At 43.8% G+C, this 144179-nt stretch overlaps 1 long non-coding RNA gene across 3 annotated transcripts; it reads left to right on the top strand.

Annotated features, from left to right (window-relative positions):
• Nucleotides 1-67073: 67073 nt before the first annotated feature.
• Nucleotides 67074-140262, top strand: LOC115088796. 3 transcript variants are annotated; one of them, XR_003855888.1, is made up of 8 exons: nt 67074-67239; nt 68134-68217; nt 111713-111885; nt 112193-112362; nt 124390-124677; nt 137992-138175; nt 139741-139802; nt 140191-140262. It is a non-coding gene; the product is annotated as an uncharacterized LOC115088796 (long non-coding RNA). The 3 variants fall into 3 exon arrangements; XR_003855887.1 differs by having other exon boundaries at nt 111710-111885; XR_003855889.1 differs by lacking the exon at nt 68134-68217.
• The last annotated feature ends 3917 nt before the right edge of the window (nt 140263-144179 follow it).

The following is a 144179-nucleotide window of genomic DNA, read 5'->3' as shown; positions in this document are numbered from 1 at the left end:
TTGCCCTATACACAGGTTTGAGGTGTGCAATGCACATCAAGACCTCCATAGGCATACTCCAGAGATTTCCTCCGGCTTCTCCCTGCACAGAGAAAGTAAGTTCAACTTCTTCTGGCTTCTAGGCTTTTTGTTTAATCTTTTGCCCTATAAACAATTCTGAAGATCAGTTTGCACATCATGAACTTTACCAACCTTTTCCAGAGTTTTCTGTGATTTTAGGTCACTGTGATAATTTTCCCTTCTCATGGTGCCATGGAGGTTCAAGCAGGGGAGGAGGTTCTAGCAGGGGAATGCAACTATTCATATACGTTGTCTAAATATAGGTTGTTCTGCTTTTGGGAAAGGTCATCCTCTTTGACTGAAAGCACAATTTCTAGAGGGATGATTACGGAACAGGAAAGGAGTAAGTAGACACTTACTCGCTTACCCAAACCAGATCAACTGAATCAATATTAGTGAACAATATGACAGGGAACTTTTGGTTTCCCTCCCAAAAGGAATGTGCTAAATTGCTGCGGAGGTCCAGTGCAGATATAGGGGTAGATTTTCAAAAGTACGCATGGGCGTACATGTGTGCGCGCTACCCAGCATGCACGTACACCCGATTTTATAGCATGCACGCACAGGCGTGCGCATGTTATAAAATCGGGGATCGGCATGCGCAAGAGGGTGCACATTAGTGCACCTTGCGCGCGCCAACACCCGCGGGCTTCCCCCGTTCCCTCCTCCCTAAACTAACCTTCCCACCCCTTCCCCCTGACCTTTTTCCCTCCTAGCCCTACTCTAACCCCCCCCCCCCCCCAATTCTTATTATACCTCTTGCATCTGCTTGGAGGCAGGCGTAAGGTTGCGCGCGCCAGCAGCCTGCCGGCACGTGATCCTCCAACACAGCGGCAAATGGCTGCTGTGTCAGAGGCCTCTGGCTCCGCCCCCACCCCACCCCTTTAGTAAAGCCCCGGGACTTAGATGCGTCCCGGGGCTTTACGTGCGTCACCAGGCCTTTATAAAATCGGCCTGGTGCACATAGAACTTTTAAAATCCGGCCCATATTGAATTGAGGTTTGGGTTTTACTCCCCCATGTGGGAACTGTAGATGGTGTATCCTAGCTGTTTATCATCCTTAAGCACCATCCTTGTGGATTTTTAGTTCAGCTTTTGTTCCATGTTGTGGATTTTGGGTTAGCCTTTCAAGAGGACAGGAGGTTGCTGTCTCTTGTCCATTTATTTGTTCCTTTTTTATTGAGAAGCAGTTGGGAATTTTCCCTTGTGTGATCAGCCTCCCATCTGACCTTTTTCTGGTTGTTTTACTCTTTTAATCCATTTTTTAAGAATTCCCGTGAAAGTCTAGTCCCCTGTTGTTGCAGTGGATTGGGGCGTCCCTGAGTTCAAGGCTGGATCATGAAGTAGGGAAGACCAGCAGTGAGTTATCTCTCCTTCAGAGGATGGACGTAATAATGACCCAATGCAGAGGGGTTTCAGCTTTAACTTAACTGTTTTTGGACTATTGTCCTCAGTGTGGGAGACAAGGAAGTTTTTCCACCCTTCCTGCCTCTGTTTTGATCTGTACCTTTTGGAGCTAAATATAATTTTTGTTCTTTGGAGCTGAGTGCCCTTGGTACCAGGGACTCAGTATCCTTTACATTGAGAGAGAGAGAGAGAGAGAGAGAGAGGTGTCTTTGAGGGAACCTGAAGATTGGAGGAATCATCATAGAAAGAAGTTCTGCCCATAGCAGAAAACAGAGCTAAAGATATTAAAAACTGTGTATGCTGCTGATTCAAGTGAGAGGTACTTGAGAGGGCAGTGCCCATTAGGTACTAAATAGGAAAGCTCAAGTGTAACTGCAGACGTCAGGAAAGGTATGAGAACCAGGACTTAAGTTCTAATAATAATATCGGGAATGTATTCTATCTGCATTGGGAAGAACCTGGGATAAATTAGAGAATATAGAGGAGGATTGAACTATCTTCAATTTGGGTAATCTGAGTATTATAATCTGAGTAATTTGAGATATGAGGGAAAAAAAGGGTTTTGGGTGACATCAAGAGTGCTTCCAAAAATTAAGAGACTTTGCTAAAGAAGAAAGGTCAAAGGTTTATTTATCTTTCTGCTGCCCTATTATTTATTGACTTTATTTGAACAAGAAACAAAGCTGTGAATATTCTTCTGTCATCTAAGCAGCAATCAGTAAATGAAGTTGGAAACCACTCTGCTTCTCAGTGTTTCTTTTTTTTTTTAGATGAAAGACTGTGATAATTATAGTGCTGTTTACAAAGAAGGAGCAGGGCTGGTGTACAAAATGGGTAATAGAGCTATTGTTCTTTCCCAGCTTGGAATCCTAGAGAGTTAAGATATCTAGGAGTGAGTGGGAGGAAATGGAGAATTGTGTGCACCCTATGTGCCTCTGGGTGCCAGCTGGGTGCCAGCTACAGGATCCATCCCACCCAGGGTTTACAAATAAGCTGATAGGTGTCACAGCTAGTTCACCTTCATATTCCACTCAAGGTATTTTGGGGTTTCAGCCTACTGTCATTAGTGCCTTTTGCCCATCTTTTGGTGCATTTGAATCATAATATCACTTTGGAACCATGGGATGTTCGTGCCACTATGTAGCTGCTGCTTTGCCCCTCTCATGGTGCCTTAGGGTGTCCATATCACTGTTTGTTCATTTTGAACTCTGTTGGGGTGTTCCTGCTACTGTTGATGCTGGTTTCCTTCTCTCATGCTGCCTTGGGGTATTTATGCAACTGTTGGTGCTGCTTTGCTGGGTTTTTTTTTGTTTTTGTTTTTTAGTGCATAGAGTGTTCTTGCCATAATTGTTGATGACCCTTGGTCATATTTTAGTGTCCTGGTTTGTTCATGACACTGTTCATTCTTATTTGCCCTGTGATGGTGCCTTCGGCTATTGATGACCCTCTTAATGCCATTTCACCCCCCCCCCCCCCCTCTTGGTGTCTCTGTGTACATTTTCTGTGCTGCTGCTGCCTATCTGCAAGTTTCATTAAAATTAGAAAGAAAACCCCAATGTTGGAGCCGAAAATAGAATGCATTGCTTCCCCCTTTGGCTTTATTGAGAAATGAATGAACAAATAACATGAAAAAAAATTGTTTTTGTCTCAAACTGAATGAAATGAATCAGTGAGCCACACAAACTGAATGAACAAATCAAACCAAAATTTGTGTTGCACTTGGAGGTGGACCCTGGTCCTGGAGCAGTGGAGAACGGCTCCCTGGTAGGGACCAGGAAGCGCATGCCCCTAGGGGGCAGAGCATTGGAGGAGACAGAGGCTAGGATGAGCATCACCACTGGAAGCCTGCGGTCCCCCCGGGTGGAGCCCGTAGGGACCTGGGCCGCTTGGACTTAGGTGGGCCTCACAGGGTCTCCTGGAGAGGTAGTAGAGAGGCATGCCCACGATCAGCAAGGGAGGGCAGTCGGCCTCGAGGCTGTAGGTCTGGAGGAGCAAGGGAGACCAGAACAAGAAAAGGGACAGAGCCAGAATCAGGAGATGTGGTCAATGGCAGCTAAGGTCAGAATCTGAGGATCAGTCCGAGGAGTAGTCAACAAGGCAGGGGTCAGGTTCCGGAGGTCAGACGAGGTCACAAGGCAGGAAGAAGTCAGGATCCAGGCAGCAGACAGAACGGTCAAGGAGCAGGCTGAGGTCAGTACCAGAGAGACAGTCCGAGGATACTACCTGGGGAGACAGGACAGACAGACGCTGGAACAGAAGGATGCTGGAACAAGGCTGGAACAAGGCTGGAACAGTAGGATCCTGGAACAAGGCTGGAACAAGACTGGAACAAGACTATGAACACGGAGGCAAACTAGTACACTTACAGTGCCGACCCAATTGCCAAGGCAAGGAAGTGCAGGCAGGGACTTCCTTATATCGTTCATTCAATCAGGGTGTGCCGCGGAGCTAGGACCCGTCCCTGGCCCTACAAGAGGCTGGGCGGTCTGCACGAGCTTGCGTAGGGGCGTGGCTAACACCACTGGAGACGCCGAACTCCGGTGTGAGGTTTGGTGCGCAGTGGAAGGCCCGGCGACTGCCGCCGCGGGACTCCGAAGCCTGGAGGAGCTTGCGGCTGCCGCTGGGGAGGCAGATCCGTGACCTGTAGAGGAGCTAGCGAGGTGAGCAGGCCCATGCACAGGCCGGGCGCGGACGGGACGCTCAACAATTTGTTCCATACATGCACATCCCTAATAAGTAAGGAATTGAACTTGTCAGGATTTACATTTCAATAACTAGATTTGATTGCAGCAGAAACACATCTACATTTTTTATTTGTGTTTTGCCTCTGTTATTATACCTCCCTTTTCACAAATTAATATAATGTACCCTAAATGCTTTTTGAGCACCAAGCTAATTTCCCTTTGAGTTTAAAATAGCCTCATTTTGATGTCATCCCCATCAACAAAACAGTTTTGCTATTGGGTAGCATCATAATTGGAATAAAAGTGACTTTCCTATTGGTTGTGCTGCATGTTTATAATTGTCTTGCAGTAGGGACTATTTATAGCCATTTTATAAGATCTCAAATGGTGTAGATATCATACATTTTAAGAACACCACTCATTAAACTGGCAATTAAAATATCTTGGCAAACATGTACTGCAGTTCAGTAAAATAAACAGTGTCTATACGGAAAGCATACGATTAATGTAGGCTAACTTAACTCTTCACAGTAATAAATACATTACATTCTTAGCCCACAAACATAGGAATATGCAAACTCCTGGACTATTTTTATTGCGTAGTGGGACAGAAGATTTTCACATGGTTGAAAGAAAAAATCAATTTATTGAGTTCATAGAAATATAGAAACTAGACAGAAGAAAAAGACCATTATGGCCCATCTAGTCTGCCGATCCATACCAACTAATTTAGTTTACAACTTCTATCAATACCACAGAGATACCTTTTGTTTATCCCATGTGTCCATGAAATCAGACACTGTATTTGTCTCCACCATCTCCACGGGGAAGTTGTTCCATGCTGTTACGCCCATGGGTTACAGACGGCTGCAACCTCTACTGCTCACCTCCTTCTTTGCTTCCCTGAATCCATGGGGTAGATTGGCAGCCTCCGCTAGCTACCGATGACCTGCCTACCGCTCCCAGGTCTCCCTAAACTTGCTTTCCTCAGGGTAATTAATTGTTCATGACAAACCCTTTATGCAATTTTAAATTGATGAGTTTCCTAGATATAAAATTGCTTTCTTATTACAAGAAGGTGATCTGAGAAAATACTTACATCAACATTTATGAAAGAAAACTTCATAAGAACATAAGAAAATAAGAAATTGCCATACTGGGTCAGATCAAGGGTCCATCAAGCCCAGAATCCTGTTTCCAACAGTGGCAAATTTAGGCTACAAGTACCTGGCAAGAACCCAAACACTAATTAGATCCCATGCTATTGATGCCAGTAATAGCAGTGACTAATCCCTAAGACAACTTGATTATTAGCAGTTAATGGACTTCTCCTCCAAGAACTTATTCAAACTTTTTTTTAAATCCAGCTACACTAACTGCACTAACCACATCCTCTGGCAACAAATTCCAGAGCTTAATTGTATGTTGAGTGAAAAAGAATTTTCTCTGATTAGTTTAAATGTGCTAATTGCAACCTTCATGGAGTGCCCCCTAGTCCTTCTATTATCCAAAAGAGTAAATTTCACATCTATCCATTCTAGACCTCTCATGATTTCAAAGACCTCTATCATATCTCCCCTCACCTGTCTCTTCTGCGAGCTGAACAGCCCTAACTTCTTTAGCCTTTCCTCATAGGGGAGCTGTTCCATCCCCTTTATCATTTTGGTTGCCCTTCTCTGTACCTTCTCCATCGAAACTATATCTTTTTTGAGATGCGGCGACCAGAATTGTACACAGTATTCAAGGTGCGGTCTCACCATAGAGCGATACAGAGGCATTATGACATTTTCCATTTTATTCACCATTTCCTTCCTAATAAGTCCTAACTTTCTGTTTGCTCTTTTGACTGCCGCAGCACACTGAGCCGACAATTTCAATGTGTTATCCACTATGATGCCTAGATCTTTTTCCTGGATGGTAGCTCCTAATATAGAACCTAACATTGTATAACTAAAGTATGGGTGGGGGGGGGGGGGGGTTCCCCTATATGCATCACCTTGCACTTCTCCACATTAAATTTTATCTGCTATTTGGATGGCCAATCTTCCAGTCTCACAAGGTCTTCCTGTAATGTATCACAATCCGCTTGTGATTTAACTACTCTGAATAATTTTGTATCATCTGCAAATTTGATAACCTCACTCATCGTATTCCTTTCCAGATCATTTATAAATATATTGAAAAGCACTGGTCCAAGTATAGACCCCTGAGGCACTCCACTGTTTACCTTTTCCACTGAGAAAATTGACCATTTAATCCTACTCTCTGTTTCCTGTCTTTTAACCAGTTTGTAATCCATGAAAGGACATCGCCTCCTATCCCATGACTTTTTAGTTTTCTTTGAAGCCTCTAATCAGGGACTTTGTCAAACGTCTTCTAAAAATCCAAATACACTAGCTCTACGGTTTACCTTTATCCATGTTAATTAACTTCTCAAAAAAAAAATGAAGCAGATTTGTGAGGCAAGACTTCCCTTTGGTAAATCTATGCTGACTGTGTTCCATTAAACCATGTCTTTCTATACACTCTGTGATTTTGATCTTTAGAATAGTTTCACTATTTTTTCTGGCTCTGAAGTCAAGCTCACTGGTCTATAGTTTCCAGGATCTCCCCTGGAATCCTTTTTAAATATTGGGGTTACATTGGCTACCCTCCAGTCTTCAGGTGCAATGGTAAACTTTTTACTCAGGTAAAATTTAGCCTGTTAAAAAGAGGGAAGGGAGTTCTTAATTTTACCCAGGTAGCACTGATATTTGCGCTATAGCTAAGCTTACATGGTTGTTTGTGGTCAAAAAAAGCTGTTGCTTAATGTTACTTGGGTAACTTTATCCAAGTAACATTTGACGAGTATATTCAGCGGCAAACTTATCTGAGTACGTCTCGCTGAAATTCTCACCAAGCATTATCTGGCTAAATTTCCACTTCCCGCACTGTTGAATATGGATCTTGTAGTACCTACTGAAGATTTGATACTTTATCTATATCTCTTTGTGTTCTTTTTGAATGCATTTGAGTTAATAGATAAAAAGGAGGTGGTTCCCATGAATATAATGTTCTGATGAGCCATCTGTAAGAACTGAGCCTAGGATAAACAGTTGATAAAGCGGGCCTTAGGAGCAGAGGTTTATAGAAGCAGGGGTATTGGGAAAGGGGGGGGGGGGTTCTTCACGATAAAGAGTATACACCTGTCATTCCAGAAAAAAAACAATCTAAATATAAATTGGAGAGGGATAAACTGATTCAAATAACCAGGGAACATGGTGATTATGAGTGTTGGGAACTGGCATCTCGGTGGAGATTTTGCCCTGTAGGCATCCTATTGGGCTGAATTTTCAAAAGTATTTGCATGCAAACTAGCAAGAGGTATTCCGGGGGTGGAGTTAGGACAGGGAAAACAACTATGTACATACTTTTGATTAAAAAATTATGATCATAAAATGTACGTGAACACATTTACAAATGTGAATGAGCAGATAGAAATGTTTGTACATATGTAGTTCTGGGTTTTGCGGTTACCAGCCAGTTTCCAAAGCAGACTTATGTTTTGAAAATTCAGGCTAAACTTCTGAATAAAGTCTGTACATACAGGTTTTAGCCATGTGTGGTCTTCTGAAAATGACAGTCACTATGTACATGCTAGCTTTTTATTGCCCTAGTGGGACTGAGAGGAGGGAGGAGTGGGAATGGTGAATATTTAGTAATAGATTTGAATGGTTTTACTAAGTTAAGGCTGACATCTAACTATGCATGAAGAGGGCTGGAGATAAATGTTGGGAGCAGTACCATCCTCAACATAGAAGCATCTAATCTGAGAGAGTATAAATCAACTGTGACATAAAATGATCAGAACAATCTCTCTCATAGGAAAGACTGAACCAACTATAAGATCAAAAGCATCCCTCAACAAGCAATCAGATCCCAAATCCTAGATAAACAGGAATTAAGGTAGGGATCCAAAATCACAGGTCGGCTTGTTTTGTTGTTGTTGTTGTTGTTTTTACCTATCTCTAGCAAATCGGTAACATGGTTTCTTTAACTTACCATTTTTTCTGCATCTCTATAATCTTATTACCTGCATGTATAATAAAATCTGTCAATATTCACAAATATCCAAAGAACTATAAATTATCACTTGGCAATCTAAGTAAATTCCCTGGCACCTCTTGGGATCCCCTGCATACCAGGGAGGAGCTGGCAGCTGAGGAACAGGCCGATTGGGTGCTGGTGGAAGTAGCGTCATCACTACAGGTGGAGATAGGGTGACAGTTGGAGACAGGGCAGCAGCCAGAGACGAGGTGACAGGTGCGTGGTAAGAAGGCCAGAAACTACAAGGTACCCTGTTGGTCCTGCAGCCTGCAGGCAATACCAGAGATAGCTTGGAGTGAGGTCAAGTATGCCGAGTCCATGGCTTTAGCAAACTGTTGTATCTGTGAACCCCTGGGCTGAGGAAGAAGCCCTGTAGGTTCTCACCATTAGCAGGTGGACCCAAGTGAAGCAGAGACCAGTCAGGATCTTTATCTTTACCAGCCCACGATCCCTCAGGTTGAGCCTTTCTGGGCTGGCAGGACTTAGGTGAGGGTATCTGCAGATGACTGGAGACGTGGTTGAAGGACAGACTATGGTCATAGGCAGGCAGCAATCAGGCATATCCAGAGTCCAGGCAGGGGTCAAAACCAGGTGTCTGTCCAAGGAAAAGGAAAAGGGACAGATAGGACTGAGACAGGCAAGGCAGGAACAGACTGGGCAAACGAAGGCTGGAATAAGCTGGGAAGCAACATGCACTATCAAAGTAGCTGGACCTATTGCTGAGTCTGGGAGCATCAGGTGAACTGCCCTTATATAGGGCAGTGCTGGTGACCTCATCACTAGGGGCCACAGGGACCACCATGGTCCCTTTAAATAGGCAGACTGACACATGCATGCTTAAGAAGAGGTGTGGCACGTTGGGGCTGGCAGCATCCTGCTGCATGGTGTTCAGCGGCATGTTGGCAACATTTCATCACCTCAGGAGGCAGAGTGGCCAGCCCGGCCACAAAGATAAGTGTAGTAGTTTGTGGGAGCAGCCTGACGATTGTCAAACGCAGCAGTTTGCAGTTTGTCGCATGGAGAGCACAGAAGAAACAGTGATGAAGGGGACCGAGAACAACTAGATGGCCATGAGTGCACTGGAAGCAGATACCAGTGCAACTTTCTCCCCTTGCCCAACCTCCACCCCAATTTTTTGATCCTGCTCTTTGCTGCCTGCCTGCTGGGGTGGGCCAGAGTAGATCAGGAGTGGGTTCAGTACAGTGCTGGTAAAAATTAAACTCTATTTGCAACCTTGCTTCCATCACTTGATGGGTGGAGTGATCTTGTACAATTTATATAATCTTCAGACTTAGAGTGTGTGCAGTTTGGGCAGGGTTCTTTTTAGCATGTGTATACTGAAAGACAAAGTTACACGCAAAGAAAATAAAAAAGAAAAGATAATCTCTGAGGCTGGCATTTGCTATTCAAGCATATCAGAACCTGGAGATACAACCACAGCTGAATAATATAGCACCTTGTACTGAAACAGCTGGAAGTGCCACACCTCCACCCTTTCCAAACAGCAACATCAATTATTTTGCACACTTTGTTTACTAGAAGAACATGGAAAGTGTTTGAATTAGCACAAATTTACAACTTTTAAGCAATAGCACCAATTGTCTAGACCTTGACCCTAGCTATTACGTCCTTATGCGCATCTATCATAAGTATAACAAACTATTATAAACCACGTTCCTGCCCCCACGAGCTTGTGTTGGAGCCTAGCAGTGTGGACTGAGCTGTGTCTGGGTCTGAATGATGTGTTTTAGACCTATCAAAAATTGATTTTCAACCCTGCAGAGACTGCAAGCTACTGCAGCCAAGCTGATTTGGAATATAAAAATATGTCAAAAACCCGTGTGCTTTCCTGTGCCTGACAAATGTTCTGCAAGACCCAGCATCCAAGACTCACAATGATAACACGTGGGAAAAGGGCTATACTGTTTAGCCTGCACAGAGAACAGCACTACATAGCCATAAAGGAAGAAGTGAAAGGAATTATGGGAGATGCAAGTTGGCTGGCTCTATCTATGGGTGTGGGGTGGGGATGACCAGGAGTTGGAGCTAGGAGTCAGGAAGAGAGGAGAGCACCTGGAAGTCCTTCAATCAGTTCTTCTACTGAAAAGCTAATTATCAAGAGGGATAGATATAATTCTATGCTCTGAGAAAATTGAGAGACAGACAGCTGTTCTTGCTTCATAGCCGAGCTACATGTAAAATCCCAACAAGGGACAGAAAAGCCAGGAGCTGAGAAACTGAGATACTTCCTTTCCAGAGATATCCTGGATACCCAGGAGCACATGGTTGGATTACCCTCCTAAGAGACTGTTAAGTAATTTAAACTTTGCACAGAAAGTAGCAGAGGAGGGAGAAGGTTTATTTCCTTGCCTTTTGTCACAAATTCAATATCTCATCTTAACTGCTTCAGCCTTTCAGACAAAGTTAAGCTTACACTCTTGCTGGAAGGTACAGAGAAAGAAAAACTGGTGGAGTAGTCTTTCTTTAACAGGCTGAAACCAGGCCCTCTTTCTGTTTCATACCAAGTAAACCATTTGGGGAAGCTCTCCAGGGAAGAGAGACCTTTTGAACACTGCAGTGCTCATCTTTTTGATTTGTCATCTAGCCAGCTCCACCATCAAGATGTTCTTCTTCATTTTCCTGATTGTTTTTCCATACAATGTTCTGTTTGGAGTAGGGTGCACTCTTTACAAATTGGTGACATTGGGGTGCATCTGTTCCCCCCCCCCCCCCCCTCATTTTTGTGTACTCCAGGGAAAAATAAGATTTTAAAAGCTGTTTTTACTATCATAAGAACATAAGAAGAACATAAGAAATTGCCATGCTGGGTCAGACCAAGGGTCCATCAAGCCCAGCATCCTGTTTCCAACAGTGGCCAAAACCAGGCCACAAGAACCTGGCAATTACCCAAACACTAAGAAGATCCCATGATACTGATGCAATTAATAGCAGTGGCTATTCCCTAAGTCAGCTTGATTAATAGCAGTTAATGGACTTCTCCTCCAAGAACTTATCCAAACCTTTTTTGAACCCAGCTACACTAACTGCACTAACCACATCCTCTGGCAACAAATTCCAGAGCTTTTATTGTGCGTTGAGTGAAAAATAATTTTCTCCAATTAGTCTTAAATGTGCTACTTGCTAACTTCATGGAATGCCCCCTAGTCCTTCTATTATTCGAAAGTGTAAATAATCGATTCACATCTACTCGTTCAAGACCTCTCCTGATCTTAAAGACCTCTATCATATCCTCCCTCAAGCATCTCTTCTCCAAGCTGAACAGCCCTAACCTCTTTAGTCTTTCCTCATAGGGGAGCTGTTCCATCCCCTTTATCATTTTGGTTGCCCTTCTCTGTACCTTCTCCATCGCAACTATATCTTTTTTGAGATGCGGCGACCAGCATTGTGCACAGTATTCAAGGTGCAATCTCACCATGGAGCGATATAGAGGCATTATGATATTTTCTGTTTTATTATTATCTATATGAGAATGTTGATTTCTCTGGCTAACAGGCCATACCCTGTTCATACCCTTGATTCATTTAAAATAAGAAAACTACAAGTTTATATTATACTTTGCCGCTGTACTTTTCCCATTTAATGTTCTGGTTGGATTTACTGTCTACTTACACAGTACGAGTTAATTACTGTTTTATTCTGGTGTGATGATTTTATCTGGTTTGTGGTGCCACAACTGACAGGAGGTTTGGGAAGGGCACAGAATTATGGTATTGAGGTGTCAGGGACACTGACTTATCCCCTACTAAGGCTATGAATTTGAAGTTAAATCATATTAGTGAATATAATTTCTTATGTGGGACTCCCCACCCCAAGCTCACCCCAAGCATAGGGATAATTCATAGTCCGTACTAAGGGAAGGCCACAGAAGCATTCATAATTCATTTTAAAAAGTAAGTAAATAAAAGTAAATGAATCTAACATAAGTAAAGTACTTTTTTTCATTTATTCACCTTATACTTGGATCAATAAGAACTGGATATGCTGGCTTTTCAATGAAATAATGTGTCCCTCACTGCCTCCCCAATGCAAGAGAGCAGACAACAGAAGGCCTGAGGGTAATTCACCTTTTTCACACACCCCAGAACATAGAATCATGGAAACATAGAAATGATGGCAGAAAAGGACCAAATGGTGCATCCAATTGGCCCAGCAAGATTATGGCAGTATGTGCTATGCCGTACAAGTTACCCCCATACTTATTTGTTTCCCAGACCATAAAAGTCAGGGCCCTTGTTGGTTGCTGTCTGAATCCAGCTCCCCATTACCTCTTGCAATTGAAACAGAGAGCAATGTTGGAGCTGCATAAAAAATAACAGGCTTATTGGTTAAGGGTAGTAACAGCCACATCAGCAAGTTACCCCATGCTTATTTTTTTTTCCCAGATGTTAATTTTAATGTCCTTGTTGGTTGCTGTCTGAATCTAATTCCCCTTTTTTTCTTTTCTCCCTGCTGTTGAAGCAGAGGGCAATGATGAAGTTGCATCAACAGTATGAAGGCTTATTGGTTAAGGGTAGTAACTGCCACACCAGCAAGTTAACCCCATGCACTCTTTCCTTCATTTCCATCCTCTACCTTTTAGGGATCCAGAGTGTTTATCCTATGCACCTTTGAAATCTTTCACTTTTTTGTCTTCACCACCTCCTCCGGAAGGGCATTCCAGGCATCCACCACTCTCTCTGTGAAGAAATATTTCCTGTTGTTGGTTCTGAGTTCTAACCCCCCCCCCCCCCCCCTGGAGTTTCATTTTGTGATTTCTGCTGATTTCTACTGATTTCTTTTCAACAGAAAAGGTTTGACGATTGTGCATCATTAAAACCTTTCAGGCATCTGAAGGTCTGTATCATATCTCTCCTGCTCCTCCTCCCCTCCAGAATATACATATTTAGGTCCTTCAATCTCTCCTCATAAGTCATTTCATGGAGACACCCCCCCCCCCCCCCCAAACCACCATTATTCTCACTCTTCTCTGGGCTACCTCCATCCTGACTCTGTCCCTTTTGAGATATGGTCTCCAGAACTGAACACAGTACTTCAGGTGAAGTCTCATCAAGGACCTCTACAATGGTGTTACCACCTCCTTTTCTTACTGGTTATTCCTCTGTCTATGCAGCCCAGCATTCATATAGTTTAGCTACCACCTTGTCACATTGCTTTACCATCTTCAGATCACTAGACACTATCACCCCAAGGTCCCTCTCTTGCTCCATGCACAACAGCCTTTCATCCCCCATCACAAAGAGCTCTTTTGGATTTGCATGGCTCTGTACTTTTTGGCATTGAATCCCAGCTGCCATATCTTGGACCACTGTTCAAGCTTCCTTAAATTACGTCTCATTCTCTCTACTCCTTCCAGCATGCCCACTATGTTGCAGATCTTAGTATCATCTGCAAATAGGCAAAGTTTTCCTTCTATCCCTTCTGCAATGTCACTCACAAAGATATTAAACAGAACCCGTCCCAACACTGATCCTTGTGGCATTCCACTTAACACTATTCTCTCTTCAGAGTAGGATCCATTTACCATTACATGCTGTCTTCTAACTGATAACCAGTTTGCAATCCACGCCACCACCTTGGCGCTCACTCTGAAACTTCTCATTTTATTCACAAGTCTTCTATGAGGGACCGTATCAAAAGATTTCTTGAAATCCAAATAGATCACATCAAGCACTCTTCCCTGATCCAATTCTTTAGTCATTCAATCAAAAAAATTAATCAAATTTTTCTGACAGTACCTTCTCCTGATGAATCCATGCTGCCTCGGGTCCAGCAATCCTCCTAACTGTAGATAGTTCACTATACTTTCTCATCACCAAGGTGAAGCTAACCAGCCTGTAGTTTCTAGCCTCCTCTCTGCTACCACATTTGTGAAGTGGGACCACCACCGCTCTTCTCCAGTCACTCAGAACCACTCCTCTTTCCAGGGATCTATTGAACAGGTCATGCAGCGGACCCGCCAGCACATCTGAGTTCACTTATTATTCTGGGATGAATCTCATCTGATGCAATGGCCTTGTCCACTTTCTGTTTTTCTAGCTCTTCCCATACATTCTCTTCTATAAATAGTTTCAACTACCCAATCTCCATCTACGGTCTTGTCAACCAGCAATGGTTTTCCCCAGGGTCTTCTTTAGTGAACACTGAACTGAAGTATTTGTTTAATATTTCCACCATTTCTTTATCTCTCTCCACACAGTGCACCTTGTCATCTTTCAATTTCAGGATACCAATTTGGGCTTTCCTTCTGTTTCTCATATAGCTGAAAAATGTCTTGTCTCCTCTCGTTACCTCTTTGGCAATTCTTTCTTCCACTTGACTTTCTGCTTTCCTGATTTCTTTCTTTGTCTCCCTCAGTTTTAACAGATATTATTCCTTCTTTTTCTTTTCTTGGGATACTTTATACTTCTCAAAAGCTGTTCTTTTGCCTTAATTTTTTCAGCCACCTCCTTAGAGAACCAGATTGGTTTCTTTTTCCTCTTACTCTTCTTTACTTTCCTAACATATAGATTTGTTGCCTTTCTAATAGCTCCTTTTCATTTGGCCCACTGTTGTTCCACCTCACCCATTTTTTTTCCCAGTTCTTCCTCCAGGTACATCCCCATTTTGACAAAGTTTGTATTTGCTCAGGTGAGCTCCTACCTGAACATCAGAGATATTATCCCCATTAGTGAGCACCAGATCGAGGATCACACCCTCCCTCATGAGACTTACTGTTATGATCATGGACCCTTGAGCCAGCTAGAAGATGAAGATGATGTGCTGAGGGGATGCCCACATTGGAAGTTGTAGCCGGGAGGCAGATCAGAGCCAGGAGACCAACAGGAACTTCACCACTGGAAGCCCGAAGTCCCCCCAGGAGGAGTCCTTGGGGACCTGAGCCACTTGGACTTAGGTGCGGTCACCTGGGGACGAGAGTCCAAAGAGAATTCCAGAAGTAGTGAGTCGGGAGATGAGTCGAAGCCAAGAGACCAACAGGAACTTCACCACTGGAATTCCGAGGTCCCCCCGGGAGGAGCCCTTGAGGACCTGAGCTGCTTAGACTTAGATGGGGTCTCCTGGAAAAGGGAGTCCAAAGAGAAGTCCGAGTTGAGGCAGGTGGCAGTGGAGCAAAACATGGAAGTGGACCAAGAGCCAGGGCAGGCGGCAGACAGCAGTGACCGGGGACAAGCCAGGAGTCAAGACGGGAAGCAAAGCAGGATACCAGAGGACGTGCCAAGGTCAGGAGCCAGGAAGACTAGCCAAGAGGAAGCAGGAACAGGAGCAGGCGAGGACGGAGCTGGAAACAGGAACAAGCTGGAATGGAGCAGGAGTCAGGAAAAGCTGGAACAGGAATCAGGAACAAGCTGGAACAGGGACAAGCAGGAACAGAAACAGCAACTAGATAACTCCAGGGAGTGAACCTCGTTGCAAGGCAAGGAGTTGAAGACTGGTGCTGGCCTTTAAGCTGCCAGCATCTGATGTCACTCAGGAGGGCAGGGCTGCAGTTTCCTGTCATGGGCCCTTTAAATTTCAGTCCTCCTGCGCGTGCGGGCGCCTAGGAGGCGGGGCTAGAGGAGGAAGAGCAGCCACAGCCCAGGGAGAGCGGAGGACTGCCGGAAATCACCCCGGAGCTGGCAGAGAGGGAGGTAAGAGCCTGGCCATGGCATCCTGTGCCTGGGAATCGTAACAGTACCCACATCTTATGCCCCCTATTTGGGGGTCCTGGTGCATTTGGATGCTCCTGATGAAATTGATGGAGAAGCGATTTGTCCAAGATGTTAGCAGCCGGTTCCCAAGTATTGTCCTCAGGACCACATCCCTCCCAAGACAATAGATATTCCCACCGACGGTGCTGGAAGCGTACATCTAGAACATTGCGAACTTGATAGATGGAGTCATCATCAGCGGGTGTGTTGGAAGGATCAGGGAATCTGCAGTGTAATCTCGACAATACCAAAGGTTTAAGTAGAGATACATGAAAAATGTAAATTTTTATCGTACTGGGAAGGCGTAATAGGAGACGGCGCCAACCCTCTCGGATACCCGGAATGGGCCAATAAACCGGGGCACCAGTCGTATAGAAAGGAGGCGAAGACGAACATGTTTCTTGCTCAAGCATACCTTATTGCCAGGACGGAACACTGGAGCAGGACGACGGAGTCTGTCTGCATTTCTTTTAGCAGTGGCTGCGGTTTGTTGTAGCTTGGTTTGAATGGACTTTCAAAGGGAATGGAGATGCTGGGCAGACAGCTGGGCCATGGAAGATGGTACAGACAAGGGCAAAGGTAGTGGTAACTTGGGTTGACGACCATAGACAAGTTGAAAGGGAGACTCCCCTGTGGCTGAATGGATATGATTATTGTAAGAAATTCAGCCCATGGTATAATGGATACCTAGGTATTCTGTCTGTCCCCTATGAAAGTTCGAAGGAAGGTTTTTAACAAGGGATTGGTACACTCCACTTGTCTGTTGCTTTGGGGATGAAATGCAGAAGTGAAGTCTAGGCACACTCCAAACCTTTCACAAAGAGCCTTCCAGTACTTAGCCGTTAACTGTGGACCACTGTCTGAGGTAATGTGGAGAGGAAGTCCATGGGTGCGAAAAATGTGTTGTATAAAGAGTTGAGCCAACTCTGGCGCAGAGGGAAGTTTGAGCAAAGGAACAAAATGGGCCATCTTGGAAACCAATCCATGGTAACCCAAATCTGTCTTTCCCTTGGATGGTGGTAGATCCACTACAAAATCTGTGGACAGATGAGTCCATGGTTCAGCAGGAATTGGTAGCGGTTGAAGAAGACCCCAGGGGTGACCAGACAATGGCCTTTGTCTGGCACAGGTAGGACAAGAGTTGATGTAGAGGTGTGCGTCTCATCTCATGTGAGGCCACCAGTAATATCGAGCAAGGAGCTCTAAAGTTCTCGTTCTACCAGGGTGTCCAGCTGTAAGAGAGTCATAAGCCCATGAGAGAACCTTTTTCCTTAGACGAACAGGAACTACTGTCTTGCCGGGAGGAGGTAATTCCATCGTTGCCACGATAACCTTTGCAGGATCCAATATGTACTGGGGTGGATTAGGCGAGTCCTCGGATTCCATGGTGCGAGATAACGTGTCAGCTCATACATTCTTCGCTACAGGTCTGTAACGTAGAGAAAAATGGAACCAACTGAAGAATAGAGACCAGAGGGACTGTCTCAGATTCAGCCGCTGAGTGCAACACAGGAACTCCAAATTTGTGTGGTCCATATATACCACTATAGGGTGCTGAGCCCCCTCCAGCCACTGCTGCCATTCTTCAAAGGCGAGTTTAATAGCGAGGAGCTCCTTATCGCCGATGCCATAGTTTCAGTCCGCAGCAGAAAATGTCTGGGAGAAGTTAGAACAAGGGAGTAAATTCCCGCTTTTAGAGACTTGACTGAGAACTACTCCGATCGCTATGTCTGAGGCATCTACATCCACAATGAAGGGTTCTAGAGGGTCAGGATGGTGAAGGCAGGTGTCCTGCAAAAAAGCCTTTTTCAAATTCTCAAAAGCTAGGCAAGCGGATGATGGCCATTCCTTAGTGTTTGAATCCTTTTTGGTGAGGGCCATGAGTGGCGCCACCTTCTGATAATAGTGAGGGATACATTGTGTGTAGAAATTTGCAAACCCAAGGAATCGTTGTAGGGCTTTGACCCCTACCCACTGAGGCCAGTCCCTGACAGCGGAAACCTTGTCTGGGTCCATTTGGAAACCGGTTGATGAGAAAATGTAGCCCAGGAACGGTAGTGACTCTTGCTCAAACATACACTTTTCAAGTTTGGCAAAGAGATGATTATCTCTGAGGTGTTGTAATACTTGTTTCACATGATGGCAGTGAGAAGAAATATCTTTAGAGTAGATTAGGACATTGTCCAGATAGACTATGACAGAAGAGTGGAGCAGGTCCCTGAGTATCTCTTTCATTAGGTTTTGAAAAACCGCTGGAGCATTGCAGAGAACAAAGGTTGAGATACTCATAATGTCTGTCACAGGTGTTGAAAGCGGTCTTCCATTCATCTCTGGGGCGGATCCATACCAGATTATAAGCGCCACGGAGATCTAGTTTGGTGAAGACTTTAGCCCCTTGAAGCCGGTCCAGCAGTTCCGGAATGAGCGGGAGTGGATACCTGTCTCAACGAGTAATTGCATTGAGCCCTCTGTAATCAATGCAGGGTCTGAGGGACCCATCTTTCTTAGCAACAAAAAAGAAACCAGCCCCCTGGTGACTTAGACGGACGGATGAATCCACGATCCAGGTTTTCTTTAATGTAGCTTGACATGGCTTGTGTCTCTGGGAGAGACAAAGGGTATACTCTTCCCCTAGGAGGTGTTGTGCCAGGTAATAAGTCTATGGCGCAATCGAAGGGCCGATGCTGTGGTAAAAGTTCCGCCATCTCTTTAGAAAAGACATCCTGGTATGCAGGGTACTGGGAGGGCAATGCGAGTGATGTAGCCATTAAAGCTAGCCCGGGCCATGGTATAGTCGGAAAGCAAGACGAGAAGCAGTGTGGACTCCAGGCTGCTATTTGTAGGGTATCCCAGTGGATAGTGGGAGAGTGTTTTTGGAGCCATGGTAGTCCCAGAACAATTGGATGAATGGCCTTCTCTAAAACTAGAAAGGAGATCTCCTCCATATGGAGAACTCCGGTGCGGAGAGTCAGAGGTGTGGGGATGCAGAGACACACCCAGGAAGCAGCATTCCATGAATAGACAAAATCCATAACGGAGGGTTATGAGGGACTACTGGGAGTTGTAATTGTTGTACCAAATCAGTCAGGATGAAGTTCCCTCCTGCTCCAGAATCAATAAATGCAAGAGTGGCAAAGGTTCCCCCGGGATACTCGAGGGTTTCTGGTACCGTACATTGAGGAGCTGAATTGATGCAGCCTAGAGATAGCTCCCCGATGACCCCTAGGCCCTGGGGTTTTCCAGCCGTTCACTGCATTGAGCTAAATAATGCCCTCTGTTGCCACAGTATAAACAAAGGCCTAGCAAGTGTTGACATATCCTTTCTTCCGGGGACAAAGGACTTCATCCCAGCTGCATGGGTTCAACACCCTGATTGCCTGAAGGGGTTGAAGAAGAAGGTATGGGTCGAGAAAAGGCTGGCGCCAGTGTAACCGGTCTTCGGGCAGTTTTACCCTCCCGAGCCTGTTGCTGAAGCCTATGATTGACCCTTCCTGCCAGATCAATCAGGCTGTCAAGGTCATCAGGAAGGTCCCTAGCCGCTAGCTCATCTTTAATGTGAGAAGACAGTCCTTCCAAGAAGATACTGTGGAGACTGTCCTCCCTCTAGCCCAGCTCGATTGCCAACGTGTGGAATTCGACTGCATAGCTGTCCAGAGTACGGGAGCCCTGGCGCAGGCACAGAAACTCAGCAGCCGCAGTAGATTTACGAGCTGGCTCATCAAACACTTGTTTAAAAGTGGTGACAAACTGTTGAAGGTTTCCCAGCATCGGGTCATTGCGTTTCCATAATGGAGAGGCCCAAGCCAGAGTCCTTCCAACCAGCAGAGATACGATGTAAAAGGTCTTTATCAGATCAGATGGGAACTGAGATGGCAGGAGAGTAAATCAAATGTAGCAATGGTTAAGAAACCCCCAGCATTTCTGGGCTTCACCAGAGTACCGGGGCAGAGCTGGTAGGTGTGTAGAGGCCGCCGGGCCGGGACTTGGAGCTAAGGCCATAGCTGGAGGAGCTACCGGAGGGGTAGAGTCCAGCCGGTTTGCCAGTCTTTCCACTGTTGATGCTAGGACATCCAAGCAGTGTTGCTGCTGCTGCAGTCGCTGGGCAATACCAGGGATGGCCTGGAAATCAGAGAGGTCCGCTGGGTCCATGGCCTTGCAAATTGTTATGATTGTGGACCCTTGAGCCGGCTAGAAGATGATGCGCTGAGGGGAGGCCCACAGCAGAAGTCGTAGCCGGGAGGCGGATCAGAGCCAGGAGACCAACAGGAACTTCACCACTGGAAGCTGGAGGTCCCCCCGGGAGGAGCTCTTAGGAACCCGAGCCGCTTGGACTTAGGTGCGGTCACTTGGGGATGAGAGTCTGAAGAGAATTCCAGAAGTAGTGAGCCGAGAGACGAGTCAAAGCCAGGGGACCAACAGGAACTTCACCACTGGAAGCCTGAGGTCCCCCCCGGGAGGAGCCCTTAAGGACCCAAGCCTCTTGGACTTAGGTGGGGTCTCCTGGAAAAGGGAGTCCAGAGAGAAGTCCGAGTCAAGGTAGGCAGCAGTGGAGCAAAACTGGAAGCGGACCAAGAGTCAGGGCTGGCAGCAGACAGCAGAGACCGGGGACAAGCCAGGAGTCAAGACGGACAGCAAAGCAGGATTCCAGAGGATGTACCAAGGATGGGAGCCAGGAAGACTAGCCAAGAGGAAGCAAGAAGAGGAGCAGGCGAGGACGGAGCTGAAAACAGGAACAAGCTGGAATGGAGAAGGAGTCAGGAACAAGCTGGAACAGGAATCAGGAACAAGCTGGAACAGGGACAAGCAGGAATGGAAACAACTAGATAATTCCAGGGAGCGAACCTCGTTGCAAGGCAAGGAGTTGAAGACTGGTGCTGGCCTTTAAGCTACCGGCATCTGACGTCACTCAGGAGGGCCGGGCTGCAGTTTCCCGCCGTGGGCCCTTTAAAGTTCAGTCCTCCTGCGCGCATGTCTAGGAGGCGGGGCTAGAGCAGGAAGAGCAGGAGCTCGGCGGCGTCACCCTCATGGAGACGCCGCCGTGGAGAGACTCAGCCTCGGCCCAGAAAGAGCGGAGGACTGCCAGGAATAACCCCAGAGCTGGCAGGGAGGGAGGTAAGAGCCTTGCCGTGGCGTCCCGCGGCCGGGAATCGTAACACTTATAGAGAGAAAAGAAGATGAGATGCATGGAATAAGAGAATTTTACAAACGGAATGGAGAAGGAAAAGGTATGGGAGATAGCAGAAGATAGTGAATGATAAAAAAAGTAAGAGAAAAAATCATATAGAGACAGAATGAGATGAGGGGAAGGGGATTCAGACTTGCTGGGGAAGGAGTGGGTATTCTTTTATCCTTCCTTTCTCTGCTGTTCACGGTATGCATGCTTAACAGTTTTCTCTAAGCTCACTTTTTTTCCTCTCTATAAAATCACAAGGTTCCTAATTCCTATGCTTATTATAACTTTTCAGATAAAGAAAGTAGAAAGATTCTACTGTACTGTACTGTAAATTCTCCCTCTCCCATTTCTCTGGAGGCTGCTTCACTCTTTTTTTTTTTTTGTTTTACCAAGAACATAAGAACATAAGATGTTGCTATACTGGTCAGACCAAGGGACCATAAAGCCCAGCTTCCTTTTTCCAGCAGCAGCCACTAGGGATGTGCAGACCAAAAGTTTAAGTTCATAAGTCCATAAGTCGAAAGGGGGAGGGGTCATTTGCGGTCAATATGGACATATGGAGAATTCCATAAGTTGAGTCTATGTTCATATGTGCAAATAAAAATTTAAACTCCTCACCCTCCTTAATCCCCCCCCCCCCAAGACTTACCAAAATTCCCTGGTGGTCGAGCGGGGAGTCAGGACGCCATTTCTGAACTCCTTTGCGAGGAGCACGTGACGTCGGCGTCACGTCGGAGTGACGCGGCGTCACGTGATTCCCCCCGCGTTCGCTCCGGGACCCTCGTTTGACCCAAAAGGAACTTTTGGCCAGCTTGGGGGGGTCAGGAGGCCTCCTCGTGCTCCTCGCAAAGGAGTTCAGAAATGGCGTCCTGACTCCCCGCTCGACCACCAGGGAATTTTGGTAAGTCTTGGGGGGGGGGGATTAAGGAGGGTGAGGGGTTTAAATTTTTATTTAGGATCAACAATCGCGATTTCCAACGAATTCAACATAGCTATGTTGAATAAGTTGGAAATCCGATCGTTTTCGCCTCATCACTTTTTTAAGTTAAAAAAAAAAAAAAGTTGCGTTTTACATTTAAGTTCAAAACGAATGCACACCCCTAGCAGCCAATCCAGGTTACAAGGACCTGGCAAGAACCCAAACATTAAATAGTAGGGATGTGCATCCATTTTCAACGAATGCGCAATCCGCAACTAATAGGTCCCTATTCGTTGCATTCGTGGATCCGCAAAACACATGGCGAACCCCCATGAATGCAACACATCATTAGTTTCATTCTTTTGGTTCCCGGTGTTGTAGTGGCCGTTTGAAATAGAAGGCCATGTGAGAGTATCCACCAGGGGCAGATTGGCCTATCGAGGGATCGGGCTTCCCCCGGTAGGCAGGACTAGCTGATCAAGAGGCCTCTTCTGCTCCTGCTCACATTTGAGGGTGCCGGGCCGAAGAAAAGAAGACCGGCGCAGCCAGCCGCTGCCGGAAAAATGAAGACCACAGCCAGCCATCGCCGGAGAGCAGGCCGGTGGGGCCGAAGAAAAGAAGATGGGCGCTGCCAGCTGCTGCCAGAGAAATGAAGACCGGCGCAGTCAGCCACCGCCAGAGAGCAGGCTGGCGGGGCCGAAGAAAAGATCGGTGCAGCTAGCTGCGCCCGAGACCAGGCCGGCGGGGCTGAAGAAAAGAAGATGTGCTGCCAGCCGCCACTGGAGCAATGAAGACCAGCTCAGCCAGCTGCTGCCGGAGAGCAGGCCTGTGGGGCCAAAGAAAAGAAGATCGGTGCTGCTAGTCACCGCCTGAGACGAGCTCTTCAGCTGGGGGCCTTTGTGTATATGTATGTGAGAAAGGAATGGTGCTTCTATGTGTGTGTATTTGTGGTGTGTATGCGAGAAAGGAATGGTGCTTCTGTGTGTGTGTGTGTGTGTGTGTGTATGTGGTGTGTATGTGAGAAAGGAATGGTGCTTCTGTGTGTGTGTGTATGTGGTGTGTGTATGTGCTGTGTATGTGAGAAAGGAATGGTGCTTCTGTGTGTGTGTGTATGTGGTGTGTGTATGTGGTGTGTATGTGAGAAAGGAATGGTGCTTCTGTGTGTGTGTGTATGTGGTGTGTATGTGAGAAAGAAATGGTGCTTCTGTGTAAGAGACAGGGAAGGTGCTTCATGTATGTGAGATAGGGAGGGTGCTTCTATATGTGTATGGTGTATATGTGAGTCAGGGAGGGTACTTGTATGTGTCAATGTGTGTGTGTGAGAGAGAGATGGAGCATGATTTTGGCTGGCTTGTGGCTGTGAGAGAGGGCGTGTGTGTAATTGAGCCTGTTTGTAAGTGAGATAGAACATGTGTGTGATTGTGAGCTTGTGTGTAAGTGAAATAGAGAGAGCATGTGTGTGATTGAAAGCCTGTGTGTAAGTAAGAGAGAGCGAGAGCATTGTGTGATTGAGAGAGACTGGCCAGAAAGGTGACGTGTGTATGTGTGAGAAAGACTGATCAGGGAGATGACTGGTGTGTGTGTGAGTGAGAGAGAGACTGGTTGGGGAGATGATTGGTATATGAGAGACAGAAACTGGCCCTGAGGGTATAACTGGTGTGTGTGTGTGAGAGAGACAGAAAAGACTGGTTGTGGTCCCTAAGGAAGAGGACCGTGAGGACAGTTTCAGCAGCTAGTGCTGCTTCTGGTGTGGCCTGCAAGGGAAAGGAGTAGGAGAACTGCTGGAGAGGGTAAATAAAGGTGGCTTTTTAAGTTCATTTTTCTTGATTGACTACCATTTTAATTATTGGGTAGTATGTGATGTGTCTGCTGTTTGAAATATTTTATAGGTGTGTGGTAAAGCTTTCAAAATTTGCATGAGTCTTTAATTATTGGATATTCTATTCATCAGCTGTTTTGAAATTATTTTATTAGTATGATTTTACTATTATAATTAATGATTTATGTATCTTGATTTTATTGTTTCACGAGGAATGGTGAAATTTTTGTTTTTCCATTGTTGCACTTAGAGGTAGATATTTAAAAAGTACACCGGATTTTATAAGATATATGCGTAGCCACGCATATCTTATAAAATCCGGGGTCAGCGCTCGCAAGGTTGTGCAAAATCGACAGCCTGTGTGCGCCGAGCCGCGCAGCCTGCCTCTGTTCCCTCCACGCCCCCCACCTTCCCCTCCCTTCCCCTACCTAACCCACCCCCTGGCCCTACCTAATTCCCTCCCCCACCTTTGTTGGGCAAGTTACGCCTGCTTGAAGCAGGCGTAACTTGCGCGCGCCATCTCACATCCCCCGGCACAGGCCGCAGTGCCGGGGGACTCGGGACTGCCCTCCTGGCCTGCCCCCGAACCGTTGCCATGCCCCCGGACCGCCCCCTGACCCCGGACACACCTCCTCCCGCCCCTTTTACGAAGCCCCGGGACTTACGCGCATCCCGGGGCTTTGCGCGCGCCGACTGCCTATGCAAAATCGGTGCGCCGGTGCGCGAGTGCCCTGTGCGCATAAATCCAGGAGGATTTACGCATGCAGGGCTTTAAAAATCTAGCCTATAGAGTCTGGCGTGATGTGTTTTACAGTTTAGTTTTTGTCTGCACATTTGTATTTATACTTTATGTGGATTTATTTTGTATTTGGTGAGGGTTTATGTTCTGCATGCAAAGACTGAGATGAAGCATTCTTTTAATGTGTGGTTTCTCTGTAGGGATCTGTAGTAGCTTGGCCTGTTCTGTTTTCCTGATAGGAGGTGTATTGATATTTTAGATTTTGGTGTAATATTTGTGGTATTCATGCCACTGTGGTGCCACTTTGCCACAGTCTAAGTACTTTGGAGTTCTTTTCCCCTTCTGATGATTGCTGCCCAGAAGTTTCATCAGAATTGATAAGAAAACCCCAATTTTGCAGCCAAAAATAGGCTGCAAATACTTCCCCATTGACTTTAATGGCAAAACGAATGAAACTAATGAACGAATTGGTTTTTCCCTCTTTGCAATCATTGAAGAAAACTACATGTAATACATCTATACAGTGTGTATATTATTCCGTTTCAAGTTTTGCATAATATGATCTGACATGTACCGCATGAATATGATGTATATTTATTAGACATGTCACATAATCAAAAAGAGGAAAGTTTGATAATTTTATTTGTATTCACAAAATCCTCTATTCACAATGTGTCCATACATAAAAACCACATGCACACTCACTCACTCATTTAAAAACATTCACATTAAGGGTACACAGCAGGTCAGCATATACAAATGATTATACATTTACTAGAACATAATAAACACATTTCCCTGTGGAACACTCCACTTACATACTGTGTAACACTACATATATTTATACAAATTTCTTATTAAGCTGATATCTCCTGTGTAACCTCTCTTTGTGACATTTTCTGATTTTGAAGTAGAATAAATCAGAGTGGTCAACCCCGACAAGCGGCCCTTGTTTCACCTTCGTTTGCTTCCTCAGGGGGACTTCAAGCACTGAAATGTATTGACTCTAATGACTCACCACGCAGACACCCTTATATTTTCAGCGCCCATTCCAAAAGTGCTTTATGCATTTCAAACGGCTCGATATTTTAATAGCAGCATATAATCTTCAGAAACGCTCCCGAATAAACTCACGAATCACTACACGAATCACTTCACCTTCACAGATGTTACCAAGTTGACTCACAAATCGCCCCGTTTGCTGCAAGATGTGGCAAACCCAATATTCAAACTTCGATCAACAATGACGCCATCGTTTCGTTTATTTATTAGACATGAACATTTTTTGGAATGTGCAAAGTTATATGAAGGGGTATTAATTATGCAAGTGCATATGGTTTTTAGGAGGTATGAGGTGTGTGGCATGATTTGAATGGTGTGGATGGATAGTATGGATGTATGGAGGGTAATGTATGTATGATGATGATTTAATATTTGGGGGAACATTATCTCACATAGCTGGTTATATGAAACATGTGAGCTAAAATTAATTGATAAAATTGTGTATATAATAAATAGCGAGAGTTTTAAGGGGCACTTAGGGAAGATAAGGCCATTGCAGAAAGTCTAAATTAATTCTTTGCTTCCGTGTTTACTAATGAGGATGTTGGGGAGATACCAGTTCCGGAGTTGGTTTTCAGGGGTGATGAATCAGACGAACTGAACGAAATCACTGTGAACCTGGAAGATATAATAGGCCAGATTGACAAACTAAAGAGTAGCAAATCACCTGAACCAGATGGAATGCATCCTAGGGTACTGAAAGAACTAAAAAATGATCTATTAGTTAAAATTTGTAACCTATCATTAAAATCATCCATTATACCTGAAGACTGGAGGGTGGCCAATGTAACTCCAATATTTAAAAAAGGCTCCAGGGGCGATCCGGGTAACTATAGACCAGTGAGCCTGACTTCAGTGCTGGGAAAAATAGTGGAAACTATTCTCAAGATGAAAATCGTAGAGCATATAGAAAAACATGGTTTAATGGAACACAGTCAACATAGATTTACACAAGGGAAGTCTTGCCTAATAAATCTGCTTCATTTTTTTGAAGGGGTTAATAAACGTGGATAAAGGTGAACCAGTAGATGTAGTGTATTTGGATATTCAGAAGGCGTTTGACAAAGTCCCTCAAGAGAGGCTTCTAAGAAAACTAAAAAGTCATGAGATAGGAGTCAATGTCCTTTCGTGGATTACAAACTGGTTAAAAGACAGGAAACAGAGAGTAGGATTAAATGGTCAATTTTCTCAGTGGAAAAAGGTAATCAGTGGAGTGCCTCAGGGATCTGTACTTGGACCGGTGCTTTTAAATATATATATATAAATGATCTGGAAAGGAATACGACGAGTGAAGTTATCAAATTTGCGGATGATGCAAAATTATTCAGAGTAGTTAAATCACAAGTGATGGTTATGTATTACAGGAGGACCTTGGAAGACTGGAAGATTGGGCAGCCAAATGGCAGATGAAATTTAATGTGGACAAGTGCAAGGTGTTGCATATAGGGAAAAATAACCATTGCTGTAGTTACACAATGTTAGGTTCCATATTAGGAGCTACCACCGAGGAAAAAGATCTAGGCATCATAGTGGAAAATACTTTAAAATCATCGGCTTAGTGTGCTGCAGCAGTCAAAAAAGCAAACAGAATGTTAGGAATTATTAGGAAGGGAATGGTTAATAAAACGGAAAATGTCATAATGCCTCTATATCGCTCCATGGTGAGACTGCACCTTGAATACTGTGTACAATTCTGGTCGCCGCATCTCTAAAAAGATATAGTTGCGATGGAGAAGGTACAGAGAAGGGCAACCAAAATGATAAAGGGGATGGAACAGCTCCCCTATGAGGAAAGGCTGAAGAGGTTAGGGCTGTTCAGCTTGGAGAAGAGAAGGCTGAGGGGGGATATGATAGAGGTCTTTAAGATCATGAGAGGTGTTGAACGAGTAGATGTGAATCAGTTATTTACACTTTCGAATATTAGAAGGACTAGGGGGCATTCCATGAAGTTAGCAAGTAGCACATTTAAGACTAATCGGAGAAAATTCTTTTTCACTCAACACACAATAAAGCTCTGGAATTTGTTGTCAGAGGATGTGGTTAGTGCAGTTAGTGTAGCTGGATTCAAAAAAGGTTTGGATAAGTTCTTGGAGGAGAAGTCCATTAAAGGCTATTAATCAAATTTATTTAGGGAATAGCCACTGCTATTAATTGCATCAGTAGCATGGGATCTTCTTAGTGTTTGGGTAATTGCCAGGTTCTTGTGGCCTGGTTTTGGCCTCTGTTGGAAACAGGATGCTGGGCTTGATGGACCCTTGGTCTGACCCAGCATGGCAATTTCTTATGTTCTTATTGATGGTGGGAAAGATGATTTTCAGCACTAGACAACAAAGGGAGTCATTTTCTAAGCTGCATTATGCGTTTAATAATGTCTTAATACAGCAATAATAAGAAGTATTTCAAATACCATTTATTATCTGCCCCTGGCAATCTGGCACAACATGAGTATGGTAATGAATTTCTTGCACATGAATGCAAATATTCTAATTATTAGGCAGTCTAATGCAAATAAAATAACAAAGTTTGGCTGAAAATTCGCAAACTGCATTATTTTCAGGACAGTTAGCTACAACTCGTGATGTAGCTACTTGCTCAGTGCTAATGCATGTTCCAATGTTCCCAGGGCAGCCATCTTTTAAAGGACCCTATCAAACCATGGACTGCTCACCCACCCCCAAGCATAGCAAACTCCCCAAGGGTCTCGAGAGACCCCCAGTTCTGCCTGCTACCCCTTCAGGCAGCCCAAAAGTTAAAAAAAAGGTTTTACCAAGTTCTCGTCCCCTGTACAGCCCCTGCTACCTCCCCCAAACCCCTCCTGTTTTAGGCAAACCCTCCTGGAGCTGCTCTCACCAACCCTTCAAGTCCTTAATGAGCAAGCCCTGGTGTCCAATGGTCCCAAAGCACCCTCTAGGCCTTGAGTCCTGTACCAGCATTCTGAAAATGGCACCAGGTGTCCGAGGCATTTCTATTGCCCCTATCACTCAAAACTATAGCGTTGAGCATCCCTGCAGTATTTTCCTATCTAGGAAAAAAATATCACAGCTTAGTAAATAGACCTCTAAGTTAAGTAAGTATCCCTGTGTACAGGAACAACTGGCTTCAATTTAGCCTGCTATGTTATATATCTATTCGGCTTCTATTAAGCCAGTTTTCAGCCACAACCTCACTGGCTAGGCTATGACTGAAATTTCACCTAAAGATGGCTGGCTATAACACAGCTGCTTATCTGGCCACTGAGTGACTTTTTCAAAATGTATGTCACCTCAGCACGCCTAAAACTGATATTTCTCTCTTTCCTCCCACCTCCCACTCCTTGCTGGGTAAAAGCTGCTTTAGTGGAGAAAATCCTTTCCTACTTAAGCACTGAGGTGGGGACTGAATTTATCTTGAAGTAAACGGTATTTTTTTCCATAACTGCACTACTGCTTCTCACCCCAAGGTGTGTTCCCACCTACTTCTGCTCTGATCTTTGTGCACATAAGCAGCATGAGGGAACCGCGTGAGAGGGTGCAGATGATGGGAAGAAATAGCGATACAGGTGCCCCCTAGAGGGACTAGTATCATTTCTCCTCAGTCTGCTGATGCGGTTACGTCGTCACCACATCGTCTGCAACCCCCTAAGCCATGGCCTTGGCTGCAAAGCAGAGCATCCACATCTGGATTATAGGGTAAGGTTCTTTCTATTCACCAAACGTATGGTGTAGATAATATCTGAACTAAACAATATATGTGGAACACTGTATTCTAGTATTTAAAATACAATAGTTAGGAGAGGAATCTCTTCTAAATAGCAGGTAGAAGCAGTATTGTTTATCTCGTTGTGTGCAGCTTAAAATCATCTGTCTGATTACTGTTCTGACGGAGCAGAAAAAGAACAAAATGTCACACTTTAAATTTGGATTAAAATACCAGACAATGGTTAACCAGAAGCTAAACGATTTGCGTGTAGTCTATATCAGAACTGGAAATGCCATCACTTTCACATAATGGAAAAAAATCTGTAATTTGCTGTATTTTACATATCACTCATTTTATTAAAAAAAAAAAAAGGTGGATCTAAATTTGTTTTAAATGAGCTCAAATGATTCCTCGCAGCCAGAGAGCTCACAATTCATTTTCACAATGCATATCCTGTTGCTGTTCAGTCAATGCAGGGTGGAAGGTTTAATTCAATCCAATCCATTCATTAGCTTGATTTTCTGTAAGAGATTTTTTTTTGTGTGATTATTTTTCCTTCCTGGCATCATATGTGTTAAAACACCACAAAGTTTCCGATCACATCATTTTTTAATATTTTTTCTTAGAAGAGCTAAGTCTTCTAAGAAAAGACTGTGTCACAGTCTTTTACCATGATGGTAAAAGACTGTGTCACAATCTTTTACCATCATGGAAAACTCACTTTTGTACACAACAGACTGTCAATTTGCTTTATTCTTTAAATATTTACTGTGTTTTGAAATCCTGTCCTACTAAACCACACTTTAGCTATTTATCATAGCATGCATATCAATGTATAGGTATGAATGATAAAATGCACACCTGCATCTAGCGAAAAGACATCTGAAGCATGATGCATGTCAAGTAGAGATAGCTGTAATACATGCGATCAGAAGACTCTCAAAGTTGTATTGCCTTATCTTCCATTTGAAAAAAATAGCCCCTTAGGAGATTTGCCTAAGAAAATTAAGCCTGAGATGAATCTTCTCACATTTTGCAGTGTTATGTATAACAAACCAGACTCCAGAAGAATTGTCAGCGTAGCAGTGGAGACCATCTGCTTGGGTAATGTGAGGGTGTTTTGATTGAACTTTCTAATATTAGATACAGGTCCAAAAAATTTTAATGGTTTGTAGGACAAATATTGGAATATATAGAATAACTTTTAGAAAAACAGATATTTGGCAGGCATTCAGTAAAAATAATAATTATCTATATCTATATACACACCCACACGAGCACACAAAATAACCTGAAAAAAAAGCTAGTCAACCCACTCATAAGGAAGGGCTGCCATACTCTATTAATTCATACTGCACCCTCAGATTTGTCTACAGACACTGCTTCACTAAAATGCATATATATGTTTTATTCATCTCTTGGAGCACTCAGGGTTCAAATATTCAGACGGAAAACCAGTTTTTAAACTTCCTGCCACTCTGACCCTCTCCGACTTATTTTGACTAACTGTTTAGCAGAATAAAAGATAGCTGGTTAAGTTGGAGGCATTAGGATGGAGTTAAGTTAGCTGGATAACTGGTCATGCCAAAGAGCAGTCTTAAAGTTAGCCAGATAGGTTTACCAGGCTAACTAGAACTTTTCCCAGCTACATTCATTGGAGCGTCTAATCTGCAGTGCTCCGCTGAATATCTGTGGCACGTTATCCAACTATGTTTAGCTGAATAAATTTCTCACCATGATACTGAATATTGACCTCTCAAAGTTGAGTATATTTGTCCCTGACTGAGGTAGGAATAGTTCAAAGACAAAGAGTGGCCCACAATTTTTTTACAGGAGCAAATTTGACCTGGAGGGCTGTGGGTTGGATGCCTCAACCCTATTTAACCCTGCCATTTTGACATTAGGGGGTGTGGCTAGTGATTAGTTTTGGTTAGAGACAGCAAGAAAGATGTCAGGTTTCTTCCTCCTGGTGAGGCCTCCTCATCAGGCCTTTGCTTTTTGAAGAGGATCTACACTGTGCGCTCCCTGCCAGAGGGTCCCTCTGTTCTTAGTTGCAGTAAAAGTGACATTTTGCTGGAACCCTTTTGGGACTCCCATTCCAGGATTAAAGATCATTCACCCCCTGAGTGTGGCAAGCACCTGTGACAGGCTTGGCAGCGAGAGATGTGTGATGGCCTGAAGAGATCTATTTTTGAGAAGGGACTGTGTTTAAACCTTGCTCCTTTGGGGAAGGTCATCCTCGCTGGCCAGACATGGAGGACAGGGGCTGAAGATCAGTGAGCCCATTCACTCCCTGAATGCAGCAAGCACCTGGGACAGTAAAACACCAGTCAAGGAAGATTTTCTGGATTCAGGAAGTATTTTCTCTTTTCTTGTGAGGAGGTTTGTTTTTTTTTTAGCCACCCCTTCTCATTGGAAGACAGGCTGGTATAGTGGGTTCTCGATCCTAAAGACTTTTCTACACTAGGAATCACCATTTAAAACAACTTTGCAGATGAATTAAGACATGGAGATTCCCATCCAGATCACCATCTATGTATATGGGACCAGGACACAGGGCTGGTGTTCGGGAATGATCTGGAGACTCAGGTAGGACTGTTTCTCTGTAGTCAAATGAACCCCTCCACTAGGAGAGAGAGAGAGAGAGAGCGAGAGAGAAAGGGACTTGACACCCTTCTAAGGCTTACACTTGTATATCTTTTTGTCGTTTCTCCTCCGGTTTTATGAAGCTCTTTTTTGTCTATATGGTTTTATGTATAAAGGGGTGCCACACTTAGGGGTACATTTTCAAAAACAGCGCACACGCGAACAAAAGTACGCTGGATTTTATAACATACGCGCGTAGCCGCGCGTATGTTATAAAATCCGGGGTTGGCGAGCCCAAGGGGGTGCACATTTGTGCAACCTGCGTGCGCTGAGCCCGGCACGCGCTGCCTGTTCCCTCCGAGGCCGCTCCGAAATTGGAGCGGCCTCGGAGAGAACTTTCCTTCTGCCTCCCCTCACCTTCCCCTACCTAACCCACCCCCCGGCCCTATCTAAACCCCCCCCCCCCCTACCATTGTCGGCAGATTTACGCCTGCCAGAGGCAGGCGTAAATCTGTATGCGCCAGCGGACTGCTGGCTGGCCTTCACCCGACCCGGGGGCTGGTCCGGAGGCCTCGACCACGCCCCCGGGCCGGCATCACGCCCCCGACACGCCTCACGCCCCGCCCTGAAATTTGCGCCGCCCACCCGACACACCCCCTTTGCAAAGCCCCGGGACTTACGCGCGTCCCGGGGCTTGCGCGCGCCGCCGAGCCTATGCAAAATAGGCTCGGCGCGCGCAGGGGCCTTTTAAGAGGGTTACGCCAATAACTTATGCGCGTAACCCTTTTAAAATCCGGCCCTTAGCCTTAGGAAAGTGTCCTTGCCGTTTTCAGCTTGTCTAAGTTACCTCAGAGTACAGAGGTCTCAACAGACCCTGCCCTTTGTTGCTGTCAGGGTACTGGTAGGTGCGGTAACAAAGCGCATCACTCCCCACTGAGAGAGGTAAAATAGTGGTATTAAACCCCCTTCTCCCTCATGAGGAGGGGAGTCATCAAGGGTGGATTGTTCAGAGATGTGAGGAGTAGGATTTTAAGCCCTAGAGTCCTGAGTGGTGTCTAGTGCCCTTTCTCGCAGAGGAGCTCCACTGGGCCTGTCTCCCACTGAGCAGGCCCCAGAGAGATTTAAAAGGAGGGATAAAATTATAGGGTGGAAGTTTCTGGGAGTTCAGAAAAGAGAGAAGGAGTTCTAGAAGAGGTGGTGAACCAGTATGTTGGAAGATGCCAAGAGAACGGGCAACCTGCCTACAAAAGTCATCAGGGTCAAAGACGGATCCAAGTACCATCAGGCTGAGACTCCAAGAAAGGAAGAGCAAAAGATTGCAGCTATCAAACAGGTACTGGGAGGGCCCATGTTGTGAAGGGTACCTTTCTGAAGAGCTGACTTGTTTCAAGGAAAGGTGGAATTTATTTTTTTTTGTGCAGTGGAATTTTGTTACAGTATTGTCGCACTATCCCAGGGCTGCTCAAACTGGTCTTTGGAGTTTCCCCCATCCATTCATGTTTTCAAGATATCTCTAATGCAGTACCTCCTATGAATGCAAATAGTTCTCATGCATATTCATTAGGGATATCTTGAAAACCTGGCTGGCTGGGAGGGGAGGATCCTGAAGACCGGTTTGAGCACCCCTGCACTATCCTATGTATGCTGTTTTGTGTTTTGGCACCAATTCTTTGAGTAAAAACTTTATTTTGAAAAACAGCTTGGATTACAAAGCATATTTTATTACAGATCAGTGAGCAGGAGAGCGTCCAAGAGAGAGAAAACCATGTGGGTCTTGAAAACTGTGTTTTTCCGCTTGTGCAGAAAACCCTGGGACAGTCATGGGCCCTGTTACAAGTATCCTCTATTTTTAAAGACTGCTTAAAGTTTCTCATCCATCCAAAACCCATTTAAAGGGAAATTACTGCTTTTCCATATTGGGATTGCAGCATTTGCCTTTTAAAAATCTTCATTGTCCTTAACAACATACACTCCATCCCTCTTTTCCTTGTATTAACATCCTCAAGGGCTTTCTTCCAGAAATATTTAGTTATGCCTCATACAATCACATGTGCACTTATTTGCATGAAAATCCATTTTCATGTATCATTCTTCTATATGCTCAAGCACAGCATAACATTGATGGGACTATAGGGACAATAAAAGAAACACACATATAGGACTGTGATACTGCACAGATATATTAACAAGAATAACTCATCCACACTGAGTACTCATAGCATCAAGTAGTATAATTACTTACATTTATTTGTCAAGTGTGTGAAGTGTGCAGACTGCTGCACACTTTAACTCTCAGCCCTCCTTCATTCTGTACATATATACTACTACTACTACTACTACTACTAAAAGTTTCCCACTCAAAATTTTTCAGATATACTCAGCATCACAGAAAACACGACCTACATGAAGAAACAATATAATAAAAAAAAATAAGACAATTTAAAAAATGTGTTTACAAAGAACGAAATAAGATAATATAAACACAATTGGTTGTACTGCTTAGATGCAGGCTCAATCTCTGAATCAGGGAGGTGATGGTTTAAGGCTGAGTCTCTCCCACAGCAGGGGAGGAAGCTGGGATGTGAGGTCCACAATAGGCTGAAGAAGACAAAAAATCTTTAAGGTAGGTTTGAAAAGCCTTGCACGCACAATGCCCATATACACACATAAGTTGGCCGCACAGGAGCTATGCAAATTTTAAATAGCTGGGAGGGGCGCGCACACATTGAGGTATGTGCACCAAGAAAAGGTAGGTGGAAAAGGCATTCCAGAGGCGGGGCCAGCACTGATGTTCATAACTACACATTTCCTCAGCTGGTGTGCGTATATTATGCGAGTTACTTTGCTACAGCTCCTTAATGTTATGATTTTGAGGTGTTGGAGTGGATTTTTGGGTACTGTGGTGAAGGCCGCTCACACGGGGAGTAGCCCCGTGAAGAACCACAGTACTAGGCTAGACTCTAGACACACAGACACAGAGATTTGTCTTTTATTATACAGCAGAATGGTACCACCAGAGGTGGCAGTAGTGAGGTGATCCAGAGGTAGCAGTCCAGGGGCCCTCGGCAGAAACCCGTCTCGCAATGATAGTATAGGGATTGTAGGAAGCAGGTTCCCAGTGCTGATCTGTAGATGAGACAGACTGACAATATTAGATTATTCACTAAGGGGTAGATTTTCAAACCGCGCGATTTGGCGTACTTTTGCTGGCGCATCAGGCGCAAGCAAAAGTACGCGGGATTTTAGTAGATACGCGCGTAGCCGCTAAAATCCTGGATCGGCGCGCGCAAGGCTATCAATTCCGTATAGCCGGCACGCGCCGAGCAGCCTACCCCCGTTCCCTCCGAGGCCGCTCCGAAATTGGAGCGGCCTCGGAGGGAACTTTCTTTTGCCCTCCCCTCACCTTCCCCTCCCTTCCCCTACCTAACCCACGCGCCCGGCCCTGTCTAAACCCCCCACTTACCTTTGTCGGGGGATTTACGCCTCCCGGAGGGAGATGTAAATCCCCGCGCGCCAGCGGGCCGCTAGCGCGCCGGGCCGCGACCTGGGGGCGGGTCCAGAGTGCGCGGCCACGCCCCCGGACCGCCCTGGGCCGTAGCCACGCCCCTGGGCCCGCCCCCGGAACGCTCCCGACACGCCCCGAAAACGCCGCGCGGTTCGGGCCCGCCCCCCGACACGCCCCCCTCAGAAAACCCCGGGACTTACGCGAGCCCCGGGGCTCTGCGCGCGCCGGTAGGCCTATGTAAAATAGGCTCACCGGCGAGCAGGGCTCTTAAAATCCGCCCCTCAGTTGTTAGCTGTATATAGAGAACCCATCAGGCAGAAGTAGTTGACTACAGGCACCGAGGGAGGGAGAGCAGGCCCTCGAGGAGCGAGTACCTGATCCCTGATAGGTACCTGAAAGAAAGCAAAGGGCGCCCGAGGAGCCAATACCCAGGTTAGAGAAATACTCCGAAGAGTAGAGAGAGCTTCCAGCGGCAGCAGGGAAGCGGCAGAGTAGCTTAGACCGGACAAGTCCAATCCTTGCTAACTCGATTTGTTAGCAAATGAAGGGCAGGCTAAATACCCGGACAGTGTGACGTCACTCGAGGGGGCTGCCCCCGAGGTTCCCGCCCTGATGTGGATAAAGATGTGCGTGGTGTGTGCGCGCGCACCCTAGGAGGCCCTCAGGAGAAACATGGCGGATTGCCTTGCTATTGCCGTTCTGGGGATGCCAGAGAGAGCGGTAGGGGTGTGCATTCGGATTGACCGCATTAGTAAAACGCAACTCATATTTTTTTTTTACTTAAAAAATTGATTCGACATAAACGATCGGATTTCCCACAGTTCTTTTTGGGCCGAACGAGCCGTCCGGCGCGAACGAGCCGGGAATCACGTGACGCCGCGTCACTCGACGTGCCACCGACATCACATGCTTCTCGCCAAGGATTGCAGAAATGACGTCCTCACTCCTCGCTCGATCACCAGGGAGTTGTGGTAAGTCTGGGGGGGGGATTAAGGAGGGTGAGGGGGTTTAAATTTTTTTTTTGCACATATGTACATATACCCAACTCATTGGATTTTTTTTATGTCCATATTGGCCGCAAGTGGGACCCCCTTTCGGACATAAAAAATATGAACATAAAATTTTGCTCTGCACATCCCTAGAGAGCGGCATGCAGATGCAGCGGTAGCCATCTTCCCAAGGCTAGCGGGGAGAGCAGAGAGAAAGGTGAGGCACAGAGGTTGAAGCCGTCTGAGACCAGCGGACGCAACACTTAAGAACATGCCATACTGGGTCAGACCAAGGGTCCATCAATCCCATCATCCTGTTTCCAATAGTGGCCAATCCAGGCCATAAGAACCTGGCCAGTACCCAAAAACTAAGTCTATTCCATGTTACTGTTGCTAGTAATAGCAGTGGCTATTTTCTAAGTCAACTTAATTAATAGCAGGTAATGGACTTCTCCTCTAAGAACTTATCCAATCCTTTTTTTAAACACAGCTATACTAACTGCACTAACTCCATCCTCTGGCAACAAATTCCAGAGTTTAATTGTGCGTTGAGTGAAAAAGAACTTTCTCCGATTAGTCTTAAATGTGCTACTTGCTAACATCATGGAGTGCCCCCTAGTCTTTCTAGTATCTGAAAGAGTAAATAACTGATTCACATCTACCCATTTTAGACCTCTCATGATTTTAAACACCTCTATTATATCCCCCCTCAGCCGTCTCTTCTCCAAGCTGAAAAGTCCTAACCTCTTTAGTCTATTCTCATATGGCAGCTGCTCCATTCCCTTTATCATTTTGGTCACCCTTCTCTGTACCTTCTCCATTGCAATTATATCTTTTTTGAGATGAGGCGACCAGAATTGTACACAGTATTCAAGGTGCGGTCTCACCATGGAGCGATACAGAGGCATTATGACATTTTCCGTTTTATTCACCATTCCTTTTCTAATAATTCCCAACATTCTGTTTGCTTTTTTGACTGCCGCAGCACACTGAACCAACTATTTCAATGTGTTATCCAGTATCCACTATGACGCCTAGATCTCTTTCTTGGCTTGTAGCACCTAATATGGAACCTAACATTGTGTAACTATAGCATGGGTTATTTTTCCCTATATGCATTACCTTGCACTTATCCACATCAAATTTCATCTGCCATTTGGATGCCCAATTTTCCAGTCTCACAAGGTCTTCCTGCAATTTATCACAATCTGCTTGTGATTTAACTACTCTGAACAATTTTGTATCATCTGCAAATTTGATTACCTCACTCATTGTATTTCTGTCCAGATCATTTATAAATATATTGAAAAGTATGGGTCCCAGTACAGATCCCTGAGGCACTCCACTGCCCACTCCCTTCCACTGAGAAAATTGTCCATTTAATCCTACTCTGTTTCCTGTCTTTTAGCCAGTTTGTAATCCACAAAAGGACATTGCCACCTATCCCATGACTTTTTACCTTTCCTAGAAGCCTCTCATGAAGAACTTTGTGAAATGCCTTCTGAAAATCCAAGTACACTACATCTACCGGTTCACCTTTATCCACATGTTCCTTCAAAAAAGTGAAGCAGATTTGTGAGGCAAAACGTGCCTTGGGTAAAGCCATGCTGACTTTGTTCCATTAAACCATGTATTTCTATATATTCTGTGATTTTGAAATTTAGAACACTTTCCACTATTTTTCCTGGCACTGAAGTCAGGCTAACTAGTCTGTAGTTTCCCGTATCGCCCCTAGATCCCTTTTTAAATATTGGGGTTACATTACCTAGGGATGTGAATCGTTTTTTGACGATTTAAAATATCGTCCGATATATTTTAAATTATCAAAAAATCGTTAGGGCCACGATACAATACCAATTCCCCCGATTTATCGTTAAAAAATCGTAAATCGGGGGAAGGGGGAGGGCAGGAAAACCGGCACACTAAAACCCCCTAAAACCCACCCCTGACCCTTTAAATTAAATCCCCCACCCTCCCGAACCCCCCCCCCCCCCAATGCTTTAAATTACCTGGGGATCCGGCGGTGGTCCAGAACGGCGGCAGTCCGGAACGGCCCCCTCAATAGAATCGTGTTGTCTTCAGCCGGCGCCATTTTTCAAAATGGCCGCCGCAAAATGGTGGCGGCCATAGACAAAAACGATTCGACGGAGGAGGTTGTTCCGGACCCCCGCTGGACTTTTGGCAAGTCTTGTGGGGGTCAGGAGGCCCCCCCAAGCTGGCCAAAAGTTTCCTGGGAGTCCAGCGGGGTTCCGGGAGCGATTTCTTGCCGTGAATCGTTTTCGTACGGAAAATGGCGCCGGCAGGAGATCGACTGCAGGAGGTCGTTCAGCGGGGGTTCCGGACCGCCGCTGAACGACCTCCTGCACTCGATCTCCTGCCGGCGCCATTTTCCGTACGAAAACGATTTGCGGCAAGAAATCGCTCCCGGAACCCCGCTGGACTCCCAGGAAACTTTTGGCCAGCTTGGGGGGGCCTCCTGACCCCCACAAGACTTGCCAAAAGTCCAGCGGGGGTCCGGAACGACCTCCTCCGTCGAATTGTTTTTGTCTATGGCCGCCGCCATTTTGCGGCGGCCATTTTGAAAAATGGCGCCGGCTGAAGACAACACGATTCTATTGAGGGGGCCGTTCCGGACCGCCGCTGTTCTGGACCACCGCCGGATCCCCAGGTAATTTAAAGCATTTGGGGGGGGGGTTCGGGAGGGTGGGGGATTTAATTTAAAGGGTCGGGGTGGGTTTTAGGGGGGTTTAGTGTGCCGGCTCACGATTTTAACGATTTTTCACGATAGTTTACACACCCAAACGGCAACAATACGATTCCCTCCCCCTCCCAGCCGAAATCGATCGTTAAGACGATCGAGGACACGATTCACATCTCTATTACCTATCCTCCAGTCTTCAGGTACAATGATAGATTTATATATATATATATATATATATATATATAAACATATATATATAGAAATGACGGCAGAAGAAGACCAAATGGCCCATCCAGTCTGCCCAGCAAGCTTCACACATTTTTTCTCTCATACTTATCTGTTTCTCTTAGCTCTTGGTTCTATTTCCCTTCCACCCCCACCTTTAATGTAGAGAGCAGTGATGGAGCTGCATCCAAGTGAAATATCTAGCTTGATTAGTTAGGTGTAGTAGCCGCCGCAATAAGCAAGCTACACCCATGCTTATTTGTTTTACCCAGACTATGTTATACAGCCCTTATTGGTTGTTTTTCTTCTCCCCTGCCGTTGAAGCAGGGAGCTATGCTGGATATGCGTGAAGTATCAGTCTTCTCCCATGCTGTTGAAGCAGAGAGCCATGCTGGATGTGCATCGAAAGTGAAGTATCAGGCACATTTGGTTTGGGGTAGTAACCGCCGTAACAAGCCAGCTACTCCCCGCTTTGTGAGTGCGAACCCTCTTTTCTTCTCCCCTGCCGTTGAAGCAGAGAGCTCTGCTGGATGTGTGAAGTATCAGTTTTTCTTCTCCCCTGCCGTTGAATCAGAGAACTATGCTGTATATGCATTGAAAGTGAAGTATCAGGCTTATTTGATTTGGGGTAATAACCGCCGTAACAAGCCAGCTACTCCCCTCTTTGTGAGTGTGAATCCTTTTTTCCACATTTCCTCTTGCTGTTGAAGCTTAGAGCGATGTTGGAGTCACAGTAAGCATGTGTATGTTTATTTAATAAGGGTATTGACTCCAGGCAGTAGCCATCATTCTGGCGAGTCACCCACTCTTCATTGGCAGCCTCTTGACTTTATGGATCCACAGTGTTTATCCCACGCCCCTTTGAAGTCCTTCACAGTTTTAATGATAGGTTACAAATTTTTACTAATAGGTCTGAAATTACATCTTCTAGGTTCACCATGATTTGCTTCAGTCCATCTGAATCATCACCCATGAAAACCTTCTCTGATACAGGTATCTCCCCAACATCCTCTTCAGTAAACACCGAAGCAAAGAAATCATTTAATCTTTCTGCGATGGCCTTATCTTCTCTAAGTGCCCCTTTAACCCCTCGATCATCTAATGGTCCAACCGACTCCCTCACTGGCTTTCTGCTTTAGATATATTTAAAAATGTTTTTACTGTCAGTTTTTGCCTCTACGGCCAACTTCTTTTGAAATTCTCTCTTAGCCTGTCTTATCAGTGTCTTACATTTAACTTGCCAATGCTTATGCATTATCCTATTTTCTTCTGTTGGATCCTTCTTCCAATTTTTGAATGAAAATCTTTTGGCTAAAATAGCTTCTTTCACCTACCCTTTTAACCATGCCAGTAATAGTTTTGCCTTCTTTCCACCTTTTTTAATGTGTGGAATACATTTGAACTGTGCTTCTAGGATGATATTTTTTAACAATGACCATGCCTCTTGCACACTTTTTACCTTTGTAGCTGCTCCTTTCAGTTTTTTTCTAACAATTTTTCTCATTTTATCAAAGTTTTGCTTTTGAAAGTTTAGCACGAGAGCCATGGATTTGCTTACTGTCCCCTTTCCAGTCATTAATTCAAATTTGATCATATTATGATCACTATTGTCAAGCGACCCCACCATCGTTACCTCTCACCAAATCCTTTGCTCCACTGACAGTTAGATCTAAAATTGCTCCCTCTCTCGTCGGTTCCTGAACCAATTGCTATATAAAAATGTCATTTATTCCATCCATGAACTTTATATCTCTAACATGTACCAATGATACATTTACCCAGTCAATATTGGGGTAACTGAAGTCTCCCATTATTACCGCACTACCAGTTTGGTTAGCTTCCCTAATTTCTCTTAGCATTTCACTCAGTCTCACCACCTTGACCAGGTGGACGGTAGTATACTCCTATCACTATAGTCTTTCTCGACACACAAGGGATTTCTACCCATAAAGATTCAATTGTGCATTTAGTCTCATGCACGGTGTTTATCCTGTTGGATTCTATGCCATCCTGGACATAAAGCACCACATTGTCTCCCGGGTGCTCCACTCTGTCATTGCAATATAATTTGTACCCCGATATAGTACTGTCCCATTGGTTGTCCTCCTTCTACCATGTCTCTGAGATGCCAATTAAGTCTTTGTCATCATTCAATGCTATACATTCTAATTCTCCCATCTTACTTCTTAGACTTCTGGCATTAGCATACAAACATTTCAAAGTTTGTTTTTTGTTTGTATTTTCATTCTGCTTTTTATTTGATAGGGATAAGTTAGAATTTTTTAGCTCAGGTGCATTTTTAGTTAAAGGCATTTGAACTACTTTTCTTATTATTGGAACCTCACTGTCAGGATGCCCTAATTCTAATGCATCTTTAGTATCCTTTGAAGATACCTCTCTCCGAACCATGCGCTGCTGAGTGACTGTCGGCTTTCCCCTTTGTTCTAGTTTAAAAGCTGCTCTCTCTCCTTTTTATAGATTAGCACCAGCAGTCTGGTTCCACCCTGGTTAAGGTGGAGCCCATCCCTTCGGAAGAGACTCCCCCTTCCCCAAAAGGTTCCTCAGTTCCTAACAAAACTGAATCCCTTTTCCTTGCACCATCGTCTCATCCACACATTGAGACTCCGGAGCTCTGCCTGCCTCTGGTGACCTGCACGTGGAACAGGGAGCATTTCAGAGAATGCTACCCTGGAGTTTCTGGATTTAAGCTTTCTACCTTAGAGCCTAAATTTGGCTTCCAGAACCTCCTTCCCACATTTTCCTTTAGCATTGGTACCCACATGTACCACGACAGTCGGCTCCTCCACAGCACTGTCTAAAATCCTATCTAGGTGACGCGTGAGGGCTGCCACCATCGCACCAGGTAGGCATGTTACCAGGCGATCGTCACGCCCACCAGCCACCCAGCTGTCTACATCCTAGTAATCGAATCACCAACTATGACGGCCGACCTAACCCTTCCCTCGTAGGCAGTAGGCCTTGGGGAGATAACCTCAGTTTGAAAGGACAATGCATCACCTGGAGAGCAGGTCCCTGCTACAGGATCCTTTCTTGCTGCACCAGGTTGATGCTCTCCAATCATAAGACCTTCTTCCTTCAAGACTGCACCAGGGCTGCCAGTCTGAAGTTGGGACTTGGCTACTATGTCCCTGAAGGTCTCATCTATATACCTCTCTGTCTGCCTCAGCTCCTCCAGGTCTGCCACTTTAGCCTCCAGAGATTGGACTCGTTCTCTGAGACCCAGGAGCTCTTTGCATCGCATGCACATGTACAAATCATACATGTGACACTCGATGCAAAAGACTGGGAAGCCCCCCTCTTGCTGCTGGACTGCTGCCTTCATCTCAATTTTGTTCAGTTCCTAGTTAAGTTTTAGGATGCTATGGGAGTAGGAATGTGTCTAATTAATGCCCTTTAAATGTATTAGTGAGTTCACTATATGTCTACTAGTGGCCTACAGGGGAATGATCTAACTCTCAATAAGGGTTTTTTGTTTTTTTTTAAAGTGGCACCTGCCTATAACTTAAAGGATGAGCTAGGATTGGGTGGGTGAGGGGTGGGAGGGTTGAGAAAATACAGTCTAACTTCAGTTAATCAGCCAGAGTGACTCACTGCTCTCTTGATTAACAAATTGGTACCTAATCAAACCAAATACACTACCTCAACACCTTTCCAAGGTGAGTAACTGAACTGAACTTTTCAACCTTTTTACTTAGGTGTACACTGCTCCTAGCTTATTTCTAGCTTCTGGCTATTTTTTTCTTTTTTTTGTTTTTAATATACAAATACTCTAACTTCTGTTTACTAGTTGCCTTACAGACTATTAAAAATAAACACATTACTGTTTACTAGCTGTCTTACTGACTATTTAAAAAATACAAACAGTCTAACTTCTGTTTATTCAATGCCTTACTGACTATTAAAAGCACAAACACACTAAATAATATTCCCAAATAGTTAACTTTGCCCCAATACTTTTAAAAAAGACAATGACCCAAGCAAAAACTTACTTATTCCTTTCAGCCTCCAGCAAGGTGATTCTCTCCTCTCAGTGCTCCTTCTTAAGTGTCTGGTAAACATCAGGGACAGAGAGAGAGAAAGAAACTCTTTATAGGGCTCAGTCAGAAACTCTTATTTATGGACAGTCCTAAGGGGGCACTTTGATTTGGGGCAAGTTTTTGGGAGGTGGGTTGGAATTGGGGGGGTGGTGTTACAGACACATTCAGAGGTTTCCATTGTAAAATTGACATGGTCCCAAATTGAGACTATAATCTGCAGGGCTGCCCAGAAAGTGAAAGCCTTTACTGACAAGCATCGGCATCCTGCCCTGCTGTCACGCTTTCTCTGGCCAATAGGCTCCAAATCTCTGTCTGGTGGTTGGCTCTCTTAGACAGTTGGAAACTCAAGTAGAAACAATTTTCAGATTTTTCCCACACAAGTCCCCAGACGGGATTTGAACCGTCCTGGATTTGGGTGTAAGGCAGATGCCTTCCCTGTTGAGCCAACCAACAAAGTTTGGCTTCCACAAGTTCACCTTTATATCCTTTAACTTGGGTTTTTCCCAGTCACCGAAAACATCCAATTAACGTTCCATGTATTGTCATAAAGTTCAAAAGTCTGGCCCCATGGGCCTAACTGCCACCTCCCACTGTATTTCTCGGGATATTTTACTTGTCCCTTTAGATCCAACCACCCGCTTGGCAGTTCTTCTGGTAAAGTATCCTTGCAGTAAATCCAAACAAACAGAAGCTCTTATATCCCCGAGCTCACCTTCTTTGTGATAACTGTTGCTGTCCTTCTTCACACGGTCGGGGAATATCCAGAATCAAAGTCTCCCAGAACAAACAGGTAGCCTGGTCCTTCCTCCTCAGTCCCCGGCAGGAGACTGAAACTGCTGGGTTAGGGACTCTTTTATACTCTGTAAACTCCTCCTACTCTGCCAGCTGATTGGCTCCGGGGAAGTCCCACCCTTAACCTCCCACACCTGTGGTTCTTCTGTCTTTGTAACATCCGGGGAATGGAAACCAGGGGACATCTCTAGCTTGGTGTTGCTGTGTTTTCCTTCCCCCCCTCTCTGGATCTTTGGTTCCGGGGGTTTTAACTGACCTCTCAGGTTTGGGACATAGATCCCGTCACACCTGCAATTCAAGATGAGGGATAAAGTATGGCTGACCACCTGCAATTTACGACTTCAGGTACCCTCTATAAGGCTGGCACCCTGCTACGTTGGTCCCTTCCCTATCTTGTGGCAGATCTCTCCAGTCAACTATCAACTGTACCTTCCTCCATCATTGAAAATTCACAATGTCTTTCATGTCTCTCTATTGAAACCAGTAATCCTATCTTGGCCAAATCAGAGCCACAAAGGATCTCTTCTGAAGAGGATGAGACATACCAGGTGAAGGAGATATTGGATGTTCATCGATGAAATAAGAGATGGGAGTATCTAATAGCATGGGAAGGGTAATGTATTTATTTATTTATGTATTTAAGGTTTTTATATAGCGGCATTCATGAGACGATCACATCATGCTGGTTTACATATAAACAGGGGTGCAATAAATACATCAAAAAACATAAATAACGTGTCGGAGAGAAGCAGCTACAATTAACAAGGGCTGTTGAACTAGGAGCAGAGGAAATAAAGATAGTTTAGTAGAGACTAAATTATATACAAGGAGATGAAAATACAGCTGTTGAGTTGGATGTGTTGAAGGCAAGGCGCATTAATTTAAGTCCGGGAAAGCTTGCATAAACAGCCACGTCTTGAGTCTTTTTCTAAAGGTTAGGGGGCAGGGCTCCTATCTGAGATTGGGAGGGATAGAGTTCCATAACGGTGGGCCAGCTGTGGAGAGGGCTCGATCTCTAAAGGTAATGTGACTGGTGGTTTTAGTAGGGGGTCCATGGAGGGATCCTTTGTATGTGTCTCTGGTAGGTCTTGTGGAGTTGTGTAAGCGGAGAGGAAATTGTAGGTCAATTGTGGTGTGTTGATGGATAATTTTGTATATCAAGGAGATGGATTTGTAGATGATTCTGAAGTGAATTGGTAACCAATGAAGGCCTTTTAGAATTGGGGAAATAGGGTCTCTTTTCCTGGTGTTTGTTAGTAGACGGGCTGCTGCGTTTTGTACCATTTGGAGTGGTTTGGTGTATGAGGAAGGGAGGCCAAGTAGGATAGCGTTGCAGTAATCTAACTTTGAGAAGATAATTGCTTGGAGGATCGTTCTGAAGTCTTGGGCATGGAAGAGAGGTCTTATCCTTTTTAAAACTTGGAGTTTGTGGAAGCAGTCTTTGGTCGTTCTGTTGATGGAGGCTTTGAAGTTCAACCGGTTGTCAATTATCACTCCTAAATCTCTCACTTGAGTGATTGGAGGGTTGGTTAGATGAGAAGCGGTGTGATTGCTGATCTCTGGGGCTATGAGTAGTAGTTCAGTCTTGGAGGAATTTAGTACTAGATGAGACATACCAGGTGAAGGAGATATTGGATGTTCGTCGATGAAATAAGAGATGGGAGTATCTAATAGCATGGGAAGTGTATGGCCTGGAAGAGAATTCTTGGGAACCCATATCCAATATCTTAGACAAGAGACTCCTCAAGGAATTCCACATCACTCACCCGGGGAAACCCAAGCCCCCAGGAAGGGGGCTTACAGGAGGGGGTACTGTTACAGCAGCGGCCTTGGAACCTCATAGATGGCTACGCTTACCCCTCCCAAGCAGGTCCGAGTCCTCTTCATGGCTTCCCAGGCTACCGCCGCTGCTCTCTGCAAACGTGACGGGGAGCCGACCATGCTGCTGCTTCGCCGCCGGCCCCAGCTCCTGCTAGGCATGTGCGTGCGGCTCCGCCCCCATTTTAAAGGGACCATGGCAGGAAAGACCTCCCACGGTCCTGGATGTAATCCTCAACCCCAGCACTACTTAAGGCAGCTCCTGCTGCCCAACCTTTGCCTCAGCATCAGGTCCTGCTCACCTGAGTTACTGGTTGCTCTGCGTTCCTGCCTCCGTGTCTTCCAGTTCCTGCCTCCGTGTGTTCCAGCTCCTGCCTCTGTGTCTTCCAGCTCCATCTTCATATGTTCCTGCTTCCTCGTACCCTCTGCTTGCTTTTCCAGTTTTGACTCGGCTTGTTCCTGGATTGCTCCTGCCTGCTGCCTGCCCTGCCCTGCCTGCTGCCTGCCCTGACTTCTGGCCTGACTCTAGATCCTCCTGCCTGCTGCCGGCCCCGACCTCTGGCACGCTTGACTCTGCTTTTACCTCTCATCTTCAGACCCATCTACGTCTGGATACCGCTCCTAAGTCCTGCCAACCCCGGCACCCAAGGGCTCAACCTGTGGGGAACATGGGCTGGTACAGGTGAAGGTTCAATTGGGTCTCCATCTCCAGCATCCACCTCCCAATAATGAGGGTCTGTGGAAAGCCCTTCTACAGGAAGCACCGATCTCGTCTCAGCCCAAGGGTCCACCAACTGCGCAGTGGCATAACATGCATTTTAAAATGCATTATTGCACCAAGGATAATGAGTTATTAGTAAATTCTTAATAAATGCTATTGTAGGGAGCCTGCCAAATGTGTTCTCCTTTTCATTTCTAGTCTTACAAAATATTTTGGGTGAGGGAAAATTTCTGGGTCAGACGAGAAATGAAGTCCCTTAGGTACCCACACAACCAAGTAGCAAAGGTACATATATATTTCTCCATCTGCTCACTTTGTGCATAGAATGAGCATGAGCTGTTCGTTTACTCTTATAGGAAAGAAGGGAACAATGAACCCTTTGTGGGAAGTGCTGAAGTTAAAGAAGGACAGGTTCTGCAGGCAAGCTCCCATTGTAGGGGGAAATAGCACATTGTCAAAGACTACCCTTTGCTTGACGATGAAGAATGGGAGTGTGATTGGGTGTGCACTTTTGTGAAGTTTCAAAGCTGTAACTTTGTGGGGATTCCTCACTTCGGACTTAAGGACTTTGTGATTGCAGTTGAGTTGGATGAGATCCCTACTCAAGCTCTGGTGGACTCAGTGTGGAAAGACTCTCATCAGTAAAAAGCTAGCAAACAGAAGGTATACTGATTGCAGGAAGAAAGCAACATATGCCTGCATACAAATTGCCAGCAACAGTTGCAAACTAGTCAGGTCTTATTGATAATCCCTAGTTTGATATTCTGTGAGGCCGGTTTATGACTAGTCAGACTAGCCCAGACTGCGCTGAGAAATCTTTTGAAACCGTTCCACGAGATGTTGTAAATGTGTACCGCATGGAGGCAAAGATAGTCTTACCATGGAAATAGCACCAGAGAAGGGAATCTGAAAACTCCCAGGGTTTAAAGACTAGCTGGAACGTTACTGTTTAAATTATGTATGGTGACATGTATCAGAGGGAGCCATGGGTAATCCCAGAACCTCTAACTGATTCCTCAGAAAGAGTGGGGTAGATAATCCTGGAGAAATTAAACAAGCCCCACTTGCAAGTAGTTTCCTTGAGTTGGGCCGGAGGCATGTATAGGTATTAGAATGAAAGGTACACTCAGGCCTAGGGGACCCTACACAAACCCTTGCCTCCATGAGGAAAAGAAATGGTTAGACCTAGTTCAGAGTGGGAATGGGAAATAGACCTGGCAAATTACTTTTCCGCGAGTTAAACCTGATAGAGGCAGATGCTCGACCTGACAAGGTCAAGCTGAGGGAAAGGGTATGTAAAGAAATATATGTTAGACCCTCCTTAAAAGTCCAGAACAAGACATTTAGCCTGGTCCACCTTGACAGTCACAAAGGAATTCAGGTTGCAGGGCATTTCCCCTGGAGAGATGGATATGATGCCAAGGCCCAGAGGGAAAGGTAGGTCCCAGATGAAGAAAGCTAAACTTTGCTGAAAATTTATCTGTAAACTGCTAAATTTTTGTTGCCTGCACTGCTAAGGTAAGCAGGCTTTTGGTTATTTACTTTGTCTATAAATAATAAAGTCTGTAGCAGAAAGACCAGAGTCTAGCCTACTCTGACCTCCGGCAAGCTAAAGACTGCTCGTGCTGTGTTATAATCTCACATTGAAGTTGGTGTTTAAACAGTAATATACCTATTTTGTGTAGGATGATGGTTGGTTGGGATAAGATGAGACATGAGCATAATGTGAGGAGATTTTAAATGTCGTAATTGAAAGGAATGTAAGTCTTAAATTCCAGCACAATATTGATGTGGAGAGTTGGGAGATCTAATTGCTGCTGTTCAAGTGATGGCTGAGCAATTGGCACATTTATTCTTAAGGGTGTCTTATAGAGTACTGTTAGGAGATTTTACTCTACTGCAATTTTACTGATTGTTATAGCTCATGAATTATGAGTATTGAATATTTACTTACCTACCCAAATCTATTCCTGAACAACATGTCTGGCTGAAAAACCAGAAATAAAGTTTTGGATTATCGGAGTGTGATGTGGCTCTGTTTCAACGCTTTACCATGCCAACACTAAGAGGATATAAACTAGGACCAGGGACTATGGAGAAGGAGATGATGGATGTTCTCCTACCCCAGTCCAGAGAGTGTGAGTGACCCCTGCTGTTCCTACCCAGGTCCACTTCACCTTCTGAATGGACCCATAATAATATTTGAACCCACGAAATACATTTGAGAGTCTAATCTCTTGCACATAATGCCATCCCATCATCTCTTATCATTTTATGGGCCCTAGTATGAGTGGGGGATTACACCATTAAGTGGTTATCACAGTAGGTAATGCACAAACATTAACAGAGGCAGGAAATGCAGCTGTGTTCCTGCCGCTAGTAATGGAAATGTTAGTGGCCACAGTAATGCTACCTGCACACCTCAACTCTCCTTAAAGGGTCATTGGACCCCTAAGTAGAATCTTCCAGAGAAAACACCACTTCCAAATAAACCTTCATGGAGCAGACTCTGACCCCTCCCAGAGCATTACCTACCTGTCCCCTTTTGAGTGCATCTACCTCAAGAGCCCAAGGAAAACCCTGTGGCTCGCAGAGGCCATTCAGTCCTCCTTCCCCATGGATTTTCTCTTGTCTAGGTCTCCCTTTACACATTAAGGGATAGATTTTAAAAGAAGCGCGCGCACATGCTTGCCAGATTTTATAATCCGCGCACGCATGTGAGGGTGGCACGTGCAAGAGAGGGAGAGTAATGCAATTTCCACGTGGCGACGCATCCCAGCCTTCCCCAGTTCCCTCCCAGTCCGCTCCAATTAAGGAGCAGACTGGGAGGCAACTTCTCTACCCCCTACTCTAACCTTCCTTTCTCTTCCCCTATCATCCGCAACCCCTAAATCCTACCCTTTTGGGGTTTTTTCTTGTTTTCCAACTTAATTCAGGGTCCAACCTGAAGTAAGTTGCGCATGCCGGCAGCTGGCCAGCATGCGAGGCTTCGGGACAGCAATGAATGGCTCTGTTCCAGCCCACTCCCCCGCCCCGCCCCTCTCCACCCAGAACACGCCCCCAGGCCCGCCCCTTCAAAGAGGCCCTGCAGTTCTGAGTGTAACGGGGGGTTACATGCATGGCCGGGACCCTTTGAAAATGCGCATGGTGCACACAAGGCCTGGATATGCATGTAACCCCCGTTTTTTACCTGCACATGCTTTTGAAAATCTACTCTTAAGTGATAAGGTCCCCGATTTTTTGGGTAGAAGTAATACCCACTAGTTCATGCCATACTGGCTCTGATTTTCAAAATGGCTTTGGCTGATTAGAGGATCCTCTTTGCCCCGCCATTAGGTAGGCCAGCAATGTAATAAAAATGCTTTTTATGGTCCTGATTGGAATATTGGGTAAACATCTCAAATGGTTTGTGAAGGGATAGTATTACCTGGTAGAAACCTCTGAAGCAAGTGCTTTGCCACATCCCACCAACTGCAGCCACCTTGGTTTGAAAAAGCCCAGAAGCCACATAATGAACAAGCTCAAAAGCTTGACAAGCCTAGGTATGTCACAAGAACTGATTTTCTGAGGATCAATGTCAGTCTTTAACTCTTCATGAAGGACCCTAATAGCTTCCGAGCTCAAACATTTCATGCATTTTACCTCTTCCTCTGAAGGCTGAGAAGGGTGGTCTTGGACCTGAAGATGCATAGTCACAGCTGCATCCTGGCTGTCCTCTGCTGCTTCTGATCTCCTCCTTCTTCTTTTCCTCTTCTGTCTCTGATCCTGCCAGTTCTCCCACTCCTCCTCCTCCTTCTCCTCTTCTATGTCACCTCCTCTTCTCCCTCAGTTGCTACTTTCTCTCTAGCTTCTTCCTCTGTCTCTTGCATTGTCTCCTTTTTCTCTGTCTTTCTGACTCCCTGACCAATACTGTTACAGCTCCTGCTGCTCCAACATGTCCTCCATCTTAAAATCCACAATGCAGCTTGGCATTTGAGCCCTGGTCAAAGACAAGTTTAGGCCCTCGAGGTTATCCTGGTATGCAACCCCAACTGGCATTGCAAACTAGCCAGAAAGCTCTGTTGGTAGTTCCTATAATTAAAACAATGAGGAAGGCTATACATATTCATTGTGGATATCCTGAAAACCCATCTGGCTGTGGGGTCCTCAGGATAGGTATGGGAAGCTCTAGCCTAAGGATCTGTTGGCAGAATACTGAACAGATTTCAGAAGTTTTGAATTCCAGTTACATATTGCACATCAAGGAATTTTTTTTTCTTCCTGAAAAGAAAATTATGCCTTTTGATCATGGCTTGTTGCGCTGGAGGTGGACCCTTGGGCCGAGGTGGGGTTGATGCAACCCGTAGGTAGGGACCTATGGGTCCCCACCATCTGCAGTCGGAGTGGGCTGATGAACAGAGGCCAGCTGGAGCTTCACCAAAAGCAGCCCTCGTTCCCCGCGGGTTGAGCCTTTGGGTGGCGGGGCCGGCTGGACTTAGGTGGGCCTCTGAATGACATTGATGAGAAGACCGTGATCAGCCCAAAGACAGCAGAAAGAAGATGGTACTGTCTTACACTGGACAAGGTAGTGTCCTGGAAACCCGGGTGCCAAAGGAACGTAGGTAGACAGGGGGCGTCTGAGCAAGATCAGGCCGAAGCCTGAATAGAGCAAGTCCAGAGAGTTGTCTGAAGAGGCGTCACAGAACATGATTGAGTCAAGGCTGGCAGAAATCTGGAACAAGTGGCATGCAAGGCTGAGGTCTGAACATGGAGATGGTCAAACGTAGTCAAACAATGCTGAGGTCTGGGTCTGGAGGGAGGCAACAACGTAGTCAGGCAATGCAGAGGTCTGGGTCTGGAGAGAGGCAAGTGTAGTCAGGCAATGCAAATGTCCGGGTCTGGAGAGAGGCAACAGCATAGTCAGAGGTCTGGGTCTGGAGAGAGGCAACAGCATATTCAGACAATGCAGAGGTCCGGGCTTGGAGAGAATCAATGGCATGATCAGGCAATGTGGAAGTCCGGGCTTGGAGAGAGTCAACGGCGTGGTCAGGCAATGCGGAGGTCCGGGTTTGGAGAGAGTCAATGGCATGGTCAGACAAAGCAAGGCAATCTGAGGAAATGAGGAGAGCAGGAACTTAGAGGCAAGGAGTCAGGAACCAGGAACAACGAGGAACAGGAACACGGAAGTGAGACGAATCTCTGAAGAGGCAATGAATACTTGACCAGCGAAGAGACCTGTTGCAAAGGCAAAGCTATGGAGCAGAACCCGGGCTTAAGTACTGGTGCTCCACTGATGTCATCATCTGGGGCCGTGGCTAGGTTCCCGTCGTGAGCCTTACTTAAACATTGGTGATACGCGTGCACACGCGCACCTAGGGAGGAGCGCAGCGCTGTGTAGCAGCGTCTCTTCGCGGGACATGCAGACAGGCCCGATGAGAAGCGATGGAAGTGGTGGCTGGACTGGGGACACCAGGCACTGTAGCTGAGCCGGAGGCATCAGGGGAGGCCCGAGGACAGAGCTGGTGGCTCACCGCCGCCAAAGACGAGTAACCAGGAGCTGGAGTTACTGCAGAGAGGTGAGAGGGCCGTACCGCGGGTCTGCCGCAGACAGCACACGTAACAGTATCCCCCATTTATGCCCCCCCTCCCTTGGAGGTCAGGTTTTGCCCGGATGGGCACGATGAAAGTGCAGGAGGAGGGTTTTGTCCAGGATGTTTTGAGCTGGTTCCCACGAGTTTTCTTCGGGACCGTAACCCTCCCAGGAAAGGAGGTATTCCCACCGGTGACCCCTACTTTATAGGTCTTATCAGTCTCAGCCACCAATGGAGGTGGTTCAGGGACCTTTCGGGAAGTCTAGGACAAGACCACTGGTTTTAGAAGAGATACGTGAAACATATTATGTATTCCCAGCGTAGCTGGCAGCCGAAGCTGGTATGTAATTGGTCGAATGCGTCGGGTGATCGAAAAAGGTCCGATATACCATGGAGAGAACCTTTCGGAAGGTATCTTGAGTCGGATATACCGAGTGCTCAACCAGACTTTCTGGCCAAGAAGGAATTCAGTGGCCGACAGTCGGTAACTGTCAGCAGAACTCTTGGCCCGGGAAGCGGCTTGATGTAAGTGAAGATTCGTCTGTTTCCATAAAGCCTTGAGGGCATCAGCTGTAGCTGCACAGCAGGGGATAGAACTGATAATGGTATGGGTAATGGTGGTCATGGTTGCTTCCCATAGACAATAGAAAATGGTGGCGATGTGGGGGTTGTGAGAAAACTCCGCCCAAGGAAGAAGTTCAGACCAATTATCTTGGCGGTCATTTATGTAGGCATGGAGGAAAGCCTTTAAAGAGTGATTCATACGCTCAGCATGTCCACTGGCTTGAGGGTGGTAAGCGGTTGTTAGACTGATGTTAATGCCGAATGTTCGGCAAAGGGCGTGCTAATATCTAACAACAAATTGTGGACCTCTGTCAGAGACAATGTCCTTGGGTAGGCCATGTAATCTGAAGATGTGATGAAAGAATAGGAATGCCAAATCAGGAGCAGATGGTAGGCCCAGTAGAGGGACGAAATGGGCCATTTTTGAAAATTGATCTATGGTTACCCATATAATGGTATGGCCCTTGGATGGAGGCAAGTCCATGATGAAATCCATAGACAGGTGGGTCCATGGTTCCTCGGGAATTGGAAGTGGCTGAAGCAAACCCCAGGGTTGACCAACTGGGGGTTTCTGTTGCACACAAATGTTACAGGATTCAACATATGCTTTTGCGTCAGAGACCATAGTAGGCCACCAGAAGAACTGCTGGAGCAGCGCCAAGGTTAGTGCTCACCCTGGGTGACTGGCAAACTTTGAGTGATGTGCCCACCGGAGGACTCTTTCTCGGAGTCATCAGGGCACAACAATCTTCCCAGTAGGGACTGGGTGAGAAGCGGACAAGCAGATACAAGTTGGATTTATTATATGGCCAGGTTCTTCCGGAGTATCCTCAGACTCAAAAGAACATGATAGAGCATCTGCCCAGAGATTTTTCTCAGCTGGATGGAAACGAAGTTCAAAGTTGAACCTGGAAAAGAATAATGCCCATTGGGCCTGATGGACGTTGAGACGGATGTGGCTTAAATGTTCCAGGTTCTTATGGTCAGTGAATACTATGAATTTATACTGAGTGCCCTCTAGCCATGGGCCCCATTCTTCAAGGGCCAGTTTGATGACAAGTAACTCACGATCTCCGATACTATAATTTTGTTCCACAGACGAGAACTTGCGAGAGTAGAATGAACATGGAACTATTGATCTAGAAGCAATGTGTTGGCTCAGGACCGTTCCAGCTTCGATCATGGAGGCATCCACTTCTACCTGAAAGGGGTGGTTTGGGTCAGGGTGATGAAGACAAGACCAGCCTGGAAAGCTTCTTTAAGGCGGTGGAAGGCGGTGATGGCTTCCGGTGTCCAATTTCGAGTATCTTGGTCCTTGCGAGTCAATGCAGTCAGCGGGGCGGCCAAGGTTGAGTAGTGTGGAAAAAATGGCAATAGCAGTTTGAGAATCCTAAGAACCGCTGGAGAGCCTTAGGACCCACGGGCTGCGGCCAGTCTCGTATTCCTTTTAACTTCGCAGGTTCCATAGAGAATCCTCGTTGGGAAATAATATACCCAAGGAAAGGCAGATTGGATTTCTCAAATAAACACTTATCCAACTTTGCAAATAAGTGATTCTCATGAAGGTGTTGGAGGATGGTATGGACATCAGTGCAGTGTGTGGGCAGATCTTTAGAAAAGACAAGGATGTCATCCAAGTACGCCACAACCTTGGTATATAGAAAATCTCTGAAAATTTCGGTCAACATTCATTGGAAAACTGCGAGTGCGTTACAGAGACCAAAGGGCATCACTAAGTATTCATAATGCCCATCTCTGGTGTTAAAAGCCTCACATAGGTCCAACTTAGTGAATATGGAGGCTCCATGCAGGCGATCGAATAGTTCCGAGATCAGCGGCAGTGGGTAATGGAGTTCAGGCCACAATAATCGATACACGGCCTGAGAGACCCATCATTCTTGGTTACAAAAAAGAATCCTGCTCCGGCAGGAGACATAGAGGGACAGATGAATCCCTTTGCAAGATTTTCTTGAATGTACTCCGTCATGGCCTTTGTTTCGGGAAGAGACAGAGGATAGGTATGCCCTCATGGAGGGGTGGTCCCAGGTAGGAGGTCTATGGGACAATAAAACCTCCGAAGAGGTGGAAGGAGGTCTGTTTTTTGCTTGGAGAATACATCTTCAAAATCCACATAGGGAGTCGGTATGCCTGAAGAAGTGGCAGCCAGAGGAACCACAGGTGTCGGAATCACTTTACGTAGACAGGACTGGTGGCAGGTGGAACTACATTCCACCAGTTGAAGTGAACCCCAATTAAAATGGGGAGAGTGACTTTGGAGCCAGGGTACATAAGAACATAAGAACAAAAGAAATTGCCATGCTGGGTCAGACCAAGGGTCCATCAAGCCCAGCATCCTGTTTCCAACAGAGGCCAAAACCAGGCCACAAGAACCTGGCAATTACCACCAGATGAATGGATTTCTCCAGTACTAGTAATTCAGTTTCTTCCTTGTGGAGCGCGCCAGTGCATAATTGAACTGGCTTTGTGGTAAAGAATATTTGACCGAGTAATGGTTCCCCATAAATGTAAGCTATGCACAGGGAAGTCTACAAAGGATGTGGTAGGCTTGATTGACAAACTGAAGAGTAGTAAATCACCTGGACCGTTTGGTATACACCCCAGAGTTCTGAAGGAATTAAAAAATGAAATTTCAGACCTATTAGTAAATATTTGTAACTTATCATTAAAATCATCCATTGTACCTGAAGACTGGAGGATAGCAAATAGAGATGTGAATCGTGTCCTCGATCGTCTTAACGATCGATTTCGGCTGGGAGGGGGAGGGAATCGTATTGTTGCCGTTTGGGTTTTAAAAATATCGTGAAAAATTGTTAAAATCGTGAGCCAACCTCCTAAAACCCACCCCCGACCCTTTAAATTAAATCCCCCACCCTCCCGAACCCCCCCCCCAAATGCTTTAAATTACCTGGGGATCCAGCGGTGGTCCAGAACGGCGGCGGTCCGGAACGGCCCCCTCAATTGAATCCTTTTGTCTTCAGCCGGCGCCATTTTGCAAAATGGCCGCCGCAAAATGGCGGCGGCCATAGACAAAAACGATTTGACGCAGGAGGTCGTTCCGGACCCCCGCTGGACTTTTGGCAAGTCTTGTGGGGGTCAGGAGGCCCCCCCAAGCTGGCCAAAAGTTTCTGGGAGTCCAGCGGGGTTCAGGAAGCGATTTCTTGCCGCGAATCGTTTTCCGTACGGAAAATGGCGCCGGCAGGAAATCGCTTCCTGAACCCCGCTGGACTCCCAGAAACTTTTGGCCAGCTTGGGGGGGCCTCCTGACCCCCACAAGACTTGCCAAAAGTCCAGCGGGGGTCCGGAACGACCTCCTGCGTCGAATCATTTTTGTCTATGGCCGCCGCCATTTTGCGGCGGCCATTTTGCAAAATGGCGCCGGCTGAAGACAAAAGGATTCAATTGAGGGGGCCGTTCCGGACCGCCGCCGTTCTGGACCACCGCTGGATCCCCAGGTAATTTAAAGCATTTGGGGGGGGGGTTCGGGAGGGTGGGGGATTTAATTTAAAGGGTCGGGGGTGGGTTTTAGGGGGTTTTAGTGTGCCGGTTTTCCTGCCCTCCCCCTTCCCCCGATTTATGATTTTTTAACGATAAATCGGGGGAATTGGTATTGTATCGTGGCCCTAACGATTTTTGACGATTTAAAATATATCGGACGATATTTTAAATCGTCAAAAAACGATTCACATCCCTAATAGCAAATGTAACCCCAATATTTAAAAAGGGCTCCAGGGGCGATCCGGGAAACCACAGACAGGTTAGCTTGACTTCAGTGCCAGGAAAAATAGTGGAAAGTGTTCTAAACATCAAAATCACAGAACATATAGAAAGACATGGTTTAATGGAACAAAGTCAGTATGGCTTTACCCAGGGCAAGTCTTGCCTCACAAATCTGCTTCACTTTTTTAAAGGAGTTAATAAACATGTAGATAAAGGTGAACCGGTAGATGTAGTATACTTGGATTTTCAGAAGGCGTTTGACAAAGTTCCTCATGAGAGGCTTCTAGGAAAAGTAAAAAGTCATGGGATAGGTGGTGATGTCCTTTCGTGGATTGCAAACTGGCTAAAAGACAGGAAACAAAGAGTAGGATTAAATGGACAATTTTCTCAGTGGAAGGGAGTGGACAGTGGAGTGCCTCAGGGATCTGTATTGGGACCCTTTCTTTTCAATATATTTATAAATGATCTGGAAAGAAATACGATGAGTGAGATAATCAAATTTGCAGATGACACAAAATTGTTCAGAGTAGTTAAATCACAAGCAGATTGTGATAAATTGAAGGAAGACCTTGTGAGCATGGAAAATTGGGCATCCAAATGGCAGATGAAATTTAATGTGGAAAAGTGCAAAGTGATGCATATAGGGAAAAATAACCCATGCTATAATTACACAATGTTGGGTTCCATATTAGGTGCTACAACCCAAGAAAGAGATCTAGGTGTCATAGTGGATAACACATTGATATTGTCGGTTCAGTGTGCTGCGGCAGTCAAAAAAGCAAACAGAATGTTGGGAATTATTAGAAAGGGAATGGTGAATAAAACGGAAAATGTCATAATGCCTCTGTATCGCTCCATGGTGAGACCGCACCTTGAATACTGTGTACGATTCTGGTAGCCGCATCTCAAAAAAGATATAATTGCAATGGAGAAGGTACAGAGAAGGGCTACCAAAATGATAAGGGGAATGGAACAGCTCCCCTATGAGGAAAGACTAAAGAGGTTAGGACTTTTCAGCTTGGAGAAGAGACGGCTGAGGGGGGATATGATAGAGATGTTTAAAATCATGAGAGGTCTAGAACGGATTAATGTGAATCAGTTATTTACTCTTTCGGATAATAGAAAGACTAGGGGGCACTCCTTGAAGTTAGCATGTGGCACATTTAAAACTAATCAGAGAAAATTCTTTTTCACTCAACGCACAATTAAACTCTGGAATTTGTTGCCAGAGGATGTGGTTAGTGAAGTTAGTGTAGCTGTGTTTAAAAAAAGATTGGATAAAATCTTGGAGAAGTCCATTACCTGCTATTAATTAAGTTGACTTAGAAAATAGCCACTGCTATTACTAGCAACAGTAGCATGAAATAGACTTAGGGGTAGATTTTCAAAAAGTGCGTCTTCGCGTACTTTTGTTGGCGCATCAGGCGCAAACAAAAGTATGCTGGATTTTAGGAGATACGCGCGTAGCTGCGCGTATCCGCTAAAATCCTGGATCGGCGCGCGCAAGGCTGCCGATTTTGTGTAGCCGGCGCGCGCCGAGCCGCGCAGCCTGCCGCCATTCCCTCCAAGGCCGCTCGGAGGGAACTTGCTTTCGCCCTCCCCTCAGCTTCCCCTCCCTTCCTCTATCTAACCCCCCCCGGGCCCTATCTAGACCCCCCCCTACCTTGTCGGGGGATTTACGCCTCCCGGAGGGAGAAGTAAATCCCCGCGCGCCAGCGGGCCTCTAGCGCGCCGAGACGGTACCTAGGGGCGGTTCCGGAGGGCGCGGCCACGCCCCCGGACCACCCCGGGCCGAAACCACGCCCCCGGGCCCGCCCCCGAAACGCCACGTCCCGCCCCCAAAACGCCGCGCTGATCGGCCCCGCCCCCGACACGCCCCCCTCGAAAAACCCCGGGACTTACGCAAGTCCCGGGGCTCTGCGCGCGCCGGCGGGCCTATGGAAAATAGGCGCGTCGGTGCGCAAGGCCCTGCTCGCGTAAATCCGGGCGCATTTACGCGAGCAGGGCTCTTAAAATCCGCCCCTTAGTTTTTGGGTACTTGCCAGGTTCTTATGGCCTGGATTGGCCACTGTTGGAAACAGGATGCTGGGCTTGATGGACCCTTGGTCTGACCCAGTATGGCATGTTCTTATGTTCTTATGTCAGGAACCAGAAACAACGAGGAACAGTAATACGGGAGTGCGATGAATCTCTGAAGAAGCAATGAGTACTTGAACAGCGAGGAGACCTATTGGAAAGGCAAAGCTATGGAGCTGAGCTGACATTATCATCCCCGCTGACATCCCCTGCTGACATCCCCACTGACATCATCATCCAGGGCTGCGGCTAGGTTCCCGCCGCGGGCCCTACTTAAACATTGGTGATGTGCACGTGCCTAGGAAGGGGCGTTGTGCCCTGTAGCAGCATCTCTCTGCGGGCCACGCAGAGAGGCCCGACAAGAAGCAATGGATGGGGTGGGTGGACTGGGGATGGAGTTGGCGGCCCACCGCCGCCAGAGACGAGGAACCAGGAGCTGGAGTTACTACAGAGAGGTGAGAGGGCCGTGCCATGGGTCTGCCACGGATGGCGGGCGTAACATGGCTATGTCAATCCTTAAAATATACAGCTCATAAATCATTTGTTTTTTTATGTAATTGCAACTTAATTTAGATATATTACTAGCTTGCCAAAAGCATATTTTTGTGCAATAAAGCCTATTATATCAGCATTGCTTTTCTGTTGAAATGTATACATTTTTTGTTGTTTTTCACACATAAAGCATGATGTACTATATATTATTTCTGCAGATTTTTCCTGTAAGTAAAGCATACTGTATATGTCTATATTGTAGTATATCATGTCAGATTCAATGCAGCACATATAAAATTTCAAATATGTATGCTGCTGTTAAAGGTGGAAGTGTTTCATGGATTATGCATGAAATGGATACAAGGATGCAGCTTAAATGCATTAAACAATTTTCATCACTTAAATGCACTGTTATTTATCATCTTGATATTGTATAGGTAAATTCTATGCCATAAAAAGAGATTTCTGATTTTATGGAGTTTTGTATGGATTGAATTACTTTGATGAGGAATACATTTTGCAGTTGAAAGGGCAAGACTTTTACAGTGCTTGCAAACAGTATTAATCATTCACTTTCTGTCCTTTGGTTGAACCTTTTGCTTGGAACACAAGGAGGGGTGAGTTCTATCTTCTGCGTATTTCTGATGACACTGTGAACTACAAGATTAAAGGGAAAGCACAGTGGGTAGTTCTAAGCCAAAGGAAAAGAAGACAGGCTTCCACAATTGTTTGACTGTTATTTGTCTTGATCTGTATGTAGTGCCCACTTCGGGTATAATTGCCTGAAGTTGTGCAGGGGACACACTTTGTCTTGGGGCTAAGTCCCAATTCACTGTCACCAGTCCTTTCAACCATGGGGCATGGATTCTTTCAGTGTGTGTGTATGTGTATGTGTGTGTGTGTGGGGGGGGGGGGGGGGATTGCTGAACCTCCAGGGCCCAAAGCATAGAGTGGGAATGTTTTTCTTGCTGTCTCTCTCTCTCCCTCTCCCATGGGTTTACTCACAGTTTGGTGATCTCTTCCATAATCTCAGCACCAGTATCAAGGACTCACAGAACACTTGAGTGGGGTGTTTCAAAAAAAGATTTTACTGTAACAAATCTTCAAACTAATCACAGGAATGTTCGTACTTAATCTTCCAAATCAAAGTGTGAAAAAAAAATTCAGTTTTGTTTCTCCCTTTAGGATGTCAGGCAATAGGAAATTCCTTTCTTCCAAGTGGGTGGGGATGGAGTAGATAAAACTCCGTTTACAGAACAGAATGTATGGGAGGAGCTAAGCAAACTGAAAGTGGACAAGGCCATGAGGCCTGTTGAGATACACACCAGGATACTGAGGGAGCTCAGAGATGTGCGCTGGCCGGTCCGCTGAAGGAAAATAGACCCCTGGAAACTGTACTGTACTGTGGGATTGGAGAAGAGTAGTGATGGTCCTGCTTCACAAGAGTGGTAACAGAGAGGAGGCCGGAAAATACAGGCTGGTTACTCTCACTTCGGTTCTGGGAAAATTAAAGGAGACTCTACTAAAGGAAAGGATAGTGAACTATCTACAATCCAGTGGGTTTCTGGATCCAAGGCAGCATGGATTCACCATGACAAATCTGTCAGACAAATCTGAGTGATTTTTATGATTGGATGACTAGAGAATTGGATCTAGGAAGACCGCTCAATGTGATCTACTTGGATTTCAGTAACTCTTTTGATAGGGTCCTGCATAGGAGGCTTGTAAATAAAATGAGAAGCTTGTGAGTAAGTGCCAAGGTGGTGATGTGGATTACAAACTGATTGACTGATAGGAGACAGAGTATAATGGTGAATGGAACCTACTCTGAATAGAAAACCATGTTAAGAGAAATACCACAATGTTCAGTTTTGGGACCGGTTCTGTTCAATATCTTTGTGAGTGACATTGCAAAAGGGATAGAAAGTAAAATTTGTCTATTTGTAGATGATACTATTACTAAGATATACAATAGAATGGACATGCCTGAAGGAGTAGAGAGAATGAAAAAAGATTTAAGAAAGCTGGAAGAGTGGTCAAACATTTGGCAGCTGTTATTCAGTGCCAAGAAATGCAGAGTTATGCATCTGGGGTGTGATAATCCAAAAGAGCTAAATGTGATAAGGGATGCACAGAGCAAGAGAGGGACCTTGGGGTGATAGAGTCTAGCAATCTGAAGAAGATGAAGCAATGTGACAAGGTGATAGCTAAAGGCAGAAAAATGCTGGGCTGCATGGAGAGAGGAATAATCATTAAGAAAAAGGAAGTGATAATGCCCTTATTCAGGTCCTTAGTGAGACCTCACTTGCAGTACTGTGTTCAGTTCTGGAGTCTGTTCTGGTTATTGATGTTTGGGTGGATCCTTGGACACTGTGGCAGCTGACCACACCCACGGGGGCAGTCCCATAAAGGACCATGGTGTCAGGCTAGACTCTGGACACTCAAACACAGATTGAATCTTTATTTAAACAGTTTTGAAAACCACCAGAGGTGGCAGTAGTGAGTAGTAGATGTTGAGCCCGGCTGGGCGAGTATCCCACAGGACGCTGGAACAGCGAATCCTCTGCTTGGCTGTGCTGTAGTGGAAAGAGACTGAGAGTTATGAGTACACAGTGAGAAACATACAGAGTCCCAGGTAGAATAGGAGAAGCTACGAGATAGGGAGAACAGGCCCTCGAGGAGCGAGTACCTGACCCCTTAGAGCAGGGAGACTCAGTGGTATTGTACTCGCACAGCGATTCCACTAGTCGAGAAGACTGGCACTGGAACAGAGGGCAGGCCCTCGAGGAGCGAGTACCTGGTTCCAGGGAAGCAGTACTGTGGAATAGATGGTAGTTGTACTCACAGATGGAAACTGTTAGTGAAGTCTTCCAAGTAGAAAGGGTTGTAGATGCAAGCAGCGACTCAGGGAACATGGGCCCTTGAGGACCGAGTACCGGTTTCCTGATAGCACCTGAAAGAAGCAGAAGAGGCCCCCAAGGAGCGGGTACCCCGTTAGTGATAATAGTTCCAGATAAATGCTGGATTGGCAGAGTAGCTTCGGTACGGAGAGTGAATCCCATCCGTAGAATTCTGGTTGCTAACTCGATTAGCTAGCAAAAGTTGTAGGCTTAAATATCTGGGCAGCGTGATATCACCTCAGGGGGATGCCCCTGAGGTTCGCGCCAACGAGGAAATAAAGATGAGGGTGGCATGCGCGCGCCCTATGGTACCTTGGAGGAGCATGGCGGGAAGCAGCACCAAAGCTGGTCTGGGGACACCGGAGAGATCGGCAGACAGACACCATGGCAGCCAGTAGTCCGAGGTGAGCCGCAAGAAGAGTAAAGTAGGTGGGGCAAAGCCATCGTAGACCTGCGGTCGCAACAGAGGTGGTCTAGAGAAGAGCGACCAAAATGGTGTGGGGTCTGTGTAAAAAGACCTATGAGAAGTGGCTGAAGGATCTGAATATTTATATCCTGGAAGAGAAGAGCTGCAGGGGAGATAGGATACAGACCTTCCGATACCTGAACGGTTTTAATGATGTACATTTATTTATTTATTTATTTTATTTATTAACTTTTATTTACCGACATTCGTGCAGCACATCATGCCGGTTTACAAAGAACTCAGGTGGGTGATACAATAAAACAATAAAACAAAAACAATGTACAAAGAATAAAACAAAAGTAAAACCATAACGATGTAACCTTGGAACAAAATACTATTCCTTACAATAAGGACACATTAACCAATCATGATCAAAAAATAAATTAAGCCGTAGGGGAATGTTGTTTCTTCTAGGGGATCCATGGGTGGTGCGGGGGGAAGCGGGGGAAACATAGGAAGGGGTGGGGGAAATTCAGACAGAGGGGGCTGGGGAGAGATTAGATTTGGTTTGTGTCGGGATAGGCCTGTCGGAAAAGCCATGTTTTGACTCCTTTCTTGAAAGTTTGCAGGGATGTCTCTTGGCGTAGGAGGGTGGGGAGGGAGTTCCAGAGGGTGGGGGCAGCGACTGAGAAGGCTCTCTCTCTGGTGTGAGTAGAATGTGCTGCCTTTAGGGACGGGGTGTGTAGGGTACCTGCATGGGTTGTTCTTGTGGGTCGGTCGGATGAACGGTAACGAGGCATTTCGTCGAGCCAGGTATGATTATGTTTGTGTAGAGAATTGTGAAGGATGGTGAGGGTTTTGTATTGTGAGCGGAAGGAAATGGGTACATTTGACAAACCTTTTCCATTGGAAAGAAATCAGTAAAACTAGGGGTCTCAAATTGAAATTCCAGGGAGGATGACTCAAAACCAACGTCAGGAAATATTTCTTCATGGAGAGGGTGGTGGATGCCTGGTATGCCCTTTCAGAGGAGGTGGTGAAGACAAAAATGTGAAAGAATTCAAAGGGGCATGGGATAAACACTGTGGATCTCTAAAGGCTAGAAGATGGAAATGAAGAAAAGAATGCATGGGGGTAACTTGCTCGTGCAGTGGTTACTACACTTAACCAATAAGCCTTCATACTGTTGGTTCAGCTCCCTGAGGGTTCTCTGTCTCAACAGCAGGAGAAAAAGGGGAATTGGATTTGAACAGCAATTCACGAGGGCCCCGACATTTATGGTCTGGGGAAACAAATAAGCATGGGGGTAACTTGCTGATGCAGCAGTTACTACCCTGAAGCAATAAGTTACTACCCTGAAGCAATAAGTCTGATACTTTGATACAAATCCAACACTGCTCTTTGCTTCAATGGCAAGGGGTAATGGTGAACTAGAATCAGAGCCCTGACGTTTAAAGTCTGAGAAACTGGTAAGATGTGGGTAACATGCACGGTGCAGCAGATACTAGCATAAGTTTGCAGGGCAGATTGGATGGACCATTTGGTCCTTTTATGCTGTCATTTCTATGTATCTATGTTTCTATGTTTCTAAGTGAACATAAGAAGTTACCATACTCGGTTCATCAAGCCCACCATCCTGTTTCCAACAGTGGCCAATCCAGGCCACAAGTACCTGGCAAGTACCCAAAACATTAAATAGATCCCATGCTACAGATGCCAGTAATAGCAGTAGCTATTCCCTAAGTCAACTTGATTAATGTTGCGACCGTCGGTCTGCGACGGCTTCGCCTCACCTACCTTACTATTCTTGCGGCTCCTACCGCTCACCTCGGACTACTGGCTGCCGCGGCGTCTGTCTGCCGACCATAGAGATGATTTTGTCCGATATCAAGCTCGCCCTGATGCAGGTTCCGAAACGTTGCCAACGTCGGCGGCTTCTGTAAAGAAATTGAAGCAACTGCGGCAGCTTCTGTTAAGGACGTGAAGCGGACCGCATAGCCATAAGATATCTGGGCTACAAGATTTCAAGATAAGTTATTGTCGGGACAAGAAAGGTTGTTTGCCATCGTATAAACAGGTTCTCTGTTGTAATTCCTGTCGGGTGGCACCACTATAAAACTATTGCAGTTTATGGAAGTTATGTTACCGAAAGCCAGCCAGGCTCTGTGTTCAAATCTACACAATTGAACTGTTGCTTACCAGAAGTGTTTTACACAATTGAACTGTTGTTTACCAGAAGTGCTTGTGATATAGAGTTCAAGTCAACATACTTGAGAACCAGTAATGGTGTTTTTCATCTCTTACCAGAAAGCCTTCAAGTTATTGCAACGGAAAAGTCAAAATGGAGGTTTAGATGCATGTTTAACCTAAATAATACAGCCTTGCTATATATTTTCAGTTTTTTTCACATTAGTGATATTAAGAATTTTGAATTATGTGTTAAACCAATAATAATATAGCTTTGGCATATTTTCTAGTTTTTTCACATCAGTGCAATTAAGAATCTTGGACTCTTTGTTGAAATATATTGTATGATCAAACCAAGATTGTTCGGCAATTGATAAAATTCATAGCATTGAAATCTCCAACGTAAAATGATTTACCATTGAGCAATAATTTTAAGAATAAATTTAAAAACAGGATAGGTTGATAGACCTGTGATTGTACCAACACGGCTTATAAGGATGTATTTCTGTTAATTAACAGAATCACTGGGCCGGCGCTGAGGTCTATTCCTTCCTGATAAAAATTGTTTACATAAAATTTTCGTTAAAAATATATTTTATAATTTAATAAAAATAAAAATTTTATCGTAAATAGCAACATTTACAATTTAGATTTAATAGGGTGCTGAACATAATCCTTAACTAGTTAAATTTTCTGCTGATGTTACATTTACCTAGTCAATACTGGGGTAATTGAAATCTTCCATTATTGGTTAGATTCCCTGATTTCTCTTTGAATTTCATCATCTGTCTCATCATTTTGGCCAGGTGGATGTAGCATACTCCTTTCATCTATACTCTTACCCAACACACATGGGATTTCTACCCATATAGATTCTACTGTGCATTTAGTCTTTTGTATCATCTTTATCCTGTTGGACTCTATGCCCTCCCGGAAATAAAGTGCCACACCCCCTCCAAGTTGATCCTCCCTATCATTGTGATACGTGATGGAAGACAGATTTCTAGTAGGGGTACTAGGTCTCCTATCTCTCCTCTGATGTCATTACTCCAGTAAAGAGTCCCAAACAACAACTAACAATGTCCTCTTCAGCATCTTATCTCAGGAAGGATTGGCATGTCAAAATTCTTCCCAAACAAAAGGGACAAAATCTTCTCTAAAACAACAGACCTCTGTGGATCCAAGACACTGATGTCCCTCCTTGTATAACAGGCAGGGGACAACAGCTCTTTCTCTGACCTCTTCCGGGTAAGGGGAATAATCTTTCCAAAGGTAGGAACAGAGATTCTCCACCAGAACAAACTCTCTATATCATCACTGAGACTGGCTGGGTACTTTACAGGAATATGCTTCTTCCCCTCTTCCAATTGTTAGGCTGTGGAGCCTAATGCTGGAGACTGGGAAATTCTAAAATGTACCTTTCTCCTTCTTCAAAACTAATTCAAAGTGCCCACACTGATTTCCCACTCTGCACCTCCACTGGCTGACCAATCCAGTGGAAGTGCTAGTCAAGTATGTTCTGGCCCTCTTCCTTCCTGTGTCCTAACTCAGGGCTTGAGCTAGAGATATATAATTGAGACCTATTTGGTCTCTATATACATGTAAAGTCTATGGCCAATATTAGGAGTGTCAATGACATTGCCTATTTCATTACATTTCTAAACTGAAATGATAACTTATTCATTTGTATTTTTAAATTTTTCATATAGTGTGCACTGATTTGATTTAGTGCACATTGTTTGAGCTAGTGCGCACTATTATAACTCAAATAGTGTACAGTGTGCACACTAAATCAAAATAGTGTGCACTTAAACTAGTGCTCATTAAACAAAAAAAAGTTTTAAAAAATCACAAAATATAAAAGTGGAATAATCAAAACAAAACTAAGGTTTTATCAATGCATACCTGTAATTAATATCATAAAGGAGGGGAAAGAGTTGATATTTACATTTAATAGGAAATATATGTTAGAAAGATGGATAAAGAAAATCAGATAACATAGAAGCAATAATAAACGTTCATAGGAACAAACAGCTATAAGTCCCATCTTCAATATCACCACTTGTTGTTTGGAAACATCCAGGCATATTTGAATCAAGGGTACTGCACAGTTAGTGGACTGTTTTATAATTAGGGCTACTAGTTTTCCAATGTAATGCATAAATATGGATAAGTGCAGATAGAATTCAAATCTGATATTGTCTGTATCAGATCTGAATTCCATCTGCCCTGTATTGCTTAGTGAGCTGCCATTCTGTATTACTTCAGCACTGAACCTGTATGTTCTTTGCTGCCAGCTCCAGTCACATGAGCAGAATGTTTTAGAGGTTCTATCTTATCAATATTTAAGATTGTGTGAGGCCAGAGAGCACGTTTTTGTGGTAGCTGAGCCTTCACTATGGAACTCACTGCCTGAGGGATTCAGATCCGAGACTTGTATACAATTATTCATAAAACAAATTAGAGGGATTCCTTTTTGAGGAGGCATTTAGTGCTGAACAGATTCTAGCAGCCGTGCTTTTGCCAGCTGTTAATCTGTTATAAGTTTTATCGGGTGCCACAGCTGATTATTTAACAGGTTAGTTATTTCTATGATAATGTAATGGCTGATATGTAATGTTGTTTTCTGTTTGCATCTGATTATGTATGCTCCTAGTCTAACCTGTCTAGAATTATAAAAGGTGGATTAGAAATACTTTAACAATATAAATAAATCAATGTATTCATTTTATCTAAAGAAAATAGAATTGGAAACCTCTGCCCCCACCCTGTAAGAAACTGGCAGCAGAGGTAGTATGAGGGATGGAAAATCCAGACCTCTGTATTCTGGAGGGGAGAGAGAGAGCAGAGAACAAAATCAGATTCAGAATCGAAGTGAATCATTATCCCAGTAGCCCTGTTTGGAGATTGAGAGAGAAAACCAGAGTTGTGGAAAGGGAAGTGGAATACTGAAGGAAGAAGACAGTGAAAAGAGGAGAACTGAATTAGGAATATACATGAGACAGAAGAGCAGGAGAGGATGAGGACAGTAAAAGATTTATCAGGAAGAGAATCAGAGGAGAGATTGAGAAAAACAAGATGGGTAGGGAAGAGGAAGTGGTAGAAAAAGGAAAGAGATTGTTTCCTTGATCACAGTGCTTGCGACTGTGCTTTGTAGAAATCTTCACACCCATGTAATTTTTCACATTCTATTGTCTAAAAAAATACAAGTAAATATGCATGAAGTTTGTTTCACTGATCTACATAATCACAACATTGCCTCCCCCTGCCAAAATGTGCTGAGACCTTTATTTTTGACATTTTTATTTTTAACCCTTTATCAGAGATGAGAAAAATTTCTTGTGATACTCAGTGTAGGTTAATTTCAGCCTTTTGAGTTAGCTGTAATATTTATATTTCTCCTCAGATTTAACAAATTTCCTCAGTAAAACTGTAGAAAATCTGACCAAATTCAATGAACATTTATCCACAGATTCATGGAAATTTGCACTGAATCTGCCTACTGCAGATCTCTTGATCCCCAGTGAAGGTTTACCATTCCAGGGGTTCACATCAGGTAAAAAAAAAAGATCAAACTCATTCTCAAATCTACAAACCTTTTGCAGGTTTGCTGAAACATCAGACTTTTTTTAAAGGTTGCACATCTCTACTCCTTGGCTATGACTATTTCTATTTTTGTATGCATGTGTGCGTGTGTGTGAGTGTGTGTGTGTGTATGAGAAACGCAAGGTCGTCTCTGCATGGATATCTCATTTTAACCCCTTTGTTATATATATTAGGCATATTTTTAAATAAAACACAAGTGGATGTATCCAGAATGCTTGCAATTACAGAGAAGTGGATATCTGTGCATTTCAGAGTCACTGTAAAGCATACCTCTCAGCTCCTGAGAACATATGCTGGTGGTGATGTTATTATTACTGGTAATGCTCTTAAAGGAAGAGATTATAAAATTGTGAACTAAGGAATACTGGGATAATTTCAATCCACCAAACTAAACGCTAAAACATTGTGATTTTCTAAATATTGGTGACCCATAGAGATTTCCAGTAGATGGCCCTAGTCAACAACCTGATTAGAGAGAGTAGGGGAGGAGCATACCAGTATGTTACAGCACCCCTCTGTGGTGGCTGCAGTGGTAGGCTCCTGCCTGTCAGTGCAAGCAGGTTCAGAGATCTCTATGGCAGTTGGAGTTTGGAGGAGGTTTTTTTTTTATGTGTTAAGCCTTACCTCCCTCTTACACAGAATAGGAAGTAGACATTTACCTTTCTAGTGCACAACCAGTCTGGAGGGGTTATCTCAGGTTTTGCCTTAATGCATTTTTGGAATTCATTTTTGGGAGTTTTCTTGGAATACCTCATCTGGATTCAGGGAGGGAAATTCCCTGCCTTAGGAAAGAGAAGGGTAGAAATGGCCTGCTGACCTTATCTCGCACCAGTGGATGGACAGTGGTGACTTCCGGAAGGGGAACCCCAAGATTTGTATTTTTGTGAAGTTTTTGCCCCTAGGTTTTGGAGGAAGTTTTTGCCATCACCCTTCACTGCCTAGAGGCAGAAAAAGGAAGGAATTTGTTCCCACTGAGTGAAACATTAGCAATGTTTCTCTTGAGAAGCTTCTTTCTTGCCAACCGGAGAGGAAAATTAAGACTAAGGGTATTTTCCTCTGGAGACCCCACTACAGTCTTCATCCTTGGACAAGAGAAGAAGTTTGGGAGCTGTGATGTGCTGGAGAATCCTTGGATATCTAGTATCTGTGGGAAGGGATATCTGGCAGCATTAGGATACCCCAGGCCCATTTTGGGATAATTACTTTTCCATGCCCTATTAGAACCCACATACTAATGGGCCATTTGCAGATGTGGAAAATATTTGGGACAAGAGAATAAGAATTGGATGTATCAATGAGCATGAGCATATATGGTGCAAAATGATTACTACTGAAGGTCTATAGTAGTAAAGTTGAAGTTGAAACACCCTATGAGAGTTATTTGGTTATTTGACATTTACTTCCATCCATACTGTACCTATGGAGAGTAGCAGGTGTGGAAGAGGCTAACCCCCTGCATCTTGGTCCCTGGAGTTCTCGCCTCCTCCCATATGATAAAATCTGCACCCTGGGGCTGCTGGACTGCTCAAGGACTTAATCCAATCTACCTGCCAGTTATCGGGTCTCTTGAGGTATAAATGGTATTATCAGAACTGTAATAACTTTTATTGCAGTTACTTATGAAAATACAGGTGTGTCAATCAATATATAGGCATTGTGTTCCAGAGTGTGGGTCCTGCTAAAGACAATGCCCTTTTTCACTCAGTGCACAATTAAGCTCTGGAATTTGTTGCCAGAGGTTGTGGTTAGTGCAGTTAATGTAGCTGGGTTCAAAAAAGGTTTGGATAAGTTCTTGGAGAAGTCCATGCAAGGTTATTGTTTCACTGTAAACCGGTTTGATTTGTATCCCATGCAAGAAGATCGGTATATAAAAATAAAAAGTAAATAAATATTAATGAAGTTTACTTAGGGAATAGCTACTGCATGGGATCTTCTTAGTGTTTGGGTACTTGCCAGGTTCTTGTGGCCTGGTTTGGCCTCTGTGGGAAACAGGATGCTGGGCTTGATGGACCCTTGGTCTGACCCAGCATGGCAATTTCTTATGTTCTTATGTTCTTAGGGATATCTATTCATTTAAAACAAAATGGAAAACTAACAAATTTCCTATTTCATTTCAACTTGTTTTTAAAACAAAAACAAACAAAATTTTTGTTTGGTTGGTTTTAAAAATCTATGCTGCTAAAAAAAATCTTAAGGGAGAGCCTATGGAACTGAAAGATAATTTTTTTTTGTGTATGGGAGAGGGTGTAAGGCAGAATGTTCATCTAGGGCAGTGGTTCCCAAGCCTGTCCTGGGGAACCCCCAGCCAGTCGGGTTTTTAGGAAATCAGCAATGGATATGTAGGAGATAGGTTTTAATGCTATGGAAGCAATATCTGCAAATCTATCTAATGCACATTTAGATTTTAAAAGGTGCGCATGCGCGTCCATGTGCGCGCGCTTCCCAGCGCATGCACATGGACGCGCTGATTTTATGACATGCGCACACCGGAACGCGCATGTTATAAAATCTGGGGGCGGCACACACATGTGCGCCTGATTTAATAATCTGCACACGCATATGTGGGCGGCATGACCAGGGGGCCCTAATTTTATAAAGGTACGAGTGGCGACAAGATCGGATCTCTCCCAGTTCCCTATCCCCCTCCCCATACTTCCTCCCTCTTTCCCTGTCCTTCCCACCCCCTTGACCCTTTATCCTACCTTTCCCTTTTTATTGTTATGTTGCTTACTGCTCTGTTGTAGCAGAAGCAACTTGCGCGCGCGGGCCAACCATCGGCGCGCGCTTCACCGGCACAGAGGCAAATGGCTGGGCCCTTTGAAAATTCGCCCGGCACACGTAAGGCCTGGCCACACGCATAATCCCCGGGATTTACATGCGCAGGGGTTTAAAAATGTACCCATTATTGTATATATCCTAAAAACATGAATGGCTGGGAACCACTGATCTAGGGTGCTTAATATCCTTGCATCATCCCTGTCCATAGTGCAAGGCCCTTAACATTGTACTCATGCCAGCTCAAGCCAGCACACACAGTCTGGAAGGAGGAAAATGCCTCATGCCTCTTACCAACACTACATGGGCTGGAAAAACCTAGAGGCATGCTTAAGTTAGCCCACATAGGTCAGAACAAGTCAGAGGTGTGCTTGCATTGGCCCAAATGGATTGGAAGGAGGAGGCAGCATGCAGCTGTCCTCCTATCAGCCAATTTAATGGAGGAAAGCTAAAGCACTGGGCCTGCAGAATCAGGTTACAGTGGAGGAGAGGAGAAGGAGGAGAGTACCAGGGTGGGGGAAGCAAGGGCAAGTGACAATCAATAGTAATCTGCTGTTTGGAGCAGAGGACTATGAACCAGGGAAGATAGGGTTCAAATCCCATTTCTCCCACTGATCCTTCAAACCTTGAGCAAGTCATTTCATTCTCCATTGCCTAAGGTACAAAGCTTGCAGGTCATTTACTAACCCATGGTATTTATGATGGTGGCACATGCACAAATAAGGGTAGGAGTTTTCTCTCTGCTGGATCTTTTGATTTGGAACAAGTTACCACTGGAAATCAGCCAAGAAGGAAATAATTAAATTTAATGAATTTCAGAGAAATGCTTTCGGAGAATCCTCCAAATAAGATCAAAAGATTGGGTTCAAAAAAAGACTAATGAACTCTACTTACTCCAATCTTGGGGAGTTTAGAGGCAAATAATTGTTATTTTGGGATTTTTTTTTTCTCTTCAGTTCTCTTCTTAAGCAATGCAAAATGATGCCTGGTAAAGAAGCAGAAATGTGGAAAGTAACTCCTGAAAATGCTGCTGGGGGTTCACCCTTGCCCAGCCAGGATGGTACTTCTTATTTTTAGAAAACAACTTTAAACAGCCCACAAGGGTTTAAGTGTAGTAATGACATGTTAACTGCCACCGGAGTTCAAAGACTGGTAGGGGTGGGACACAACTATGCAATTATACCACACGGCAAAAACCTCTCTGTGAGAAAAAAGCCTGTCATTTTTTAAGAAGTTAATATGAATGGCAAAATCCTATGTTGTGGTATTTGAGAATTGTTTTGTCTCTTTTTCCTAAAGAAAACTAATCTTGGATTAAAAAAAAAAAATCTACGAATCATGCCTATTTCTAATAAATCATACAAACAGACCCTTCCATCTCTCTACTTTCCATTCATTTGTTTTCAATTGAATTTATAAGATGTCACTTGGCCACTAGGAAAAAACGTACTTTAGCAATCAAATGGTTTTACTGCTGTTTAATGACAGCAGACACACAGCAGCAAACCATTCCTTACTCTAAAACAAATCACGCTGAGGTCAGTTCACATTAGAGGTCTCGCTCTTCCTTGGTGAAGACTGGCTGTATATCAGGTTTTTGGGAATATTTGTCATTGTGAAATGTCTTGCATACATTTCATTTTGTCTTTTCAATAAACAGTTTTAAAATTAAAAGGGGATATTCGGTTGCTATTCATGCTTGCTTTGAAAATCTCCAAAAAAAGTTATTTGGAAGAGCCCAAACAGAGATATTCGAAGCATGCAGGAAGCAAAGACTCTTCCTCTAGTCCCGTCCTCAAACGGTTTTTCACCTGCTTAGATATACAACTTTTTATTTGTAAGGTGATCATATAGCTCCATGTCAAGGGGGACAAGCCAGTCCAGTCCTGGTTTTACCCCATTGCATTCATAGAAAAATAGTTCTGATTTCTCTATTGATTTCCATAAGAAAAGCAGAACTATGTCGCATTGCATGCATTGGGGTAAACCAGGAGCTGGTTCAGGTTTTTTTTTTCCCTTGACAAGGAGCTACTTGGTCACTCTATATGCAAAGATACATTTTAAAATAACCGGTGTAGTTGGATTGGGGACTGGATTGACTTATCCCCCTTGACATGGAGCTATATGGTCACCCCTATTTATTTGTCTCCTCAAGGCCTCTGCTGTGAATAGATATATTCCAATACAGAGCAGAGGTAAGTACTGGCAGCCTCCCTTTTGCCCATGTAACTTAATTTATTACATGTAGGAGGAAAAATGGCATTTTTATTTTGTTCATTCATGGAAAATTATGAGACCTGACTCATGCCACTCTCCGCTACTCAGTATTTCTATTACGGATGTGAAGACAATTTTATTTTTTTCATTTTGATTTGTGTTTCTTGTTGTCGGGCCTGTTTTGGTTAATTTTCTTGTTTTGTGAGTTATTTTCTTTTTCTTTTTTTCTTGGGAAATAATGCGCACAGTTTGCAAATAGTGCATGCTAAATCCCAAAAAAAACCCAAATATGAACATTTTGGAGTTTTTCGGAGAGATCTTGCCTATATTTTGGGTTTAATGAAACAAAACAAAAATGGATCCTTTTCATTTCAGATTACTCTTTCATTTTAAACAAATGTACATCCCTAATTTCTATAGTGCTTCTAGGTATATGTGATATTGTACAGTTACATATAAGAGATGGCCTCTTCTCCATGGAGCTAACAATCTAGTTGAGACACATCAGAAAGCTAATAGGGGGTGTGCATTTGTTTTTTATGAATGCCAAAAGGCCATTTTCTATACATTCTGAATGCTATGAATACAAAAATATCTGAACATTTTCTAATATTTTTGAATTCATGGAACTTTGAAACGTTTTTAAAAAATGGTTCAGCTTGGAGAAGAGACGGCTGAGGGGGGATATGATAGAGGTCTTTAAGATCATGAGAGGTCTTGAACGAGTAGATGTGACTCGGTTATTTACACTTTCGAATAATAGAAGGACTAGGGGGCATTCCATGAAGTTAGCAAGTAACACATTTAAGACTAATCGGAGAAAATTCTTTTTCACTCAACGCACAATTAAGCTCTGGAATTTGTTGCCAGAGGATGTGGTTAGTGCAGTTAGTGTAGCTGGGTTCAAAAAAGGTTTGGATAAGTTCTTGGAGGAAAAGTCCATTAATGGCTATTAATCAATTATACTTCGGGAATAGCCACTACTATTAATTGCATCAATAGCATGGGTTCTTCTTAGTGTTTGGGTAATTGCCAGGTTCTTGTGGCCTGGTTTTTGGCCTCTGTTGGAAACAGGATGCTGGGCTTGATGGACCCTTGGTCTGTCCCAGCATGGCAATTTCTTATGTTCTTATGGTCCTTTGGTGGCCTCCAGTGGCCCTGGCTAGACCTTCCTGACTCTGAGGCCTAGCCCCAGGCAAGGACCCAGCACCCAATAACTAGGGCTTAGGCCTGAGCCAGTCCAATGTTGATGCCAAGGCCTGTGCCAGAGCATGCTACTGAGGCCTAGGTTCGGGCTGGGTCCAGTACCGAGGTCTAGGCTGGGATTGAGCCCAGCTCAGAGTCCAAGCCAATACTAAGGCCTAGCCTAGTCTCAAGCCTTGTGATTAGGCCTAGACCTAGCACCAAGGCCTAGGTATGGGGCTGGGGCCTAGCCTAGGACCAGGAACCTGCGTTGTTCCTCTCAGTCCAAGTGCTTGAAATATGACACTGTCTATTGGAGGATTTTTACCAAAGTGATGGCATTTTAGCGCCTTCCTCTGGTGCAGACAGTGCCATTTTGTTGTATGCCTGTAGAAATATATGGCTGTATATCAATCAAAATAGGGTCAACTTCAAAAGTGGAAGGTATTGAAATGGCACCATTTTAGCACCATCCTCCAGACAGATGTCATACTTTTTGAAATAGTGGGACCAGTAGGAGCATTTGAAGGGCCCTGGGCTGGCCCTAGGTTTCGGCAGCAGCCTAGACCCAGCCTAGGATTTGGCACCAAAAGTAGGCCTTGGACCAGCCCAAACTTGGCCTAGGCCTAGGCCTTGCCACTGGGGTTGGCCTGAGGTTAATCCTAGACATCAAGCTTAGGCAGTTTTTTTGTCCTGGAAGGCCCAGCCAGGGCCACTGTTGGCACTTTTTATAATTGGTTCTTTTTTTTGTTTGTTTCAGGGTTTTTTGTTTTGTTTTGTTTTTGGTATGGCAAGTAAATGGAACTGAGAAAAGCATTAAACAAACCAAATAAAAAATAAAAAAAATACTCCCCCAAAAATGAACAGAACCAAAAATGTGGGGGCTGTACATCCCTAAAAGCTAACTCCAGAGAGAGTGAAGTAATTTTGGATTTAAAAGTGCTATCAAGTAGAAGAGGGGTGTTAAGAGGCACTTGAATGAAATAAGAAATAAACTCTCTCAGGAAATAATTGGAAAGAAGTCCTTCTTGGAAGCTATATCATTGATTTTAAAGACATAGTACCACTGTGGCTGCAGAATATCATATCACTTTTCTATTGAAAAGTAGTTTTGACAGTTCCTACATGCCTGCAAGCATTACAACACAATCATTAACCACACATGACCCCCACTGCAAAGCATTCATACAACTGCTTGACAATCAATCTCATATATCTACACTTCCAGAACTTACACTGTAGACGTGCATTTATATTCCAGCTTTCACACACATCAGTCATGCTCACACAATGTCAAACCTAATCAATAACATAAACAAAACACAAACGTTATACAAAATAAAGTAGCAATAATGCAATTGTTTTTTGATGTGCTTTGATGCACAAGATGTATCTTGGTATTTGGATTTTAGATTTTATTTTTATTTGGACTGCTGGAGTATTATCTGCTGGAGTAGTAGTAGGTTTGTTTTAGGTTTGCCTATCTCATCTATTACTAGAAAAGTTTATTATGGGATCTCAGGGGTTAGGAGATTTGATGAGACTTGGGGGTCCAATACAAGGATCTGATCTTATCTTGTAAGGATTGTTATGTCCATGTGCCCTTAGATAAACAACTTTGTTTAGGACTCTGGCTCATTCATTAGTATATGAAAATGTGTCTGTTATATTTGACTTGTTCTCGGACAATGCAATTGACATTCTCTGTATCACTGAAATTTTGGCACAAAAGACAGGATGATTTTAAATCAGCTCTGTCTACACAATTTTACTACAGAATTCCAGTCATGTAAAAGTGTGGGGGAGGGGTATTAATTATCTTTAGATCTTATGTATCTATCTCTCTTGGGTGGATATTGTGACTTCTCCATATGGACCTTCACTAGATCTGCCAATACAATCTTGCAACGATAATCCATGCTTTAATCACAAGCCAAACTGATTACTGCAACTTCCTTTTCAATGGCATCATGCATGCAATACAGTATGGCATGCCTCCAGCTTCTACAAAGAACTGCCACTACAATTTTGGTAGGAGCCAAAACAACTGACAGCATAGACCAACACTGCATTTACTGCACTGGCTCACAGTTAAAAGCAGGATAAAATTCAAAACTCTCTGCCTCATATTTAAGTTTGTGAATTAACAGGCCCCTGAGCACCTCCTACACACCTACAAGGGAACTCCTGTAAGCAATTTCACTCTCAATATGATTGTCTGACATTAAATCAGATAAAATATGGTACAAGTTCATGAAACGAGAGCAGAATGTCTACACCTTTCTTGAAGTAAAAGCTAATAATCATTATAGCAACTTAAAATGTATAATGGTTTTATTTACAAGAGATATTGTTTTAAGTTTAGTTTAGTATAGTAAATCACTCTTTGTTACAGAGGTTATGAAAAGACATTGTATCTCTTTCTAATTCATCAAACCCAGTGTCCTGTCTCCAACAGTGGTCAATCCAAGTCACAAATACCTGGCAAGTACGCAAACATTAAATGCTACTAATGCCGGCAACAAGTATTGCCTATTGCCTATTGATTAATAGCAGGTTATGAACTTTTTCTGTAGGAACTTATCCAAACTTTTTTAAAACCCAGCTACACTAAGTGCCTTAACCACATCCTCTGGCAACAAATTCCAGAGCTTAATTGTGTGTTGAGTGAAAACAAATTTTCTCTGATTTGTTTTAAACATGTTACTTGCTAACTTCATGGTGTTCCCTCTAGTCCTTGTATTATTCAAAAGCGTAAATAACGTTTCACATTTACCCATTCAAGTCCTTTCATGATTTTGTAGACCTCTATGATATTTCCCCTCAACTGTCTCTTCTCCAAGCTGAACAGCACTAAATCGCTTTAGCCTTTCCTTATAGGGGAGCTGTTCCATGCCCTTTATCATTTAGTTGTCATTCTCTGATCTTTTCTCTCAGTACTTTATGCTGGATTTTTCTACCTTCCTCGTTTACTAGATATTTATTTATATCTTCCTGTTCCAGTTCCTTTATATTGCAATTTCAGTCAGGAAGATGTTTTTGGTTTTGCCTGATTTCCTTTAAGGAAAGTTGCCATTGCACATTTGCCCAAGCCAAATGTCATCTGAGAAACTCTTCACCATATGAAGTCGTTCTGCTAAATGAGCATCTTAAGAACCATAGCGTTTCAGTTCATCCACAACAGTAAGTAAGATATCTGTGGGAGGGGATTGGTCGCTCTAGGATTGCAGCTAATTCTGTTATGGAGTGCTAGGAGAGCGGTCCGGCTTACCAGGAGATGTGTGTCCTTGGACCACAGCTCGACCTCAGAGGAACTCCGAAGAGGTGCTGCGGCAGGTGAGGCATGCCCGAGCATGGGCTGGACAGAAGCGAGGCTGAACTGAAGATAGATGACTGGAGATACTGACCCTCCTCTGGACCTGCACGCTTCGAAAGACCAGCAACGCAATGGTCGCCTTATGACCAGTCCTCCAACCGTTCCAAGCACTTTCTGACCTGCCACAGGGTACAGTAAGAAGGGCAGGCCAGATGGAGGCCAGGGCAGTGAAGACTGGAACATGGAGATTCAGATGAGACTCAGGGACGAGGTACTTGGATGCATAGACGATGTTGAATTACCCTTTTTATCCTTTGAGGAGCAAACAATGCAGCTGCGCAGCAATTGCTAGAGCTGGTTGCAGTGCCTTCACCAACCCCCATTTTATTGCTTGATTCTCATGAATGAGCCACTCCCAAGTCCCCATTTGGTTTAGCCAAGTCGGCACTGCCAGTTAAGATCACTTTGCGGGATGACGAACAAGGCCCCAAAAGGCCCAATATGATCTCTCCCTGGAAGCAGTCATGGGGATATAAGAGTAAATTTCAGAATTGTTAGCCCATGGTATCATAAAACCCTCCCATTCCCCATACAATATGCCCCTGTATTCTGTCCAAAAAGGCAATGGCTGCTAGTGCATAGTACATGATCTCTGACATCTTGATTACTAGGTCAACTTCAAGTTTCCTTGTATAAAAAATTCACTATTACAACATCACTCCTTGGGGAAAGTGCACACTGTTTTGGATTTGTCACATGCCTTCTTTTGTGTGCTATTGTACTCATGCTCACATCCCTTAACAGCCTTCCAGTACGAAGGACGAAAATATCAGTGGATGCCCCACCCCCAGGGGTACTATGAAAGCCCCTCTGTCTTTTCCATGGTCCTAGCACAGGTCCTGGTGCTTTTCCAAGAACAATTGCTACCTGATATAACACTGATACAGTATGTTGATGATCTGCTTCTCATGGGCCCCTCAGTTACCTCTGTACAGTTATGGATGAAGTGACTACTACTGCTATTAGCCGATGAGGGTTTCAAGATCAATCCGGTAAAGGCCCAGATTTGCCTTCCTAGGGTGAAATTCTTGGGAATGTGGCTTGGGCAAGAGGGAAAAGAGATAGATAAAGCAATGCAGGAGGAAGCTTGCAGGATGGCCACACCCAAAACAGTGAGACAAATGAGAGGACTGTTGGGATTATTGAATTTCTGTAGACTATGGATCCCAGCCTATAGTGCTCGATCCAAACCCTTGAGGAGACATATAAGGTGGGGGGGGGGGGGTGTGAAGGGATTAGACCTGATAACAATTACACAAGGGGATCAGGAAATTATTTTTGAATTGGTACAAGCAGTCATGACAGTCATTCTATACAGCAGGTCAACCCTTAGATTTGGTAGTATACCATGGTCATGCAGGCTGGGCAGCTGTAGCTGTTCAAGGAGAAACAAAAAAGCCTTTGGCATTATTTTCAGGCTCATTTTCTACTGTAGAAGATTATTTCACTGATTGAGAGCAAGCAATAGTCAGCTGCATGCAGGCAGTCCAAAAGCTCCATAACCACATACCTGGAGTTAACATTTCTTTAATGGCCCCACATTCTGTTGTTCAAATGCTGGAGGATTCTTTGAGGAGTTTTTCTGCTCCCAGGCTAGGAAAATATCAAGCATTACTGCTAAGTTCCTGGGTTACAGTGAAACCTTTTCCAAAAAAGCCATCCTATGCTTTTTTTCCCTCCAAATTGGTGTCCAGAACGCCAATATCTTTTCTACCTTTATGGGTTGCTATTCTGGAATTACTGGAAGAAAGTCATGTAAAAGGACTAAAAACTTCTGTCTTTTGGGTAAAAGCACATACAGGAAAAGAGGACTGGATTTCTTACTATAATGCACAAGCAGGACAGACAGCTCAGGAAATAACAGCTAAATTAATATGTGTGACTCGGAGTAAGTCTTATGCTTGCCCTGATGTTCAGAAGGTAATTGCCATGCAAAGCTTAGCGCCCACCAGTGAAATTTCACATGAGAATCACTGGGATGTGACAGAAAAAGGAAATGGAACATCTGGTATTCACCAAATAGTTTGCTATGTGTTCCATGTCAGCATTACACCTCATTATATTTACATTTCATTACCCTGAACATGTGTCTACTGCTGTGATGTTTTTATAATTGTCCACTTATTTATGGGCCCCAAATTTAGAGAAAAAGTGTGCTGATTTTGTTAAAAATTGCATGCAGTGCTATGTTTATACAACCAAATGAGGACCACACGTGCCATAGTGTCGGTTGCCGGTGCCTCACGGTCCAGTTCTGGAATGGTATGCTGATTTTACTGATATGGGTAGCATTGCTTTGGGGTACCAGAACTTGTTAATGCTAGTCTGCCCTTTCTCTAGGTGGGTGGAGGCATATCCCTGTAAATGCGAAACAGCAGAAGTCATAGCACGAGTACTGCTAAATCAATAATTTCCCAATTCAGGCTTCCTACCTGTATTTGTACAGGTAGGAAGAATGAATTGTTCTCCCTGTTAACTCAGGATCTCTGTATCAAGTGCCACTTTCTCTTTTTACTGTCCCACCTCTAATGGTTTGGTGGAGGACTTTAATGATCTTTTAAAACCTCAGATGAAAAAGACTCTCAATTCTTTACCAGGAACCTGGCTGCAGGCCTTGGCTGCAGTGCTACTAGCTCTTAGGAATTTGCCTATGAAACAAACAGGCTTGACCCCATTCCAGCTTTGCACAGGGCACCCATACCACCTGTATTCTTCTCAAATCCTGGATCGGCGCTCGCAAGGCTGCCGATTTTGGGCAGCCGGCGCGCGCCGAGCCGCGCAGCCTGCCTCCGTTCCCTCCGAGGCCGCTCCGAAATCGGAGCGGCCTCGGAGGGAACTCTCTTTTGCCCTCCCCTCACCTTCCCCTCCCTTCCTCTACCTAACCCACGCCCCCGGCCCTATCTAAACCCCCCCCTACCTTTATCCATGGATTTACGCCTCCTGGAGGGAGACGTAAATCCACGCGCGCCAGCAGGCTGCTGGCGCGCCGAGACCGGACCCGGGGGCGGTTCCGGAGGGCGCGGCCACGCCCCCGGAACGCCCCGGCCCGAAACCACGCCCCCGGGCCCGTCCCCGAAACGCCGCGCCCCACCCCCAAAATGCCGCGTTGTTCGGCCCCGCCCCCGACATGCCCCGACACGCCCCCTTCTGAAAACCCCGGGACCTACGCACGTCCCGGGGTTCTGCGCGCGCCGGCAGCCTATGGAAAATAGGTGCGCCGGCGCGCAAGGCCCTGCTCGCGTAAATCCGGACGGATTTACGCGAGCAGGGCTTTGAAAATCCGCCCGTTTGGGATCTGCTGAGTATTTGTGATCCAGATCAACAACTGTTGGAAGCAGGAAGCTGGGCTCGATGAATCATTGTTCCTACCTGGCATGGCATATCTTTACGTTCTTATGATACCACTGAGGAATGCAGTCCCTTCTATGGTGCTGAACTATCACTGCTGGGATTGCATGCAGACATTTAAAGCAAAAGCAAGCTCCCACTATTACAGTACCATGTAAAAAGTACATAAAATATGACCATATACTGTCATCAAACTATTTTTCTTTTTGTTTCTATATACTGACTGTATATTTATCAAACAGGATTTTTAAAATTTATATCACAGGTAAGAAAATTAATAGCATAAGCATTCAGTCTGTAGATTTATGTATATCTCATTAAACTAAAGTATTACTCACTATATGATCAATATCTATTTTATCTATGGTCTTTGTACCCTAAGTTCAGATTTAATTTTGGAATTAAATTAAAGCATGTTAAAATACATTTTATAACAAAAGTATACTACTTCTAATCTATTACAGGTGAATTTTCAAAAAGAGTTACACATGTAAATGTAACTACTATTGTAGTAATTATCAAAAGCCATTTACTCACATAAAGTGCACTTAAGTAAATCCTATGGACAATTCAATGCCATATATTGCAGCAATTTTCAGAAGCCCACTTACATGATTAAAGTGCATTTACACATGTTTTATGTGTGTAAATGCTTTTGAAAATCAGGCTCTTTGTGTTATTTGTACCAAAATAGTACAAGATACAAGTACTGTATTCCACATATATCTTCTAAACTGTACATATTCTACATTTTCAAAAGCAATCATTTAATGACCTTTCATGCTTTATCAATGAAACATCTGTAATTGGAAACTGAGTTATCCTTTGAAACTTAGCCAGGAGAGCAGAAACACCCTTTTTAAATAGGCAGAACTGTAGAGGTAGTTTACCTTCTGATAAGAAAGAGAAAAGCTTTTATTGTTAGCAAACATATGTGCCTTATGGCATGGTTAACAGGGACCATTTAGATCTGTAACTCAGAAAGCAGGCAAGCGGAATGCCCTGCCCAGGATCTTGGTGATCTCCAGGATGTAGGAACACCCCTTTGGTAAGTTAGGAATGACTCACCACTGCCATCCTTCTGTCACAGAATATCCCCTTGAATTCAATTTGGCCAAGTGACAACAAAGGGTACTAGAGTACATTTGCTTGCAAGTATCCTGAGATTAGGTCGCCAACAGCAAATCTATCAGGCATATTTCTACACAATGCCTTAAAGAAACCGTCCCTGAACTTGGGTATGTATTTGTCCTTCTTTGAAGTACACTGGCTAGTTAAACCTATAGTTTCAGCTTTAACTCACAGAATCCTGTGCAAAGTACCCTCTTCCATTTTTAATTTAACTTTATTTAATTTGAAACCTTTTATTTCACTTTTCTGGATTTGTGGCCCGATCGATGCAGATTACAACATAAAAACAACCCACATTACAGGTATTCAATTTTGCACAAAACTATAGAACATTTATAAAATGTTCCAGCTATAGATCATAGCCTGGCTCATCATGAAAACTAACAGATAGTACAAATTCCCTAAACACAAACCACAAATAATGATTGATTATATCAAACCCACAAACAGGGTTGAAAAACTAGGCCCAGCTACCTTACAATGTGTGTCAGCTTAAGATACCCAAATATATCCTTTGAGTCTCTATATCACAATTACATAAAATTATTGTCCAAGCCACTGTAACCCCTAGGTAGGATGGCTCCCAGAGTTTCACCCTATCTGCTCTCAGTTCTCCATGGATTGCTTTACATATCTGAGTTCCAGGGCTTCCTGTGGGGGAAAGCATAGCTTCAAGGTCGTTTTATATTAATCACAGTACAAGCCCCTTCTCCTTCTTGGTAAAAAGCAATGATAATAGTCACAGTCTTTAGCATCTAAAAAGCACACTGAGAAGCAATGTGGTTTCCAATTTTTTCACTGTTTGTTGATTAGAGGCTGAAGAATATTTACAGCACTCAAATCAGATTTCAAATAAAATCAGAGAATAAGGCAGAAGAAAGATTAATACTTTTGTGACCACACTTTTCCAGTAAAATCTCTGATTCTTTCTGGAAGCCAATTCCTTAACACTTGCTCTACTTCTCTTGCCAGTTACTCACTTCGAAGATAGTTCAAACTCCCTTCCACCCCCAAATTTATCACAAATCTTCTCCGTACTGAAGAATGGTTAGAATAAGGACCCAATAATTTATCAGAATGTAAATCCCAATTCTCATACCTTTCCTGAAGTCTTCTTCAATATTTTAGATCTTCTTATGGTAGTACTAGTAGGCACTCTTATCTCAAATGCAGCACAGTTCTTATACATTCAGAATCTTCTCTTCTCAGGCTCTTCCTAGGTGAAAGTCACGTTTTCCCAATAGAATGGAAACTGATTCCCTACTACCAAGGGTATGCAGTGCCAAGTGGAAAAACAATAGTCATTTATTTCAAAAATAGGGAAAATAAATAGGAGACAGGACGATTGGAAAAAACGTCCTTGCCTCAAAACATGTGAAGATAGCTATGGATAGAAAAAAAACTGAAGGTCAAAACTCCTCTGCATCAGTCACCTTCAGGCCTATACCCTGAAGAAGTAATAGAACACTGCCAGAGTCTTCCCTACCCCTTAATCTAACCTTGCACATGGATGTCCAAATTCTCTGTGAAGGAGCACCAAGGCTCTCACAGGGAAAATTTCAAAACTTGGATCAAAAAGAGTAAATACAGTCTGGCTGGCTGGTTTAAAAAGGAAAACCCCACTAACTTCTTTTATTTATTAAGTTACAAAATTAACAGACAAAGGCAGAGAGCTTAAGCTTCCAGGAAATCTAACTGAAAATTCCTCACCCTACAATGGTTCCAGGTGGTCAACGTCATATCAATCTCCCACACAGGGGAGCAAAATCCAATCCCCTGTTTAATAAATCTCTCTGAACTTCCCCAGCTAGTTAGTACATTCCTTTTGGTAAGGTGTTCCTTACATAACTAAACCATTTAATATCCCTCACCACTAGATTATCAACACAGCTTTACAAATTCAAGAGCTGAAATAGTAGTACTGTCATATCAGTACCCCTAAGCACTCAGACGTCTGAAAAAACAATATTTTATACAAATTGATTAAACAGTCAGGTTTTTAGGACCCTTCTTAAAGTGAAAGTGTTAACTTCCAATCTGAGTTCTGGAGGAATTTCTTTCCACAACAGAGGTGCCTTTCCAGAGAGAAATCTTTCTCTGGCCTTTAGAAGTCACAGCTTACTGACAGGCCGATACAGTAAAATCGGCGTGAGAGCCAGAGCGTACTGTACTGTATCGGCCTGTGAAAGAGGGAGCCTTTAGCTGCAGTCCTTGGTTAGATCATAGCAGCCAAGCAGGACAGCACCAATCAATTTGGTTTGCTAAACACACTAGGGTAGATCTTAAAAGCCCTGCGCGCGTAAATCCTCCTGGATTTACGCGCGCAGGGCACTTGCGCGCCGGCACGCCTATTTTGCATAGGCCGCCGGTGCACACAAAGCCCCGGGACGCGCGTAAGTCCCGGGGCTTCATAAAAGGGGCGGAGGGGGCGTGTTGGCTGACCGGGGGTGTGTCCAGGGGCGTGTCCAGGGTCAGGGGGCAGTCCGAGGCGGGTCTGGGGGCGTGGCAACAGTTTGGGGGCGGGCCGGGAGGGCGGTCCCGAGTACCCCGGCACTGCAGCCTCAAGCAGGCGTAACTTGTACAGCAAAGGTGGGGGGGGGGGATTTAGGTAGGGCTGGGGGGTGGGTTAGATAGGGGAAGGGAGGGGAAGGTGGGAGGACGCGGAGGGAACGGAGGCAGGCCGCGCGGATCGGCGAGCGCAGGCTGCCGATTTTGTGCAGCCTTGCACGCGCTGACCCCGGATTTTATAAGATACGCGCGGCTACGCACCGGTTGCGCGAACAAAAGTACGCGCACAGGGCATTTAAAATCCGCCCCTAATAGCGTTCATCACATGCAAATGCATGTGAATGAGGTTATTAGTTATTCACTCCCAATACAAAAAAAAAAATGTGTGGCCCCAAAAAAAATGTGCACTCCTGCTTTTCTGTACCTCCTCTGACTTAATATCGTGGTGATATTAAGTCGGAGGAACAAAAAGGAGTTAGGTAAAAAAAAATGTTTTTTTAAGTGGCCGGCCACCTCCAAAATCTGGCCCGATGGGTCAAGCAGTCTGGGTCACTGAATATCAGTGAAAATGCAGCACAGTTCTTTCACAGTTCTTACACATTGGTCCTTTCACCAATTAATTAATATTAGTTAATATTGTCTTGGGCACTTAATATTAATTTATTTACTCCTTCACTTATTGTCGATTGGTCCGTTCACTGTCACATGTCAGTGAAAAGGACCAATCGGGAACAGCCCTGCTGAAGGAGATTTTCTGGCAGGGGTTCCCAGCCCGCAAAAGGGGGCTTTCCTAAGGACCTCCATTCAGGTTCTGCACCCCACCGGATCTGACCCAGACTGCTTGGCCTTTTGGGCGAAACCTTGGGGGGAGGGAGCTTACATCAGAATTGGGTGCCCAGCCATGTCTCCTAGGCACCTGATGTCAAGGATGTGCTAGGGGCACACATTTTTCCCTAGCATGTCGTTTTTAGCACAGCAGCTCATTTAAATATGACATTGGGTCTTCAGGAGAGGTGGTTGGGCGCAAGTTAAGAAAGCGGGTGCTAAGCCTTGAGCACCCGCTTTCTACCCGCCAATATTACATCGGCCCTTATATGAGCAAAACATTAGTGGCAAAACTTTGAAAGTAATTCTCATCTGTACAGGAAGCCAGTGCAATGTAATCGAAATGGGGGTGGTCATTTCTCTTCTTAAATGTCTTGTTATGGTTTATGCTGCTGTGTTCTGCACAAACTGGAGTCTCAAAATCATTTTTTTGGGAGACTAACAGCATTATAGTAGGGACGGGCATTCAGGAGAAATGAAATAGGAAATTAGATGAAATTTCTCATTGTGTTTCATTTTGTTATCAAAGCAAAACAATTGAAAATCTGAAAAAATGTTGTTAGTTTTCATGTTTCATTTAAAAAAAAAAAAAAAAAAAATTAATCCATTAGGACTTGGCCTCACCTATGGAAAAGGCTGAGACCCAAAGCAAGGGCCATGGCCTGGGCGAGAGCATGAAGCTGGGGCCTTGGGCCTATGCCTAGGCCCAAGGCCGGGGCCTTACCTAGGCATAGGATGCCGCCAGATGCATGAACTGTAGCCTAGACCCAAGCACAATGCTGGGGTCTCAGCCAAGACCTAGGTCTGACACCAGAGCATTGACCGAGACCCTCCAAAATGTAAAAAAACTTACCTGCTCTGGGGATCCAGCATCACAGTCCAGGCCCAGGCCTGACTGTAAGATTGATGTCTGAGAGATAAATATGTTTAATTCCACACATTAATGAAACTATATAGGTGTACCAAATTCCAAAAGCCTCCTCCCAAATTGGCCTGCTGCCCAGAATTTCCTGATCTCTCAAGTCTAGGATCCAGTCTAAAATTCCATTTCCAGCCAAGACATAGCCTGGTACCATCACACCCAGCTCGGACCTTCCTCAGATTATTATAAAAGTCCGACTGTCCAATGTTGGGCCTATACACATTAACTAATGTAATTATCTGCCCATATAGATTACATTCCACAATAATGTAGCATCCTTCTGGGTCACTACATGACCACAATACTTGGAATGGGAATTTTTTGTGAATGAGAATACACACCCTTCTGCATTTGGAAGAGAACAAAGCTGCATATACCTAGCCCACACAAGCCCTCTTTAATTTGTCAAGTTCATGAGGTAGCAGGTGCGTCTCTTGCAAATATCAATGGTGGTGCCATTATTCTTTAAAAACTGGAGTATTCTGCATCTCTTTACAGATATAAATACCCCCCAAACATTTAGAGAAGTGATTTGTATGTTAGCCATAATCCCACCACTCACTCATATATTAAGGACAATATAGAGTGAGTATCATGTTAAACACACCTTACTATCAGTGCTTTATTATAAATAATATTTTCCCATTACTATCACCCTACAACTGTAAACTGATGTCATTTTTTAACAATACCTCAGCCATCCACCCCTTACCACATTTGCCTAATTCCTTCCCTGACCCCTACCCAACAACCAACATTTCAACTCAATAACTTTCTGCCCTAGCCACCAACCCCACTGCAAACCCTGTCCCCACAGCTTCCCACATTCCATGGCTAAAATAAGCCCACTAAATATTTTGCAAAAGCTCCAAATACAACTTATTACAACCAGGCTTCCAACTGAACACTTCAGTCATCACAATGCAATGGGATTTGTGGTCCTCAGCGAAGAACACTGTGCCCAAAGACCACAACTTATACTCAGAGCTAGAAGAAAAAAAAGATAAGTAATATAAGAACAAACTAAGGGGGTCATTTTCCAAGGAGTTACTGTGGGTGATAATTCCGCAAATTGCGCTAACAGCCGTTAACACGATTTGCGGATGCAAATTTTGTATTCAGGGGGCAGAGCAAATGTAAAGTAGGGAGGATTTATCATGTGCTGAAAAGTTAATGTGGCTCCTAATGCACTAGAGGCTGGTAAAGGTTTATTGTAAAGGCCTCTGGAACTCCCTACCCGTCCACTTGCGCCTTGAACCCTGCGCCATCAAATTCAAAAAGAAACTAAAAACATTCCTGTTCAACCAAGCCTACACAGAATAGATCCTCCCTTCCCTCTATTGCTCATACCCCCTAGGTGACCGCCCTTTTCCTTATATTAAGGAATTTAATCACATTGTACATTGTTGTCTTCTTGTTATGACCTCTTGTTGATTTCTTGTTGTTTAATCTATTTTCCCTACTGCCCTAGGTTAACCCCCTGCCCAGTTCGCCTACCTTGTTGAAATGTACTTCTAAACCTTTTGTTAATATGTGAACCGGTATGATGTCCCCACTAATACCGGTATATAAAAGTTTCTAAATAAATAAATAAATATTGTGGTTCACAAACAGGCCTGTTTCAAGAGAGAGAGAGAGAGAGACTTGCGATAATGCCTCCTCCCTAGACAGGTATTTGTATCCCTATGGGAGGCCCACCTAGTAACTCGAGGTGAGGGTTAAGTATTAGTGTAGGGGGGTAGGGGCCACTTTGACATTCAACATGAGATGTACGAACAGAACAGTGGTCTCTTGTAAAGATTTGCTGGCCGTCGGAGTGAGGAAACTCACTCCAAGATGAGATTTGGGCAATGTTCTCTCCACCTAGCTTGTTGTTGCCCAGGTAGAGTGTCCATCAAGCTAGGTGCAATGAGCAATGAGGGTTCACAGTGTTCCCTGTCATCAAAAATACTCATTCCCTAATCACACTAGTTGATGGGCAGGATAGATAGTGTTGAGCTACTCTGATTATGCCTGGCCAGATGCTGGACTTATGTGCCCAATATGCCAGCACATCTTTGTCTCTATGTCCTTAGTATGCTCTGTGATGAAGCGTGTCGCAGAGATTTCTCCTGGTGTCACCTTTGCTTGGGTAGGCTGAGAGTCTTTCTTCTCAGCTGCTTTAACTATAGCCTGTACCAGAAGAGATGATTCTTTAAGGGCAACATGGCTTTGACATTTTGAAGTAGACTAGGAAGTACTAGGTGATAGGGTGCTGTTCCTACTTGCACTACTGTCTGAGGTGCCCACTGTTAGTGTTTCCTCCTCTATTACATCCCTACTCTGGTTCAGCCAATGGCAGGAGTCCCCAACCACCGGTCCGCGGACCGGGACCAGGCCGTTGGGGGTTTTTTGCCGGTCCGCGGCGCCGCTCTCCCCGGCTACCGTTCATTGGCTGCCGCTGCTGTAGGGAGGCGGGGCGAGGCTGGAGACCCGCCTCCTCCAACCCCAAAAGGGAGGAGGCACGACCCGAAAAGCAAAAAGATCAGCAGGGCCGTGGTGGAGCTCACGTCACCACGGCCCAAAGAAAACAGTCGTGTCTAAACGTGCAGGTGCTCCTCCTCCTTTATGCCCACGCGGCCCCAGAAGAAAAATGTTGCCGGAGCCACACAGGCAGGAAGGAGGAGGAGCATCAGCCGCGTGCAGAAGAGGAGCAGCGTGGCCCCAGAAGAAAATGTTGCCGGAGCCGCATGGACAGGAAGGAAGAGGAGCATCAGCCACGTGCAGAAGAGGAGCAGTGCAGCCCGAGAAGACCAGGGCCGCTGCAGAGCCCATCCTGCAGTGGCCCGTGAAGAGGAGGTCCAGAGGTGAGAGAGAGGCTGAGGGTTTGTAGAGTGTGTATGTGTGCGTGTATGAGATGAGTTGATAAACTGTGTGTGGGAGTGAAGACCTGAATGTTTGCAGAGACAGCATGTGAGAGCCTCTGTGTGTGTGTGAGAGAGACAGCATGTGACAGTGAGAGTCTGTACTTGAGCAAGACAGCATGTGGGAGTGAGAGAGAGCCTGTGTGTGAGACTCAGACAGCATGTGCCAATGAGAGACTGTGTATGAACTATTGTATGAGAGAGAGCATGTGACAGTAAGAGCCTGTGCTTGAGCAAGACAACATGTGGGAGTGAGAGAGAGCCTGTGTGTGTGTGAGACTCAGACAGCATGTGCCATTGAGAGACTGTGTGTATGAATGATTGTATGAGAGAGAGCATGTGACAGTGAGAGCCTGTGCTTGAGCAAGACAGCATGTGGGAGTGAGAGAGAGCCTATGTGTGTGAGACTCGGAGAGCATGTGCCAGTGAGAGACTGTGTGTATGAATGACTGTATGAGAGAGAGTATGTGAAAGTGAGAGCCTGTGTGTGTGTGTGTGTGTGTGTGTGTGTGTGTGAGAGAGAGAGAGAGAGAGAAAGAGAGAAAGCATGTGAGAATGAGAACCTGACTGTGTGTTTGAGGGAAGAAGACAGATGGAGACAAAAGAAATAGAAAAAAAGGCAATATAAAAGGAATTGGCAAAAAAATAAGAAAGGGAAGGTGGGAAAAAAAAGCCTGTGACCAACCGATTAGAAAACTAAGATCAGACAGCAAATGTAAAAAAAATATATTACTTTTTACTGATTGGCACATGTAATCTTTGGGAATGTGCAAGAGTGGCACTTTCTCTATGCGGATCTCACATGTACGAGATCAGCATGGAGGAACTGGAAGTCCATGGGGCCTGCACAGAGGAGGCAGCAGAATGGGCTTCAGTGCCAGTAGCAGTAATCAGCATCTCCCCAATAGCCATGCGGCAGCAGTGACAATGGCAGCAGAGGAATGAGAGAGGCTCTAAGGTTGTGAGGGAGCCAGTGAGAGTGAGAGCATGAGTGTGAATGTGAAAATCCAGGGGAGTAAGAGTGTGTGTGTGGGAGGGGTGTGTGTAGGGGAAGAGAGTATCTTACAGCCTGAGAGTGTGTCAGTGTCTTTGAGAATGAGAAGTTATGGTTTTGTATAAGAGCATGACTGTGACTGTATGTGACAGTGTATGTGTGAGAGAGAAAGGTCATGTGAGTATGTGTGAGAGAGAGAGGATAACCTTCTAATCCTCGACAATATCAGGGTGACTGGAAATCAAGAGCTCACATGTATGGACAGCAGGGGCTTTTTAAAATCCTTATTAGTTTTAATTATTGTCTGTTATTTGATATATGTGATGTTTTGAAATATTTTATTGGTGTTTGGGAAATTGTAAAAAATGTATATGATTTTAATTAATAGAAATTCTATTTATCAGTAGTTTTAAAGTATTATTTTATTAGTATGGTTTTACTGTTATAACTGATGCTTTATGTTTCTTGATTTTATTTGTTTTATGAGGAATGGTGGTTCTGTTTTTCCATTGTTAATACACAGAGTCTGGCTTCTTGGGGTTTCCATTTCAGTTTTTGTCTAATTATTGCTCCTTTATTTTGTATTCTGTATTTGGTGAGGGTCTGTCTCAGCTCTGTGAGTGTGACCATGATGAGAGATTCTGCTAGCATAGGGATCTATAGCAATCTGGTTTATTTTGTTTTCTCAGTAGGTGGTGTATTGGTATTCTAGGACCCAGTGTAATATTTACCCATGCTTTTTCACAGGTAGGGTTATTGTTGTTTGAGTCCTTGGTGTTATTACTGTTATGTTACAATGGGATTGCAGTATAGATTTTGAGTGTCTTTTTTTGTTGGGTTCTGTGTTAGTTCACAATGTGTCTGGCAGTGGAAGGTGTTTGTGCTGCTGTTACTGTGAGGTGACACCAGAATTTGAAAATATCTTTTAGTATGATGAGCTGTAAGGGAAACATCCAAGCTCCATTGTTTGGGGGAATTTCATTGGATGCACAGAGTTAGAGAACTGGAGGTGCAGGATTTATAAATGTCATAATTAAATAAGTATGCACTAAAATCCAACCCCATCCATAACCCTGCCCCCATATGACCAAAGCCCCACCCCTGCCCCACCCCCACCCCGCCCTGCCGGGCCATTGTAAAATGGTCTTGCTTGAAGCCGGTCCCTGGTGCAAAAAAGGTTGGGGACCACTGGCCTATGGCACTCCTATTCACAGACCTTTTCTGTCAGCATATTCTTCATGCATGTCCGACTGATAGCCTGGAGAGGGAATTTCCCTTTCGCAAGGGGATCAAAAAATAAAGCGAGCATGAATGTATTGTTTTTGGTGAAAGGTTGTAGCCTTTCTGTCATCTGCTTCTGCAAGGAGTCCAGACAGCACCACGACTCTGCTATCATTCCCTTTTCCTGTTGAAAGCCCTCCAATCTTTCCTCCAGGATATTTACTATGGAGATGACATCACCCAAGGTGGCACTTCTGGAAGCTCCTCTGTGTCATTCTTAAAGGGCTTCAAGATTTTGGCTAGCTGACTCATAACTATCCAAGCATGATGCCCTAGGGCATACTGCACACCTATCTCCATTTCCCAATTCAGATCATGAAGGGGTGTCTGCTGCTCCATTAACCTCTACAGCATCGTATAGGTGGAATTCCAGCGGGTGCTGATATCTTGAATGAGACACTTGTGAGGCATCTCAAAATCATGCTGCTTTTCATGGAGAAGCTGCCCACCTTCACACTTCTATGGAAGTGCCTAGCTATTCTTCTGCACTTCTCTATTATCTCCTGCAGGTAGAAATTCTCTTGATCCTTAGACCCTTCACTACTAGGTATAAAGTGTGAACAATACATTGTTAGTCAAAAAGAAACTTGCATTTTGACCCCTCGCTCTCTAATCTAACTGACAGCCTTCCAGCATTTCTCTAATGGCTGCTAAAATATTGGCAGACGTATGGGCCTCATCTGTCAAGTAGATGGGCAGTAAAGCCAACTTGCACCCTGATACTCGATCCCTCAAGAGCTTCTGCTTGCCGCTGCCTCTGCCAGGTGTTACCAGTGTGCTATCAGAGAGAACAAAGAATATGAAGTGTTCTTAGTGGTCCAGATGTTGCTGTTCCCCTCTACCTTGGCCAACAGTGCCTGGATGTGACTACAGACAGATTGTGTGGCCTGGGGATGACCTTTCTACAACAATCAGGAGTAAATAATCCCCTCTGTATAACAATAACCACTACCCTCCCCACAGAGGTATACAGAATTATAACTTGATACAAAATAGTTTCAACTTACATACAATGTGCTTTTATTTTCATATCAAAAATGATTTCTACTTAATAATTTTTACATTTTACATTGTTCTCCATAAACATGTATCCTTAATATTAAATATACAATGTGGTATCACACCCCATCTCAACAAATCCCCACATCAAAGACCCTTAAAAACACGCATACAGACCAACACACATACCTCATTCACACATTAAAAAATTGAGCCAAGATCGGGATTGAGCCAAGATTGGGGTTAATTGAAGACTTTGCGAACTCAGACACTTTTGATGTCATTCACAGTGGAGTAGATATGAAATATTTGTTTTGTGGGTGGGTTTTAAGAGAGGTGTATATTTTAATGTGTGAATGAGGAATGTGTATTGGTCTGTATGCGTGTTTTTAAGGGTCTTTGATGTGGGGATTTGTTGAGATGGACTGTGATGCTGCATTGCATATTTAATATTAAGGATACAAATTGTTACGATGCTGCTTGCTGGCCCCAGCCACGAACAGCCTCTCACCTTCCTACAGTCCGACGCTGAGGCCTTCCGAGTCCTCCCATGGCAGGAGCTGTGTGGCTCGGAGGCCGCTGCCACTGCCGTCCTTAGTGCGGTGAAGCACCGCCACTCTCTTCTCTCCACAGCCACTGCCGATGTTGCCTTCTTCCATGGTGTGGAACCGCCAACATCCCGGCCTTCTCTTGCGGCCCACATACCGCCGCTGACCGTCCTTCTGTTGTGACAGGAGCGCCACCACTGGCTACCTCTTCATGGCAGGTGGCTGCCGCTGTTCCTCCTGCATCGGGCCGCTCCATCAGCGTGTGACTGTGCCTCTCCCTTGTATTTAAAAGGCCCGTGGTGGGAAAAGCCCCAGGCCCTGCTGGATGACATCAGTCCCTCGTTGTTTTTTCAGCTCTATAAAAGGGCTCTTCAACAGATCCTCGTTGCCTTTGCAAGGAGCCTGTTTGCTCCTGGATTCCTGGTTTCCAGCTCTTCTTTCCAGGAGGCTTCTGAGGTTCATTGTTGCTTCAAGGTACTTTATTCTTCGTGGGAGATCCCTTGTCTTCATCCTGTGTTCCTGGTCTCTCAAAGGATCCTGTGTCCCCGTTTGTCTCATGTCCTGATGTTCTTCGGTTCCTTTCTTTGGATGTTCCAGTCTTCTCTGGTTCCTGTCTTTAAATGTTCCAATGTCTTCGGTTCCTGATGTCAGATGTTCCTGCCTTCGGATATTTCTGTCCAAGGGCATACTCCCTCTCGAACAAATGATCGCTCTCCCGCACTCACAACACATATTTATGAAAAACAATGTAAAATGTAAAATTCTAAAGTAAAAATCATTTTTGATATGAAAATAAAAGCACATTGTATGTAAGCTGAAACTATTTTGTATCAAGTTATAATTCTGTATACCTCTGTGGAGAGTGTAGTGATGACCTTTCTACTACACATGTTACTGCAGAGGACTTTGTAATTTGCGAATAACACCTGCAGCAAACGCTTGAAACCCACATTCTCTACTACCTGCAGGGGCTGGTCATCAAGAGTAATCATTTCCCTGATGCTCCTGGTTATGACTTTTGATGCTGCCTTCCTCTTTTCCAGGGATAGTGCTACTGAACACCACCCTATTTCCTCCATTGTGAGCTGTCATTTCTGAAGTATGGCAAGGGGCTGCTGGTCTGCCACCTGACTAGCGGAAAAAGCTGAGTTTATACTAGCAGCTTCGAGAACACTCTTCCCTTTTTCAAACAGCACTAAGAGGTAGATTTTACAAGTGTTGCTCGTGCAAAAATGACCACATATGCGCATATGTAGGCCATGCGTGAGCAGTGCGAATTTTAAGAATCTGCAAAGTACACGCATACATACCCATACGTGCATCAAGAATAATGGGGTGGAAAAGCGGCGGGTCATTGGTGTTCAGGGGTGGGGCTAAGACTTACACACATAACTCCGAATTTTAAAGAAGCGCTTCTGTGTGTTATCCGTGTAACTTTGCTGCAGGCTCTGATGAGGAATAAGTCTAGAGATCTCAAATTTTAGGGTCTTCAGCACAGCGTGAAGGTTCAGGGTCAAGTGGGGGGCTTACAGGATGGAAAACCAGAGGGGTCTTGAAGACTTCTATATCAACTGGACAAACTAGTGGACTAAATGGAAAAACTGTTTTTTTCCTCACGTGAGCATATTTTAAAATCCACCTGCATACGTGCGTAAAAGCCACTAAGGCCCTAGCGGAAATACATGCGGGACATTTACGTGAGCTGCTTCCTAAGATTACCCACACACATATGTGTGGCAAGGGGATTTTAAATGATATGTATGTACTTGCACGAACAATATAAAATTGCAGGATATCTCCGCTTGTGCGCCGCTTTGTGCATTTATGGGTGCACTCGCATTCCTTTTAAAATGAATCAGTAACTAAAAAAGATTGTGCTACTGGTGGTTTTGAACTTCTACTTCTATTGCCATGCGGCTATTGCCTGTACTTTCCCTTCTCTCCAAAACAACAGGGAGGGAAAAGTGGAGGTGGAGGTGGCACATCCTCTGCAAATTTCAATTTCCTTTTTTTTTTTAATTTATTGTTTATAAATTTAACAAATATTTTCAAGAAATACACATCTTGATTGAAATCTGAGATATATAATATCAAGCAATATACTGCAATAAAGGAAAAATATAAAAGATTAAACATCTCTCTTAGTCAAAGTCCTCGACATAGGATCCAGTACCACAACCTCAGGTATATTAAAAAAAAAATAGGAATCTGTTGTGCAAAGAACTATTCATTGTTTATTACAGACCTAAGTGCCCAATTATCACTCACTCAATTACAATTGGAGAAGAGCTGGTTACTGGTACAATCTTATCTGACAGAAAAGAAGAAAGCTGGTTTGGCTGAAAAAAAATATAGGAAAAACCTTTGTATTTTACTATACATTTACAAGAAAATTTTAATATGAATAGGGCTCCAATCTCAGAAACCCTAGGTCTCATTAATAAAAACAGTTTCCTTCTTTTCTGGGCAATCCTTGACAAATCTGGGAAAATACTGATCTTATAGTCCATAAAAGTTTCGAAACAATGACAAAAATGCATCTTTATTGTCTATTCCTTATCTGCCTCTAGAAGAAATGACACAACCAGAGTTGCTAGAGTAATCAAGTCCTTTTGGGTAGTTTCAAGTATTTCTGTGAGGTTTAATCATGGTGTCACAGTTGGTGTAAGATCTTGCATTCCTTTCTGATCTTTGGATTCCTCTCTCTTAAACGGAGGAATATTGTTGTGTTCTACGGCCGTGGTAGGCCACGACCGCAGTCCCCTACCTTGCCTGTGATGGCGAACCGCTGCGGGAGTCCCGGGGGAAGGCCCTGACTCGAGGCATGTCGCTCCGGCATGGGTCCCTTTGCTGCTCGCCGCAGAGGAAGCTGTCTCTGCTCCCCCCTCGCGACGTCCAGCAGCGATTTCCTCTGCGGAGGAAATCCAAGATGGCCACCGCCATCTTTAGGCACGAGGCCGCGCCTCCTTGACAGATTTAAAGGGACCTGATCCCTTTAACTAGCTTCAGCTGTTCTCTATCAGCCAGAGCAGGGGAAGTATAAAGGGCAGCTTCCTCTGCTCATTCCTCGACTTGGCAACTTCCTTGGTTAGTCAGGTCTGCTTGCTTCGGTGAGTTCTTGTGCTTTGGATCCTTGTTCCTGTTTCGTCAGGTGTTCCTGGTTCCTGACTTCAGATCGGCTAGCGGTGATTCCTGGTATTGACTTCGGATTGGCAAGCGGTGATTCTCTGGTGTGTGACTTCGGACTGGCAAGTGGTGATCCCTCAGTGTGTGACCTCGGACTGGTGAGCGACGAGTCTCTGGCACTTGACCTCAGACTCTTCTTGACCGTTGTCTCCAAGGGCCCGCCTAAGTCCCAGCGGCCCGGGTCCCTACGGGCTCCTCCCAGGGGGACCGCAGGCTTCCAGGGGTGAAGCTCCAGTCAGCCCTTGCACCGAACTCTCGACCTCTCAAGGGTCCACCTAAATCCCAGTGGTCCGGGTCCCTACGGGCTCCTCCTGGGGGGACCACAGGCTTCCAGTGGCGAAGACACACTTCCTCCCTTCAAACGTCTCAACTCCTTGTCTGCCTCCACAGTCGCCTCTGTCTTCAGAGTCGAGGGTCAGCTGGTCACATCTTCTGCTCCTGCCTCACCACCCGACAGGAGAACCTTCGGATCTTCCTCCTAAGGTATTCCATCCTCCCGTCGGCCCAAGGGTTCACAAGCCTGAGCATAACAAATATAGTACACTCTAGATGTTAAAGGTAATATCTGTTCTGAAACTTTTAGGATTTCAAGCATATAATTCTTCAACATTTGCATGGATTAATTGATCACGAGGAAAATTTATAAACCATAAATTTTTCCCCTTCATTAAGTTTTCCAAGTTTTCCAACCTTGCAGACAACTGGTTTTCCTTGATCAACGATGCCTGAAATAGCGATTTATTATTTATATCCTGCTGCAATACTTCAATGGTGTTCTTATGGGATAAAATATCTCTTTCCATATTTCTTACATGGATATCAATATTCCCTAAGTAAGTATAAACCGGGGCCATTTGTTTAAGGATGTTTGAACTGAGAGTCTGAATGGCCTCTCATATTGAGTCTAAGGAAATCACTGTTGGTCTTACCAGATGAATTCAGGCACTACCAACACTTCTCCAGCTGCCGGCTGAGATGCAGTGCTTCTGGGCTGTTCCCCAGTCTCTGATGTTAACAAGGAATGTTCAGGGGTTCCTGCTCAGGGTCTGACCAACACTGAGTGCTGTTGACACACGGGACTGGGCATTAGGCCTCCCTTCCACGGGGTTCGCCGGGGCTGTCCGTTCTTCCGGGGAGAGAGTAGTATGTAGTAGAGATGTGAATCATGTGATCGATCGTCTTAACGATCGATTTCGGCTGGGGGGGGAGGGAATCTTATCGTCGTGGTTTTGTTATTTAAAATATCATTTAAATCGTAAATCGGGGGAGGGCGGGAAAACTGGCACACTAAAACATCCCTAAAACCCACCCCGACCCTTTAAAATAAATCCCCCACCCTCCCGAACCCCCCCAAAATGCCTTAAATTACCTGGGGTCCAGAGGGAGGGTCCCGGTGTGATCTTTTACTCTCGGGCCTCTGCTGCGTTGTAGAAATGGCGCCGGCGCTACCTTTGCCCTGTCATATGACAGGGCAAAAGTACAAAATGGCGCCGGCCATACAGTGTATGGCCGGCGCCATTTTGCCGTACGGCAAAACCAATTGAGTTTAGGAGGTCGTTCCCGGACCCCCGCTGGACTTTTGGCAAGTCTTGTGGGGGTCAGGAGGCCCCCCCCAAGCTGGCCAAAAGTCCCTGGGGGTCCAGCGGGGGTCCGGGAGCGATCTCCTACGCTCCTGACGTCGGGGGACAAAAAAACAAAATGGCGCCGGCGCTACCTTTGCCCTGCTGTCATATGACAGGGCAAAGGTAGCGCCGGCGCCATTTCTACAACGCATCGCAGGCCCAAGAGTAAAAGATCACACCGGGACCCCCGCTCTGGACCCCAGGTAATTTAAGGCATTTTGGGGGGGTTCGGGAGGGTGGGGGATTTATTTTAAAGGGTCGGGGTGGGTTTTAGGGTTGTTTTATTGTGCCGGTTTTTCCGCCCTCCCCCTTCCCCCGATTTACGATTTTTGACGATAAATCGGGGGAATTCCTATTGTATCGTGCTTCTAACGATTTTTGACGATTTAAAATATATCGGACGATATTTTAAATCATCAAAAAATGATTCATATCTCTAGTATGTAGCTCAAGGGAGTGTCGGGTAAAACTTCCTCCCAAACAGATACTTCCAAGTACAGATCAAAGACGTAATATCAGAAAAAATAAACCTTCAAACAGGCATTCAACAGGGATCTGCCTTATCTGCCACACTATTCAACAAATACATGCTGCCATTATGTCACCTACTAGCTGGTCTGGGCATCTCACATTACATATATGCTGATAATATTCAATTAATACTTCCCATCGATGACACAATTGAAAAAACATTAAACATAGCCAACATGTATCTAGATATCATCAAACAACTACTAAACCAAATGGAATTAGTAATTAATATAGAGAAAAAAGAATTCCTATATTTAGAACCTAAAAACATACAGATCATTCAAAACCCAATCTCACTCAAAAATAACCAAAAAATAGAATTAGCTGAAAAAGTACGAAACCTTGGTGTGATAATTGATATGGAATTAAGTATGAAACAGCACATATCTCTAAAAGTAAGGGAAGGATACGCCAAACTTATGACTCTTAGAAGACTAAAACCACTGCTAACACCAACAAACTTCCGATCAGTATTACAAGCTTTAATTTTTGCAAGCACTGACTACTGTAATGCCGTCCTGCTGGGTTTACCTTACACCACGATAAGACCACTCCAGATATTACAAAACACCGCTGCTAGAATTCTGACTGGTAAAAGTAAAAGAGACCATATCACCGAAACCCTAGCTGAGCTACACTGGCTACCCATTGAGCAAAGAATACAATATAACACACTATGTACCATACATAAATTAATACATAACGAAAAAGCAGAATGGCTGAACACAGCCCTTCACATACACGTCCCTCACAGGAACCTGAGATCAGCAAACAAAGCACTGCTAACTATTCCTTCAATCAAAACAGCAAGATTAACGCAGGTAAGGGAAAGGGCTCTGTCCTTAGCAGGACCTATAATATGGAACACCATGCCGTTAGAAACCAGGTTGCAAAGAGACATCAAAATTTTCAGAAAAAGTTTAAAAACTTGGCTATTTAAGCAAGCATATCACAAAGACCATAGAGAGTAGAATCCAGGGAAGTGGAGTATGCGGTCAGTAGGTCACCCACACACATCACCTCGCTCAATATGTGTGTATTTTATTTTAGATTCTCTTCTTAACACCAAAGATAAGATTTAACAATTAATTCAGTTTATAGCTGATAAAGATAGAAATGGACATGTTTTATCACACCCAACAATTAGTATTTATTATGAAACTATGTTACCGTACCCTGATGACACCTGTTTAAGTTGATATAATTTAAAAACATTTAGCAACATTAATTTATGTGCCTTTTGTGAACCTTTGTGACAGCACCTAGCTTAATGAAAAGATTTTAAATAATAATAATAAATAAATAACACCTCCCAGCGAGCCTGCTCCTGGTTCTCCCGTTCTCCACTGCACATGGGTGACCATTGGGCCTGTTTTAAAGTCAGAAGATGTGAGCTGGGCTTCTTACTCTTTAGCCCACCATTTTCTAACTGAATGAGGCAAATTGGAGGAAGAAGGTAAAGCGACCCGCATAGAGCAGCCTCACACACATCCAGCAGGTTCGGCCATCATGGATCTTCCTGCATATTTCAATTTCTTCTGGATGGAGCTTCCTGCCTCCCCTGCCATTTTTGATTTGAAAAAAAGCCCCTTTTTATTTTAGGTGGGGGACTCCCTTTTTAGGACCTCCTTTTCCACCTATGTGCTTACCTTGGCCTCTGCCTTTTCCAGACATGAGGTGACTTTATTTGTCACTGCAGTACCTACTGGGTATTTGGGTGATAGGGAATTTTTATTCTTTGTTGATTTGAATGGAACTGACTATGTGTGGTGTTAGTGTACAACATCACTGACTGTATTATACTGTATGTATGTGTAAACTATAGACACAGAGACAATGCAGTGTCATCCTCTTCATTATTGCACACACACAGCACAGCTGAAACTGCTCTGCTCTGTGCACTACTGACAGTCACAGGATACACAAACAAAATGGCCACCTGCCTGCTTTCTTGTTGCATTCTAAGACCTAGGCAGAGAAAAAAATACTCTGTATTGGCACTGTGGTACAGCTGGTCCACTGCAACTGGTTCCCAATCTCTCCCACTCTGTCTGCCCTACACTCTACTCAAATGGAGAAGAAAATCTGTGCTAAACTGCCAAGCATCTTGTCACAAGCCTTCCTTTCTCAGTGGTAGGAGTGACAGTAAGATCAAAACCAATGCATAGGAATACCAGCCAAAAGAATTTTAAATATTTCTAGTGTTTTACAAAAACCAGAGCATAATTGAACACACTCTGAGAGCTCAACAAGAAGCATGCCTTTCCCAGACAATGTCCAAGAACAAATGCAGTGTCCTGAGTCCTCATCTCACATATGCTCTGTTAGGAACCTTGGACTCGCTGGTCCCCTCACCTGCACCAGCCGGAGGCCAGGCTCTGCCTGCTGGTTCTAAGTCTAGGAAGACCTGCACCTATGTCCTGATGACCCCGGTACCCAAGGACTGAGCCTGAGGGGAATGAGGGCTGGTATAGGTGAAGCTCCTGTTGGGTCTTCCCTCCCAGAACCGCTGCACCAACAACAAGGACCTCCAGGGGTCATCCCCTGGAGGTAGCAACAGCCTCGTCTCGGCTCAAGGGTCCACTTTTCCAACATGCTCGGAACGCAAAATCAGTATCACTGGATCTAAATTAACTAAATTGGAGAAATGCTTCACTCTGATACATTGGCATTCTGGTCTCCTTCCCAACACAACCTGTCAAGGCTGTGCGGTCACAGATGAGACACAGACAAGGTCTGGTTGCTATGGAGACTTCCACATGACCTCCCTTAGAAACCTTTGGCGCCATAGACTTTAATGAGCCGTAGAATTCTATGGGGGCTAAACAATTGAAAAATATAAATATGTCATTTTTGGGAAGTACCCCATTTGTTTCATAGACCCCATGAATTACATTTTGTTTTAGATGTGCCATTCTTTTTAAACAAATACACATCCCTATTTTGTCCAGGATGAGGGGCAGATTTAGGATTTTGCCCCCATAGGCACTTTTAGTGCTTTCACATCCTCCCCCGCCCCACCCAGGGCTGTTCTCTGCTTCTCTGCTGAATGAGAATCAGCAGAGCTGGAAGGCAGCAAATCTTAGCCAGCCTGCTGCCCCTAAATGTTTGCCACCCTAGGCACAAGCGTAATATGTCCCTATTGACAAATCTAGGGCTGTGCAGGATATCCCAGTTTCCCAACAGAACAGCTACATCACTATAAACATCTTACTCTTTGGCACCATGACAGGCGGGGGAGCTCCTTTGTTGCCCTGAGGCAGCAGTGTTGAATTAACATACACGGGTGCAGAACGTTTTTTATGTTGATTCATCAACCCACATGTACCTTGCAAAAGGGCCTTATGAAGTCAAAAGTCAATTACTACAATGTTGTGAACTTGTTTAAACTGTTTACATCAACATAAGTTACCTCAAATTTTAATGAATGGGTCCCTAAGTATATGCATTAATTTTGGAAGGTTACCCACGCTAAACCTTCTGAATGTAATGCAATTTACTATATCAGTCCCTTTATGATGTTATCATATGCAATGCCTTTCGAATAACTAATCTGCTAGCATGTATTTGTTTACCTCAGTATGTTTAATCTTGCATTCAATGCATCAATACATATTAAGCGGATCTGACTACAAGTAAAATAAGGTTGAGTTTGTACAGTAAATATGGCTATTTTATTACCAAACTTCCCTAAAGTGCCTGGTTTTACAATGAGAAATTTTCTGTAGAGAAGTTAGTAGCTATCAAGAAAAGGAAACCACCAAGTTAAAGGATTAAACTAAGTATTTGCCATTACCTAGCCTAACATTGCTGATTTACTCCTTTCTAAATGTTCCATTAGGGTCAGATACATGTCATGTTAATGACATTCTATGCAGCTGTAATTTTCTCTGTTTCTTGTTTGAATTAAACATTTGCACATTTTTTCCCTAGTAGTTAATTTACCTGATGCAATAATTCTTTCCCCTACTACATCACTCTAGTTTAATTTTCCTCTAATCAGTAAAACATTGTGATCTTTCACAATAAGACTGCAAAAAATAAAAAATATTAACTGAGGCTGAATTACTCTACTTTGGCCAGAGACCTTCATTTCAATGACTAGACAGTGTTCTCTAAATTGCATTACCCTGCTTTACATTTACAACACAACATAATCATTTTTACTAAGTATTTCTTGCTGTTTGTGACATGCTATCAAATTACATAAGTGTTGGCACCTCATAAGATTCACCCACTGAATTTTGAAGAAAGTAGATTTTAGAAATGGGTCAGTTTATTCTTGAATTATATGTTTGCTATGAGATTCAATAAATCCTGTATAGATGTCGCCTGTGAGTATCAGATATTTCTGTCATAGATACTCAAGTTTTACATTTTGAAATGCTTACACAAATGAATAATAGGAGTCTCAGGATCTTCTTAAGCAATAAAGATTTTTTCCATAAGCACAGACTGGGGAAAAGTCTTATTTGAATAAAGTCATTTGTAGGTTATGATACATGCATCTACATTATTCATCCCTGAAGTGCACTTCTACTAGCTGTGAGGATCCTAGAGTAGCAAGAGTCTTAATAGATTGATATATTTCTAAAGGGTCAGCAAAACAGATGATGGCGGGACGAGAGCTTTGGAGATCACACAAATCCTTCACATGTTATAAGAGACCTCTGGTCTCCAAGCTCATGTACCACACCATTTTTCTTGTTGGTGGTTTTAAAAAATATAACAATCTATTAAGACTGCAGTTTTCTATAGGACCAATACACCTACTAGAGCTGCATCACAGGAATGAATAATAAAGATGCATTTTAATAAGGCAGGCCGAAAAAATATTTGAAAGGAAGCTTGCCATAAGGGTGAAAATGAATAATTTTTTTCAAGTGCATTCAAGGCATGAAAATAATAAGGGAGTCAATTGAACTAATAGATGATTGAGAAGTATAAGAGGCTGTCAGGGAAGACAAGTCTATAAAAGAAAGCTAAATGAATTCTTTGCTTTACTCTTTACTGAAGAGGGCATTGGGGAGATAGTCACACCAGAAACATTATTTTATTGTCATGTCATGTCATTGTATGTATATTTTATATTTAGCTCACACCTGTTCATTGCTAAACGTGCAGTAGGTATTTCCCTGTTCCCAGATGGCTTACAATCTAAGAGCCTCATGTATTAAGGCCTTTTAGAATGTTTATCTTATGGTAAATGCTTTTTACCCCTCGCTAAATGGCCTAATGTAGGGATAATGCAAGGTATTTGAAATATGTCATGTTATTCTGCTGCTGGCACCATACATGTTGTAATGAGCTAATCTTTGAAGGATACTAATGAAGCAGGAGAGTTAGGGCATCCCAGCAGAGAGGTTCCAATAAAAACAAAAGTAGCCTATGTGCCTAAAAGTAAAGAACCACCTGAGCTAAAAGATTCCAAATTATCCCTGTCAACTGAAAAGTAGGTTGTTAATACAAACAAAAAACACACTTTGTGTCTGTATGCCAATGCCAGAAGTCTAAGGAATAAGACGGGAGAGTTAGAGTGTATAGCAATGAATGATAAGACATAATTGGCATCTCAGAGACATGGTGGAAGGAGGATAATCAAATTATATTGCAATAATAAGGAGGATCAGCTTGGTGGGATGTAGTGCTTTATGTCAAGGATGGCATAGAGTCCAATAGGATAAGGATCCTACAAGAGATCCTACAGCCTTTATGCGTAGAAATCCCATGTATGTTGGGGAAGAGTATAACTATAGGGGGTAGATTTTCAAAAATATGTGTGGGCGTACATGTGAACGCGCTACCCAGTGTGCGCATATGTATGCCCGATTTTATAGCAGGCGTGCGCATGTTATAAAATCGGGGGTCGGCGCGCACAAGGGGGTGCACACTAATGCACCTTATGCACGCCAACGCCCCCATTCCCTCTCAGGCCGCTCCGAAATCGACTCTTAGATTGTAAGCCATCTGGGAACAGGGAAATACCTTATTGCACCTGAAATGTAATTCACTTTTAGCAATGAACAGGTATGAGCTAAATATATAAAATATAAATCAGAGTGGCCTACTAGGAAACTTCCCTTCCCCCTAGCCTGACCTTCCCACCCCTTCTCCTAGCCTTTCAACCCCCTAACCCTAGCCTAACCCCCCTCCCCCAAATTGTTGTTTTAACTTTTGCGCGCAGGCACAGGTTGTGCACGCCGGCAGCCTGCCAGCACACGATCCTCCAGCACAGCAGCAAATGGCCACTGTGCCAAAGGCCTCTGGCCCCACCCCCGCCCCGCCCTTGACCGCCCCACCCCCAGACTGCCCTTTTTGTAAAGCCCCGGGACTTAGACACGTCCCGGGGCTTTACACGCATCGCTGGGCCTTTATAAAATAGGCCCGGTGCTCGTAACCCCCCTTACGAACGTAAATCCTCTAGATTTACGCATGTAGGGCTTTGAAAATCAGCCCCTAGGAGTATACTAGTGTCCACCTGGATAAAATAAGATGGATGAAGAAATGCTAAGAGAAATTAGGGAAGATAACCAATTTGGCAGTGCAGTAATTATGAGAGATTTCAATTACCCCAATATTGTTTGGGTAAATGTGACATCAGGAAATGATAGAGAGATAAAGCTCTTAGATGGAATAAATTATTGCTTCATGGATTAATTTTTTCAGGAAATGATGAGAGAGGAGGCTATTATAGATCTAATTCTTAGTGGAACACGGGATTTGATGAAAGGGGCCACTTGGCAATAGTGATCTTAATATGATCAAATTTGAATTAATGACTGGAAGGGGGACAATAAGTAAATCTACAGCTCCAGCACTAAACTTTCAAAATGTAAACTTTGATAAAATGAGGAAAATAGAAAAAACTTGAAAGGTGCAGCTACAAAGGTTAAGAGTATACAATTGGTGTGAACATTGTTTAAAAATACCATATGGGTAATTGAGGGGTAGGTTTAAGGGTAAAATTGCAAATGAAAGTTGGTATATGTTCTCTATATTTCTCTGTAGGAATTGTATTATGTAATGTATTTGTAGAGATTGAATATAGCTAAGTTTCATGGTGTTCTTTGTCCTTGTAATTTACAACACTCTACTAAGATGTTTTTGTCTTGTTGGTGTTTAATTAAAAGTGATTGTTAAAAAAAAAAAATATCATCTTAGAAGCACAGTCCATGCATTAATAAAGGTGAAAGGAAGGCCAAATGATTGCCAGCATGGTTAAAAGGTGAGGTGAAAGAGGCTATTATAGCCAAAAGAAATTCCTTCAAAAATTGGAAGAAGGATCCATCTGAAGAAAATAAGAAAAAGCATTAGCATTGGCAAGTTAAATGTAAAACATTGATAAGACAGGCGAAGAGAGAATTTGAAAAGAAGTCTGTAGAGGCAAAAAATCATAATAAAAACATTTTAAATATATGCAAAACAGGAAGCCTGTAAGGGAGTCATTGGGACTGTTAGTGATCGAGGGGGTAAAGGAGCAGTTAGCGAAGATAAAACTATTGTGGAAAGATTAAATTAATTCTTTGCTTTGGTGTTTACTAATGAAGTTGTTGGTGAGTTATCCATTCCAGAGATGGTTTTTAAGGGTGATAATTTTGATGAACTGAACCAAATCATGGTGAACCTGGAAGATGTAGTAGTCCAGATTGACAAAATGTAGAGCAGCAAATCACCTGGACTAGATGGTATACACTCCAGGGTTCTGAAAGAACTAAAAATGAAATTTCAGATATATTACTAGTAATTAAAATCATCCATTGTATCTCAGACCTGGAGGGTGGCCACTGTAACCCCTATACTTAAAAAGAGCTCCAGGGGTGAGTTGGGAAACAGTGCCAGGAAAATAGTGGAAGCTATTCTTAAGAATAAAATCACAGAAAATAAAGAAAGACATGGTTTAATGGAACACAGCCAGCATGGATTTACCCAAGGGAAATCTTGCCACACAAATCTGCTACATTTTTTGAAGGGGTTAATAAACATGTGGATAAAGGTGAACCAATAGATGTAGTTTATTTGTATCTTTAGACGGTGTTTGATAAAGTCCCTTATGAGAGGCTTCTAAGAAAAATAAAAAGTCATGGGATAGGAGGAATGTCTTTTTGTGGATTGAAAACTGGTTAAAAGACAGGAAGCAGAGAGTAGGATTAAATGGTCATTTTTTTCAATGGAAAAAGATAAACAGTGGAGTGTCTCAGTGATCTGTACTTGGATCAGTGCTTTTTCATATATTTATAAATGATCTGGAAATGAGTATGACAAGTGAGGTGATTAAATTTGCAGATGACACAAAATTATTTAGGGTAGTTAAATCATAAGCGGATTGTTATAAAGTTGAAGAGAACCTTGTAAGACTGCAAGAGTGGGCACCCAAATGGTAAATAAAGTTTAATGTGGACAAGTGAAAAGTGATGCATATACTGTAAAATAACCCATGCTGTACTAGTTACACAATGTTAGGTTCCAGATTTGAAGCTAGCACCCAGGAAAAAGATCTAGGTGTCATAGTGGATAATAAATTGAAATTATTGGCTCAGTGTTCTGCAGCTGTCAAAAAATAAAAAATAATTTTAGGAATTATTAGGAAGGGAATGGTGAATAAAACGGAGAATGACATGTCAAGAGAATGTTTATTCTATGTCCAGGTCCAACATTATAGAACACACTACCCCAATGCATTAAAGGAGAAAACATTTTGTTAAGAATCAGGAAGCTATTAAAGGCTTTTTTATTTCAACAAAACTTCAGTTTAGGATTTATGTGCTGTGGTGAAGGTTAGTAGCCAGATGATGTTAAAGACATTTTATTCCAATAAGCCTTTAAGTTATGATTAAATGCCTTGCAGTGGAGATTTTCAACAGGTTTTTAACTGCCTTCCTAGATTAGTTTTAGTTGGTTTTTATGAGTTTATTTTTCTTCTGTTCATTAGTATTTGCAGTTTTAATTAATATTTTGTTTTATTATTTATTTACTTATGTTTTTGCTTATTTATAACCTGCCTAATTTCCAGACCTCTGTTCTAGGTGGTTTACGTTGTCACATACACAATAAAACAAATAAAAAGCATCATAACACATCATAAAAACAAACACAACTATATGAAAACTTATCCAAAAGCCTTGTAAAACAGATGAGCCTTTACCTGCTTATGAAAATGCTATAATCCTGTAACTACCTGATTTTCTCCAGAAGAGCATTCCACAAATTTAGTGGTATGCAAAAAAAAAAAAGCCCTGTTCCTCGTATCTTGCAGTCTCATGGGCGGAGTGGAGGAGTAACCTAGTGGTTACAACTGTGGGCTATGAACCAGGAGACCAGCATTTGAGTCCTGCTGTTGCTCCTTGTGACCTTGGGCAAGTCACTTTACCCTCCATTGCCTCAGATACAAACATAGAGCTGGCGGTAATGGGGGGTGAAGTGGGGGGCAGACCTGCGAAAGCCGGCAGCTATCGCACCACTGTGGCATGCTGGCTACTGGCTTTCACACAGAATAAGTACACCACAAAAGGTGTAGTTATTTGGCATGAAACTGGTGGCGACAAGGGTCCTTACCTTTTGCTGACAGCGATGTCTGCACAGCATTGGCCCCAGTGCCACCCCGACTTCTCCTCTTCCAGAGTCAACTCCGCCCCCATTTCGTGATTGCACACGAAAAGGGGACTTTTTGTGTGCAATCACTTTTGAAAATGACCCCCTTAGATTGTAAGCCCTCTGAGGATAGGGAAATACCTACAGTACCTGAATGTAATCCACTTTGAAGCGCTGTGAAAAGTGGAATATAAATATAAATAAATAAATAAATAAACAAACAGTTTCATGATTGCCATACCTGAAGCTGATAACAAAAAGGATTTCTGTGAATGTAAGGGCCTATTTGGCATATACCTAGTGTTTAAACTTTAAAAATCAGCTTCAAGGTGCTGCCCCAAGAACACACACAGAGGTCCACTAGTACAGACAGAGTTAAGTTTATTATTTAATATTGAAAGCCGATCATATAAGACCTCTGGAAGACACAGAGTGGGAGCCTCATGTTTTTTTTTTAAGGCTCTCCCTGCATGTCTTAGCGTTTGTCAGTGAGTGCTGTCTTTTTATAGGTAAAACATACAATGATCCCTAATAGGACTTCATAGAGTATCAGGTACCATGTGTCCTGTGTCCAAATCAGACAACCTATGTCTAAGATTCCCTGGTCCCTCCTCCCATATTGAGATCCATTAGGCCTAGCAGATACCATGTGTCTGATGATTACTTTCCGTTCTTGTTCTGTCAGTCTTTCCAGTCCTTTGATCAGACTCCTAATCTCATGGGAATCTCCAGTTACACTGGGCCCCTCAAATCGAGACAGTAGTCTGTGAGAACATGGCCTGGTCCATGTGTTTGTTGTGACCTGATGACCCTCCATCATATCTGAATAGGTCTGAATTCATTCTGGATGTCTCCCCAGAAGCCATTCAAGCTCAGGTCAGTCTGAGTTCCTTGTATGCCAGAAGGTTTCAGCTAAAGCCAAGAAAACAAAGGATTCTGGGTAAGCTGAGGGAACCAAAGTCTGAGCCAAAGTCCATGTTAGGCTTCCCATATATCACTTGACACGTACCACCTTTAGATAATCCTGGACTTGCACCCCTGCATAGCCCTAAAAGTCAATGATAAAATTTTAAATTTCATTCTCTGATTAATTGGAAGCCAGTGCAAAAGGATTTCAGCAGTGGGGAGATGTGGCTCTTTAAGAGGACCCCTGTCAGCAGTTGTAGGCAGTATTTAATACTAATACAACACCTAAGATGACAATATGGTAAACCCACATAAAGAAATTAGATGCCAGATGTTCTTAGCAATGCTTTATTTTAATGGAGACGTATTAAAATTGCCCGACTCTGGCCGAATTTCGCCACCTTATGAGTGGCTGCCTCAGGGGCTGTATACATTAAAAATTGAGGTATCAAATTGCAGTCGTACTTATTAAAGAAACCTTTGACACAATACTGAATCACAAGTATTCACTCAAATAACAGAGGAAAAATACGATTGATTGCATCATCCACAATCGTAGCTGGGTGACAAGTCTCCACTCAATGTATCATGTAATTTGAGCATTGCTAAGGACATCTGGCATCTATTTCATTTTGTTTAATCCTCAAGGCTTTTATAGATCGCCTTCCTCACTGTTTCCTGGGTCCAAACCCACATAAAGGGCATTGCAGTAATCCAAAGTCAAAAAAACAAATGCTTCTATCACCCCCCTAAAATCATTCTTATCTAAAACATTCTTTAACTGACACAATTTCTGAAGTTTACAAAAACCAGCATGCACAACTACCTGCAGCTGTTCTCGAAAGGAGAACTCAAGTCATTATGTACTAATACTCCCAAATTCTTTACTCCAGTTTAATGGGAAGGCCCTGATCCTCTAAAACTACATGGGTGGGGGTGGGTGGGGGGGGTGGAGGACCTCAGTTTTGGAGATATTCAACATTAAACAGTTCTGGTGCATCCAAACTTTCACTTTTTTTTAGTACAATATGTATTTGGGAACAAACCTAGCTTACATCCCCCTTAATCTGGAACACCATCTGAAGGTCATCCACATATGCCATGAAAAATATAAAGTTGCGACATTCACATTATATTTAAAAAATATGCATGAATAGATATTCAAGTTAGCTACATATGGGTCTAAACAGTACAATTTATTCAGCTAAGCAAGATAGTACTTTTTAAGACTTATCCGGCTATCTCACTTATCCTTAGACTTATCATTTTGCTATAAAATTGTGCCCAAGATTAGTGAAATAAATTTATAGCATTTTGGGTGAGTGAGAGTGAGAGAGAGAGAGAGACTCTTTATAAAGCTCTCATATAAATAAACTATTAAAATCACTGTAAGAGGGGCAACTAATAACTCGGGGTGAGGTTTTGGTGGTGGGTTAGGTTTTGGGGGGCAGTTTTACATGCACAGAGGTATAAACAGCACAGTAGACATCAGTGAAGATTTTATGTGATCTGGAGTGATGAAAGGTACACAATGATGAGATTTGTGCATTGTACACTCGACTTAAAGATGTAGTTATTTCCAGCATTAAATCCCACGATATCATGTGTTACTCTATTGCACACAACGTTAAGCAAGCATTATTTTTATAAACTCCTCCCACTTGACAAACGTTTTAAAATTTGCATAGGCATCTCATGATGCGTTATTTATCATTTGCATTATGGCATTATTGTTGGCGTTAGGGCCCTAATGCCTGTGATAAAGTCCTAACGTGATTTGAAACTTGACCCCCTTAGTTGGATAAACATTTTTTAAGACCTATCTGGCTATCTTTCTAAGGATCTAAGTTACTAAGGCTTTTCCTCCCATTCTGTATCTAAGGGAAAAATGCTTAGTAAATGAGGCCCTTAGATAAGTAGCATTTTTTAAGACCTATGTGACTATCTTACTTAGCAGGATGAACCAGTGCTTTTTAAGACTTATTAGGCTGAGTCAGAATTTATGTGGCTAAGTAATGTTGAACTACTGAACAATCGTTTTTAACTTTATATTTAAAAAAATATCCACATGGAGATTTTACACGAAAGATTTAAGTAACACTTTTTCCAGATAAATCACTTTGTACATGTGTAAGTCCATGCATTTTCTAACATATATGATTAAGTGAAATTACCAGTTTTACCAATTAGTTCAGCAGTTTGCCCAGTCCTTCTGGTCATTGAGATCTTCTTGGTTCTTCAGCCTGAACATGATATGTAAACTCCTGTGAGTAGAGCCAATCTGCTAGAGATGATTGTGACTGGTGGAAAGGCATGAATGTAAATAGAAGCTCATGGTATTCTCCCAGGGTCACCCCCCAAAACCCCTTTCTCCTATTGGGTACAGTGTAATGGGAGTCAAAAACCTACCCAATCTAATGTCCCAGAGGTAGGGAGGGAGAGCAGGGAAAGATAAATAGATGACAAAACAATTGTACTGTATCTTTTATTTATTTATTTTTCGAGCTATTAAATCACCAGCAGCAAAAATATAGCATGTATTTCTATGATAACAAGAACTTAATACACATTTCTTACTTTGTTCTTTCCTTTTGTTCTAGAAGAAGTTCTATTGTTTCTTCTACTAAACTATATCAGATAAGTATCATATATTTCTTACTTCAGTCTTTCCTACTGTTACTATAAATTACCTTATCTATATATATAAGGAATTTTGATTATTTGTGTATTCTTTTCTTTTTTAGAGTTCCTGCTATTATATGAGACACTGCTACTTGTAAGTATGCCTTCTTAATGTCTTTCTTTCTTTTTTTGTCTTTGTGTTTTATGTTTCCTTTTGTGTCTCTGTATCTTTATAGAGGTTTTTTAAGACCTATGACTGAATTACCTAATGATATGCATTTGATATTCCATAGAGAACTTTTGCATATTTGGTTCTGAGGTCTTTTTCCTCCTCAAAGTTAAGTGTTCTCAAATCTATGCTGTTTAATTTTGTAAAGAGATTTGTTTAGGAATTTTGTCTGTGAAAGTTTGCTTTGATTTTGGACTTTCGTTTATTATTTTCACTTACCTGCCATCTTTAGGTATAAATACCCTGCCTTCGCCTCAGCAACAGGTCCTGCTCTGCTCCAGAGTGCGAGTTGTTCCTGTTTTAGTTCCTGATTCCGTGCTCCTACTCCTGTTCCTGGCTCTGGTTCCATTTCTGTTCCAGCTCCAGCTCCTCCCTTCGTATTGCTCGTCTGGTCTTGACCTGGTATGTCTCCGGATTCTGCTTTGTCCGCTTCCTGCCCTTGCCTCCTGCCTGTTCACCGACTCTCCTCGCTAGCTGCCTGCCCTGACCTCCAGACTGTTTCTGGCTCTCCTTGCCTGCTGCCAGCCCCAACCTCTGCTATATCTGACTGCTTCTGCCTTCGAGGGATTGTGTTCGCCTAGACCCATGCCTAAGTCCTGCTGGCCCCGGTACCCAAGGGCTCAACCTGGGGGGAACATGGGCTGTTATAGGTCTCTTCCCCTCCGGCAGCCACCTCCCGATGACGAGGAACTACAGGGGGCTTCTCCTATATGTAGCATCACCCTTGTTTTGGCTCAGGGGTCCACCGTCCTAACAATGAAACTGTAGATAGTTCATTATCCTTTCCTTCAGCAGAGACTCCATTAATTTTCTCACCGCAGAAATAAGGCTAACCGGCTCGTTGCTACCAACCTCCTCCCTGTTACCATTTTTGTAAAGAGGGAGCAAAGTTATTCTTCTCTAATCCTGTGGCATCACTCCTGTTTCAAAGAGTAGGTCATTCAATGGACCCACCAGAACCATTCTGAGTTCCCTTAGAAAAGAATTATACTTTAAAGCAAAATCAAATTTCCCTGTACAATGCAAACATTTCATAATATATTAATGTAAATGTTCCCATGCAGGGATGGACTTACTAACCATTGCTTTCTGTAGGAATCATAAAACTGAAGGCAGCCTTCACTTTCTCACCCAAACAAACCTCATCTCTCTCCAGGAAACAATAGAACATTGACATAGTAAAGGATATATATGAAGCAACACAAAAGCACATGAATAAAATTAACGATGTAAATGTAAGGAAACACAGGAGCACAAGGGATGAATATGAAATGTTAGAAGTCCTTGATGTAATACAGGCATCCATGTGGCTAGGTTGTATGACAAGCTGTAATGATAAGCTTGACTAGCAGATGGCTCTTTCTGACAAGATATATGTTTTATAATAGCTAGAAGTCCTAGTGGAAACACAGACTAGAGGGTCGGTCCTGGAAGTTTCAATAGGAATGGTAGTTATTTAGATCGTACTGTATTTATAGAATCAAACTAGGTGCTGTGTCTGTCTGACAAATTTCAAGTTTTGTAATTAACTAGAATTCCTGGCAAAAACACAGGCGCTCATGCAGCCTGGTTTGTCTGACAGGCTTCATAGAGAATCTAGAAGGCCAGACATTTAGGCAATAGTCGCACTAGTAATATCATCTAGATTACTACAGAATCTTGTGGTTAGGCACTGGAAAGGTAGATGCTGGAGGGAACTAAGTAAGGATCTTTTATGTTCTTCTAATCCAGATGGCAGAGTACAAAAAAGGAAGACAAAACTAGATAAAGATAAATCTTGCAGATGATCACATTCTGTGGCTGGCAACTGGGCTGCATCCTTACCAGGACTGTTGTGGTTCTCTGAAAATAAGAATGCTTAAAGCCACTAGTTGTAGAAGGAAGCCTTTTTATTTAAAGGCTATAAAATAATAAAAAATAATAAGGCCTTATGGAGAGGCAGAGTGCCATGCAAGGCACTAGCATAAACTCCCTCTCAAATGATTTTACTGATAACAAAGAATTATATAGAATTTCAGTTGTATATTTCCAATCCCTAAACTGGCTTACATAATTGTAAAAATTTCTGCGATTGGCTTTCTATTATAAACAAATAATCTGAATAGCCATATGGTAATTAAATTCTTGTTTTGCATGTAAATGTTTTCTTGAATTTTCCAGCATTAGCAGCCTTGTATTTGTTCTAAGAATATTTTCTATAATCTTAGATGGAATGTTAATTGACCTCATACTTGTTCTAGCTCTAGATATATTTCTATAATTTTAGATAGAAAGTAAACTGGCCTCATGTCTGTTTTTAGATGGAATGACAACTAACGTCATATCTATTCAAAATGTTCTATAAACTTGAGGCTAAGCATCTTTAGTTAGCTTATAATGCCTGTCTGTCTAGGTAAACAAGTACAAGGTTGTAGCACAAATGTCATGTATAATGTTAAACTTGTTAGCAATTATAAAGGCTGCGTTTGAAAAATCAAAAACTTAGGGAAACAGGAATAATGACTTCTTGTGTGACAGGTCAAAAAGTGTCTCACTGAGCTAAAGGCCTATGAGGACCCACATCAGTTCCCCCATTTACCCACAACAGGATAATTCAGCAGAATGAATGGCCTAGATGGGCTCCCTTCTGCTGTCATTTCCTATGTTATTAGGAGGTCCATAGACTTGTTCGGGTAACTGCTGAGTTACCCAGACAAAGAGCAGAGTTTAAATTTCCCACTCCTCTAACCAGCTAAACTTTATCAGAGTAAGTTATTACCTAGATAAAATTTAGCCAGATAAATTGAGGGAGTTCAAGGGACATTTTGGGGTTGGGAAAAGTTATCCGGATAATTCTGATATTAAATACGATATCTAGATAATTCAGGTTGTGCCTCAAATCAGTCCTAAAGTTAGTCAGGTATATGTTCCCAGATATATTTAACCCTACTCAGCTATTTTCAGAATATAGCTAAGAAACTAAAAAATAAACACCCTTGCAGGCTAGTGCCTGATCCACTAGCTCCCCCTTGATCAGTCTTATGTCACAATCCTTCTCCTTTGTGGAGCCCTTCTCATTGCCTGATGAGTCTAGACTCATGACCAAACAAACTGATTGGTGCTAAAGCACTAAGCAAGCTTCTTACAGAAAAATATACAGAAGAAATAATAGGTGTTCAAATGTTTCCTTAAGTTTTACAAGGCATTTGCCTGAGATGCATTGTCTAGTCTGTGTTTACTTACATGTGCTCTAAACATTTTTTAAGAACAGATTCTCTTTTTAAATGAATGCAGTTTTTTGACAAAAGCTTGAAATTCAAGGGTTGGTGAAACAGTGGCAAATTATAGGGTGTTTCCTCCTTTTACCAGATCACTAGTATTTTGCTGTTGGTTTCAGGTACTAAATTATCCAGAAATACAAGCTGAAACATGTTGCCAGCAGAAGAAATACAATACTGTATACAGTAAACTCATTTTAGTATAGAAGCAGGGAGTAACTGGAACCACAAAGAATGCATTCTAATGTAAGGAGAGTCTATAACAAGATTATCATTTTCCCCCAATACACAATAGTCAATTAGAGATTCAAAATTAAGCAACATGAAGTCACCATGCTTATTTCAAAGATATATATGGCATCATTTTAGAAATCACGGAGATCACACAAAATCATTATTTCATTCCTTAAAGAGTATTTTAACAAAAGTGAATCCCCACCCAACACACACAAAAATAATACTTAAAGCATATGTCATGCTTTTGGTGTAATATCCCCAATTTAACATTTAAAAAAAATAATTAACAATATGCTGACATAGAACATATATACTAGAACTCAACAGAATGCAGAGCAGTTTGGTTTTCTAATCAGGAATGTATATAAACTTCATGACCTTTTCATAAGTTAATTAATGTATTCAAATTTATTAATTGTCACCTTTTAAAACATATGTAAGAGGTAATTTTCAAAGGCAATTACATGCATAAAACCAGGTTTGTTACCTGTTTGAACACAGCCCTGGCTTTTATGCAGATAAAAGTACATATATAACACAATGTCATGCCTTCTTTCACACTAATGCTAAAAAGATGCCCCGGGGGTGAGATCAGGATTTGCACTCATGGTTTTGCTTTTCTGAAGCATTCATGTAAATCCATGAGCACAGCGTTACTCCCGCTCTTGAACAGGGGGTTGCTTTGCACGCACACGTTGTGCAGAGCTCTGTGCACACCCGCAAATTTTCAAAGCAGACTTCAGCCCGAGTGTGCTGCTCAAGGTGTAATTTTTTAAAACATTTACTTGTAGAAATGCGCCTAAATGGGCTTCTTTAAAATTACCCTATGCTTTTCTGGATACTTAAATGGGGCATTCCTGGAGAGGTGGAGCTGCAGCTGGGAAATCATTTATGTGCATACCTTTCATTTTTTAAAAACAGCAGCCTAAATGGATACCTACACATGGGAGGCCTGTTCCCAAGCAGGCATCAATGTGGGGTAGATTTTCTAAATTTGCGCGATCGCGTACTTTTGTTCGTGCAGCAGGCGCAAACAAAAGTACGCTGGATTTTATAAGATACGCGCGTAGCCGCGCATATCTTATAAAATCCGGGGTCGGCGCGCGCAAGGGGGTGCACATTTGTGCAACCTGCGCGCGCCGAGCCCAGCGCGGCCTGCCTGTTCCCTCCGAGGCCGCTCCGATTTCGGAGCGGCCTCAAAGGGAACTTTCCTTCGCCCTCCCCCCACCCCCCGGCCCTATCTAATCCCTTCGGAGCAGAAGTAAGTTATGCACGCTGGCTGGTGCCGATTCCCCAGGACAGGCCTAATGGCCGCTCTCCCGGCCGACCCACACCCCGCCCCTCCCTGCGCAGACCACACACCCCAGCCCACCCCTTTACTTCTGCGTGTAACGGGGGTTATGCACATGGCCAGGCCCATTCTAAAATGCGTACGGCGTGCGCAAGGCCCTGACATGCGCATAACCCCTGCTTTTTATGCACGTAGCTTTTATAAAATTGGCCTGTAAGGTTCCTCTCTCACAAGGTTTTCCCCCTCTTCTCCAATAATATCTGCCTTTTTCAAGCACCTTCCTCTCCCCATCAGGTCTCCCCTTTCTCCCTTACAGGGTCATTTTTCAAATCGTGTTGAGGTCCTAACACGCATTAAATGGCATCTAACATACGATACACGTGTGCTAAATATTGCGACGTGAGCAAGCATGTAAATTATATTATGAGTATGCAAATGGAACAAGTTTGTGTCTCCTACTGCATTTTGCGGCGATTTAATGCACAATAATGCTGGATTTAATGTCTGAAATAGCAACATCTTTTTATTGTATTAGAGGGGTAAAAACGTTTTCATTGCATGACAGTGGCCGCTATCACAGATCATGCCTATTACCATGGCTATTATTGCCCATGAAAAAATGAGGCCTTCCATCAGATACACCTACCAAGCCCTCCCGTGCCAATAAAACACCTTTTTTTACCTGACTTGTCTTCCTAAAGCTACAATGTTGGGGGGAAGTTTACTTGTAGTGGGATACTGGCTACGTTAGGATGCTCGATGCTGACAACAACAACCACAACAACAGGCAAGAGAAGTTCAACGCTCTCCTAAGAAAATCCCTGCACTAGATCCACAGACACTGGCCCCATCGATAGCATTGGGGCCCACAGCAACGCTTGTTATGTAAAAGGGCACGGCAGCGATACAGGGAGCACATCTTTCCTCCACGGACCACATTGCTGGGAATGCTGCCAAAGCAACATGTGTTTAGCAGGTATTGGCTCAGCTCTCAGGCTATCATGGAATTAGATGAAAAACTCAGAAGGGATCTGCATCATGTCATTCCGGGCCTCACCAAACTATTGTCCACCCTGCATTTCAAGGCATCTGGCTCCTTCCACATGATAGTCAGGGTCATCGGAAGAATATCCCAAACCTCTTTATCCTGCTGTCTGGGCCAGGTCATAACAGCTGTACGTGACCTCATTGATTGCTACATAGCATTCCCTTGTGACATGCAGCACTTGATGGAATTGAAGTGAGAGTTTTATGCTATTGCCAACTTTCATGAAGTCACTTTTGATATGATCTGTGTGGTACCACTACCTCGTAGTATCATTTGTGTCAGCATGAATGAGCAGCATCGGTTAGTGGTCAGTAGGCTTGAGGATTTTCAGCAATCTTTCTGTAATGTCATAAGAACATAAGATATGCCATACTGGGTGAGAACAAGGGTCCAACAAGCCCAGTATCCTGTTTTCAACAGTGGCCAATCCAAGTCACAAGTACCCGGCAAGTATTCAAACATTAGATTAATCACAAGCTACTATTGCTTATTAATTAAAGTAATAGCAGTTTATGGATTTTTCCTCTAGAAACTTATCCAAACCTTTTTTAAACCCAATTACTCTAATTGCTATAACCACATCCTCTGGCAATGAATTCCTCAGCTTAACTATGCACTGAGCAAAAAAGAATTTTCTTCAATTAGTTTTAAATGAGCTACTTGCTAACTTCATGGAGTGCCCCCTGGTCCTTCTATTATCTGAGAGAGTAAATAAACAATTTATATTAACTTGTTCATGCCTTTCATTATTTTGTATACTTCTATCATATCCCCTCTCAGTTGTCTCTTCTCCAAACTGAACAGCCCTAACTTCCTTAGCCTTGCCTCATGGGGCAGCCGTTCTATGCCCCTTATCATTTTGGTCGCCCTTCTCTGCACTTCCTTCAATGCAGCTATATCCTTTTTAAGATGCAGTGACCAGAACTGTACACATTATTCAAGGTGTGGTCTCACCATGGAGCAATACAGTGGCATTATGATAGCCTCCATTTTATTTGCCATTCTCTTCCTAATAATTCTTAACATTCTGTTTGCTTTTTTGATTACCACAGCACACTGAGCAGCCAATTTCAGTGTATTATCCACTTTGATGCATAGATCTCTTCCCTGGGTGGTAACTCCAAAGATAGAACCTAACATTGTGTAACTACAGCAAGGGTTGTTTTTCCTCCTGCAATTTATCACAATATGCTTGAGATTTAACTAGGCTGCATAATTTTGTGTCATCCACAAATTTGATCACCTCACTCATCATACCCATTTCCAGATCATTTATAAATATATTAAAAAGCACTGGTCCAAGTACAGATCCCTGAGGCACTCCACTGTTTACATTTTTCCACTGTGAAAACAGACCATTTAATCCTACTCTCTGTTTCCTGTCTTTTAACCAGCTTGCAATCCACAAAAGGACATCACCTCTGATCGCATGACATTTTAGTTTTCTTAGAAGCCTTTCATGCAGTACTTTCTGGAACGCCTTCTGAAAATCCAAATACACCATCATCTATTATTTACCTTTGACCACATGTTTATTCATCCCTTCAAAAAAATGTAGGAGAGTTTTGGAGCAAGGCTTCCCTTTGGGTAAATCCATGCTGGCTTTGTCACATTAAACCATGTTTAGCTAAATGTTTTGTGATTTTATTCTTTATAACAGTTTCCACGATTTTTCTTGGTACTGAAGTCAAGCTCCCCGGTCTAAAGTTTCCCAGATCACCCCTGGTACCCTTTCTAAATATCGGGGTTAAATTGGCAATCTTCTAATCTTCAGGTAAATGAATGATTTTAATGACAGGTTACAAATTAATTGAAATAGGACTGAAATTTCATTTTTTAGTTCTTTCAGAACCCTGGGGTATATACGATCCAGTCCAAGTGATTTGCACCTCTTCAGTTTGTCAATCTGGCCTACTATGTCTTCCAGGTTCACCGTGATTTGGTTCAGTTCATCTGAATCATCACCCTTGAAAACCATCTGCAGAATGGGTTTTTCTCCAACATCCTCTTCGGTAAACACCAAAGCAAAGAATTTGTTTAGGCTTTCCACATTGGCCTTATCTTCCCTAAGTGCCCCTTTAACCCCTTGATCATCTAACAGTCCAACTGACTCCCTCGCAGGCTTTCTGCTTCAGATATATTTTTAAAAAGTTTTTATTATGAGTTTTTGCCTCTACAGCCAATTTCTTTTCAAATTCTCTCTTAGCCTGTCTTATCAATGACTTACATTTAACTTGCCAATGCATATGCTTTATCCTACTTTCTTCTGATGGATTCTTCTTCCAATTTTTGAATGAAGATCTTTTGGCTAAAATAGCCTCTTACACCTTACGTTTTAGCCATGATGGCAATCATTTGACCCTTCCTTCTACCTTTCTTAATGCATGGAATACATCTGGACTGTGCTCCTAAGATGGTATTTTTTTAGCAATCTCTACCCCTGTTGCACATTCTTTACCTTTGTAGCTCCACCTTTCAGGTTTTTTAAAACTATTTTTCTAATTTTCTCAAACTTTCCCTATTGAAAGTTTAGTGCTAGAGTCATAGATTTACTTACTGTCCCCCTTCCTGGCATTAATTCAAGACTGACTTCTTGGTACTGACCTCTGCCTGCCTGACCATTCTTCTGCCTGCCGTCTGGAACTGACCACTGCCTGCCTGACCATTCTGCCTGCCGCCTGGAACTGACCACTGCCTGCTTGACCATTCTTCTGCTTGCCACCTGGAACCGACCCTCGCTTGCCACGACTATGCTCGGACTGACTCTGGTATTGACTCCCGCTTTGGCTGACCTCTCTTGGACTGATATTCTGGCTTTGACCTTTGCGCTTCACTCGGACACTCTCTTCCGGCCCCCGGTGACCTTCGGGCCTACGCACTTGGATAACAACTGCGGCTTCCACATGGCTGGACCTGCAGGCACTGCCTGTCTCATCCAGAGGACCTCTCTGAATTGTTGCCTTCCAGAGGTCTCCGGAGCATCCTGTTCTGGTGTAGTCCACTCACTCTGCATCAGCCACGCACCCTTGCTCATGGTGGACACACTTCTCCAATACCTCTCCGGGAGACCACCGGAGGCCCATCTAAGTCCAGGTGGTCCGGGTACCCAAGGGTTCAACCTGCAGAAACCCTGGACTGTTATTGGTGAAGCTCCAGCTAGCCTCTGTCTCCTTGTGTGCTCCGCCTCCTGGTGACAGGCACTCTCTGGGTCCAACCAGCCCTATCAATCCTGCACCAGGCCAAGGGTTCACCTCCAGTGCAGCACAAGGGAGAGCGCTAGATGTAGTGTATTTGGATTTCAACAATGCCTTTGACACGGATCCATACAGAAGACTTATAAATAAATTGTGCGCCCTTGTTATGGATCCTAGAGTGAATGACTGGGTTAGAAACTGGCTGAGTGGGAGGCAACAAATATTAGTGTTAAATGTAGTTTTCTCTGAGGAGGGGTTGTTACTAGCAGTGTGCCTTAGGGATCAGTTCTTAGACTGGTTCTTTTCAGCATTTTTGTGAGTGAAATATCAGAAGGGCTTTCAGGCTGATGATACCAAAATCTGTAACTGGACAGCCAGGAAGGAGTGGAAAACATGAAGAGGATCTAGTGAAACTAGAGGAATGGTCTAAAGTCTGGCAGCTAACATCTAATGCTAAAAAATACAGAATAATGCATTTAGGTTGCAAAAACCCAAGGGAAAAGTATAGTACTGGAAGTGAAATCTTTTAAGCACAAAGGAAGAGTTGGATCTGGGGGTAATTGTATATGATGATCTTAAGGTAGCCAAACAGATGGATAAAGCAATGGAAAAAGCCAGAAAGATGCTTGACCGCTTAGGAAGAGGAATCGACTACAGAAAAAGGGAGGAAATATTGCCCCTGTATAAGTCCCTGGAGAGACCTCACTTGGAATACTGTGTACAATTCTGAAGATTGCACCTTCAAAAAGACATAAGCAGGATGGAGTCGGTACAAAGGGTGGCTACTAAAATGGTCAGTGATCTTCATTCTAAAGCATATAGGGATAGACTTAAAGATCTAAACATGTATACCCTAGAGGAAAAGCAAGATAGGGAGATTTGATAGAAACATTCAAATATCTCAAAGGTGTTATGATCCTGCCCGCGGACCCCATCCAACGGACAGGCTCTCACCTTCTCTCCTGTGCCGGCCTGATGCTGCTGTCTTCATCATGGCCCGGACTGCCACCGAGCCGCGTCTCCCTTCATCTTTGCGGCCTTGCCACCTTTGATGCCACTGTTGTTGCTTCCTACTGCGTGGCTGGAGCCGCGCTGCTGACTCCTCCTATGAGGGAAGTCCCTGCTGGGATTCCCTCATCCTCTGCGGTCCAAGCGCCACTGTCGGAGCTCCTCTTCATGGCAGGAGCCGCCTCCGGCCTGCTCTGTCCTCCACCATGCGGCAGGATGCTGATTCAGGTCTTGGCTCAGCCCTCCAGCCTCTGGGGTCCCTCTAGACGTGGATGTGTGCCTCTTCACCTCTTTTAAAGGGCCAGAAGCAGGAAGCACTCTTTGGCCCCACCAGATGATGTCTTCAAGGCTCTTCCTGGTCCTGTCCTATATAAAGGCTCTGCTTCAGTTCTTCAGGGCCTTCGAATTGAGTCCCACGAGTTACATCTCCCTTGGGCTTTCTTCAGCTTCCAAGGAGTCCATCTCCTGCTCCTGTCCAGATGACGACATGTTCTTCGTGTTCTGATGTCTCAGTCTGATGTTCCAGGTCTTGTCCCTCATTGGATCTTCCTCGTGGTATGTTCCAATCCTCGGCTTCCCTTCCTGAAGCCCTGGAGTTCCTCATCTGTATCCAGTTGTCCAGATGTCCCCTTGTCCAGATGTCCAGATGTCCCCTTGTCCAGATGTCCTCTCTTCTAGATGTCCGCTTGTCCGCCTGATCAGATGTCTGGACATCCACTCATACTGATGTCCTCTCATCCAGATGTCCGTATGCCCAGATGTCTACTCGTTCAGATGTCCAGATGTCCAGGAGTTCAGATGTCCAGATGCCCTTGCCTTCGGAGGTACCATTCTCTTGTGTACTGATCTCCTTCGTTCCTTCTCGATCCTGAAGAATCCGCAGCCGCCTTTGCCATCCACGGACTTCATCTCTAGCCATTCTTTGTGGGAGTAAATCTGTCTCATTCGGTGTCCGTCTTCGGTGACTGGAGTCCCCTTCTGGCTGGACCTCTCTCAAGTACTGTCTGGATCCTTCTCTCCATCCTGTGCTTGTTCTGATCTCTGCGTGCTCCGCGACCAGCCTCTCAGGTTGTGTAGGGCATGCAGCGGGACAGGGTGGTCCGTGACTAGTCCACGTTGGGCTGTGTAGGGCACTCTGAAGGACAGCACCTTCCAAGTTCCAAGAGTCTTGTCTCTTCCAAGTCCCAAGAGTCTCGTCTCTTCTATGTTCCAAGAGTCTTGTCTCTTCCAAGTTCCAAGAGTCTTGTCTCTTCCATCTTCCAAGAGTCTCGTCTCTCCCAAGTCTCCAGAGTCTCGTCTCTCCCAAATCTCCAGAGTCTCATCTCTTCCATGTTCCAAGAGCCTCATCTCTTCCATGTTCCAAGAGTCTTGTCTCATCCAAGTCTCCAGAGTCTCGTCTCTCCCAAGTCTCCAGAGTCTCGTCTCGTCCAAGTCTCCAGAGTCTCGTCTCATCCAAGCACCTGGAGTCTTCATCTTCGCTATGTACTCTAACTCTTCTCTCGTTCTAAGATCTGGAGTCTCCTGTTCCAGTTCCTTGTCTCTTCGTTTCCAGCCCTCTGCCTCCATCGGACTTCACCGGTGCGTGTTGGCTCAGTGGGGGGCTGACCCCGATTCATTCCAGCTCCTGTGTACTTGCTTCATTCGTGCCTGCACTCGCTCACCTCCTTTGGGGCTCCTCCCTGAGTCACCTCGTGGGCCAAGGGCTCACTCTCTCCCATGAGCAGACGATCGCGCCTCTGTGTCCCTCCTCAGGGCCCGCAGGGTGCGTTCATAACAGTATTCGAAGGCCTGTGCCTGTGATAGGCACAAATTCCTGGACAAATTTTAAATTTTTGTCTGGCCTAACTTTTACCAGAAATTTTTTCTATACATTTCCAGGACAAATTTTTAAATTCTTGTCTGGCGTAAACTTTTACTAGACATTTTTCTCAAGTTTGCTGGACTTATATTTTCTGTTTTGGGTTTTTTTTAGCAGAAATAAAAAAAAAAAAAATTCTGGATTCACGTTTCCTGGTTTTTATGCAGAAATGTTTTCTTCAAGTTTCTGGATTCATGTTTTCTGTTTTTAAGCAGAATTCTTTCCTCCAGTTCTTGAACTCATGTTCCTGTTTTTAAGCAAATCTTTTCATCAGTTCTTGGACTCATGTTTTTTGTTTTTAGACAGAATTTCATGTACTAACTTGCTTGCCTCCCACTGCTGCCTCGAGAGTCACCAGAGGCCCCTTCTCTACCTGCCTGCTTCCTACTCTCGCCCCCGGATTACCTAACCTTGTTTTTCCCCCACCTCCTGCTATTTTTTTTTCTCTAGCTTCTCTTCCCTGTTGCTCTGACTCTCTCTCTCCGTTGCTCATTTCTCCTTTTCTTTATTTTTGCTCTCTCCCATTTCTCCCGTAGATGCCGCCGAGCCGAGCCAAGGGAAGGGACAGCGCTCCGCCCCCACCGTCGACGCCTTGACGACAAAAAGGCGCGCCGGGGGGTTTAAAAGAGCGCCAGGCTGACCGGAGGTGCCACACGCCGGCGTCGTGCGCCGAAGGAGCATGACAAAGGGGCATGCCCCTTTGTTCACCCCTTCGTTCGACCCAAGAACAGACAAACCACACTGCATAACTTCCCATCATACAGAGCCAAACATGGACACCGACAGAGCTGAAAGAAAACCAATCCGGATCTGCTGTAATCGGGGTAAGTATAGACGCACACACCATTTCACAGCATACAACGTGAACAACCCAAAAAAAACAAAAGCTTCTAACCCAAACAACCTCATTCATATTAAAAGAACCAATCATGCTAACGTGAGCAAAATCTTTATGCTAACATTTCTATTAGTAAATGCATAATCAATTGCTAAAAAGTTCCCTGTAATCACAGACCTACTATTTGACACTAAACCAAATTTCATAGCTATAACTGAATCCTGGCTAAAAAAATCTGACAGTCATAAAAAATCAATTAGCATACAGAAACTATGATATCTTCTCAATCCCCAGAATAAACAGAAGAGGGGGTGGACTACTACTAATTATTGAAAACCAATTCAAATGTAAATTAAAATCCATTGCACCGCCGCCTAATCATGAAATCACCATTTTTGAAACTTTTAACTTTCAAATCTGTCTCCTATACTGTCCACCCAGTCTACTAGAATTAAATATCTCCCCTCTAATTGAATTTTTCAAAGCGCACCTTGATACAACAAAACCCACCATAGTACTAGGCGATTTCAATCTACACATGGATAAACTGCCCCCATCTAATACCTGCCAGACACTATTAGACGCTATAAACGCACTTGGGTTTCAACTAATTACAGATAAACCCACACATAGGGCCGGACACTCACTTGACCTCACATTCATAAACACTAGCCACCTTGAAGAAAAAAACACTAGCTATACACAAATCCCATGGTCAGATCACCTCCTTATTAAATCCACTTTAGCATTTGCAAATGCATCTGAAATACCAAAAAAGGAACCAAGGGTCATCACTTATTGCCCCTCATTTAAGACTGAAACACTGAAAGACAAAATACAAGATGAACTTAAATCATTTAATTACCCTGACTGTACTACAGTGACAACAGCTTGGATCAACATGACTAAGAAATTAGTGGATAACATAAACCCCCTAAAAACTATAGTCGCTAAAGCTGTAAAACAAAATAACCCATGGTACACCGAACACATTAAGGAGCTGAAACAAAATCTCAGAAAAAAAAAAAAATCTGGAAAAACCATAAATCAGTTGATCACCTGGCACAATATCGTAAACAACTAGCTTTCTACAAAAAAACAATTCTCAAAGCCAAAAAAAGTACTATAACACAAAGATAAGAAAACACTTGAACAACCCTCGAACCCTATTCAAAATAGTTGATAATCTTACCAAAGATACTACAAACTCCCCAGACAACTTACCAGAAAATAGATGCAATGAAATAGCTAGATTTTTTAATGATAAAATTGAGAACCTGCGTACCAAAATACCAAAGTCACCCAAACAAGAAATTAAAATGTGTAAGAGAGACGTGACACTATGGTCTGAATTTGATGAAATAACCAACAACCAGGTAGAGAACATGATCAAACAACTAAATCCCGCCCCCCCCACCAAATAGATTCATTACCCATAGTCGAAATTAAAAAGCTTACTGAAATCACTGCTCCAATTTTTGCAAAAATTATAAACTACTCCCTCGAAGAAAGGTATTTGCCTGAAATACTGAAAGGAGCAATCATTAAACCAATACTTAAGAAGAAAAACATGGACCCCCTTATTCTAGCAAACTACAGACCAGTTTCAAATTTACCTCTAATGGCAAAATTAATTGAAAAAACAGTATAAAAACAACTATCTGAGCACTTAGATAATAACAATATCCTTTACCCTTCTCAGCACGGCTTCCGTAAGCATTATAGCACTGAAACACTCCTACTCGCACTAACAGACAATATACTAAGAGGTTTCGACAGCGGAAAATACTATATTCTAATATTACTTGATTTATCAGCAGCATTTGACGCAGTGAACCACAATATACTAATTAAAAGACTCAAAGAAATAGGACTACAAGACAAAACAATAACATGGTTCAAATCATATCTAAATAACAGATCATTTCGGGTCCAAATTAAAAACACGCTATCCGAAAAGATTACCCTAAAAACAGGAGTCCCACAAGGGTCGGCACTATCAGTGATGCTTTTTAATATATATCTACTACCACTATGCCATCTCCTTGCCGGACTTGGAATCATACACTACATCTACGCTGATGACATCCAACTAATCTTACCAATAGATGAAACTATTGAAAAAACAATGAGTTTAGCCATAATGTATCTGGACATAATAAAGCAACTGCTAAACCTAATGGAGCTGATAATCAACATAGACAAAACCGAATTCATACACTTAGAAAGGAAAAACATGAATATTACACAAACTCCAATAATTCTCAATAGAGATGTGAATTGTGTGCCAGATCGTCTTAACGATCAGATTCAGCTCGGGGGGGGGGGGGGGGGGGGGGGGGGGCCGAATCTGATTGTTAAGATATGTGAATTGGAATCATTTCCGATTCCAATTCACATCGCTAATTTTTTTTTAGAGAGGCCCGCGCCTCTCTGTAAAAACAGCAAGACTTACCCAAGTTAGGGAACGTGCACTATCTCTGGCTGGTCCCACAATATGGAACTCAATGCCCCTTGACTTAAGACTTCGGAGTAAGCATAAACTTTTCAAAACACATCTCAAAACCTGGCTTTTCAAACAAGCCTTCAAGAAAGAAAATGACGCAGGCAAATAAATAAGGCTAAGCGGACTCAGAGCACCCAACGCATATTTTCCAGATACTACTGGAAATTAGCTCACTCACTTTTAACTGTAGTCAAACCTTCAGGATGAATTACCATAAAACACTTAATCCCCCAAGGAATTTCTCCATAGGTAATTTCCTTAGCACAAACCATATTATTCTTAAATACTGTTTGTTACTGAATCAGAATGGCACCATCTATGTAAATTAGGATCTATTCTTTCTTTGATATAGGTGCCCTATTTTAAACCGCTTATGATGGTAAATAACTTAATGATGGTATATAAAAACTCTTAAATAAAATAAATAAATAAATATATCTGGATTCTACGACCCGCAAGAGACGTCTGCATCCAGACTTCTTCAAGCTCATTCCAGTCCTGAAATCTTCTTGACCTGCAGGAGGCGCCTGCCACGGTTCCAAGGACCATCTTTGTTCCTTCCTCTGCGATATTACTCTTCTCCCTGAGTTTTTGCAACCTGCAGGAGGTGCCTGCACCCAGGCTTCCACATCCAGTATCAAGTTTGACCCTTTCATCAAAATAACTCCTAGGATATTCCAATCAGAGTATACTCCACAGCAACTCCAGATTCCTGGGTTCCATATGACCTGCAGGAGGTGCCTGCACCCAGGTTTCCACCTCCAGTATCAACTTTGACCTCTCATCAAGCACCTCCAAGCTTCAAAGAGTATACTCTACAGCAACTCCAGGTTCCTGGGGTTACATGACCTGCAGGAGGTGCCTGCACCCCAGACCTGGTCACGGTTCATCTTGCTCACCTCACTCCTTGCTGGTGTAGTACTAGCTCTGGACTTCTCTCCAGTCTGTGAAGTTCACCTTGGAGCTCTTATCTCCTTGATTTCAACATGGCTTGTTGCCTTGGATCCATAGCTATGATCCTGCATTGCTCCGTTCAAGCGGTGATTTTGACTTCTCTCTCCATTGCAAGCTACTAAGACTATATTGGTGTTTCCTTTTTGTGCCTTGGCGAGCTGTTTGGATCCTGTGTTCACTGTCATTCTCTTCCAGCATCCTATAGCAGCATTCTGAGCTGGTAGAACCTTAATTGGAGTTCATGATTTCGCTACATCCGTTCCTCTGGCGTCCATCCGCTGCTTAGTTAAGGACTATAATTGCCATCTTAAGCTTGCCTATAGCCTGCTGGAATCCTTGCTATCCATGAGCCTTATCATCTACCTACGACAGCTCATCTGACGCAATCCTGAGAGATATTCATCCAAACCCGTATCTGTAAAATTCCTATACGGTGAATCAATATTTGGGCAATGTTCTCTCCACCTAGCTTGATAGACTCTCTACCTGGGTAACATCAAGCTAGGTGGAGAGAACATTGTACAAATCTCATCTTGGAGTGAGTTTCCTCACTCCGAGGGTCATCAAATGTTCACAAGAGACCACTGTTCTGTTCGTACATCTAACATTAAATGTCAAAGGGGACCCTAACCCCCTACACTGATACCTAACCCTCACCTCGAGGTGCTAGGTGGGCCTACCATAGGGATACAAATACCTATCTAGGGAGATGCCATTATGGCCAGGCTTGCACTCTCTCTCTCTCTCTCTCTCCCTCCCCCCCTCCCCAGTGGTTATATGTGGGAAATAGAACAGGTCTGGCTCCTATCACAAAGTCTGATAATGTTATCGCAATTTGCACTAACTTAGCTCTTTGCATAGGTAATTAGCACAAATTGCAATAAAATTAATATTTGCATAAACCACACCCCTTTTGCTATCACATGCAATACTTACCGCATTTTGATAAATCCAGGCCTAAAGCACATATGCTTTCAAGGGTTAATTTTTTAAAAGTTTCCATGTCTAAAATTAGCATATATGCATGTAACATGGTGCGATGTGCACACAAATAACACTGGGGCTTAAGCTATCTCTTTACCCTTACAGTCCATTAACTCCAGATTCTCCAGGATTCCCCTTGGGAATAGAACAATCTCCTAGGCCCTGGACGTTCTCTTGCACAGTCTGTATGGCAGATAGTAATAATCATTTTGGACTCTGAGATAAGGTTTCAATATACATTTACATATAGTTTAATACCAAAAAAAATAGTACTGGTTTACAAGTCCTTTTTTCTTCACACACTCAATAATACAAATATTACTGAGGGTAAATCTGTGAATCTGCAGTTTCTTACTCAATGGATATTCACCCCAGCCAGTTAGAGAAATTATGCATATTCAAAATATACACATACACTGAAACATGCACATATACTTTTGGTGCTGAAATATACAGTATTAAACTGCATGGACTAAAGTTACTCTGGTGCCTTCCTCCTGAGTTGAAGGAGCCATTTTGATGTACTTCCATAAATTTCAATGGTCGTATATCAGAATAGTGACTTCCACTCAGAAGGAGGGTGCCAGAGTAATGTCACTCCAGTGCATCCTCCAAGTGGAGGGCATCATTTGAAGAGAGCATTGGATGGAAGTAGACATATGAAGACCTAGACCTAGATTGAGGCCTCAGTGGTGGGACCCGACCTCAAGGCCAAACAATGGCATTGAACCTGGGCCTCTGTGACTGGATCCTGTCCCTGGGCTGAGCCCAAAGTCATGCCTGGATCTGGACTTTGGCCTCTGCAATGGGACCCAAATTTGGCTCTAGCCCCCTTGTTGGGCCAAGGCAGGGCTTAGACCTTCACCTGGTCCTGGTCCTGGGAATAGGCTGAGGCCTTGATGCTGGGACCCAGCCTCCGGGTTGAGCTTAAGTTTTGGGCCATGGACTAGGCTGAGGCCTTGGCATCAAGACTGAACTTATGGACCAAGACCCAGCATCAGTCTTGGGCCAAGCCTAGGTGTTGGTGATGGAACCAGGCCATGGCGTGGGCCCCGGTACAGGCCTTAGAGCTAGGGCTCAGTGACTGGACCTGTCCTTGGGCTGGGTCTCTTCACTGGGCCTAGACCTCAGAAACAGGACTAAGGTATGCTGATTGGGACTCCCAACAAGTGGGGTGAGTGAGGGGTAGGGGTGTGAATCGTGTGATCGATCGTCTTAATGATCGATTTTGGCTGGGGGGGGAGGGAAATCTGATCGTCGTGTTTTTTATTTTTAAAAAATCGTTAAAAATCGTAAATCGGGGAGGGCGGGAAAACCGGCACACCAAAAAAACCCTAAAACCCACCCCGAACCTTTAAAATAAATCCCCCACCCTCCCGAACCCCCCAAAATGTTTTAAATTACCTGGGGTCCAGTGGGGGGGCTCCCGGCGCGATCTCCCTCTCTCTCTGGCCACGGCTGCGTTGAGAAATGGCGCCGGTGGCCCTTTGCTCTTATCATGTGACAGGGCAAAGGTAGCGCCGGCGCATTTTGGTTCCTGGCTCCCGACGTCACGCGTGCAGGAGATCGCCCCCGGACCCCCGCTGGGCCCCCAGGGACTTTTGGCCCACTTGGGGGGGGGCTCCTGACCCCCACAAAACTTGCCAAAAGTCCAGCGGGGGTCCAGGAGCGACCTCCTGCACGCGGGCCGTATTGCCAATCTTCAAAATGGCGCCGGCGCTACCTTTGCCCTCACTATGTCATACGGGCGACCGTAACGATACAATACAAATGCCCCTGACGATAAATCAGGGGCATTTGTATTGTATTGTGCACTCAAACGATTTTGGACGATTTTAAAATTATCTGACGATAATTTTAATCGTTCAAAAACGATTCACATCCCTAGTGAGGGGTGGGGAGGATTCTGGCTCCAAAAGTTTTGGGACGTAAGTGAGATGAGATGCAGAGGGGCTTTGGGAGGTTTAATTTTGTATTTTTTTGTTTTGTTTTAGTTTAATAAATGCTTATTTCATTTCTGCTCTGGACAGAAACAAAATAAACGTTTTTTTCTACAGATCCCAAATGTATATGTGCTAGAGATGTGAATCGTGTGATCGATTTCGGCTGGGGGGGGGGGAGGGAATTGGATTGTCGCGGTTTGGTTTTTTTAAATATCGTGTAAATCGTAAATCGGGGGAGGGCGGGAAAACCGGCACACTAAAACATCCCTAAAACCCACCCCAACCCTTTAAAATAAATCCCCCACCCTCCTGAACCCCCCCAAAATGTCTTAAATTACCTGGGGTCCAGTGGGGGGGTCCCGTTGTGATCTTCCACTCTCGGGCCATGGGTGCGTTGATAGAAATAGCGCCGGCGCCATTTTGCTTCCTGTCCCCCGACGTCACGAGCGTAGGAGATCGCTCCCAGACCCCCGCTGGACCCCCAGGGACTTTTGGCCAGCTTGGGGGGGCCTCCTGACCCCCACAAGACTTGCCAAAAGTCCAGCGGGGGTCCGGGAACGACCTCCTGCACTCGAATCATTCCTTTCTTCGGAACTTCTACTCTTCTCCAGCTGCTGTGAGTACCACACTGTGGACCCCCTGCTTGTGTCATCTATGTGGGGACCTCTCTCCGGTGTACCCCACTCTGCGGACCATTGGCAATGACTACCAGAGGAACTCTCTCTAGTGTATCCCACTCTGCGGACCATTGCCGTGATTACTTTAGGAACTCTCGCTGGTGTACCCCGGTCTGCGGATCACTACCGTGATCTCCCACCGAGGGACCCTCTTGAATAGCATTCCTACGGACCCAGTGTAACTACAGTGACATTGACTTTCTCTAGCACTCCTCGCTCCTCGGGAAGTGCTGCAGCTATTGCCTGACTCCAGTCTCCTCCTGAACTGAGTCTGACATCAGTATCAGTGCTTCCAATCCGTGGCCCACTTCCAGGGGTCACTCTCTCTTTCTTCATCAATGCATCTGCTGTATATCATCCCACAGCTGAGACTCTGCCTCCTGATGGTGAGGCTCAGCGGGGCTCCTCCCCCTGGGCGGTACCACCTCTCATCTCGGCCAAAGGGCCCACACAATTACAGATCCTAACAGATTGCCAAGTCCATGGACCCAGCATAGCTCTCAGCCCTCCAGGCCATCCCTGGCCTGGCCCAGCGAATTTCAAACCAGCAGAAGGTTTTGGAGAATTTAGCCAATGCCATAAATATTTTAAATAACCGGCTGGACATGGTCTCGATGTCTGCCAAACTGAGCTCCACTCCACAGATGCCTCCATCCGGCCACCGGTGCCCCTGCCGGCACCTCTTTGCTTTTCAGGAGACCCCTTGTCCTGTAGAGGCTTCTTGAATCAGTGCAACATGCACTTTTCTTTACAGCCTGCATAGTTCACTGAAGTGGCTACCAAGACAATATATATACTATCTCTACTGGAAGGATGGGCGTTGGCCTGGGCATCACCCCTGTGAGAACAAGCAGACCCGATCCTCCAAGATCTGCTGGGCTTCCTTGCCCTCTTCCACTCCGTCTTTGACGACCCCGCTCGTAAGGCCATCGCCGGTTCCACACTACAGCACCTGCATCAAGGTTCCAGGTCCCTTACCGAGTATGTCATCGAGTTTAGGACTCTTGCGCCGAGCTGCACTGGGATTTGGGCTGCCTGCGTGTGATCTTCCTTGAAAGCTTGAGCCCACGCATCAAAGATGAGCTAGCAGCCCAAGAACTTCCTGACACCGTGGATGCTCTCGTGGATCTCGCAGGCCGCATTGATCGCCATCTTCGTGAATGCTCGCAAAAGACCAAAGGACTCAAGAAGGTGGCTACTGGCACTCCCCACATCCACCCAGGTCCTATCACAAAGACCGCTGCTCCGCAAGATGCCGATGAGGAGGAACCTATGCAGATGAGTCACAGCCATCTATCCTCGAAAGAGAAACGTCGCTGTCTATGTTCAGGGCTATGTACGTACTGTGGCCAACCCGGACATGTGGTATCTACCTGCCCACTCTGTCTGGGAAACTTCCAGACCTAGGTGGGGCACAGACTACTCCTAGGCCTGACATCACCTTCTCCTCTGTTAACATTACCTCTTTCCATCAACTCTGGCACCTTGGAATTCCACATGGTGGTCAACCATGAGAAGACACGCCCAAGTGTATGTGGAGGTGTGCCCCACCTGTGCCTGTCAGAAGCCACCGATGGGTCGACCTTGGGGTCTTTTGCAACCACTGCCCGCTCCCAGTGAACCATGGACACACATTGCCACGGATTTCATAGTGGATCTTCCTCCTTTCAATGGCAAAAATACCATTTGGGTCATGGTGGATCAGTTTTCAAAAATGGCTCACTTTGTGGCTCTACCTGGCCTCCCGTCTGCCCTGGAACTGGCGAGACTATTCATCCACCACATATTCAGATTCCATGGACTCCCGAGGCATATACTCTCCGACCGGGGGGTAAAATTCATGGCCAGGTTCTGGAGGGCCTTATGTAAGAAATTTGACATTGCCTCAGATCTCTCGTTGGCATATCACCCACAGGCCAATGGTCAGACAGAAAAGACAAACTGGACCTTGAAACAGTTTCTCTGAGCATATGTCAACTCACGACAAAATGACTGGTCCGAATTACTACCATGGGCTGAGTTTGCTCTCATCTCTCTGCTTCCAATGGTTCTACACCCTTTCAAGTGATATATGAACATCAGCCCTGCCTCCTCTTCCATTACCCCTGCCAGTGGCCTCTCCTGCAGCGCTAGCCACCATGCAAGAGTTGCATGAATTCTGGGACGACACTAAATGCCTCATACAACAAGCTGCCCAGAAGTCTAAGAAATGCTATGATATCCATCATCGGGCAGCTCCTCAATTCAATCCTAGTGATAAAGTATGGCTTAGTACTCGATTCATTCATCTGAAAATACCTTCAGTCTGCTTCACTCCCAGATACATCGGGCCATTTCCCATACTTCGACGTCTAGGCCCAGTTACTTGCAGCCTACACCTGCCCACATCACTCAAGATTCACAATGCCTTCCACATCTCGTTACTTAAACCTCTCATTCTATCCAAATTTTCCAAAAAGGTGCCTGAACCGCAACCTTTGACATCAGAAGAGGACATCACTTATCAAGTTCAGGATGTTCTGGATATATGGAAACGAAGAAGACGATGGGAATATCTGATATCATGGGAGGGCTTTGGGACTAAAGAAAACAGCTGGGAGCCTGCAGCTAACATTCTCGATAAAGAACTGATCAAGCAGTTTCAAACTCCCTGATTTTATTCTTATTTTATAAAAGTGTATCCCGCTGCTGAATTAGGATAAACTCCTGTTGTTGACTCTGCTCCCTAAATTGAGTAACTTGTAACACTGACTGAGTTAATTTCCTATGACAGTTCCCCAAATCAGTCCTCTGACTCTCTACTATTACCAGCTCAGGCTATGCTTTTCTGAGTTGGGATTCCAGAGAATTTGTTTTTCTAACAATCTGATCTCTTCCCCTGCTCTGATGACGCGGTGGTTCAAATTTAGACCTTTGGTATCTCCCTGTTCGGGGGGGGGGGGGGGCTAGATACATTGCTAAGCTGTGTGGGATTCTCCCCCACTCTGCTGCTGTCACTGAGTTGATCAGTTTCAGTAAGCTGTGAGTGTTTTTACACCTCTTTGTGTTTCAGAGGATTTTGATCTCTGTCATTCCTTGTTCTATGGAATGGTTCATTGCTCTCACCTGAATTAATTGAGTTGTTAAGCTTTTTAGTTCTGCCTTACTGCTTTCCCTCTCCATAGTTAGCTCTGTGTTCTCTATTTCTGAATCACTCAGCCTTTCTTTAAAACTATCTATTTCTTGTGAGATATTTTTTAGTTCCCACATCTGTACAGCATTTATTTCCACAACCTCTTTTATCTCAGCTTTCAAATTTTCATTCAGTGTATCTAACTGGAGGTTTATAGCCATAACATCTACATATTTATTACCAGCTGTTTTATCATGGAAAGTACTGCACAATACTCCGCTAACGTGGGCATAGATTAGCTTCATTAATTACATTTGTAGGAGTCAGTCTAAGGAAGCTACCTTCATTACCTAAGTCTGAGTTAGCTCCCTCTATATTATCTCTGATGGCTTTTATTTGTCCTGTATTACTTTCATGTCCAGTATAAACCTGTACCAGTTTAAGTATTGCCTGATTTTCTAGGTCAGCTGTTTCCTGCATATTCATTTTTGTTCAGGACAAATTTGAATACAGTTTTCTATCTCGGTGGAACCTCCATTATATATGTTGGGAGAAGATATATGAATTCCAACCCCACACCTCCCTTTACTATTTACAAGTGACTCTCCTGTTCGTTTCTTAGAAAAATTAGCCAACTGTGTAATAAATTTAATATGAGTTAAACAGGGCTAAACTTCAGTTCATCAGGCAACACACAGGCAATTAGGGACACAGACCATAATAAAAGAAATAGTTATAAAAGCATTTTTGACATCCAGTGCTTATCAGATTACAATTAATTAATTAATGCTAGCCCCACCTCTTTCTAGTTGTGACTTGTAATTATAGAATGCTAATGAGCACTAGCTTCCTGCCCCACAGACTAGGGAATGAAGTTACAGTTATTACCACAGGACCAGAAGCTGAACCCTCTCTCCTGATCTTCAGCAAGCTTGTTTTTCCATGACCGGGACCTAGGTGTCTGAAGCGGCAGAGTCTATCGCCCAGACCAGAACATTCCAAGCTGAGAAGGGTTTTATCTTTTTATCACTTTCTAGCAGCAAGGTGCACTCAGTTCCTCTGCTCAGAGACACCTGGGGGAAGACCCACCTTTTCTCTTTCTGTAGCAGATGTGGAGAGCTCAGCCAGAGAAAGCCACAAGCACTTGGATGGACCACCTCCTTTTCTTTGATGGATAATGATTGGATGACAACAGACAGCCAAGTGTGCTGATAGCTGGCAACTTTTCAAGGGCTCACCTTTGCATAATTCAGCTGCTCATGAATATTCATGTAAATGCATAATTAAGACTTTTAATCAGCAGATTTTCCCAATCTTTTGCCAGTCCTTTGTTTGCTGGCACAGTTCAACAAGCAGTCAGTTTTAATGAATGACAGTTGTCCAGGTTGACAGGACAGCTGATAAGTCTGGCTCTCAGATTGGTCTTACCAACATAAAAGAGTCCCCAAATGTTTTCTGGTACAGATTCATACACAGCACCATTTGTGCTGTTTCTTTTGACCTCTTTCAGCTCCAGCTCGGTGGGGGTGGGGGGCATACATCTGTGCAGGCCAGTCATACACACAGAACTGCAGTCTCTGCATTTGGCTACCCATAGCAGAACAGAACAATGTCCATTTATACTGATGTCAAAGAGTCATTTTGGCTGCTTCTCCTGTTAACAAGAGTTCAGATTTTCCTACAGGATTGGTGTTCTCTCTCTCTCTCTCTCTCTCTTTAGATATATATATACAAGCCCTAAAGCCCGTTAAAACGGGCTACATCCCTCTGTCTCTCACCTCCCCCTCATTCTCTCTCCCCTCACTCTTCACCACCCCCCTCCCCCACCCACTCCTCTCCACCCTCCCTCTCCTCTCACTCAGTCCCTCCTCTCCCTCACTCCCTCCCACTCAGTCCCCCCTCTCTCCCTCCCTCCCACTCACTCAGTCCCCCTCTCCCTCCCACTCACTCAGTCCCCCCTCTCCCTCCCTCCCACTCAGTCCCTCCCTTCACCCACCTCCATTTCCTCCCGGCGCCGTAAGCGCGACTTCCCGCAACCCTCACCCGGCTCCATTAACTCCTCCCGCTCCTGCCGGCAGATCTCGGGGGGGTGTCACTCCCGCGCGCGCGGCAGTGACCCCCCCGAGATCTGCCGGCAGATCTCGGGGGGGGGGGGTGTCACTCCCCGCGCGCGCGGCAGTGACCCCCCCGAGATCTGCCGGCAGATCTCGGGGGGGGGGGGTGTCACTCCCGCGCGCGCGGCAGTGACCCCCCCGAGATCTGCCGGCAGATCTGGGGAGGAGAAGTAGCGGCACCGCGCGCGCGCGGCGCCGCTGCTTCTCCTCCCGCTCCTGCGGCCCCACCGCCATTTTTTTTTCTGACCGACGTCCTTGCCCGCACATGCGCAGTAGAGCTGTGCTCTACTGCGCATTTGCGGGCCGTCGGTCACAGGCCATTTATAAGGTAGAAGATAGAGAGAGAGAGAGAGATTTATAGCCCAGATTGATTGGGAGGTTAGCGAGAGGATGCAAGGAGGAACAGGAAAACTCTTTCCTTCTTCCCCCCACCACCATAAATTCAACAGGACAGCTCCCTCATTCTCTCCTCCCTCCACCATCAGAAACTCAAATCTTCTCTCCCATGATCTCAAATTCTATCCCCCAGATCCTGGAACTTCCCTCTCTTTCTATCTCTCTCTTCTCCAAGGTCCTAGAATTCCACCTTCCAAAAGTTTACCAGCATAAATTATGATCTTGATAGAGCAGGACTTTTGATGGTGCCAGCTATTAAATCTGCCAGACTCAACCAAATGAGGGAACATGTTATATAAATAGCAGGAACAAAAATATGGAACACTTTACCAATGCAACTGTGACTACAGATAGATAAGAAGAAATTTGAAGCAGAATTAAAAACATGGCTGTTTAAACGCACCTACACAAAACATGAGTAAGATGCACATACAGGCTTAACTTTTTCTTTTTTTTTAGATATATTTATATTTTAATTTAAAATGTTATTTTATTGTTATCTTATTACTAGTTGCTATTAGGAATTGTAACGCTTTGTAGTTTTTTTAGATTTAGAATTTTAATTTTACAGCTAATTTATACTTTGTCTGTGCTTTCTTTTTAATTATTTTTAGATGGGCTGGGCGGTCAGTGCACATGTAGGGGTGTGGCCAACGCCACTCAGGACGCAGAGCTCCGGCGTGAGGCCTGGTGCACAGTGGAAGACCCGGTGACCGCCGCTGCAGGACGCCGAGGCCTGGAAGAGCTCGCAGCTACCACTAGGGAGGCCGACCCAGGAGCTGCCGTGGAACCAAAGAGGTGAGCAGGCCCGTGCGCAGGCCAGGTGCGGACGGGGTGCATAACAATTTTTTTTCTTTTCTTTTTTTCCTTTTCTCCTCCATCATTAATTTGGTACTTTTTAATAACCAGTATAAGTGTTTTTTGTGTTGTTTTTAGTTCTGTTCACCTTAGAACATATTTTGATCATTAACCAATCGATAGTGTCCTCCATATATATTTATGAATCATGAGCCGCCTATGCTTAGTATTATCAGCAATATCGAGAAACAGTAAGCATGTCTCAAGTAAATCATCTTAGTAGTTTTTCTACGTTGCCATTAATATATGCACAATTTAAAACTAGCATTTAGTCTTGCGTTTTAAAACAACTTTTGATAAAGACTATTTTTATTAGTACAGTATCATATATAGACTCCAGGTTAACAAACACGTGATTTTATTAAAGTTTATTATCACATTCTGTGTTTTATTCATGTCATATCAGAATAGACTTTTTATTACAATCCAAGAGAGAGGATTGATACATATAATGGCAACATATGCTACTGACTCCACCCATTCTAGTTGATTGACGTTTTGGTTTTTTTTGGCGCCATCGGCAGCATGTTAAATCGGGGATCAGGCACATCTTCACCTTCTTATGCACCATACTCCGTCAAGAGTAGTATGCTTAATAATGCACCGATAGATATGTTTTAAACTTCTTTATTGTATACGCGTTCATACCTGTGTCCTCTAAAAGTAATTCTGATTTACTCCTCTTTTAAAAAATGGAGTCTTTTGAATATTTTGAAGAAGAAAGTGTATCATTCCCTGCATTGAATTACTTTAAAGCAGGTTGTATTAGCACAGGAATATCCTATCCTATGCAGCTCTTATGCAAGAGTATTTAGGAATACACTCTTGTTTGTTTATTTTACATGGCTTAGGTTTTTTTTTTTTTTTTTTTTTCCTAAGGAATACTGCGCAGAGCAGCTCATTGCCCATACTTGAATCATCCTTTCTAAATAGTGAGGATTTACATATCTTGCCGTGGCATTCTGATTGACATATGTTACTTACCCCGCCCTTTCCATCTGATTGATGTTCTCTTTGGCGCCACTTTTAGCGTTTAAATCAAAGGCCATGCATGTCCTTACCTTTTGATGTATTGCACATCATTACACCAGTTGGTACAGTGATGTATAAATGGTAGTCTCTATTATTGACATTGAACTTTCTAAGGTATTCTTTCAGAGAAATTGCTTATACATTTCCACGGACTACGTGCTTACATCGGCTCATTCTAAAAGTAAATAATTCCTAGACATAATTTCTTTGCAACAAATGAATGCTTGGGTATGTTCATTATAAGAAAGTCAGGGAACACGGGTGTTTGAGATCATTCCTCTATAAATACCAATGCCATACATGTTTACGATTAAACTAAATTAATTATTTTTGAGACACTATTTTAGAAGTTAGGTATTTACAGTTCAAATGGCCACCCAATTGTATTAAGTAAACTTGTGCTGCGGATTTACTTTCCCCTTTTATCTCAATTAGTACACACATTTATCCAATAAAACAATTCATTATTTTAGGATGTCATCAAGATTTTCCTCTAATTGAAGGAATTCACATGACAATAATATTACCAGAACAGGTATTTAATAAATCTTTTGCCTACTATTTTTTAATTGTCTTTTGGAACACACATTAATTGGTTGTTTTACTCGTTTCTTTTGACATATCTGGTTTTTTTTTTTACTTATCCAGTTTTTTTTATGTTGTCGTCATCTAATCGATTTATGTAAATTATTTATTATTTAATTATTTTTTTTAATGTGCTATGTATGTACGCTTTATTTTAACATAATTTTTATATATATTTTAGCACACATTTATATGTTTTATTTTAATGTTGAGTTAAACATTTTTAAATATTTCATTTATTTAATTCTTGTGTTAGTTTATATGTTGTATCAAAGTATTTTAACTATATATTAGGATCTCATATCTATGCATATTTAATTTTCTTAAATGTTTTAAAGTTAATTTTAGGTGACTCTTTACAGCCCTTGAAGCAGCACTTCGGACAAAACTCAGCCTGATTCAGGCTTTGGTTACTAGATTTGTATGCACATCAATAAAGATTGATTGAAGGACAATGGATCTATCTCCTTTTTTTGTTACCTCATGGCTTTGATAGATCAACTCCCTTGTTGTTTTTTGGGTCCATGCCAATTTTATGACATGTGTGCATGCATTGCTGCACGCATCTTGTAAAATACAATACCCACACGCATACGCGCACCTGATTTTATATTGGCGCGTGCATGTCCGGGTGGGTCGCGACTCTCGCGCATGAGGGAGGTACTTTAATGACCTTTCCCCAGTTCCCTCCCAGTCCACTCCAATTAAGTGGACTGGGAAGGAACTTCCCTAACCCCCTACCTACTCTGCCTCCCTTTTGCCCCTCTCCTCCCCAACCCCTAAAACCCCTCTTCCTACCTTTTTTTTTAAATGTGGAACTTACTTCATTTTATGAGATAAGTAAGTTTCGTCTCTTGCTTCCCAAGACAGGGCCTAATGGCTCCTGTTCCAGTCAGCTCCCACCCTGCCCTCACCCCGCGTAGACTCCAGCCCTGGCCCAACCCTTTTGACCAGCCCTGCACTTCTGCGCCTACCGGGAGACTTGCTCGTGGCCAGGCCATTTTTAGAACGTGCTTGTCACATGCCCAGCCTGGCCACGAGCTTATCTCCCAGTTTTTGCACACGCCAGTCTTTAAAAATCTGCCCTTTTACTTTTAAAGTGTTACATAAACAGGACCGGTGAGATATTATGCAGCTATAAATCCATAAAAACACCGAAGCTTACAATTTATGATTAAACCTCTACTATCTATGCACTATCTACAAAGTAAAATGTAAAGACTTCAATATCGTAGAAACTAGCCAATCAGCTAATTTAATTGTCAGTTTTTAATTCAGCACATGAACATCAATAATAAATGGCACATTTTATCGCTGATGCAGACAACTCCTAACAATTTGTGTACCCGTGTTATCGCCCCTGCCCTGCATCTGCTCCAATTAGAAATGTCGGCGGGAGACCAAGGCTGACAACATTGTATATTTCTGCCAAACAAAATGGTGCCGGCAGACCTAGGTCACTCTCTTTAGTTGGGATCTGAAATAATGGCTGTCAGTTTCAGAGCTGTGGTTCCAAAACTGGTCAGATTTATGTACGTGAGAAGTTATTTAAAAGCTGCTGCACAGGCACATGTTGAGAGAATACAATCCTCACAAATCTGTGCGGAGCCCCTGGATAGGTCATTTAACAGTTCACACTGAGAGTTCTCGTATGTTACTTAATACAATACATCACCCACAGAGAAAGGGGTTGAATCAGTTGCCTGAATGCATTGCTCAGCCTGAATGTCTTCTCTTATCATTTTTTGGGATGTATTGTTTACTTTCTTGATTCTTCCCAACACCTTTTACATGGACTTGAATGCCTGAATGGTTAGTATTATTATTTCATAATTGCCTAGTGACAACATTTTTCACTACCATGAGGGTTATTTTGTTTGGCAGGAAATGAATTTCTATTGCTCAGATTCAAAGTTATAAATAAAAAAAAGAAGAAAAAATGGCACAAGGGGGTTTAAATGCATGCTGCTGCCTTTGATAAACCTTAGATCCCTCTCCTTTTTCTCTACTCTGGGCTTCTTCCCTCACAAAAGAGCGTTCACAATGTGTCAGATTTCCTTAGGGTGTGTTAAGAGGATCCCTGTTCTATTTACTGTACCAGCTAGAAATTGTTTACAAGAGGGGGGGGATTTGTCTTCTTCCTAGGAATTCACGGCCTCATCAGGAGCCAGATATTTCCTCCCCTGCCATGTTTCTGCTAGTCTCTCTCTCTCTCTCTCTCAACTCCTCCCTGCACAGCTGTACAAGTATGGTCTATCTCCACACAGATTAATCCCCAGGCATCGTAGGGATGTACATTTGTTTGAAACAAATGGGTAATGAAAACAATCAGTTCTTGTTTTATTTATTTATTTATTTATTTATTGTACTTATAATCCACCTAAAATAATGAATCATGTTAAGCGGAGTACATACAGTAAAACACAATTCAACAACATTACATCAAGTTCACCATCAAAAATCATTAAAATTATTACAATCTAATACAATTATAAATAAAAAATCAAATCAGTTTGATTGGAAAGGCTTCTGTAAACCAGAAAGCCTTCAATCTTTTTCAAAAAACCTTAAGATCAGAAATGATCTAAAGGTCATCCAGTAAGGCATTCCATAGCTTGGGACCAATAGCTGAAACTGCATGACTATGCACTTCTTGCAAATGGACTTCCTTCACATTTGGTACCTCAAGGAGATTTGGTGAAGATGATCTTAATACCCTCAAGGGAACATATTTCTTGAACAATTTTGTCAAATAGCTAGAATATTTCCGATTCATTTTAACAATTAACAAAATAATCTTAAACTTTATCCGCTGAGGCACCGGTAACCAGTGCGAACGGTGCAAAGTCAGAGAAATGTGTTCTTATTTTGGGATCTTAGCAATTAACCTTGCAGCAGAGTTCTGCAGATACTGTAACACACATAACCGCATCTTGGATAAACTTACGAGCAAGGAGTTACACGAGTCGAATTATTGCTATTTTTTTTTTTAATTAAGCAAATGGTCAGATCCCCAAAATAAAAGTTTGTGTTTGCATTCATTTTCATTAAAGTCTAAGGGGCAGATTTTTAAAAAAGTACGCGCGCACGTACTTTTGTTCACGCAACTGGCGCAAACAAAAGTACGCCTGATTTTAAAAGATACATGCGTAGCCGCGCGTATCTTTTAAAATCCGGAGTCAGCGCACGCAAGGCTGTGCAAAATCGGCAGCCTGCGCACGCCGAGCCACGCAGCCTGCCTCCATTCCCTCTGCCTCCCCCACCTTCCCCTCCCTTCCCCTACCTAACCCACCCCCCGGCCCTAACTAATTCCCCCCCCTACATTTATTCCAACAGTTACACTTGCCCGAGGCTGCTGCGCACCATATTTCGGTCCAGGGGGCTGGTCCGGAGGCCGCGGCCATGCTCCTGGGCCGGAACCACGCCCGCAGCCCCGCCCCCGGAACGCCCCCAATGACACGCCGGCCGCGACACACCACCTGGCACGCCCCCGACACGCCCCCCAAGGAAAGCCCTGGGACTTACGCGCTTCCCGGGGCTTTGTGCGCACTGGCAGCCTATAAAACATAGGCTTGGCATGCGCAGGGGGAGCTTGGGGAAGGTTTTCAGGGGTTACACACGTATCTTACGCACGTACTCCTTTGAAATTCTGCCCCTAAGTGTAAGCAAAACCGCAGGGTGTTTTTTCTTTTCAAGGCAAGCCAGACAGAAAGGAGCTGGGATGAAAAGGGACAAGGGAGGAACAGAATCAATTAAGGTCAAGCATTTTTTCTCAGCTGACACCTGTGGGGATTGATATAATGACGCTCTTATTTTTTTTAACCTGAAACTGAAAGTAAAAATTGTAACTTTGAGCAGTCACCATTTTGTGTGCAGAGATTCCTCTGTGGATTTTCAGACAGAGAGGTTGTTCTGTTTGAAGCTTTTTCACTGAGTCAAAGAAAATCTTTTATAAAGGTTGCCTTTGAAAGCATTGCTATTTTTTATTTTGTGCCCTGAAGCAGCTTCTCACATCGGCCTGCACTGATGGCTGCATAAGAACTAAGAGAGAAAATAATTTTGGTAACTTCTATGCTCTACTACTGGCTGTGACTTTTCAGCAGTGTTGATTACCAACATCAAATGTTTACTATTAAGAGAACTATTGCTCATTATTTTTATTTATACGCACTTTTTAATATTTGTTGCATATTTTGCACATCTTTTGGATACTGAACAAGGGAATTTTACTGATCATAGAAATCAAGCTTGTGCGCATATTTCCAGTTCACTGAGACTTCTACCAGTTGACCTGCAACTTTACCTGTTCACCTCCAGTTCTCCCACA

The sequence above is a fragment of the Rhinatrema bivittatum genome, chromosome 3 (genome assembly GCF_901001135.1).
Source record: "Rhinatrema bivittatum chromosome 3, aRhiBiv1.1, whole genome shotgun sequence".
NCBI lineage: Eukaryota > Metazoa > Chordata > Amphibia > Gymnophiona > Rhinatrematidae > Rhinatrema > Rhinatrema bivittatum.
This window is presented reverse-complemented; position numbering and strand designations above follow the sequence as displayed.